The sequence below is a fragment of the Caloenas nicobarica genome, chromosome 3 (assembly GCF_036013445.1).
Source record: "Caloenas nicobarica isolate bCalNic1 chromosome 3, bCalNic1.hap1, whole genome shotgun sequence".
NCBI classification, from domain to species: domain Eukaryota; kingdom Metazoa; phylum Chordata; class Aves; order Columbiformes; family Columbidae; genus Caloenas; species Caloenas nicobarica.
Window position 1 is genome coordinate 83,393,262 of NC_088247.1, and position 121,896 is coordinate 83,515,157.

At 42.0% G+C, this 121,896-nt stretch overlaps 2 protein-coding genes and 1 long non-coding RNA gene across 4 annotated transcripts; 1 reads left to right on the top strand and 2 right to left on the bottom strand.

Moving 5' to 3' along the window:
- Positions 1–37,156: 37,156 nt before the first annotated feature.
- On the bottom strand, positions 37,157–74,813 carry ADSS2 (adenylosuccinate synthase 2). 2 transcript variants are annotated; one of them, XM_065630867.1, is made up of 13 exons: positions 74,410–74,813; positions 58,504–58,606; positions 55,935–56,003; positions 55,156–55,206; positions 53,162–53,228; positions 50,241–50,348; positions 49,848–49,929; positions 47,930–48,056; positions 46,731–46,885; positions 46,181–46,305; positions 45,039–45,136; positions 40,157–40,306; positions 37,159–39,391 (listed from the first exon to the last, which is right to left on the bottom strand). In XM_065630867.1, the coding sequence occupies exons 1-13, from the start codon at positions 74,575–74,577 to the stop codon at positions 39,339–39,341; spliced, it is 1,356 nt and encodes a 451-aa protein (XP_065486939.1). In that variant the 5' UTR covers positions 74,578–74,813; the 3' UTR covers positions 37,159–39,338. The 2 variants fall into 2 exon arrangements, with proteins under 2 accessions (XP_065486940.1, XP_065486939.1); XM_065630868.1 differs by lacking the exons at positions 53,162–53,228; positions 55,156–55,206; positions 55,935–56,003; positions 58,504–58,606; positions 74,410–74,813 and adding an exon at positions 52,551–52,628 and having other exon boundaries at positions 37,157–39,391.
- A 4,302-nt stretch (positions 74,814–79,115) lies between these two features.
- On the bottom strand, positions 79,116–104,642 carry LOC135987326 (uncharacterized). The gene is made up of 3 exons (XR_010605990.1): positions 104,358–104,642; positions 93,216–93,333; positions 79,116–82,460 (listed from the first exon to the last, which is right to left on the bottom strand). It is a non-coding gene; the product is annotated as an uncharacterized LOC135987326 (long non-coding RNA).
- Positions 104,643–105,209: 567 nt separating this feature from the next.
- On the top strand, positions 105,210–120,372 carry DESI2 (desumoylating isopeptidase 2). Its single transcript, XM_065632368.1, has 5 exons — positions 105,210–105,442; positions 112,036–112,108; positions 113,974–114,067; positions 114,780–114,921; positions 116,808–120,372. Exons 1-5 carry the CDS (start codon positions 105,404–105,406, stop codon positions 117,039–117,041), a joined length of 582 nt encoding a protein of 193 aa, XP_065488440.1. The 5' UTR covers positions 105,210–105,403; the 3' UTR covers positions 117,042–120,372.
- Positions 120,373–121,896: the final 1,524 nt, after the last annotated feature.

The window sequence follows — 121,896 nt, forward strand, 5'->3', positions numbered from 1 at the left end:
CTCTCTAATTCCTCCATTGCAGGAGGAACCAAACACACCCAGTGCTATGGGAATGAAGGTCAATAAAGATGTCTTTGTATCTACTCTTGCAATTCTCCTAAAATGAAATTCACCCCTTAATCTGAAGGGCAATTTCCCTCTGAGAAATGTAGGAAAATGATAAACACTATTTTAACATGAAAAGGTTCAGAGGTTTGAGGTATCTAAGCAGAAATGGAAGTTAGATACCAGTTCTTGTGAACTGCGTGCTCCAAATATTTGAAACAATGCTTAACCTAAATCTTAGGAGTACCCTTGCTGCCTTGGTTGGAGTGGTTCTCATACTTCACACTAAGTGTATGCTTAACTGCTTCTCTGGGTCAGGGCCCCAGTTAGCACACCAAGATCTAATTTTATTCTCAGTTACAGTTGTGTAAGACTATATTAAGCAAGTCAGTTTGTATCAATAAAAAATCAGACTAAGATTTGACTCAGGATAGAAACCGGGATCACGATACAGAAAAGGGTATTTTGTTGTTGGAGGCTGCTGCCTCTGTTACACATGTTCTTACCCCAATAGCTCTTCATCCTCTTAAAAATGTCTCTGCTCCAACCTCTTCTCGCTCAGACCAGTATTTCTAATTTCTTCTGCAAAACAGCTTCTCAGCAGGTGGTGTTTGCATGCCGGTAAGATAATGCTGTGCGCCAGGATCCCCCAATTTCTAAAACAAAGCCTGTTAGCAAAAATCTACACAAACCCATAGGTAAAATGCATGTCTGCAAGTTAAACCTGTGCCTGTGTCCATGAGTAACCACATGTCAGTGTCACTCAAATCTCTCTTTCTTCGTTCTTCCCTTCTCCATCAAGCCATTTAGACCCTGATCCTGGTACTTTGGGCATCAGCTAGTGTTGCTCAGAAGTAAAGACTCCAGGTTAGCTTAGCTGTGTTCTCACAGTCCATGTTCAGAGAAGCACCCCATTTAGGTGAATTACACTAAATTATCCAGAATTACACTAAATCGTCCACTTACAGCTAAACATGTGCTTCGATGTTTTCCTGAGCAAGATGAACCTAAACATGAACTCTAGATTACGTCTGAGCATCTTCCCCATCCAAGCTGCAACCAGCTTGGAAGATCAGCCCTGAAACTGTGTGTCCCCTGGTACAGGCAGCTGCTTTCTGCACAATGGCTTCAAAATGCCTCACACACTGCTGGGTCCACAAACATCAGCTGAGGCTGATGTGCTTGGTTGGCCTGTCATTTGCACCTGTAAAAACCAGGGGTAAATCCAGCAGAGATCAGTAAGGGGAAGCAAGGGCCTGGCTGGCTCCAGTGCTCCCAGCTGTCCCGCTTGCCCCAGCCTGTGAACAGCTGTGCCGGGAGCCACAGCAGGGTGCCGGGGTGCACGGCAAGATCTCCTCGGCACAGGGAGGCCAGGAGGTTTGGCCAAGGGTCCCAGAGGGTTGGAGTTGGCTTTGGCCAAGCATCCAGAAGCTGATATGTGCAACGCAATGTCAAACAGATCCCAGCAGCTCCCACCGCAGCTGAGAGGGGATGAATGAACAATTCAAAGCAGACGCATGGTTTACCCCAATCTCTAGCAGCAGCAACTCTGGTTTTTAAAAATACGGTTTCGTCTGCGCACAAGGAAAGTAGGAAAAGGCAGCACAGACAGAGGCACACTTCGAGATCAACAAAGCACAGGTCTTGTTTGAAACACTGGCAGAAGACGAGCATCTCCCAGGGCCAGGTGCTGGGGTTAGTCCTGTCTGGCTGTCCCTGTGCAGGGAGGACAAGAAGCTTTAGATTTTATTAAATGTGGTAGGGATTTTTTTCTGTTAGTGTCTTGCCTCTTTTTTTTTTTTTTGCGATTGGCAGTAGTGGTTGTGCCATGCAATGTAAGCCAGGGGGTTTGTAGAATTACTGGTAGGACAGCATCAATGTGGCAAGCCAAAAGTTTGAAGAAAAATTCATGCATGCAGGCTCCTAAATATGGATCTTCATGGTTATTTTCAGCCAGAGTCTTGCACATCCATAGTTCTGGGTTAGAAAACATAAGCCCCAGGTGAAATGCATTTAGACACTCTCTGCCATCTGATGTGAAGGAAGACCCCTGTCACAAAATCATCTGTATGACCTACTTGCTTCTCCCTGCTAAGGAATTGTCCAGGACTCGTGTAACAACTTCAAACTCAGGCACATTCCTCGAGCTGTGTGACGAAAGTTGCACATTGCCTGACCACATTATATCTGCCTCTAGGCAGTGTTATCACTCCTTCCCTTCCATATGCTTAAGCAGAATTTTTACAAAAATAAATGAAATACATATGTACATTATGCAAAGAGTGTTCTTGAGCCGTGCTATATTTGGTTTTGCATGATACGTATCCAGTGTGTAGACCATTGGCACTCGGTTTTTAACTGTTAGAGATAAGCAGAGTCACAGTAAGCTACAAAAGAGTGTAAAATATGCAGGGCCTGATTCTCCGGCTAGCAGAGGCCCCTTTACATCATGCTGGCACCGTGCTGGTGTCTAAAAGCAAGTGCACATGTGACTGGAATCCACTTTCAGGCCCTTTTATACTGCCAAAAGAGCTTAAAGTTGCCTAAATTCAAATGAGACTCAGGTGCTTGTAATACAAGCTGGTAGTCATCATTAAAAGCTCCATTAATATGCTGCGCCTCTGCCCCCCAGCACTGGGGCAGGGGGCAGCAGTTGCCCCGGGGCACAGGGAGCCACTGGCAGATTGGGGGGCATGGTCGTTGTCCCCACCCCCAGGCAGACAGACAGGGCTTTTCCAGGACAAGGCGCGGTGGGCTGTGCCCAGGGGGTGCCACTGCGGGCAGGGGGACACGGGGACTGGTGAATGGAGGGCAGGTGGGCAGCCGTGTAGGGACGATTACGTGGGGCTGGGCGCCCCGCTTCCTCCAGCCAATTCCCTGCCCAAACTGGGATCCGCATCGCCCGTGTCTCCCTTTTCATGGCTGGTTTTCCTCCGTACAAAGAGCCGACAGAGAACATGCTGTATGTACAAGCGCAGGTACAGCCGCCCTCGGTTTTAATCATTCAGCGCCAGCCAAAGAGGGAGGGACGGGAGCGCTCCGCCGCCTTCCCAGCGGTGGTGCCGGCACCTCGGCCCGGGCGGCATCCAGCCACCGCCGTGCCCGCTCTGGCTCTGCCCGCCTGGCCCCGGGGCCCAGGCATGGCCACTTCTGCAGCCAGGAGCGAAACCAGAGCCGCTGGCTCGTGGCTGGCGCACAGATCACCAGTTCATGATTCTCATTTTGAAAAAAAAAAAAAAAAAAAAAAAAAAAGTTCGCTTGCATTTAAAGAGCTGGGGGAAAGCATTTTTTAAATTTTCTTTTCCAATCCCCAAAGTCACATGGCCAGACTATTTTAAACATTCCTGGCTATTCCCCCATGCACCAGCTCCCTTGGCTGGCACGGGGGTATTCTTGAAGCTCGGGTAGGAGAGTAAACTCTGCATGTATAATTTATCCATTGTAAAGGATGCAAAATCTACTGGGAACAGGAGGGGATAAGAAAGAGCGAAGACACTTGTGGATGCCAAGAATTCCAAGTGCCAGACCTTGCTAGCGCTCTTCCAAAATGGAGGGTCCTACACGGCTCTCGTTTAGCTAGAGCTGAGCCTAGCCTTGCCTGCTGTGTTGAGATTTGGCAGGCTGCAGCTCGCCATTGTTGCGAGCTCTCATCCAGGCGGCAGTGCCAAGCCTCCCCTCCGGCTGCAGCCCTTCCAGCGCCGTGTGCTAATCCCCCAGTATCTGCCTCTCCCAGATCTGGCGGGGCACCCTTCGGAGCTGGGGAGGGAGAGGGGAGAGTCCTCTCTGCAGAGACCCCTCTCCCGACAAGCTTCATGAAGCCCAATTTGATCACCATAACAAATTGCTGCTATCGACATAGTAGAAATGTCAAAAATAAGTGGCAAGAAACATTAAATTTTATTCCTAATCCTCCCTACTGGACTAACCCAAACGACCTTTCCAAAGTGAGCAGTGATGGTAATACCCTGGGTGCAGTTCCGTGGCCGCTGAAGCCCTTGGGAGAGGTCCCAGTGCCTCGAGCAGGGCTTTGCTTGCCCCCGTGCACTACAGCTGGACAGCTCAGCACCAGCTCTCTCACTGCAGCTCCACAACTCGGGGGGAAATTGAGAGGTCACACAATAAAGCCAAACTTCTCACGCTGTTTTTAAAGTTTTCTCCCCTATTAGCCTGCCTGCATAGTGAAAGCTCACAGGAGATGTAGGCCACTCGCTCCCCCCAGCCGCCCCTTGGACCACAAGTCGAAAGCACCAATGCAGCTGGTGAGGGGTGCTTGTCCCAGCATCACCAGAGATGTCTGTGTACCAGCCGAAGGAAACCCGAGTTCTGCCCAGCGATGGGAGTGCCTGCTCCCCATCCCCTGCCAGCACTTTTTACTGACCCTGTTGTGTTCTGTGTGGAGATGGAAAGGCAGATTTTTATACTGCAGCAGGGCAACACTATTGTTTTGAGAAGCAAGACCAGGTCAGTGACGCTGCAATACTGGGCAGTCCCACAACGCTTCGGCCTCTCTCCCCTGTGGCACCCACACACAGGCCCGGCACAGGGGCACACTGTCCCTTCTCCTTGGCAGGGACACGCAAGCCCTCGAAGCCCTGGGGCAGGGCAGCCGTGAGGGAGGCCACAGCACCCAGTTGCCCACAGAGGGGCCACCCAGCAGCCCCCAACTGAGGCTGGCCCTCCCTGGGGCCCACCCTTTGTAGGCATGGTGGCTCTAGTGCCACAGTTATGCAACTGCTGTAATTAGTTATGTGGGTTTTCTTTTTTAACCCCATTCAATTCTGGGTCTGAACTGGATTTCGCAAAAAGTGAATTTTGCAAAACGTGAGTTTTGCAAAAGCAAGGATTAAGCTGTGGATGCTGTCCCTCTGCCCTGGCTGCCATCCCAAACAAATCCACCATCGCAAACGAATCCCTGGGGAAGAGATGCAACAACCAAGCTGGCCCTCAGCTGCATCCCAACTCCATCCAGGAGCGAAATTGGGTCCAAGTCCCCTGTCCCTCCTGCCCAGCACTCTGCTCATTCTTGCAGAGGGGCCCTGAGCTTGGCTTGCAAGCCACAACAGGGTCTTGCCTGTGGTGTGGGAAAAGCATGGGCTTCCCGATGCCCAAATGCAGAGAAGCAAAGGGCTGGTCACAGTTGCCACACTGTTAAGGTGGCTCCAAAATGCGTGGGGACAACCCATGTCTGGCCATGTCAGAGCAGCTTCGGGAGTTGGTGGGGATCCCCCACAGAGGTGTCTCCTCTGCACTGTCAAAGCCCTTGAACTCAAGCAGGATGGAAATTGCCCATGTGAGCAGTTGTCAGAGAAATTGTTAGCTCAGAGCACGCTGTGCCAACCTGCAATCTATAGATGCTTGAAATGCTAAGATTGAACTGCTGCTCATCCAACCACAGGGCTGGTGTTTGCTCCAGGCTGCTCTGAGCCACCACTGGCATCTCCACTTGGGGGCAGGGGAGCAGCTCGCCCTCCTTGTCCTAGCAGGGGTTAAAACTGCCTTTTCCACCATCCAATGTGAAGCACCTGGCTTTTTTTCAAACACCACCATCAAGATTTCCCCAGCTAGGTGTGACAGGGTGGCTTTGACCACAGTTGCACTCCATGGCCTTGCCTGCCAGTGTGCCCGGGTGTTTTAAACAACTCGCTGGGAGCTGTGCTGCAAAAAAAAAGCCTTGCTGCACCCACTCACCCTGCGCACGTGGTCCGAGCTGTGCCCCGATGCCTCCGTTCCTGCCATGGTGCCGGTGCCAGGGTGCCGCCCTTCGCCCTGTCCCCAGAGTGTGTGGGGGTGGCTCCCCCTTCATCTGGCGCCAAGGACAGTGGGGAACCCCATGTCCCAGGCACCTCCCTGTACAGCCTCCCTTCAGCCTTGCTGCTCTTATCTTCCCTCGGGTTTCTGCTGTGTTGCTTCAAAAATTTTATCTTCACATCCCCAGGTCACACTTCCTGTGGGAGTCAGTATTTCTGGCCTGCTCACATCTGTCCTGTCCTTACTGGAGAGGCAAGACAAGGTAAGGCAAGAAAATAATTCATTGTCTTATGTCACTTTGATGATCAGAAGTAAACTCATGAAATAAGCAGAGCAGCACCTCTGATGCTAAAGTCTGTAGTAACTTGCTTTACTCCAGCTTCCAGCAGGACAGAAAAAGTGGTTTAGCAATTAAAAAAAAATAAACCTTCTCCATAAAGAAAAACAAACAAAAGCAATCTGAATGTATCAAACAGCCCTCTTGAAGGAAAGCAATGTGTATCCTTCAGGGAAGGCAAAGCGCTATCACTACACAGCCCAGCTGAACCCTTAATTGCAGGCTGTCAGGTACCATACATCTCCAAACTTTCTGAAGTGCAGGGGTGTGGCGTGATGGGAATAGATAACACGCAAACATCACAGGCTGGGCAGAGCATTGGAAAGATGATGTATCAGTGCTCGGCTCAGCACCAGAATATTTCTGTGTTCAGGCTGAGCAGCAGTAGTGTGCGGGATGTTAGCAGAGTGAGGTGGTCCTGCAGAAGATGCAGTGGGATCGCAGCTAAGACAAGCCAATTTCATCTAATGGTTCTTTTGTAATTTCCATTAACAGCTTATGAGAAATCAAAAAGCTCTGACAGCCTCTTTAAAGAGAGAAGGAGTAAGCAATAAAATTACAAATGAGACCAGTCTAGAGAAATATGCCTTTGCTTGCTGATTCAATGGAAGCCAGTCGAGTGCTTTCTTGTGCAGAAAATGGATAATAAATGTATATTGAGACATTCTCCTGGATGTTAGCTAAAGCTGACTCTTTGATGGGAGATATTGAAATCTCTGTTGTAATTGTTTCTCATACAAGCTGCACTTCAGAAAAAAAAACAAACAAACAAACAACAAACTGCACTGAGCGTCCCATTAAAATAATGACTAGTGGCAAAAACAGCACACACACAGGGGGGAACCACTCTCAAAGGGCAGCCTTTAAATGGTGTGCTGCCCCAGTTGGGTGGGGAGTCCGCTGGCCTAGGGAACTTTGTCCCATTGCAGAGGGTGTGGTGGGTTTTGTCCAGGCAAGACAGGAGGGAGCAGGACATACAGCTCTCCAAAGTGGGGACTCCCACTGTCAGCAGGGACCCCCTCCAGCAGGTCTGAACAAGCCGGGCTTGACAAAACACACAAAAGGGATGGGAGGCTCTTCCTGGGTAGTGGGGGGAAGTTTTTGCAGTAGCCTATCACAGGGGATAGGCCTGGAGACTGCGACTGCAGCAGCCAGGGGGGTCTTTGGCCAAAGCCCTCACTGTCGTCTGGGGCTCTGCAACAGCACAGAGCCCTGCGGAGCCAGAGCTGACGTGGGGTTGGAAAACCAGGCATCCGCATTATTGTCATCTTCTTGGGACGCAAATATAGCGTATGTTCATTTTCAAATGCGCAAGAGGAATATTTACTGATTGCAAAGCCTTTCTGTATAATGTTTGACTGACAGTTTATAATTTCCATTTAGTGACACACTGTTATGCAGATTTCCTATGCTACTAATATGCTTTAAAAAAAAATCATTAATTGCATTTAACTATTACTTTGCATAATAGTAAGCCATTACTTTTTATTTTACTAATTCTATGCTGTTCTTCGCTTGTAGGCAGTATTCATTGCAACTCACTTCCCCCTCTTCTGCTGGTGTATGTGCATCCATGTAACAAAAACACTGAATTCCCAGACACATCATGATCAATTCGGAAGTGCCAAAGGTTGGAAAGAAACCACAAAGTCCACCTTTCCTGCTGGCCATTCCTGAAGGCCACCGGTACACACATCTGTGTCCAGAGAAGACTCCTCAGCATCTTACTTCTTACTAGTGGATTTCTAGCTTCATTTACATGTGTGCAAACACTCCACACATAACCCATACAAACACATATTTCTTTAGAAATATACACATATAACTTCAGTTAGTTATATTCCCTTCTAATCAGGTTCGGCATAACCTCTTAAGCCTTTGAGTTTATGGATCGGGGCATTTAAGAAAATATCTTTCAGCAATAACAATTAACATTTTTCTTGTTCTGTCTCCCGAGTTATTTAGCCCACAATTTCTAGCAACCTAAGCACCAAATGTCACTAATTAGTACTGGGGTTTAACTTCTCTTTTTGCACCAAAAAAAAAATAAAGAGGTCATGATCATTTTGCACCTAAGCAACTACCAGCTGTTATTTCCGTGGTTAATTTCTCCAACTCTCAAGATGGCATCTGATGCAGGACCCCTCTGGGACAGCGGCAGGGCTGCCTGAGTTCAGAGATGGCCTTTTCCAGTGCTGAGGCCACCCGCCTCCACCATGGGCAGGGCAGGAGAGGACCTTCCTTGGCGGCTTCCCCCACTCTCATGCTCAGCCACGGCCATGCCGAGTGGGTTCGGCAGTGGGAGGTCTCTTGCTTTGCAACACAGCAGCCGCCTCATGCAGCCCCAGGACCCTCCATGCCCACGCCAGAGGGACAATCCAGCCCCAAGGAGTTTTGTGGGAAGGGTTTGCTGCCTTCCTCTGACTCCCCGGGGCACAGCTGCCTCCCTCGCTGTGCTACAAGCAAGGTGGGAGACTCCTCTCCCCTTTCATCCCTCAGCCACAAGTATCTGGCGGTGGCTGGGCAGCTGGCAGGCACTGTACTGACACCTGGGTGCCAAATCCTTCCAGCTGTGCCCATGACACACCATCCATCTGTGGCACTTCCCACGTGTTGCTACCCATTGCTTTCCCCAGGGCCGGCTGGGAAAGGACCTGGGGCCGGTGGGAGGGAGGAAAGGAGCCACAGTGGAATTTTAAACCAGTTTTCAAACAACACTTTTGCCTCCTAATTGATTTCCTCCTGTCGCCTCCTCACACGGGGCAGGCTTACAGCTAAGGTAGCCCAAGGGTGCCCAGCCCGATGGGGCCAGGCAATGCTCAGCTGCTCAGTCCAGGGCCCGGGGCTGTGCTGCAGTCCTGGTGCATCCCTGGTAGCTCCTTTCAGGCTGGGGAGGGCTTCTTGCATGGATAATACAGCTGAGGCCCTTGGTGTTGGCTGTCTGCTGCTTTCCTAGCCCAGGCACTCGAGGGATTTGCTGTATGTTTTGGGTTTTCCAAACCTGCTTTACACCTGGAGCAGTTGATGCCAGCAGAAAACTCCCCCCAACTTTGCAGGGAGCGCGGCTGGGCTCTGGAGGGGCAGTGGGAGGAGAAGCAGAACATGGCTCTTTAGAATTAATTTTGAAGTGTATCACTAGCTGGTAACTCAGACCTACATGATTTTCCTCATCTTCAAAGTCTCCATCCGTAACAACAGCTTCGCAGGAAATTAAACAGCGTTTGAGCAGGAACGTGCTCTTGGAGAGGTAGTGGCAAGATGTTTTGTGACGTAGTTGAAGGCATAAGGGAACCACCTCACCTGCTCTTCTCCACTTGCTAACTGTCACCCCAGCAGTTCTGCACTTGGCTGCCCAGGCCGACCAGCCCCACTTCTGCATGCCCTGTGATGCTACATGAAAAACAAGGTTGGGGGTTTAAAGACCCAACTGAAAGAGAAACCTCAAAAAAACAAACCTAAAGAAATACCAGCCAGGGAAGGGGTTGACTCTGGTTAGCACGAGCCGTTGCACTCCTAGCACGGGGCCAGAGCTCTGGTGAAGGTGGCCAAGCTCCCCTGTCCATGGGGCTCCCCGACCCACCGCCCAGTGTGCCCAGGGCTGCTCTCTCGGCATGTGGTTCCAGCGCAGCCACTGTCCAAATGTGCACCTCTCACTTGGGCACACGTCCAGGTGGCCACAAAAGGCCCTGCAGAGAAAGGAGGATGCTCCCAGAAAAGCACAAGATGCAAATACCTTAGTGGGATCCCAGGCGAGCAGTCACAGCACATACTGGCAGTGTGGCGTGGCCTTGCTTAACCCTGCTCGGAACAAGGCTGGATGGTAATTAAAGGAACACCGGGTGCCAGTGAAGCTGACAATGTTGCTGTTGCTGCGCCTGCAATAGCTCAGTGGTGGAAGGTTTCATAAAGAAAATGGGCTGGGCTGCTTCACTGCATTTGCTGCAGCAGGGGGGTTCACCCACTGCTGACACGACCCACCGCTCACCACATGCCGGGGCACAGCAAGGTGTTTTCAGGCAGGAGATCCCTGGGAAGGATGGCAGACAGCAACCAGAGCAACACCTATGAAGCTATTTCTCCCCCAAAAGGGAATCCCCAAGTCCCCAGTGCTTTCCCACAAATGTATCCATCACCCAAAAACTCTGCACCCTGCTTCTGCTTTTGCTTTGCAGGAAAAAAAGCAGGAAAATTCCTCCTCCTACTGCTCCTGCCCGGAATAGAAAACTTCCTTCCACCATGTTCTCCACTGCACTTCCCAAACGACTTCTGGTTTTTTCCTTTTCTTTAAATACTTGCAGCAGCTGTCTCGTGTGGGTCAAACGTGAGCCTGCTGGCACCCAGGTCACCACACTCCCATCTCAGTGCATCCTTCTCCTCATCATCATGCAGAGCGTAATTTTCACCTGTTACTGAAAATTCAATATTGGGAGCTTTTAATTCCAAAGATTTCAATTTTTCAATAAAAAAGTGAAAATTAATCTCGGTGGGACTGCAGCAGGAATGTTGCAAATGAGCTGGTCACATAAGGGAGAGAGGGAAGGAAAACAAGTAGGAAGAGAAGCACAGGGCTAAGGGAAGGAATACACAGAGATGGCCCTTCCAGGAAAGAGCTTAAATAATTCAGGTAAAAAATATGACCAGTGACAGGGACGTAGTTTTTTGGGCTGCCCTGCACAATCCAAGAGAAAACAGTGCTGTTCACTCACTGCCCCATCTGTTGGCTGGACCATATCCACCGCTGCAGCATCCCTGATGGCCCTTGTTACTTCAGTGCTCATGTGCTAACAGCTCAATTTATGCCACTCGTGTATCAGGACCCCCCAGATTTTGTAGTCATTCTATAACATGTCTATAAGTCCTTGTCAATGTCATTGTTATTAAATCAAATGGGACTTTTCCCTCAGGGTTAATTGGATTGGTTAAAACCATGGAAAAGTGGTGTTTAAAACAAAGAGTCTAATAACTGAAGTTAAATATGGGCCTGTTTTCTCTATTATTTCTAATAAAATATCATATATTAAATATTAATGGATCACTTTCTAGTCTTCTTCATAGCTGGAAATCTCACTGGGTGAAGGGCATGGTGCTAGTCCTTCCTTAGCTATAAAAGACATTGACTGTTACACCTGTGCAGGGGCATGAAGGGAGAGAAACACCATCTCCATGTGTCCTGGTCCAGTTAGCAAGGCATTGGGTGGATCCTCATTCCCCAGAATCAGAAGGTGTTTGAAATTTTCATTGACATCTGTTTTAGGGGCATGTTATTTTGTGTCCGGATCTAGTGCTTTACTGGAGACCTGTCTCCTACCTGTATCAAAACCTGAAGTCTCTAAGCTTCACGTGGACGAGCAGCCATCAGCTTTCACCCAGCAGGGCTATAACACAGCTGTCCACTTCTTGCTTCTCCCTCTTGGGGATCCCTCAATTTCTGATAGCTCTACACTACCCCATCCCTCCACCCAAACACCCACCCATCCCTCCACCCATCTCACCATCCCTGCACCCATCCCACCATCAGTCACCCCACGCTGTCACTCTGCAGAGTCACCTGGGCAGCGGCTCTGGCGGGTGCCTCCCATGGGCTCACATCCAACCTCGCTCTCTGTCGCTTGCAGATTCTTTCTGCATAACATCTCTGAGATATGGCCTTCCTTACCCATCTGTACAGCTAAAACTCTTGTCAAGACTCTCAGCATTTCACATCTCAATTACTGTAAAATCCTTCTCCCTGCTTGGCAAATGCAGCCTCATCCAGCGCTTCCTACTCCATCTCCCTGCCCAGCCACTACCGTATCCGCCAACCACAGCTTAAAATCATTTATGCTCCAAAAGATCACACACAAACACCTCCTGTGAGTTATTTTTCTCGCCGACAATCACAAAACAATGGTGAAAGTACAGGCTCCTGCCTGGATGCGATTTTACAGGTGCAGCCCTGGATGTTAGGATGGGTGAGCAGGAGCTGACTTACACATCCTGCAGCCACGCTGAGATAAAATAATGCAGCTGAGGCCAAACTCAGACGCGAAGTGTCACTGCCTTTCCTTCCCCCAACAACACTGCAAGGGGACTGGCTCTAGATCAGAAACCCCATGTCTCTCGCCCGCCCACAGTGGCTCGCGGCATCCCCCAACTCTGACCCCTCTCCAGCCCAACACAAGCTCATGCCTTTTGTTGAGCAGAAGCTGCATCAGCCCCATCACCGTATCGGTGTGTTTAATACTTACAAACTCTTTCCTGTTGCTCTGTACATGCTCACCTTTTCCTCCCTCATCCTCTCTTCACAGACCTGCTTTTGTTCTTCCTTCCCCTCCTGCTGCTTCTCTCTTCCCCTTCATCTCCCCTCCGCCCTGCCAGGAAGCCTGTAGCTGGCTCCCACATTTCGCTCCAATTTATTCTCAGGTCTGCGCGGCTTTTACTTGCTGTTTTCTATTATGAAGTTGACAGCAAACTGAGAGTTTAAACAAATTTGGCTTTAGGTCCTCTAATGAAAAATTAATGGGTTTAATACTGGCTTCATCATCAAAAGAAGAACATTAATGTTTAATATTTAAACAACACGTCTTCACAATAATTCCACCACAATTTACATAGAGAACCCTCAGTAAATGCCTGGGGTAAGGCAATTAAAAAGCCCTAAACTGTAACTCTATTTACTAGTTTAACCCTTCACTGACTATCTTCCTCAGTTTACACAACATCCTTTTACAAAGAGAATCAAGATACTTTTTAATGACATTTTTCCCTGTCCTCTGCCACTGCAAACAGTAAGAATATTACACTTCAGGTTGCGGTCCTGGGTTCTTAAGCCCTTTCAAGACTGGAGATGTGAAAATGTTACGCAAATGAGTTGCCCTTTAAATGTATCTTTTGAAAAAAAATGCATCAACATCTCACTGAAGAATGATTGAGCTGACATTTCATCTTCAGCACATGCTGTCCAGGTACAGGTCTCAAATAAAAGCTTCTAATGACGAAGAATGGCTCCAGTATCGATAAATTTTTGAAGTGTCCCCAAATTACTGTACTAAAGGGATTTCTTGCCTTAAAATTGAACTATGCCTTTCAGTGTGGGCAGGGCATCACTCCACCTGGGTCCAGACTCCCCACGCCCAGGAGCACTGTCCCTGGGAAGCACAAAACCATCATGAGTGCCAATGTGTTGGGGCAGATGTTGATGGTGACACTTGGCCTCTGGAGGAGCTGTGGACTTGTTCTATCTCCATTTTCGCTTCAGCCCATCACCAAGACTTCTGTATGCTCATTATTTATTAATAACCTTTGGAGTACGCAATGCTCTCCCTGGTACAGCACAAACAACTCAAAAAGGAAATATCTCACCAAGGAGGGAACATCAATTACCTTGTATTGTCTGGATTGGCTTCAAGATCCTTTTGCATGTAAAATGAGAATGGTTGATTAAACTAAGGACATTTAATTGGAGAAAGGATTCTCACTTCGGTAAATCTCTGTCTATAAAAAAGCATGATCCAGCTGGATAGCAAGGAAACAAATCCCATGCACTGCAATACAGATGAAAGAAATGACAATGGTTCCAGATGCATATTACAGGAAAATAGTTAAATAGCAGCCCTTGAAGGAGACGTCATGGTTTAAGTAGGTAAATAAGAAAGCTCTGTTGATGTGAACTCAGAAATAAAGCAGAGGAGGAAAGCACTTAAATATAAAAAGTCATCAAAGAAGTTATATGTCTGCCTTGATCGTGCTTTCAGAAAGTTTCTGGGTCATCTGTCCATTTAGTGTTCCGGCTTTCAAACCTAAATTCTGTAGCACAACTATTATACAGGAAAAAGATGGACAGCTGAAACAAGATGCAGAGAAGGCTTTCAGGTCAAGACAAGAAACATCTCCTGAAGATGCTGATTAAGATGTCTCAGTGTACTTTACATGACACACATAAATAGTTAAATATACTATTAGAAAAATGGTCCTCAGCCTCAGAATTGGGACCCCTGCATGCACTCTCCCACAATTCCGTACATCATAAGGTCATGTGTTAGGATGGTTTGATTCCCCAGATGTTGTAAAGATCAAGGATGTTCTTTTAAGAGCTACCATGTCCAAACAGTCATAGTGTATGTATGTTGAAGATTAATGTTGGTTTTAATCATCAGTCTTCCTGGAGCAGCTCGGACAACTCTTTCGTATGAAGCCTGATAGCTTCCAGGTGTCACTCCCAAAGTCCTAGTGTCCTCACACGGCTGAAGCCTTCTTATTGATGGCTACCGTGCACCCTCAGTCCCACTGGACTGCAAGCAGTCTAATCAAATGGCTTGATGAGCACAAAGTTTTATAGCAAATATCCTCCTGTTCTGTTCTTTACCCAACTGTCTGCTTGGTTTTGCAGTCTCCTATGATACCCTGATGTTTTCCACAAACCGGGAGTACTTCTTCCTGTGAGTTATTGTGCCTTCAGCTCCCAGCGGAGCAGGTTTTCCTCCCCACAGCCAGGCTGATGGGCCGAGGAAGAACATCACTTGGATTTCAATCAAGTGGAGAACACACTGCCTTTATAGTTTTTCAAATAATTCAAATCACAAGCAAAACGAACTTATTTTTCAAGAGGGACCAGTGACACATGAGCCCTGCCTGTGTTATGGCTAATTCCACCTTCCTTGGCTAGCAATTCTCCCCTGGCAATCGCTGCCCCATCTGAGAGGTCTTTGTTGAGAGGAAAGCCTCATATCAGGGACTTCAAGAAGGGCAATGTGGGGACACATTGTGGTGCTTGAGAAACTCACTTCCATGGCAAATAGCAATTTTGTAACAGGTTCAGATTCTCACCGGTCTGAATCACATTCAGCAGCAGTGTTACAAGTGCTAGATAAAGCCTTTTAACTCAGCTTTCTCACTTGTTTCCAGAATTTTTCACTGGTGGCAAGTACTAGGAAAGGGAGATGCTGCTTCCCTGCAGGGGCAGGTGATACCTGCTAGTTTAGGACTGTTTCCATTAGCATACGGGGCCAGGAAAATGTCAAACTAGAAAGGAGAAGAGAAATGGCCTCAGATGCACTCACTGAACTACTGCAGTAGGAAAAAAGCATTTACTTCATTCAGTTGCTTGTCACAGCTTTTTTTTGTGTTAGTGCCATACACAAATATGCACGTAGAGCCAATTTTTGCACACTCTTGCAGACCCTTTGCCTTGGGTACAGAAACCTGGACTTGGTGTCAGTGTGCGATGTGAGTAAACAGGGTTTAATCCAAGAAGTTTTTAACTGTGTTGTAAGTTTGCAAAGAGCTTCACATGAAAGCCCACATTGTTTCGAAGTGCTAGACATTTTCCTACTCTAAAGTTTCTAACAGGGAACTTCTGCTGGGTTTTGGATTCAGGTCTTGTCGGTTCCCTGGCTGCCAAAATGACTTTTGTGAGGCAGATAAAACTTGGAATAGATCTGGTTCAACCTTTGCAGCCAGCTCCTACGCCTATGAAGTTTCTGAAACAAAACCCAGAGTCTCTGAGGAAAGAAAAAAAACCCATACTCCTGCATTCTCGATTGTCATTCAGTTCTCAGCCAGGTTTTATAGTTTGGGCACATCACAGCCCTAAAATCAGCCAGTGAAATCCCCTTTTAAATCGGTCATTGCCTTAAATCTTTTTTCTCTTTTAAGGTACAAGCACCCCGAAGCGCTGGTGCGACGTGTGCGTTGCGAGTCGCTAACAAAGAAACAAAGCGGATGGCCGGGAAATCGGGGCGATGTGCAGTCACCCCCGTTGACCTGAGGTCTCAGCAGATCTCTTTATTCGTGCAAGCACAGGAAATCCGCATGTGCCGCTTGGAAGCCGGCTGAAAATTTACCTTCCATAGTACAGTTTTTAAAGGAAAAAATATATATATATTAAAGTGCATTAATGCTTTCGGTGTTAACTTGCTTTAGAAACCCCAGTCCCAGCTCCCTCGCTCAGGTCCCGCTGGGGTGACAGCCCGCGGCGACTCCGGGCGGGCAGCTCGGCGCTGCGGGAGCCGGCCGCCCGCCGGGGCCGGGGGAGGCGGCGGGAGCGGAGGCGCTGCCCCGCTGGCGGCCGGGGAGGAGGCGGCGGCGGCTCCCTTGAGCCGCTGGCCTTCGGCACCCGCCTGCTCCGGCGCCCGGCGCGGTCCCGGCGGCGGCGCCCCGGCAAGGGCCGAACCGTGAGCGGCGAGGGACCTCTAGCGTCCGCCCCGCCGCCGCGCCGCGGCTCCGCCCGCCGCTGCCCCCGGGAGCCGCCTCCGCCCGCTCCGCGCCCACGGCAGCTCAGGCCGTGCGGGAACCGGGGGTCGCCGCTGCCCCTGCGGGCGTCGGGGGAAGGGGCTTTGCTGACCGCGCAGTGCTGGTCGTGGGAGGCGGGAGGGAGCCCTTACCTCCCTCCGCGACGGGGCAGCGCAGGGACGGCCCTTTGCCCTCGACAACGGCAAACAAAATGAAACAAATTCGATCGTGTGTTGCGAGTCGCGGGGATGTCTCCTCTGCTTTCCCCTCTCCCTGCCAGCATCCAGCGCTGCGCTGGGGCCTGGCACAAACTATCAGCCGGAGCCCCATGGGGGCCTCCCCGCCTTGCAAAATCGAACCTTTAGCACCTCGGGTAATTGGCAGGCTGGGCCAGTTAACGCTGGGGCTGAGCCTCTACATCCAACATCTTCTCCAAGCAAGGCGAGGAGGGCATATGGGTGCCCAAGCCTGTGCAGCACCTCACATTTCTCTGGAGGGACAGCAAGAGAGTTTGTGCTTGGGCAGCTGCTGTCACTTTGGAAAACTTTTAACACTCAGCCAATGTCCAAAAATAATATAATAGTACTTGTTCAAGTTGCTGCTGAGAGGAGCTCTGGAGGTCTCTTGTCTTCTCCTGTGTCATGTGTCATGTGCTGATGTGCTTCCCTGTCCCAGCCCCTGTCTCCATCCCTGCCCCTGCTCCCTGATGCATCCTCCTTCCCAGCCTGGCCCCGTGCCCATGGGGCCACGTGTAAAACAACAGGAGAGAAAAAGCTGAAGTGTTTCCTTTGAGGAAAACCCAAAATTGACCCTAAAGAGTAGAAAGGCTGCGTTTGTGTAAGTCCACACCTCGACTGCAGAGGTGATGCTGCAGCAACCATCCTGCTCCCTTTCTCTGGCATGCGCCTCATCCCACCATGCAGGTGCACACACGTTGCTTTTCCCAAAGCTCAGCCCAAGGTGTGAGCCTTTGGTGTGGTGTGTTGATACCACTTCATGCTGAGCCTCCACCAGCAAGTGGCCACTGCTAAACCACCAGAAAGGCCAGCATTACCGAAAACATGGCTTTTCAGGAACAATCGATGGCATCTTGTCTGTTTGCTCTGGAAATGAGGAGGTGGAAGCAGGACATGGTAATGAGGAAAGAAAGAGGCAGTTTTCCATGCTGGCTGAAGCAGAGAGGAAAGAAGCACAAGCAGACAGCAGCAAGGGAGGGTGCCAATAGGAGAGGGGACATGTCTCGGCTCAGCAAGCAGTCAACAACCACACTTGACCTTTTCCTGGGAAAGCGCTTTTAAATAAGACCTGTTGGGCAGGAAATGTGCTGATGCTTTTCATGCAGGTTTCTCTGCCTTGCACATGAGTCAGCAGCAGTGTTTAGGCACCCACTCACCTCTGGACAGCGCCTGTGAGATGCATCTCCCTCCTGAGTGAGGGGTTTTGGTGGATATCTTGGCAGACCTCAAAGTGTGTGTTTCGAGGTTTGGGAGCCTGAGGAAAGTGGCAGCCTGGTGGCCCCCCCCAAATTGCTTGGGCAAAACAGGCAGCAGAGCTGCAGAGCCAACAGCAACCACAGTGCCGGAGCCGATGCCCAGCCAGATGCTCAGCTTCCCAAGCCTCACGGCCCTGCTGTTCAGCATCCTCCGAGCAGGGACCATCCTACTGCCCCTCCTACTCTCCCCATAGTCCATACCTGGCCTCTGCCTGCTCCATCCAAAATCATTGCCCAAAATGATTGCTTCCTAAACTCAGCCTGTGGGCAGTCCATGTTTGGCCTCCAAGGAAACCATCCCCAGGCAGCTGTTGAGCACATGGTAAAAGCACCACACCTATTTCTGGGTGTTTATGGGCTCTTTCATCTCTCTTGTCCTTCCTCATTCTCAAGCCGTTTGCTGAAACACCCAGCCCTTCAATAACGGTATTCCTGTTTCCTGCTCTTTGTCTCCTCTTGTTTGAGCTCCAAGACTCAGATGCTGATGTACAAATACATGGATAATGTTGTATTCTCTGGTGTGAAGGAGAACTGGAAAAATTCACCTACAATACAAAGAAGGGTCAGTTTGTTTTGCTGGCATAGAAGGTAACATTCGTCTTGCCTTGCTTTTTTTCTTGGAAGCCTGGATGGATGACAGAGGAGCTTGTCAGATTGAGACAGAGGAAAAAAGCAGGTGAAAATTGATTTGCAAGGAAGTTACTTAATCATATTGTTGTACTTTTGGTTGTGCCTTGAGCTTTTGTTTATGTCTGTGTATCCCATATATTTGGGAGATGCTTCAGAGATGTGACAGCCCTGTTGATGCATCAATTAATTTTATTTTTTTTCCACAGAAAGCCACTTCCAAAACAGGTGAAGAAGAGCTGAAAGCCCTAAGTACAGAGGAGGAGAAACAGAGTTGCGCACGCCAATGCCATTGCACCCTTATCAGTCTCCCCACAATTATACAGAAAGATGCAGATGCACACATGACCACCTCTGAGCCAAGTACAGAGCCCTCATGTCCTCCCTGCCATAGCAGGACCCACAGTGCTTACGACCTGAAGAACATAATCTTAAAGACAAGGCAGCCTGACTCTTTCCAGAGCTGAAAGGGGCTGGAGGCTCTTTGGGGTTGGGGATGTGCCAGTGGTCCTGGGGCAATGTCCACCAGCTTCTGCAAGGGGACCAGCAGGGGACAGGCAGGGGACAATGTGCACGGACAGGCTTGTGGCACAGCCTGTAGACTGTCCCCAGATCAATAGTGCCAAAAATGGGAAGGCCCCATCAGCTGAGTTGTGGAGGAGTCACAAGCAAGGAGGCAGAAGCGTGGTGGGGGTGCGGATACCAGGAGAGGAGAAGATGGCTGAGGGTATTGCAAGAGGATGCAACCAAGACATGATATCCACACTGATGCCATGACCCAAAAGGTTTGCGTGGGAGACTGAGTGAACTGGGAGAAGAAACTAAATCAGTAAGGGCTGGTCTGTGCAAAGTCACCACCTCTGGCTCCACCCCTGAACTGCCGAGGGGGCTGCTTAGGGGAAGCATTGCAAGATAGGTGCTTGCCGCCTGTCTCCCGGCATCAGAGGAATAGGCTGGAGAGCCGAATGGACTGATCTTCTCCAGCACATCCTTCTCCTGGCTTTAAAACCCCAGGACCGTGGTCAGGAGGAGCAGGGAAACACCTGAGACAAACAGAGCTATGCTGCAGGGGAGATGGCAGCGGGTGCAGCAGTCTGCATCGTGAGGCTCCTCGTTAGCTCCACGTTTTCCTCTCCTCTCCCTGCTGGTGTGAGAAAACGCACACTGCATTTGTTCGGCTGCCAGGAGTATGGCAGCTCAAGCACCATCTTGTTAACTTTGCTGTGTGTCTTTTCCCACAGCATTGCTTTAAATAATGAAGGGAGTCATGATCCACCAGCTGGATTAAACGTTATGAACTTATCTGGCTCAACTCCAATGGTGATATATTTGGTCTCATTATTTTATGCACAAATGCCACAAAACAGCACAAGATTTTAATTTTTTTCCTAAATACTCTTTTTCTTTTAGCACTGACATTTCTTTTATTTGCATTAAGATTTGCAGTGAACAGTCTGTGCCAGACCAAATTTGTCAGATACTTCTGCTTTTATGGCTGGTTTGTTCCAGGAAATCAGAGTTGGAAATCGTATCCCCTGACCTCGGGGATGGGTGAGTGAGCACTCCCAGGGTGGGGAACATCTCCTCACATTTGGGGACCTGCTGTGTGAAGAAATGGGGAAACCGGTGAATGCATCATGGTGCCATGGCCAGGACATCGGTTCGGCAAAATAGAAACTGAGGTCCTCATGCAATGTGACTTTCAGCAAGCATCTAAGCTGTAGTTTCCCTAGCTGTATGGGGAAGATATTATTCAGCCTGCTTTATAAAGTACTCAGAGGCCTACAAGACTTTAATTAAATGGACATCTACTATAGATGGAAGTGGTGGGAAGTGCTACTATGTGAACTGCACCCATGCTCTTGCTGTTTCCAGCAGAGATACCCAACAAGGTGCGTGCAGGGTGATGGATGCAATGGGGCAGGGAAGCAGCCACACTTGCTGTGGAGTGCAAGGCTTTCCAACCCCTGCGGTAGGAATCAGCCTCCCTGTCATCTGAGAGACAGGGACAGGGAAGGTTTTGCAAGGGAGGGCAGCTAACTGCCTGCAAAAGCCAGAGATACCAAGTGGATCAAAGGTCAGGGATGGATAAGAAATGCTTTGAGCACAGAAAAATTAGAGGGAAGAAGCCTTCACCGTGGATACTTTGAGCTTGGAGCACTACAGATCCAACAGAGTTTGGCCCTACCTAAGAAGCATAAAATTGCCTCGGACCAGGCTCTCGTGTCCTGCTATTCAGCAAAGTAAAATAAAAAATTCACAAAGAGTTGTGAGCCACCTGGGGTGGTAATGCCCCTCAGCTTCAAAATGATGATTTCTTAGTAATAAAAGAGCAAGAAGAAAGGGTGTTGTATGGGATGTTTTACGTAGCCATCCTGGCAACATCATGCCTGTTACAATCCGATTCAACCTTCAGGCAACGTACTCCTGCTCTGCTTCCAAAACCAGTCAGTGTCTGTTCTGGGTATTTCATCTAATAACCCAGAGAGAAAGAGAGATTAGAGAAGCAGAAACCTTCAACATTTGGGGGAAAAAGTATTTTTATTTTTCCCCTTTTGTTTTGTATTTCATATAGTCTTAGGCCAGTACATGTTGCTGTGCTGCTTCTGCTCTTGAAGTAGTTGCTGAAAAGTCAGCACCAAGTTTGGGAGCATGTGGAAAAAATGTGAATGTAATGAATCTGAAAAGCAAAATCAGGCTCTCCCCATTTTGTTTTTCATTAAGCAGAGAAAGGGAAGAGAGTGCTCCATGTATTCAGCCATTCAAGTGCAAAGTACTCGGATACCGTCTGGGTAAGCCCAAGCATCACTGCAAATATTGACAGTCTCTTTGTGTAAGCAAGAGCTCTCGGAGTCTAATTTTAAGTGCTCATGTTGTGTATTCCTCAATAAAAGTGATGCAATTATGGGAAGAACAAGCCCATGTGTGTTTGTTTGATGGCTCTTGCAGGCATTTCCGCCCAGCGCCACGAAGCACCTACTCATGACGTGGCTGCACCGTTGCTGTTGTCAGAGCCAAGCCTCCTCACCAATAGTTTTAATCTTCCATACAAATCCAAAGATTTAAGGTGAAGCTTAAAAGTGCATTTTTTTTTTATTATTATTTTGCTAATAATTCAGTCTTTAGCAGACTCGGGGACATTTTACAACCTCATAAAAATGCCTGCAGGACTGAAGAGCTCTTCTCAAGGCAGTAAGTGCCATTCCCAGGCACTTCACAGACTGAAATGACACGTTTAGATCTTCTAAACTCACAGCGGAAACGGTCCCAGCTCTGGGGCAGTATGCAGTAATTATTTGATTACCTACAGTTTAATAACATTACAGGAAAACTCAGGGCAGGAAAGAGATAATGCCTCTTTCTTGCAATTCAATCAGGAAGTAGGATTTAGGAAGCTGGAGTGTATTTCCACACACACACCCCCACACTTGAATCTGTTCAGGACATGGGTATTAGTCCTGCGAAAAGCACCACTGGATCTTTAATGGCCACAGGTGGCCAGGATTTTGACTACACATCTTTCACAGACAGTTCAGTAAAAGAAAGACCAGCATGCTTTCTCTGCTGGGATGGTCCCTAGCCCCATGGCTCCTGATGTAAATCACAGGCCATCTGTGCATTACGATGGGCCTCTCTCTTTTCCCAGATTACAGAAACGAGAAACAATAATTGGATCCTCCAAGCTAAAAGGACATAGGAACAGTGCTAACTCCTTAATGCAATTATACAAGGCGACAGGCAAAGGTTTCAGGAGCATTTTAAAGCCATCAGATAATCAATACAGAGGCCAAGTAGCAATGGTGGGGTTCACAGCTAAACGGATAAGGTGCCATGTCACGTTTGACCTATTTCACAGCATAAGCATCACTTCTGCCCCAGTTGTCTTCCAAAAGATATCACTGAATACTGCTGCCACTGGAGAACAAGAGGTAAGCATCACAGTCTTCCACTGAGGTGTTAAATGGGTGCCATCAGAGGATAAATTAACAAGTCCCAGTGTAATTCTGCCATAATATTTCTTTAACATTGAAAACAAAATTGAATGGTCCAACAGTTGTGCAGGGCAGAATGTCAGTGGGATCTTGGCTTTCAGATACCCATGGGTACACCCAGCCAACATGAAGCATATCTAGGTTCCTCTCAGGCAGCCTCACCCTCACAGGAGAGCAAGGAAGCATCTCCCACTTCCACCCTTCAGCAGTCACTACAGGCCAACTATTGCCAAATTTGGGACCCCGCCAACCTGCCAGGCCAGAGCAGGCAGTCAAAGCAGGCAGGCTGAACACCACAGGAGTGCGATCATCCTAGTTTGACTTGCAAATGAATCCATGCTACTGGAAAAACAAAGCCATGCTGATCAGCATGTATTTGCACATTATTGGTTCTGCCCCAAAGAGATGTGTTGGCTCACAAGCCTCCTGTCCCACCACCCGTGGGAGGTCAGCCCCAAATACCATCACGTACCATGGGGAAGAAGTTGCTGGACTTGGAGACTCCTGCCACTATCCTCCAAAAGTGCTGTACAGGAGCTGCAAGGTGACTAGGTCAATGAAGGGATAGACAACAAGGAGCTGGTCCAGATGAATCTAGGGAGAAGGCAAAAGCAGCCGCAGAGGACACTTCTCCAGGCTGCCCCAGTACCTGAACGGGTGGCACTCCAGTATGTGACTGCCCCCAGTTTTGCACGTTTCAGTGTATAGAAGCACAGGGCTGCTAGAAAATTTTTGTTGCCAGTGGGGGCACAGATGAGTCTTTGGTGAAACCCAGATGTGTGCAATAGCAGGACCATCCCTGACATGGCATAAAGTGTTTTTCACCACTGGGATTCCACGCAGCAAATAATTTCCTCCTGGGGAAGCTGATCTTGTGCTGTGCTTCTGAGATCCATTGCTGCAAGGCAAAGATAACACCTGAACCATGATATTTAGAAACAGAGGCAGCAATTTGTATCTCTCCTTTAACGCGCAGAGGCAGCCCCCTGCGTGCTAGGTTGAAACACAAATGAAGTAGCTTGGATCCTTGTCTGGTTTTTGCTGGTCTCTGCTCCCTGCATTGCCGGCCAGGAACACAGACATTTTGGCTGTACGCCGTTTCAGCTCTGTATGGAGTTCATAGCCAGGGGGGCTGGAAGTACCTCAAGAAGGCTTCCAGTCTATCTCACCTCCTGACACATGAAGAGTGGTGAAGCTGGAAGGAGAGGGTTCCTCCTACTTGGGGCTTGTGCACCTCTCAGTCCTGTTCTCCTGTGCCTTTTGGACACAGCAGCTCAGTACATCTCCGTACGGAACATCTCAGTGCAGCTCAGTACATCTCTGATATTCCTTAAACTCCTTAGGTGTGGGGCTTGTGCTGAGTCTTGTCATCAGGACTCATGATCCCTTGTGGATTTCAAAGTACAGAAATGTGTTTCAGTTCCTGGATGGAGAAACGCACGGAAATTTCAGGTTCAATTTGAAATTAATTACAAATAGCTACTGCTGGGCAACAGAATGTATGAAGCTTGGATCCCTATGACTGTGTGCCCTGCTCCTGGACTACCCCATGTCTAATGTGCTCCCTTTAGCAATTCTTCATTTTGCTTCTACAGTGCTCCCTTCACAGCTGTGGTGTTTGTGAACCCCCTTTCCTTCATGGCACCTAGGTAATGCTGCACTTGAGCTCCTGTGGCTGCAGGCTTGTCTTTCCTTCTGGGATGCTTGTTTGCACAAAGGGACTGAACTGCAGGGACTGAACATCTTTGAGAACATCACCTTCATCAAGCTGCTCAGGAAGTTCAGGAGAGTGAGCTAACAGAGGGATCGTCCAGGCCTTCTTTTCACATGAAACAAGGCTAAAGAAAACCCATAGGTTAAAATTTATGGAGGCCACTTTCAGCCTTAGGAGGGTCTCTTTGCTTGTCATCCCCAACGTGGCCAGCTCGTGCTCTCACCCTTCCTCTCTCTTCTTCCCAGGACTGTGCCAGACACTGAGACTCTCCGAGCACCATCTCTCAGCACTAAAATAGTCTCAGTATTTAGATTTCTTCCCCAGCCATCATGTGTTCCCAAGGGGGACCCTCATCTTATTTTACAGCTGCAGACCAATTCAATATGGTTTTCAACTTGCTTCCAGTTTCCAGATCCTCTCCCCTTGCTGCCACAACCAGAAAGCCAGACAGGTTTCTGCGGGGTGGGAGCTGATTCCTTGCACCCCTCGTTTGCTCCTGCTCTGCCTTGCTGATCCCCATCCAGCATGGAGCATTTTTCTTTTCTGTGATAAGGGCAGCATATGTCTGGATCTGCAATTACAAGTTGTATCTTTGTGAATCGCCAAGAAATGAATCGTCCTTGATCCAGCCCATGTGTTGTTGCTCTCCCCTGGTGCCAGAGCGAGTGTATGATTTGAACACGACACCCATCTTACCTCTGCAAAGAGCTCTGCTCAAAGTTACGCTCATGCATGAGAGCTTAGAGTCGAGCAGCGCTGCTCCTCTTCCTCTTTTTAAGCATTAAATAGATCCAGACTGTCATCCTCCTTCACATTTTTGCTATTTCAGGGTAGCCCTTGCAGCAGCGAGGGCTTGTCCCCCGAATTAGGAGAGGGCGTGGGTAGCAACATCTCCAGGTGCAACTGGGTGGCTGCTGGTGCCAGCCCATGCAGAGCTGTGGGACCGTTCTGCCTCGATGAGCCTGGAAGAGTAGTTTTCCCAGAGCCGTTGTTTACATTAAACCACTTGCTCTGTTATCTTCCAGGGGGAAATTATTTTATTTCCAAACCCCCAGCTAAAGAACATTAATGCCATTAAAATAATAAGAGATTTAGAGCATCCCTTTGTTTATACAGTGACATGCCACAGTGACTGGCACAATACAAATAGTTAAACACTGAGATAACCAAACACTTAGGCTGGTGAAAAAAACCCAGCATTTTTCCCATTCCAAATTCTTTGCAGTAATCTGATTTGACCTCCAGCACAATGCATACTTTAATGATGCCTGAATAATGACTGGGCAAGGAATTAACTCCCACAGTGGGTTAAGGCACTCACTTTCACCCAGAAGACCTAGGCTCAAACCCCAAATAAATCAAATGGATTTGGTGATCTCATCCCAGTTCCCCACAGTCCTTTGTTCACACTCTGCAATTTGGTGGAGCTGGTGGCCCCCACCTGCCTCCTGCAGAGAGGGGCTGGCACTGGGGTAACAGAGGGGTGGGGGCCAGAGGGGAGGTGTGTTTGCAAAACCCAGAGATTCCCTCTAATCCAGGGATCTCAGCCGCTGAAACGCTAGGAGTAGGGTAGCAAGGGCTTTTACAGACCAGCCGCGCTGCCACACCACCTCCTGGGTGTCGGACATTTGCTGCTGTCAAACACCTTCATGTCAAAAAACCCCCACTTTAACTGTGTAACAGATGCTGAAGTATAACCTGCTTAAGTGTGAACAACCACAGATTTGTCTCTCTGGGTTTATGAGTGGGAGAGCAAACATAATTCACTTAGCCTGTGGCAGGGTCGAGGGAGGTCCTCAGTAGGTGAGTGTGCTGACAGCATTTTATCTGTCCTATGAAGACAGTAGTGTTAGCAGGGCAGGACAAAACCCTGCACCTATCAGACAGGGAACCTGGAGAAAAAACATTCTTCTGGTGTCTCATATTTTCCGCATTTCTTTTGTACTTGTTGCTAAGGGCACTTGGATGGAAATGGGAACCTTTGAGTGGCATTTCCAAATCCTGTCACCAAAAGCTAGAAGCCTGGCACGCATATTGGAGCCCACAAATGACGTTGGTGAAAGCTGAAGTGCTCAGCAGCTGCGAAAATTACGTCACTGCTGCCCAGACACTTCACTTTGGTTAAACAAACTGAAAGGCTGCTTTATTTTCTTCTATTTTTATTTAATTTTTCCTACTAAGGACAAACCCAAAGGACAGACAGTAACATCACAGAGAAGTGCCGTGAAAATAACTGAGTCAGAATATTGTATTATTTTACCTTCAAATAAGTGGGCAGCAAAACATGAAGGTAAATTAAACAAAGCACATGTATTCATGCAAATATAACTGGTATTAAAAACAGCATGTGGGTAGCGTTCCATCCTGAAGAAGACAGAAAGAGGAACATAATTCAAAAGTTTTCCATGAAGCCTCATCCAGCATGTAAGTCTACTAGGATGAAGTGGTTTTTGACATATTAACATGGACAAGTTTTAACTGTGTTTTTCTTTTCCTCAAAGTGCCGTTGATTGCGATCCAGAGGCCCGCAGTGTGATGTGAAGAGAGCTTGTGACAGCTGAGTAGCGGTGGTTGATGGAATTCTGGTCACGTCAGTGTCCACAGGAGCTTGTGTCATCATTGAAATAGCGATGGGATGTCAACCCATCTTCCAAATTCTTGATGTGCATATTAATAAGCCAGTCTTTTTTGACACTGTGTGTCTGAAATACTTGCAAAATGGTTTAGGTTTCAGTTGGGAAACTGGAGGAGCATTGTCGGTACTGAGAGGGATATCCTTCCTGTGCTGGCTTGATAGGGAGCAGCTTCATTTCACATGTGAAACGTATGGGACAAATCAATGCAGCTGAATTATGGAGCCCAAATGATGTCTACCAACTTCAGCAGGTGCAGACCTCAGCCTTTGCGGCATCAATCCTTTTTACTAGCAGTGGCAGGGCGGCTTGTGGCTCCTTACAAGATGCAGCTCAGCAAAAAGCCTATTCTGGGCTTAGCTCAGTATTTGTGAGCTGTACCTGGGGTACAGATGCTGCGCGCCCAGGTCAGGCGAATTCTCTGAGCCCATTACTGGTGAGTGAGCTTAGGCACAGAGGGATAACATGTCTCCTCAGCATGATCTCCAGGAGGAGTCACTGTTCGGGAACAGAGCTGGAAGGTCTCACAGACCAGCACCCTCTTCCTACCTACTAAGAGCCCATGGTTCTTGCCTTGGAAGAACAGGGAACCTCACGCTGCCTCTCCAAGTATGGAAAAACCATGTCCGTCCCACCACAACTCACTGCCCTAAACCAGCACAGCAAGTCACCAAGTTGTGGTTACAGGCAGGACATAGGAGCAAGCAAGTGCTGAGCCAGGCAGGAAAGGTGGTGAAACGCAAGCGGATCCACAAACGCCACCAGCTTCTGGGTACCTCAGGAGGGAAAACTTGTCTGCCTCAGAAACCCACAGCAGCTCCTGGGAAATGAGTCGTGTAAACTGGGGAAGGCTGCAGCAGCAAAGTGTGCAAGCACTTCGAACATGTCCCACAGACCTGCAGCGGCTGGATGGAGCCAGCCTGCTCCGCAGCGGCGCAGCCGGTGAGGGGACAGAAAGGAAAGAGGCCGGCAGAGCAGGTGCTACTGCCCTCCCCTTGCACAGTTTGCTCCTGCCAGCCAAGAGCGATGAAGTGCACAGCGAGAGACCAAGAAAAGTTCATCTTGTCCAGTACATCTCAGCAACAGGCAACGGGAACTCACGTTCCTACAGAGGCCGGGAGTCAGGAGTAAGAAGCTCTTTAAAAAGGTTTCTTGTGTTTAGGAGGTCTTTGTAGCACCAGGCAATGTTCAGCCCTGCAGCTTGGCAAGTCAAGGTGGAGCAAAACGCTTGAAAACCCCTGTGCAATAGGTTCATAGCAGGGTTTTCTAAAGCTCTCTGTCTCGAGGGATTTCCAGAGGTCACCGCAGCCGGGCAGGCCAGCAGCCAGCAAGCCCAGCCCGTAGCCCCTGGGGCAGAGCATTGCACCCCCAGGAGTCACACACGCCGCCCTGTTTGTGCTGGTGCTGTTTACACACAAGAATTTAAAGCATCTCCCCCGGTTTCTCCGCAAATTGCTGCATTCAGATGAAGTGGCAGCTGCTGTAATTAAGACACAGTTAATTACATATCCCCTTAATTGCAATGATAGGATTTTGTCAATTTGGTAAATAAGAATTGTTAGGTTTCTTGCGGCAAGCGCAGCCTCAGCGCGGCTCAGATGCAGCTCCCTTTGTCTCCTGGCGACCAGCGAGCCGCCCGGCGCTGGGCCGGGACGGTGGCTCCCAGGTGGCAAACGTGCTGCCTTTCAGCTTGCCAGCAAACTTCAGCTCTCCGGCTGCCCGCCAGCTGCCCTAAAGGCCGTGGCAGAGGGCAGCGTCCAGAGGTAAATGCTTGGCCTGGGTTTCAAAGCAAGTGCGGCGCTGGGAAACGTCTGGGGCGATAAGCTGACAGGAAAGAGGCAAATCTTCTCAATCCTTTCCTTTTTGTTATTTAGGAAAGATAACGGGAGCGAGTTAAATTTCTTACAAACAGGAATGAAATCTCTCATTCACCTGCTACCAGGCAGGACCGGTATCACCGCCAAAGGGCTTTTAAATTGCAGCTCTTTCGCCGAGAATGACTACAAAGATAACTTTGCAGGTTTCTTTATTTTGCTGTGCCTAATTTTCTCCCTTACTGTGCTGAACTGGTAAATTGCTCTTTCTCTTCTAAACCACCCACCCAGCGAAGGCCGGGGCCAGCTGGGGCAGGTGCCCTCTGCCACCATCACTTTCTGCCTCCCGTCCCCTGTGCAGCCCCAGCGCTTGCAGGCTGCTCTTCCAGGATCAAGTCTCCACCTGTGACAAGATCACCGGGTTGACACAATGTTGTCTAAGTGGAGAAAACATGAAGACTGATGGGTTGCAAAGCGCCAGGACTGAATCCGACCGTTGTCACCTGTCTCTGAACGAGAGCTGAGCCGGGATCCCGCAGGGATGGCCAGATCCTGGAGCAAGACGGGTGGTCAATGTAAAGAAACCCCATCTTTCCATCCTGCCATGGACGCAGCTTGATACCGAGGCGAGAGATAGAGAATGCGTGTGAGACATGTATGTCCTTTTTGGAATTGCTTTTCAGCGATTCAGTACACAGAGCTGTCATCCATATTAATGAATGAATTGTGGTTGACTGAACAAGTATGTTCAGGGTGTTCTCACACAAAACAGTGGCACAAAACCCCATCTGATTAAAGAAGATTACCTAAGATCACCTTATACTTAATCATTAGTTATGATTAAGTTATGATTAGCTAGAAATTAATGGAAACACTGTTTGTACTTGCCTCCCACTTCTTTATCCAACAGGCAAACTCAACCTTTCTCCCCATGGGAAGCAGCAAACACCAGCTCCCAGTTTTGGCAAGGCCCAGACACCGGCTCAATGTGAAGTTACACGTTGTGGTTGGGTGTTGTCCCCTCCCTGGTGGCACCTCTGTTGCTCCCCGGACTCTTCACTGGGCCAAGTCAACCTGCTGACCTTGCAGGCACCTCTTCACTTATTTTTCACTAGTTCATTTTTGCCTGTTTAGCAAGGCAAACCGGTTTGGCACAAAGTTCAGGAACGACAAGGTGAAGATCAGGAGCTTTTCTTCCTAGCATTAGCAAGCTGCTGGTATCAGCTCGAACGGTGACATGGCCAGACTTGCAGGATGTTTTCATAAGCAAACAAAGGAATGTGATCTAGATAAAACCGCTTTGGGGCAGGTGCAGACTTGGTCAGGGAAAAAAAATCACACCCTGGAAAGCAGTTCACCATCAAAACAGCAAAGTATATTCAGTGAACAAGTCTTGCTTCCGTACAACTCAGATTTTTCATTGGTCAAGTCAGCGATGGGAGAGTGTACTTAGTAAACGTGCAGGTGATGCAACACTGAGAGGAACTGAAAGTACACTAGAAAACAGGATAAGAGTTCAAAACTATCTCAACAAATTTGAGAAATGGTCTGAGAAAAATAGGCTGTAATGCAGTAAGGCTGTGGGCAATTTTCTACACGTAAGCAAAAAAAAAAAAATCAATAGAGCAAATGCAAAATGGACCGAAATATGAATCAGCAAAACTATGCCATTGGAAAGATAGGAAATATCATACTAGAAACTATAACTAGATTTCCTGATGCAAGATACATGATGTCTTCCATTCCTGCCACTTAGCACTGCAAGTGCAGTGAACAAACTGCGACCACTTTCAGGTCCCAGCTCGCCAGTGACAGACTAAAAAAAGAAAACAAACAGCCTTGACAATCTCTAAAAATTACCTCCAAGCAAAGCCTCAGAGAACTGATGAGCCTGAGGAAAAAAGAACTGGGACGTAGCAAATACCCAAAATATTACTGCAGAGAAAAAGGGAATAATCTGTCTTCCTCGTCCATAGCAAACAGACCACCGAACAGCAAGCTTAAATAGCAGCAGGAGGGATCTGAGTGGATGGCAGGAGAAACTTTCTAAGGGTGATACACCGGAGCAGACCATCAAGGAGGCTGTGAGATCCCAGGTAGGAGGTTAAGCAAGTGTCTGTCTGCATCAGCAAAGGCAGAGACCCTCCTCCCACCACAGGCCCCTTGAACTCAAGGGCCCTCCAGGTCCCTCCTGGCTCCAGGGGTCTGTGTCTCAGAAGCAAACAAAGCTCTTCCTTCTTTCCTGTCCCACCTCGTCTTTCCTGGAGTCTCCTTATTTCAGTGCCAAGATGTAGGCCGTAGGTCATATGACAGAAGGGTGCATAAAAAAATCCAGACACAAATTACGCCCACGTTTTTAATTCCAGAAAGGTTAAAGAAAGCTTTACCTTCCGTCTACAGCAAGTAAGATGTACTGGAGTCCACATCCAATAAAGCATCAGAAAAACATTTACCCTTGAAGACCCAACCCTGGACTCCCTCCCGTGTCAGATCTTTTTTGTTTTCTCACCCTTTGACTTTCTTCTTTAAACTTCACCACTGTCAGGAGATGCTCCTACACTCAGACCTAGGAGTAACCTGAGCAGAACGCAATCTGAGGACTCACAGACACTACAGTCTAATTTACCAAAGTGCAGGATGAGGGCTCGGGTGTGCAGGGGTACAAGTTTCCAAGTGATTTGCTGACAGATTAGCTTTTCCCCTCTCCTATCTAGCTCTGAGTCTCCTTAGATCCCCATCTTCAGTACCACAACTCTCCATTTTATTGTGTATATAGTCAACTGCATCATTGCCGGTAAATTGGCCCAAACAGCACTCAAAAATGCACCCGCAAGGTTGACATGGGTGGGACTGCTCCCCCTGGCCCTGAGGCCAAGGGGCACTCCCCTTGCAGTGCCAGTGGGGACAGGAGGAAGCATCACAAAGCCAGGCTTAGTGAGGTAGCAGGACTTGCTCGCAGGAGCTTAGCAAGTGAAAGGGAGCTCAGGCAGACATTCCCCAGGACTGTGCTTGCAAGCTTTGCCTTTTGCTGATCTTCATTCCCTGATTTGTCTAAGTGTGTGACCCCACTGTGTGCACCAGGAAAGGTAAGCTCACATCACACCCTCAGTCTTTGCCCGATCTGTAAGCAGAAATACCACTTAGTTAAATAGACTTCATTGGTATGGGCTTCCTTGGTTTTCAAAAGCAGAATGGATTTCATCCTGGAAAAAGAATCCTTTTTCAGTGCGTTAAGTTCAATAAGCTTCAAAAATAAGCTTAGGATATTTTTGATGAACTATTAGTATTTAGCATGAGCAGGTAGATTACAGATGGTCCTGCAATTTTAATTATATGGCTGTAGCATTTCGATGTGCTCCTTTCCCTTATCTGTCACAGACTCTCTGCAGGCCTCTACATGGATCATTTAGCTTCCATCTTAGGCTCTCTCCTTCCTCCTGGGCTTTATGTCCCTTGCCTATTAAGACCAAAGCCACTGATGAGTTTTTTTAATACATGAGGTCTCAAAAGCTTCTGAGACTTGTAACTGAAGTTTCACGTGCAAAGTTACAAGAGAAAGCTGCAACCAAGGCATTCAAATGGCAAATTTTAAAAATATTCCTGGATATATCCAGGATGGAAGATGAATTCTTACACGAGGGCCTTTGAGGTGTGCACCAGGAGACAGGTATGCAAGCTGAGGTTTGGAACAAAGCTTCTCAGTTCTGTGGTAGGACACAGTCACTACTGGCACCATCCCAGGTAGCTGGGCTGGCAACCTGAATACATGATTCCTGCTGGAGCAAGAAAGATGCAATGTCCCCCATTTCTCAAAGATGAGGGATGAGGAAGGCTTCCTGCTGAAGCCACACTAAGGGTAAAGCTGGAGAAGAAGAATCACCCCCAGGGAGGAGTCGGGGAGAGGAATCTCTGTTGGTGCTGCTGACTATGATGAGGACAACAGTTGTGCAGAACTGGCTGACAGGGATATGGAAATGTTGGTAAATATAACAGTGATTCTCAACAGCTCATATTGTGTGTGAGTGTTGGAGTTGTCACTTTTATATGTTGTATAGCTACATTTTCCAAGATTGACTGAAATTATCTAAAGTATGAAAATACATTCTTTTGTAGACTGAATTGGATAAGGAGCTTTTACATCATGCTCGACAACTAAGTGGAAGATGCAACAGTCTTAGTTTTAGAAAAAAAAATGCACTGTGGGTATATTCAAGGAGTTTCTAAGAGGCTGTGTCATGATAACATTCAAAACAATAGCCTGAATAAGATCTCTGGTGACAACCGATTTTAACGTCAAACTCCTGGAGCTGCAATATTAATTCACACTCCAGTGAAGTAGTTGCCATGGAATGGCCAAAATATAATTCACTGACTCTGATGGGCAACAAAATAGAGAAAACATCTCCTTTGTTTTCCAAATACTGGTGAGTCAGTGTTTTATATACAGCAGCCAAATTTCATTCCTCAGGAGATAGAATAAATTATTACTTAATTGTGACAAACGAGCAGACCATCAGACCCACTGACATAATGAATCAGTCTGCTAAGAAATTCTGCTTTGAGTCACAGAACAGCATGCTGTTGTTCTGAATTATAAAATACTATTTAAATAAGTTAACTGGCTCCTGCATTTGTTTCTGCTCTAAGCCCTGCCACTAATATTGTGCAACTCATTCTAGAAACTCCCATATCTCCGCAAAATTGAATGTTTTGTGGGACCTTTACTGTTATGTGCATGCACTGGTTCTTCCTGGGAGATTCCTAACACGGATGCTCTTCCACAGTGGATTTTGCTACCAAATGGAGATTAATACATTCAAGTCGGATAAGCAAGTTATTTTAGGTCCATCAGTAGCTCCTCAACAACAAAAATAACGTTTTAAGTCTTTGTTTGTAGGAATTTGGCATGTGCTCTCAAAACAAACTAAGGGATTTTATACATACTGCACCAGTCTTTCCACCAGGGTGAGTCTCTTGAAGCACGCAGCACACATTATGCACATGGGCCAGGCCATCAGTTACGTGTACAAAAAAATCCAGTCAAAACTCTTATCATTTCAGAAAGGTATTTGGGAGGAGAAAAAAAATGCAACATTTTGCCGTGTTATCAGTGTCATTCCCTTATTTACTTGTACTGGAACAAAAATATGTATTTTCCATAACTGTCATATATATTAAAAAAAAATTGCTTTTCCACAGCGTGGGTGGGATCCCTGCTCTCTAGTCTCTTGCTTGTACCTTCAGTATCTTCTGTTTGTTCGCTTCATCAGTTCAGTTGTTCGCCTTGGAAAGGATGTCTCTGGTTTGTATCCTGGGCAAGTAGCACGAGTCCACAAGACGTACACATCCAGAGGAGCTCCAGGGTAAGCTTGGGCGTCAAAGTAAACCCATACAGCTTAGGGAATAAGCTTTTCCCTTTTGTGCCTATTATGGGCAATGTTGTCACAGCTTCTAATGAGTGTTTATGACTTCAGCCTAAAAGAGGAACAGTAAGAGAATCCAGGCAGAGTAAACCAAAACTACATCCAAAAGTTTTTGGCCATACCAGGAGTGCTGCATGACCTTAATTTATCATGTACATGAGAATCTAGAATGGAAATTGTAAAAAAAATGCTGGTTTTTTTTTTTCCCTATGAAAATTTGTGTTATGGCACATCAACTTCAAAATATGTTGGGGTTTGTTTTTTTTTTTTTTAAATTAAAATGTCATAGGCTATTTCTGTTGGGAAGTCAAAGCTTTAAAATTCTAGTAATATTAAACTAATGCAGTTAGTTGCTCGACTGCAAGAGGCATAACCCTTATCGTGCTAATTACAAGTCAGATGGAGCCAATCGAACAATACTGAATTATTAAGGCCTTACTGTACATTCTCAGGCTGTTAGTATCTATTAGATTACAGCTGCATTATACTGAGTGCTCATTTCAGCAGGAGATTAGAAAGTACATTTATAATGCTGGCTAGCCTTTGGGTGGGATCATGGTATTTACATACCATATGTCAGCAAGAGATTATAGAATGATTTATGCTTTTTGCCTAGACCTTTCAGTAAACTGGAACCAGCTCCAGTAAACTACGAAGCTGAAACTCCATTCCAGCCTGACTTTGACAATTCAGCTCTCAGAACATATGTGCATTTCCAAAAAATAATGACAAAGACCACCTGCAATTGGTACAATCAAACTTCATACAAAGCAGCATTTGACCTGCCATACCTGAACACAAGTAAGTAATCCATGGCCATTTTGCTGTCGAGAGGGGCATCAAACATGAACTAGGGATGTTTGCTCTGCTGTAAACAAGCTAGTCCTAAATTGCACAGAGAAAAAGGTCCATAGTCTTCTCACTTTTTTTTAAAAAAAAAAAAAGCTGCCACCTGTCTCCCAAAGCCATACCCTCTCTCCACTACCAACACTCAGGTATCCCAGTTCCCTCAGCAAGATGCGGAAGGCAACCAATGAACAAGAACAAGGCAAACTGTTTGTCCTTGTGCAGATTGTTATCTAAAAATAATCACTCAGACACACTGTAAATAATGCCAGTAGTGTGTGTCAAAAGAGCTAAAGAGTAAGTACCCGGAAATATGCAAAAAACTGAAAAAAACTAACATAGTGCAAGAATATACATTGTTTCGATACACTGGATTTAATAGCTCTAAAGTGGCAGTGAAGAACATTAGGATTTAAGTCAACATTATCTGTTTAAAGTTGAATGGAAGATAACTTGAATGTGTATTTATTGCAAGGTATTTTAAAGATGACATGTCAAATGCATTGTAACACTCAGCACAACAAAAGAATGGTGTAAAATTTTAAGTCTCTACAAATAATGCATTATCTGCATGTATGTATGTACACACACCAGTCTGCCTTAAGCAGGTAAAGCTGTCACACACCAAAAGAAGTGTGCATGATATCTATACCACCAGGTTTATTAGTGTCACAGTGTCAGAGACTAGGAGCAGTATGGGCAGGAGAAAACTCACCAGATTGAGTTGTCCCTCATATTCATTCCCAGCTACTTTGCCTTTTACTTTTTCTAAACCAGCCAGACCTTTGATTACGTTTCATTAAGGGCGCTGGCTGTGACAGCAAAAGGAAACTCTAATCTTCTATTAGAAAGTGGATTTCCAGGATGATGATAGACGAAAGCAGCTGTCATGCATTACATCAACATTATCTGTCTGCCACTTTATCTGAAGGTTTTGTCCATTAGCTACATGCCAAAACCCAATTACACATGGAATACAAATGGAAAGGCTGAGCAGCAGAAGTATCCTTCCCTTCCCCTCCTATTAGTTCATAAAGGAGGCTCACCAAACCATGGGGACCTAAGGGCTATTAAATGCTGCAGCACAGCACAAGCCTCAGAGAATCAAACTCGTAAATATTTCAGTGGCAGCAAGAATGGCACAAGATCAAAATACCTTGTCTGTCATCAGCCTTGTCAGGTCTAACAGGTATCTGTGCCTCCTGAAAACATGCCATTAGCAGGAAGGGACACTCAGAGAAGAATCAATTTCAGCTACTATCCTGTGCCACCATCCTCTCCCTTTACATGCTAGCAACTGAAGAGGCTGCACAGAGGGAGTATATAGGAAGGGCCTGAGAAATACACACTTGTCATGGAAGTACAAAGGTTTTTCCTTTCATTACAGCTTACCACTAGCCTGTGGCAACCACTGAGTATGGCAATTCATTTGAGGCCAAAGGGCTCTTGACTAATGAACGGGGAAAAAATACAGAACACTGAATTTCGGCTACTGAAAATACTACAAGTGCCTTCAAAGGCATGTCACTTGGCCCCTGCTAAACACATGGCTGGTGGCAGAGTATGAGGCTGTCCTTCTCTTCTTCCTTCTTGCTTCCACCGTTGAACATAGCATGGTTTCAAGAGCAGAGCATACAGCACTTGAAATGTTCTCCGTAACTTTTAACATTTGTTTCCACACACTCAGGTTGGTGACAACACATCCCAGTCTATTTCCTCATACACACGAATAAGTGGCATTGGGGGAGGGGAGAATTCGGCAGAATACAACCATTCTATAGCCATTCTTTGACACCAGGAAAATGCCTGTGCAGCAGTCCAAGAATTCACTCTAGCAAAGCTTATGTGAAACTAGCATTCAGAGGCAACATAATAAGCTTTACAGATGCCAAGTTTAACTCCCTGAAATTTAAAGAGAAAAATTCTTCGTTCCAGGTCACGAGAGTAAATATACACCAACAGATCCTGAACCATGTATTAACTGGACATGTACTGGTTGCAGGATGCTTTCAACTTTCCAGGCCTGAACTTGAGTGGAGAATCAAAGAAAAATCTCAGTTGAACTTAAAGCAAAAGAACCTAAGTAAATCGCTCTTGCATCCACAACAATTCTGTTTTGTTTCTTTAACGGCACAAATACTTTCTACCATTTTAGGCTACAGCTATATTGCTTAGAAATCCTGCTGCATCTGGGAATATAAATTCCTCAACTGAAAAACGAGAGCAGTTTGTACAGCAGAGTTATAACAGTAGAAGAATTGAAAGTGGCCTTGAACTTGAAGGTCTCTCCTTGGCAGAAGTGACACACAACTATGTCGTGAGCCCTCATTTATTCACTCACTACAGAAGGAAAGCAGGCTCTCATTTCTTTTTTTACTCACTCGTTGAACCAGCTAGGCCCCCAGTCCTTGCTTGGTCGTTTCACTGACAGCACAAGTCCCCTTGATGCCTCTTACAGGTACCAGGAGCCAAGAACACTCAGTAATTATTACCTATTGTTCACACTGCAAAGTCAAGTCCCTTCATTGCCTAGAAAATAGTAATATTGGGTTTTTTCCTTCTAAATGAATATTGGCATTTATGTTTCACAGTTACATCCCTCTTTCTCTTCATCAGGGCATTAGGAAGAGATTTTTAATTCAAGATGTCCTTTAGCTAGGGAGGGATGGTGGGGTTCTCTCCTGGACTGCGAGGCTGACAGCAAAACTAGACGCTCATCCCGTCCAGAAGAAACTGAGTTGTTTGGTTTTTAATGCTGAGGAGAATGATCTTTACATACAATGCTGATACAAAGGTCTCTCCATGTATTTGCCAATCTTCCAGCATTCCCTGGTACCCTCCTCTTTCCACATATTACACAAGTAAAACACCCGACTAACTGGCTCTGTCACATGCAAACAACTCAATAGAAAAAGTTCCTTAAATATAAAGTAGTTTTATTCTTCAGCCCTCCTGTTCCTCCCTGTATAAGCAATTTTACTTTATATCGATTGAGAACATATACATTGTGCTGAACACCTCAACAGCAGCATCAATCCATCAAATCTATTCAATTTCAGGTAATATCTGGTTACCTAAGACAATCTTGAAGGCCTCATATCTTTTATTTTGCATTAAAAGTTTCTTATATTCATGTGTATAGCTGAAATCTACTAAAGTAAATCTAAAACTACTGCCCCCACCCTGACACAAACTTGCTTTTAGGAAACAAATTAAAGTTTTATTTGAAGTGAAAAGGAAGCACATGAATATCGCAGCATAGTATGTAAAAACAAATCATTCTCAAAAAATCTGTAAGGGGAATATGTAATTACTGGGTTGTTGCCATAAGAAATCAGACTCTTTGGAATATATATAATAATGGTTTTAAATTAAAATAATTCTATAACATTTCCCAACACTAATAAGCCAAAACACACTAGATGTCATGAGGTGACTACTTGATATTTTCCCTACATCTAAAGCAAATACATTGAATACTTTAAATGTTAGTTCTAAAGCATCTTCAATTTATAATTACAAAAGCGTCTGTGCTTTGCCAGTTCTCCGGAGAAAGATCTTCTATTTGCTATGTAGAAAGGAATTTAAAAGGGCACCAAAATGTTAGACTTCTCACCAAATATAACCTCATCTAATTAGGGAAACAGTTTGAGATATATGCCTTGAAAGTAGAGAGGTGCAGGGTTTTTAAAACACCAGGAAAAAAAAGAGTAACATTATAAAACATTTAACTCAAAATCAGAATGGTTCTTTAATAATTGCAAATGAACTTTTTACAATATCAGTCTTCTAACTTTCTGGGCACACTTCCTGGTAAACACTTGAGTGTCCTCTGTGAGTTACAAAGAGTAAGTTTTCTGTGTTACGTAGCTAAAAAAACCTGGACATTCTTAACAACTTGGCATCACATCTTTTTTTAAAAAACAGATCACATAATAATTTAGACAGCATTTATAGCATTATAAAATCAGAATCCCCCTCTTTAATCACTCACAAGAGCAGGCATTAAGAATACAACAGCTTTAGGAATACAAATAATGAGGATGTAAAACTATCTGTGCAAAACTGCATTATTTTTACTGTCTAAAATTTCAGGGAAGTAACACCGCCAAAAGCAGAGAGAGGACAACAAAGACAAACAGTCATGAAAGTTATGCTACCTTAGATTCTCAAACAGGAATTACATTATGAAGTAAATATTAGGTAAAGAAAAAAAAAATCTGATGGCACCTTGAACAACAACAACAAGTGTCCTGGAAATTGCAGTTGAACAAGAACTGATACAGGTTCATGTTAAAGTCTCTTTCAGGAGTAGCGATTGATTTGGGGGTATCAACTCTAGCATTTCTTTCCATGCAAAAATCTATCTTTCCAACATCTTTGCTTTGCGGGCTACTAATGCATTTAAGAATGAGCAGTCTTTTGAGGAGTGTGCTTTCTTCCATGCATCTGAAATCTTTAAAACAGCTGGATCATTGATTCCCTGGATTTCCCTACTCCAATCCATTTAACTGCAGGAGAGAAAAGCAAACTTTTATTATAAGTAACACAAAGCAAGATCAGATTGTATGCTAAGAAGATAGGTTTGTATCTTGTCCTAAGCGCTTAAGATCTTAAGTATCAGAGTCTGAAGAAAAATACAGCGTATACTATTAGCACATTAAGAAATTGTAACTATGTCTGCTGTTCTCAAAGTAAAAGTGCACTGGTAACTTAGAAAAGCAGGAACAGTCTTGAAGCTCCCACAAATAAATCAAGCAGTTTTCCAGATCGTAGGAAAAAAGACAAAAAGAAACCGTCAGAAAAATAAAGATTTTCATCATCTCCTAATTCCTAGCTTTGGAGGGAACCACAGGATTACCTTTACTAAGGAGCATAAGAGAAATTTGTTAGTTTAGGACCTCCTACCATCACAGATATTTAATACACAAGTAGTCTCACTGACTTTGTAATGGCAGCAGAACTAAACTCCTATTATTTATATAAACAATCTGAAGAACACTTAAGAAAGTTATCAAAATCTCAGTTGAAGAACTATAGTATAAGCCAAAGAAAGAATGCCTATTAAAACTTTTGAAAACTTTCAGTTCAACAGCTAACCAGATATATAAAAAGAAGTAAAACAATAATTACAAGTATCACCACATACATCAGAACAAGCACAGCTACAAACTAGCTTTAAGTATTTTGAATGTTTATTAAGGCAAAGTACAAGATAGGTTTCATAGAGGAGGGGGGAAAAAAACCAAAACAACAACAAAATCTGGTTTACTTACCAGGAACACCCAACTCCATTTCTATAAAGCGAACATAATTTTGTGCATTTACAGGCAGCTCATCAAACGTCCTTGCATTGGATATGTCCGTATCCCATCCTGGGAGTGTCTCATACTGAACCTCTACTTTATTTAAGACTTCCTGGTTGGCTGAGAAACAAACAGGAACAAAAATATTATGTCTGCAAAGATTATATATTCTCTACCACTAAACACGTAACTGTAAAGCTTTTTATTCTTTTCTTATACAAGGAGGTTTGTTTACTCATAATATAATACCAGCACTGAGGGTGCTGAAGTGTCCTTCTCTGTTAATATAAGCAGAGGGGAAAAAAAAATCCGGTAACTATCAAGACTTAAACTTTAGGAATTCTAGTACTCACAGTCACATGCAAATATTTTGGTTAAATCACAATCTTTCCAGTTCAGAAAAAAACTTTTGAGGAAAATTAATTCTCAAAAATGTTGATTTTTTTTTCTGAACAAATACTAAGATCCAACTCCCCCTTCACGAGGAAACTTGGTGATGTGAAAGTAAAATCAGGCACCAGCTTGTAAGGATCAGGCAGTTAAAACATATTTTGAAATGGCATAGGAGTGTACAATTTGCTAAACAGTCGTAAGATGTAGTTTATACATAATAGACTTCCGATGCCCACAGACCCTTTGCCCCAAAACTCAACGAATTTGTCAATCAGTGTGGAGTTCCATGTGATGCATGAACAGTAACTGTTCCAATTACTTCTCAGAATAGGAGCAATGAGCATATTCCATTTTGTCCTTCATTTAGTAACCTGCTACAATATTGTCCATTAACTCTGAATCCTGTGATGCTTTCAAGTACTGGAAAAGATGCTAAGCACATTGTTCTGGAATTGAATCATTCCACTAACTATCTGAACATTAGTCTTGGAATGACACTGGGCAGTGAAACAAAAGCCTTAAGCCTGAAAATGGTTAAAATACATTGATAAAAAAAAAAATGGAGGTGTCAGGCACTATTGCCCTCCTGAAGACAATAGGGCACACTGTAATGAACATTACGTAGGGTCTATGTCTCAAACCAAGTCACTCCTGCAAACACCGCTAGTCAGCCTGGGAAAGGGTTTTAGGTGTAAGAGGCACAGTGTACAAATACAAACCCACAGCTAATCCCCTCCAGCACACGTGTAGCCAACAAACTCAGGCTCAGCATACTGAATAATTTGTCCCAGTGCAGGTAAGAGCTCAAAAGTAGCAATGTTGTAAGGACAGCCTTTATGAACTAGGCATTTTGAGAAAGGGTGAAAGGGGACTATGCTCTACTGACTTCAAAGCCTACAACAGTGAAAAAATGCACAATTTTTTGACTGAGGTGTTCACAGGTTAAGGCAAATGGTTCTGACTCAATACTTGTTGTAATCAGTACAGACAAGCACATTAAGGATGTTGGGAGGCTGAGGATAAGCACTTTCTTTAACATCATCAGCAGTTAACAGCTGAGGCGTTGCCTGCTGCCCAGGTGATCTGTAAAGCAGAATAGTTATATTCAAAGTGCAAAACCACAAACTAATCTCCGGGCATTGCAGATGGTCTAGAATAAGACACTAACCTCCCTCTTTCTGAAGATGGAAAGTGACTGCACACCGAACCTTGGAGGTCCACAGGCATTTTTACTTTGACGCCTCTCTGATGAGGCGAGCTGGGAGAAAGCTAAAAACACTTAGAATTGAATGGTCTAATCTTGTCTACAGTCTTCCATTACTCTCTATTAGTTCCTCACTTCTCCAAAAGAGAGGAAGAAAAGGGATACATTTTGGTCCAGCAGGTGTGATAAAAGATGACGTGCGGTAAAGATAAGCCATAAACTGAGCTCAGAGTAGTAACAGATGTAGTCACCATCTAGGTTTCTCTCAGCTCTTCCCTTAGGGGATTTACCTTTTAGGCTTTCTGGAATATTCCTCATTAACAGCTGAACTAGATAATGGAGAGAACAGATATAATAATATCCTTTAGTCTGGTACTATAATTTGGAGAGGGAATAATGTGACGTTACTTCCAACTCAAAAGGAATAGCTGAAATTTGGGATCTTGGCACCACTGTAAGAGAAAGATCTTCCAGCAACTTTCAGAACCTGAACACAAAACCAGTCATACAGGTCAGCCCAAGGTGCACCTAACACAGTGTCCTAGCTCTTTAACTACACCTCATGCCGAGTGAGAGAGCACAAGAAAAAAAAGAAAAAAGGCAAGCATGAAATAAAGCTTCTCTGAAAAAAATCCCCCAATTTCCTAAAGATCTGTATTTTCAAAGTCTGCTGAGCTAGAGGTTGTGTCTGTCTGTGCCAAGATCACCTGGCACCTGAACTCGGACAGGAGGCACTAGCAGGACTAGACCACGGCTTTCACACTGATCAGCTCAGAGCTAGCAGGGAGTTCAATCCTTCTATAAACTCCTAGGACTGAACAGAAATTGAGATCCTGGCCAGCTCCATAGCAAAAAACCTACAGCCTCAATCATACCACCTGAAGTCATATATACATTTACAAGACATTTTCAGTTCTCTCTTAACAGGAGATTACAAAATGCCCACAGAAATCTAAACTAAAAAAACTAAGTGAGACTTGTATGATTCTCTGATCCAGCTGGAAAAAGGAACAATATATGAAATATGGCATGTTTTTCCTGAGATGGTGGGCACTATGTGTGCTTCTAATTTAGAGACAGTCATTTCACAAGAAGGGTAAATCACTATCATCTCCAAGAGAGTGGGAGGGTAAGGAGGGGAGAGAGAAGGAAATACCCTGCCAGTGAGAGATTCCCAGACTAGATGTCTTCTAAACTAAATTAAAAATGTCCAAGTGGCAAGGTTCAAAAAAAATAAAGTATACAAGTGCACATCAGGCAGAGATGTAGACATCAGAAACAATCTAATGGTCTGCAAAACACAAAGTGGGAATAAAGTTACCTTCTGTTTTTTATGCCAGGATCAAGGGTAATAAGTAACCTGCAGCATATGTGCTGAAAATGCTGCCAAATGTTGAGGAGTATAGCAAAGAGAGAGGTGTGGAACACAGAGGCACTGTGAGAGACAGCATCTTCCAGCTTACCAGAAGTTCAGCTCAAACTCCTTCCTGACACTTAAGGAAGACAGCATGTCAACAGCAAAGACAACAGTTTCTACTAAATTTCTACTAGAATTTTTAATTTTTCATACAGTAAAGAAAGATATAGTTAGGCAGGTGAACCATGTTGTGCTGCTATGACTAAAGGTCAGCTACCTGTACCTGGGCAATATACAGGGAGCAAAGTCTGCCCTCAAGAGTTGTAACAAGATTCTGGTCCCACCTAAGAGACACAATGAATGAGAGGGGAAAAAAAAAGTAATCATTGAAGTCTTAGTACTGGAAAGCATGGCCACCTGTTTTTGTCATCTTTACTGATGGACTGCCAGAGAAGGTCCTCCTGGCTTGAGCACAAGACAGTCTAAACAGCCCCCAGGTGAGATGACAGGGCTACAGATGAAGCATCTACTGAGTAGTTCTCAATTCAAATGTGCAATCTCCATTATGTTCAAAGGTCATCTAAAGTACACACAAATTTCCTTAATATTTTGATAAGGATGTCAATCAGGGAATATCTGAGTCTCAAAAAGACAAAAGCATGGTCTGTTTTTGTGCAAGATGAGTACTAAATTTCCTGAAAAAAAATGCATGCCATGTCATTCCGTATGCATTCAGATTGTAACTGGCACTTTTGTTTGAAGATAATGGAAGGCAGATGAATTAGAGAACTCCCCGAAGCACACAGAGAAACAGAAGATTTTTTGTTAATTCCTTACGAATTTCCCTAACAGGTATGTGCTACCTTCCAGGACTACTGGCAGATCATCACTTATTCCTTTATGCATAATTACATCTTTAGACTACATAAATCCTGCTGTGAGTTGTATCTGATTATTACAGCTGATCTCCTCACCCACAAAAAAAATCTCCACTGATAGTATATGAAAAATTGTAACCTGTGACCAGCCTCAAACCCTGAGGTAGCAATTAGAATGGAAAGAGGCACCTATGCCTACATGAGAAAGCCCGGTCTTCCGTACTGGTTAATGTCCTTCCTTTTTCTGGAGTATCTCTGCTATAGCAAACTCAAAAAGATGCATTATCCATGAAAACAATCTTTTGTGATATTTGAATATTTTAACAAGCAGATAGATTTTTCATGTAAAAATTATCACTAAAATTACCACGGTCTTCCTTAGGAGCTATAGTTTCTATCATGCTAAGCTGACGTATGTTGGTCCTGCATTAAAAATAGTCTTGCTTTCACCTAAACTAATTGCTCACTTCCTCCTCCATCCCTTTTCCATTGCATAGGTGTGACAGGTTTTTGGCTGCTCTGTGAACCATTAAAGGGAACTGAACTGTTAGAAAAATAACACAGGGAGAGAAAAACCTGGCTTTTCAACTGGATCAGTTCTCTCATGTGGTTCACCGTATGCTTAAATGAAGACTCGTTCTGCTAGAAGAGGGGACGAATACAGTAGTGGGAATAAGACACTGGGTTTAGTGTGCGAAGCGAGCTTCCAATTTAGCTTGAAGGTAACACAGGCTGTATTACAGGAAAGGGATAGAGCAGTAACACTATTTACATTTAAGCAGCTTTATATAGCACTTTGCTTCTTTCTAGCAGACAAATGACAGTATTTGGTACAAGTGTCTTTAGGGTGCGGGTATAGGTGTGGTACAGAGTATCTCATACATCTGGGAAGACATCGATGGCTTAATGCTTAAGTAACACATTCCTGTCACAAATTTTACACGTAAAAGTCAAATGCAAATATTTAAGTATCAGGTTACATTTCACCAAAATCTGAAATTGTCAAACAAGCAGTCTTACCAGGAAAATGAGGTATGATTTCACCATCTAGTTTGTATGCAACACCAACTTTGATTTCTGGAAATACATCCAAGATGTCCAATTTGGTAAGTGCCAATCTATAAAGAAACATTACTCTGATTAAACAAGTTCAACAACTCTCAACTCTCATCACACTGTAAAAATACCAAAAGAAAAAAATGATTCCTGCACATTGCAATTAATTGTCTTTCCTTAGAAAAACAGTTTGTATGGCACTAATCTATTTATCTGGTGTTACTTAAAAAGACAAACAGCCTTTTTGGTGCATCCTTAGATCTAGTACTATAAGAAAATGGCAAAACTCAAAGAATACGCGTTATCTAATTAAGGTGTCTGGTTTATGGCTTTAAGTGTCAGAATTTTAATTGATCAGGGTGCTGTCAAGATACTTTATGACCATTCCTTTGAGATGGTTTCATAGCACGATGCCTGTTGCTGGCTGTTCCTGCCCTCAGCCAAATGTTCCTGTTCAACAGTGAAGGCAGCAAAATAATCAGACACTGGGTCTGTAAATACCTGGCTGCAGGTATTTTAAGTAAAAAACAAAGGTCAAGAAAAACAGGAAAACAGAAGTAACGCATGTATTTACACAGTTTGATCTACTAGAAATTTTATATCGGTTTTGTTTCAGACACCTGTTTTTCATTTTAATTAAAATTCCAAAGTCATATTCAAATTTTCTATGTTTACACATATTGCTGAAGATATGGATGGGTTCCCATCTCTCTTATTTTGAAAACAAACTAACAAAACAAAACTCCAAAAACTGTATCAGGTTTTAAGGCCCTTGTAATGCATCTGATTTGGTTTGTGTTTGCTGGGATGGCAGAGGTTGGGGTAGCTTGAAGCACCAAGTACTAAGATAAGTAAGTGCTTTTTGAATAATTTTAAATGAGAAATAACATGTTACAAGCAAAGAATAATTTACAAATATGAAAATGTCAAATATAAAAACATTTAATACTAGGAAAAATTAGTTAATTTATTGAAATATCAAAACGATCAACAAATGAATTATAACAGTCTGAATGTTACTAACTAGTATATGTACAATTTACAGTAATCTGTAGCATTTCATGATTTTATGTCAAGTTGCCAGCAAGGCTGTCAAAATAACTCACGCAGTGAATCCATTAATCATGTAGGCATATCGGAGTAACACAAGGTCCAGCCAGCCACATCTTCTCTTTCTACCAGTGGTAACACCGAATTCTTTACCTCTCATTTGCAGCAATTCTCCAATTTCCTAGCAAAGAGTAATACTATTACATAAGCCTTTAAAAAAAAATGCAATACATGATGCAGGTCTATACTTAACAACATTTTACAATACTGTAAACTACCTTAAAAGTTCTTCCCCCAATTTTTCACAAAGTTGTCCACTGGGATGAAAACAGAAAAACAAAATGCTATTTCTAATTCAAGAGAACACTATTTGAGCAAATCTCTCAAAATCTGTTCCTGCTCTAGCCTTCTATCCCATAGGAAGGTCTGAGAAACTGACAATCAGACTTGGCGGTCTTGTAAACTCAGTCTAAAATCAGAAGAATAAAATACCCAAACACACCACCACCTGCTTGCATTTAATCACTAACCCTGATTTAATGTAAGACAGACACACCAAGTTATTCCACCGAGTTACATGTCACATCCAGGGCTGATAATACTCACATTATTTTGTTCTGTAGGAAAGGCACCGATTCCGACTCTCGTTGTATATGCTTTCACAACTCCATACACTTCCCCGACATTCTGCGGTGGCATGCCCAGGCCTGTACACACGCCTCCAACTGTGCAGTTTGATGAAGTCACAAAAGGATATGTGCCTATTAAAAAAAAAAAAAAAAAAATTAAAACACTGGTTTTAAACCATTGCAAAAAACAAGATCTAATCTGGTGAGGAATAGCACTTGCATTGCACTTACCTAGGTTTTACAATACTAAAAACCAAAACACACTACAAATGTATTTTGCAGTCAAGAACATATTTAATGAGCTCTTAGCTTTGTATGTACATTGTCTGATCCTTCCTTCTTTATTGAAAAAAGGTAGAAATCTTACCACTTCAACCAGTACAGTTGACAGGCAAAGGTTGACTACATAACAATTCTGAATGATCATGCAAGTCAAAAATTGGAACGAGATCAGAAAACCATGCCTTGCTATCTCATATAAAATATGCTCACTAATTGAACGTGAAAATTTGAAGGGAGATTCTTAAGAAAATGCTATTAAAAGGCTAGAAAACACAGGTTTACAAATTCTCATTTTTGGAGAGAAAAATAAAATACAAGCTCTACAAACTGATCAACACATTATAAGGATAAGAAATTGCAGAGAAATATATAATTCTGGAAAGAAAAATTTTGCTTACATAATCAAACGAAAAAAATTATTTCCACAATTAAAGAGGAAAAAAAAAAAAAAAAAGAGAGACTCCTGGAACATAGTCTAGTGCATTAGTGCTGATGCAAGCTCATTCTTCAAAAGTCAACAAGTATTTTGCACATATACTTTGCCTCTCAAAGCTTTCCATTTTTCTTCTCAATTGTTTTCCATAGACGCACACAACTGTGAATTATTTCAAATGAAATTTATAGACACTGAAGTAATAGCTACACTCTATGAAAGAAAAGTCACCTGATCTCTACTGTCATTCAAACAATCTTGGGAGTCTAAAGCTTTTTGAAAGAATTAATTAAAAACTTCCCTCCTGCCCTCTAATTTGCTAGTCATAGAAAGCACCATTCTTCCAAAATACAAAACACTTCTGCCATAAAAATAGCTAAGCATGGTGGAGTTTATACTTGGTGTTCCTCTTTCACAACATAAGTATATAGCATTGTGTGTCTCAAAAAGGTTATACCTACCAAAATCTATGTCCAGCAGTGCTGCATTTGCACCTTCTACTAAGATCTTCTTTGGTGGTCCATGTAAAGCCTCATACATGAAATAAACACCATCCCTTACCATTGGTTTTATTTTTTCCATGTAGCCCTGAATAATACAAAAGACTATTGTATAGTATAATTTCATTATGATAAAGCCAGCCAGAGCATAAGTGCTATTGCTCCCTCATAACACTGCTCTTCTTCATTTTGAAAAGGAAAAGCAAACAAAGAAATGCTAAATATGCCATAATATGTGAACAAAGGAAGGAAGAACATTAGGCTCAGATTTACACAATAGGCATGTATGCTTTTCCTAGGAGGAAAGAAAGAAAAAAGGAGGAAAAAAAGGATGAAAAAAGAAATAGAATCCACGCTTTCTGAAATGCTTTAGAAATATACAAGTTTGAGTATAATCTCAATAATTTACTATATTCAGTATTTCATTTCCAAGTATTCAAAATTTCTCCCCCCAAACCAGCATGTGGGGCATTTTACTTCTGGACATCTGAAGCCAACAAATGCACACAATTGTAAAGCAGCATCTATTTGTGATATATATACAGGTAAGTTTGTAAGTAAAATAAAAAGTTATTTATTGGAATTAAGGGTCAAGTGCCTGAATGCCAGTGAATAGCTGGATGTAAGAAGTCAGAAATGTTCAGATGAACACTTGGTACACAGTCTTTTTCCTCACGAGAACACATGGAAAATCTCATTCTGATGATTCACTTCACATGAAATATAATACATTGTCTTTCAGAATTTAATGAAGTGCATTAGCATAAAACAAACATTAAGTGCAGGTAATTTTCATCAAACAACAAACACATATTATGTTTCCACTCTAACAATGCATTTCAGATATTCTGTAATCCTAACGTGTATTAAACTACAAAGCATTACAAAACACTCAACTGTAACTGATTTTTAGGTCTACATATTGATAAAAATGCTACATTGATAAAAATGTGTAACATTATTTAAAGCAAGACAAACAGAAGTGCTAAGAATTCCCAGATACTCCATTCTAGAGCTGGTAAACTAAGTTTAGTGGCAACTAAAGACAAAAGAAGGATGATTTCTTTGCCTTGATTTTCTGAGAGAATTAAACATGTAACTGCATGCCCTCCCCTGTTCCACACATGCCTCAATGGTTTTTAACAATTTGGCAAATTTGGTCGAAGTTTTCTAAGGGGTAAAAGAAATCTCATAGAATTAAGTTTCTGTGAAATACATGAACAAAAAGGCTGGGTAAGGGTAAGACACCTGAGAATTTTTTCAAATAAGAACCTGGGTGCACCGCAAAAACTGCACTATTAAGCATAAGAGAAATCTCACAACTGTCCAGATTGCAGGGAAAACATCAAATGAGAATTCATAATTAACCACAAGACTAGTTTGCTGGCAATTTGGCTTCATTAGTTGTGCTGCTGTCAACTGACATTTTTCTATGTTGTTAGGTGGTATTTTTTTTCCTTAAGGCTTATCACTTAGAATAATAATTTACTTCAGTTCTTAAGTTTCTGACATAAGGAATTAATATTCTGCTTTCCAATGAAATATACCTTCCCAAACTACAATCTTGTTTTGTTTTTTTTTCCTCCTAGCCAGTATGTTTGAGTAAGTGGAACTCAAAAATAATTCTCACTATACAAGCCTTTTTCTTAAAGTTTACATTATGTCTCTTGAAACCAAGTTTTGAAATGCTGCATAAAGTGGGACCAAAATGGTCTTTAAAGATGCTGGCAGAATCTTTAAAATTGACACATACCACTTTCCCATGATATGTATTATGTTTTAACTCCTCACACAAGCACAAGCATCAGTCACCAAGAGATGTACATCTCAGTAACTGCACACAGTGATTATATCATTTAGCAGACAGAAGGAGGCTTACCTTGAGCTTTTCCAATTCCCCTTCAATATCTATCTCTAAGGTAGGATATATCGCTTTGTACTGATTGGCTAATACTTTGAACCTAAAAGACAGAAATGCTTCACTAAGGTTTTTGCTTGTTTGTTTTCCTCCTCACGCTCCCACCAATCTCAAGTTTTTACTGGTTACCTATCTGCAATTACTTGGTAATTAAACAATTTTAAACAATAAAATGTTTTAATATTTATAAACAGATAATTTAATGAAATTAAAAATAAAATCATTTTCCTATTTAAATAAAAATTTCTATTTTAAAAAGTAACAGCAACAAAGGTATTCATATTTGTTTACATAGGGTACTGCCCAGAAACTGAAAACTATGCTTATAGCTGTGCATTAAAATACAGAAATTACCTCTCAGAAAAGTCATCAAAATCAGAGACAAGATCACACATTCTGAGTCCACTTCGAGATGCTTTTGAAGAATAAACTGGTCCAATTCCTTTTTTGGTTGTTCCCAAACTTTCAAAAGATAACAGGAGTTATTCTTTATATAAAACTAAGGTGTTTTTTCTTTAAAGCTAATACATCCTTAGCATATAATGAAATGCTGTTAATTGAAAGCATTTAGAACCTTGTTCTAAGCATTTAAAACATGAGGTACTTTTAGCATGCAACTTAGTTTCAGAATATCACTGTTTGTAGACATGAACATAGCAATCTTCTACAAACTTTTGTTTTTAAACCTTTTAAATCTTTTCATATCATAGTGAACTGTTACGTATTTATTTGTACACAATTCCCAACTTCTATAGTTAAGGACCTGAATGCCAAGACAACATCCTTCAGTACTATGAACTGTAACTAACTAAACACCTTCCTAAAAAACTGCCCTGAAGAGCGAGAATCCTCCATAAAGCAACAGCATAAACAGTATGGATTTCAAGTTTGTATGCAAGAATTATTTCATTTGATTCTAAATGTCTCAGTTGGAGCCAGCAAAACAGAAAACACTGCTGAGCATCTAAGAGTGGTAATGATATTCAAAACAGCATTAGTTAGAAAGGGTTCAGGAATAGATGTTCCACTGTAACTGATTCTGAAAACCTGAATTCTTTTTCTTAATCTTATCTACCCACTCTGTCTGAAAAGCCTTTTTCAGCTTAATTTAGAGATATCATAAGATATAACTTGACTTTTCTGATCTCTTCTCTCTGGCAACCAGTGACAAAAACTGAGGGAATGGCAGGAGGATGTGCCAGGAGAGGTTTAGGTTGGACATGAGGAAAAGGTTCTTCACCCAGAGGGTGGTGGAGCCCTGGAACAGGCTCCCCAGGGAGGTGTCACAGCCCCAAGCCTGACAGTGTTCAAGAAGAGACACCATGGTGTGAACTGCGGGCTTATCCCATGCAGGGACAGGAGTTGGACTTGAAGATCCTTATGGGTGCCTTCCAGCTCAAGACATTCTATGATTTTACTGTCAGAGAAGTACAGTTAGTTCAGAAAGTGTCTTCTGCCAGAGTCTTGCTACATAGCTATCAAACTTGAGCCAAACTGCACTTATCATAGGCAGATTATAAAACATTTTCCCCATCACTCTTAAAAGATTAAGTAATTTTTTAAGGAGACGTGAACAGGTTTGTAGCATTTTCAGAAGTGTGATGTACATTGCTAAGCTTAGTTTTGCACTTATTTTTAACTGTTTGGAGTCTTTTTGGTTTGGTTTTTTGTTTGTTCAGGTTTTTGTTGTTGTCGTGTGGCTTTTTCTTGTTTGTTTGGTGGGGCTTTTTGGTTTTGTTTTTCCCTGAGCAGACACACAAAGGCTTATCTTCTTCAAGATGCATATGCAGAGTGGCCCAGGTTTCTTCAAACTGCCTTGAAGGTACCATAAGTCAGTTCAAGACCGACTCCACAGGTAGAAGGTCCAGGTCATATCTAAACTTTGTGTTAAAGAGTATCAATTGATATGTTCAGTTCATAACCAATACATAATTCATTTTAGTTAGGTCATTAGTAGTTTGGAGTAGATTAAAAAAATAATCTTGAAAAAACAAAATTCTTCCAATTAGGCTCAATACTTGGTAATATCAGGGAGGGATATGTTTTGCCTCCAGTCAGAATCTGCATCACATAGTATCATTTAACCAGATCAGGACACTGTGGCTTAACTAATTGACTCTAGCCTCCATCTCAATTCATACTCTCCACAGAGAATTTTTTTAAGGAAGAGTTGGTTTCCATTTAAAAAAATGAGAAAAGTGGTTATGTCTTCATTGGGCTTTCCTTTACAATCTTTAATACAAATGAAGTGGTTGCTTCTCACAAGTAGTGAGTGACTGGCAGTGTTTTTAATTGCAAATATTGTCATATAACAATTTTAGCTTGCGCTCCATAAACATTCAAGAATAGCTGATATACCCATACTGGCTCACAAAAAAAAAAAGTATATTATTCCATATATTTATGTATGATCTTCCTGTTTACTTTTTAATTCCTAAAATAACTGGTAATAAGACAGCACAGTCAAGTGTGAAAATGACCCAGTGTAAGAATAACTGACAAGTTATCACTCAATAGCAACCTGTGTGAAGCAAGACATGCCCAGATCAGCCACTCTCCTAAAGGTTACTGTCACAGATGAGACCTTTTACAGGACTTTGTAAGAAAGACTGAATCACGTTTCACCCACACAAGCAAACTTCCAAGAAGAGAGATTAAGTTTACTGGTATCTCAGAAGTCTACAGTGCTGCATTACATTCCAGTTGTAGACATGTCGCAGTTAATTCTTGCAGCTTCTTCCCCATCGACTAGCGAGCTTCTTGGAAATCACAAGTTGGAAACACAGCGGCTAGTTTCTAAAAGTTTCAAAAGCTTCAGAAAGTCCACATAGTAGATAATGTGAACATTTACATGCACTTCTGACAATGAAGCATGGTGAGATACCAAAGTAGTCACATCAGACCTTTCAGATATTTCGAGATGACAAAGGTGTCTTTCAATGTTCTTAAACAGAAATATATTCTTACAGAAACATATACCTTCAGTAAACAATTAAAACATGAGGAAGGAGGAACACTTTTTATAAAGCAACTTAGGAACTGGAACTTTTCATAAGGCAAAATATCAAGATACAACCCTTTTGTTAAGAATATAATCTTTTGCTAGTCACTGGAAGACAAATTTAAGAAATGATCCCTGCATACTCCACATTCAAGAGTTACAAGGATAATTAATACTTTTTTAAACTTGATGACAAACAATAACAGAAATCCAGTGTATTAAGTCATATGTTTGTACTAAGTCATCCTATGTTTGACAAAATAAAACTACCTACTTCTTTCCCGCTTGCTCTTGCCTCTGCTGTTCTTGGATGCCATCAGCAGCTTGGTGGAAATCAAATACTAAGAAAATAAAAGTAACTTAAGTAGAAAATAATGTGAAACAAATTACTATATCAGGAACAACTTCTTCAAACCAACTCTAGTCCTGTTTATCAATGTGAAAACCAAAAATGACAAGAGTTTTCTCTCCTCTTTTACAAGTTACATTTTTCCACAGAGAAGAGTTCTGAGGTTTTTGAGAGACTTTTACGTGTTTATTTTGTAGAATACTTGCAGACTGTGTACACACCTCCCACAGGATAACTAAGCCATACCAGCTTCATAGTGGCCCAAAAAAACGTATGGACAACAAAGAAAACATGCAGGTGAAAAAAATCTTGGAAAACAGGTTATAGTAAAAAACATCATACTGTTGAAATTACTTTTCTTAAGTACTATCTCCTGAAAGTTAAACAGCTAATGTACACATTACACAGGAAAGACTGAAAACTTGCAAGAAACTGTCTGCTTTAATAGGTATGCTAGTCTCTCTAGAACAAGAGTGGTTTTCTTTGTTTGCCTTACCAATTTATTTTTGTGTTTATTTTCACACATCCCCATAATTTAAAAGGTTAGATTATCCCCAGCAACTTGAACCTATTTCTGATTGATCTTTTCTTACAGACTAATCATTCACAGACCACCAATAACCATTTTAGAGAAGGCATATTCATCATTACAACAGATCTCCAGGCAGGCATCAAAGCTTTCTAAACAAAAGCATTCTGAAAGTTCATTTGATTGTGGAGTGACAGTCAATAACTGGTCCTTTTTACTCAGGACCTGTTTAGCTACAAAAACTTCACAGTACTACCATTTCAATGTAATCACCGCAGAAGAGTTTTTCTAATAATCTAGTCATTTCCAAGTAATTTACCTACAGTGATTCTACTCTCAGAAAGGATTTTAGTAACATAAGAAGTTACTCAACTATTTCAAACTCACTAGTTACCTTAAAGACATATTTGTTCTGAAATAACATGTTCACTCACCACGTTACTCCAGATTTTTTTTTTTTTAAAAAAAAAAAAGGCTAAAACTTTTTTTATGGTGTTACAAGCTTTTTACCTGATAACGACCTAAAAGGCTTTCATCTTCAGAAGATGACTACCAGAGCAGCAATAAGCCCATTTCCTAATACATGCAGTTACGTAACTACTATGTTACAATATCTAAAGATCTAATTTACAGGAGATGAATTTATGTAATAAAGATGTCCTCCAAGTGATACAGGAAGAGCCTCTGAAGCTCTGTCTTGGTGATTTGGACTCTAAGCACTATTTTACTCCAGGCTCTGAACTGCAGAGCTGCCTGGAACAGAGGCTGGAATCAATCCTGGACTGATGAGCTCCCTGCGAGGAGCAGCCATCCTCTCCAGCCCTACAGAGCCCTTCCCATGAAGTCTCCTTTCTGAGCTACTCAGTAATTTACTCAGTAGGGAGCCTGTTAGTTTGAAAGTCACACCCAGTCACGTGGTTTCCCAGCAGAGAAATTGCTATAAGCAACACTGCTTTTACACCAAAGGGGAAAATGAATCCTTCAGTCAACTTAACTTCTGAACTGCTTTTTGACTGCTCTGCACCTCTGATCTTCGGCTTGGAAAGACAACCTGCTTTCCTGACTAGCTTATGTTTACGGAATAGGATTAAAGAGTTACTAGAATATAAACCTGGGAGGGTCCTGAGTGGTGAACCATTTTTTTTCCTACGATCTTCAATAAACCAGAGCAGCATAAGGAAATTTAATCCAAAGAAAAGTACATACCTATATAAAGATATGGCTAAAAATTGTGTCACTTCTACTGTCATGGAAAGTTCAGAGAAAACAAGGATTTAAAAACCAAACAAAAAACCAAAAATCACAGACAAAAAAAGGACAAAAAACACACACGCACACACAAAAAACACCCCCACAACACCAAAAACCACCAACACAAACAGAAACTTACCAATATGAGCTCTGTCAGAAATTATTAGTCTTTTTTCCCAGCCTTCTAGCCCTTAAAAGACAAAACGAAACAGTTCAAATTATGTTTTGTATAGCATTTATAGCATTTTTGTATTCTGATGTATAAAGGATAAATACTTCTCATGTTTAGTCTTCAGTCAATCTATTTAAAGATTGAGCAATCACGTTTCAGAGAAAAAGAAAACAGATTTTCATAATTAAAACTTGGCATCAGCCTTAAAGCTGAGAAAGTCAGGCTTATTCTGAGGAAGAATTCTAGCTACATTACTAGTTCCTCAACTTTGGCAATCAATTAGTAGCTTTTTGGTTTTGAATAATCTAATTGACTTAGCTCGCTTATAGTAGACTGCTGCCAAGCATGGCCATAGACAGAAAGTATCCAAAAACTGAGTTCCGAATCAAGAAGTGATTACCACAGCATTTGTTTACACTAACACATATCATCAAACTGTACAGTAATATCGTAACAGGTAAAATTACTATTAATAGCCAACACAATTTAATAAGTTGTTTCACTTCTTAAATTCACTGCTTGAAGCAAAGAAAAATGTCTGCAGATAATTCATATTTAGATTCCTTTTGTCTGTCTTCCCTTGAGGGCCCTGGGACTTCTAGTGAGGCTCCTGTCAGAACCTAGCAGTGAAATGGAATTCTGGAAAAATACATTGTATCTAACTTTTGCAGAGGCATCCTCTGTCTAAATCTTTTGAGAAGGGCCCCACAAACTATTTTAAGAGTAGTATCTTACAATTTACTCACCTTTTCCTTTCTTCAAGTTTTTTTCAGCTTCTTCAAAGAGTCCTGGCAAATGAATTACAACACCATTTCCTGAAGAAAACCATTACACAAAATTCAATTAATTATGTTGAGCATGGAAAAAAAATATTCCAAACAATTCCAAAACACTTCATGTTTTGTATGCAGAGTATTTTAAGTTTTCAAACTTTCAAGACGTTACAATTTTTATTCTCACGAATTCCTCTGTAAAAGACTGATTTACACCTAAAGGATGTGTTTCTAACTACACACATGGAATCTTTTTAACAAACTCAAACCTTCAATTTACATGAGGAGAAACAGTAAAAGTATTGTGGGACAGCCCGAAATGTAACTTCCTCTTCCTCATAACTAAAATTAACTTCCCTCTTTGTACTTCACTTTAATAACCCTATTGTTTTTTAAAAGATTAGCACATTTCTATCTTCATTATAAACACTAGCATCCCCTCAGGCACTCTTCTGCTGTAAATAGACACAGAATATTATGTATATAGAGTTGGCGTTGTTAACAGCCTAGCAAAAAATAAGAGGAAGAAGCCCTATCAAAAGCAAATTCGCTTTCCTACAGCTGTCACATTGCTCAGAAAGAGACTACCAGCTCATACAATTAACCAGCATCACTGAGTCCAAACAGGCACTTCCATATCACAAAACTGAACCATATTCAGGTTATACAAGCCAGCAGATCACTAGATCCAAAGCTATCAGTATGATAACATCTAGCTAAAGAATGAAGGGACTTGCCATTTGAAACTATTTGCATATCACCTGATTTCACATAGATAAAAGCATTCTAAACACCAAAATACAAAGTATTTAAGACTTCTTCACTATAATCTTCATGGTACAGTCCTAATCAATACTAATAATCTATTATAATACTCCAGTCATTTTGCCCTTGCCCTTTTTGTTTGAAGCTCGAATTCCATTGAAAGGGCTTATAAGTCAGATTTTTTTTTTCCGAAAGAGATTTTAAACACAAGGCAGACCTAAAAGAAGCTGGAACAAACTTCAGAACAGACAAGACCAAGAGACGGCAGATGCAAGAGGACTTGTAAAAAGCCCTCTCCTGCGTACTGTATTTTTAAAGGATGGGGTCTTTCCTACTCAACCTTGAGTCCACCAAAAAAAACATGGCAAATGAGCATTCTTTTCTTACTGTTTTCAAGCAATAACCTTTTAAAGAAACATAATACAGTAATACATCAAAACAGAAGAAAAGGACTATCATCTGCCACAGCCCTCAAAACTAGAAACAGTTAACATCTCAACCTTCCCTTCACCAGGGGGAATCTATTTCCATGTCCATTGGCTCAATTTCTGTAGAAGTGTTAGGCAGGGCAAGTTGATCCAAGACTATCCCACTATCAAGTCACAAAATAACAGCTGAAAAGAGGCACTTAAGCACCAATTCCCATCAAGTAAAGAGTTAATGCTGACTGTGAGTATACAGTCACTACAAGCTGGACCCAAGAATTCAGCAAACACTGTTTATGAGTCAAGTAACTAGTGTCAGAGGCTCTTTAGTCACTATGCTGTTTAGCAAATGGCCAATGACCACTTATTCTTGGCACATGTACCAAGCTGAGAGGCAAGACTACAGGCTCAAAGCAATGAGATTTGCAGGAAGAAGTGATAGGAATAGCACGGCAGAGTCCTGATTTGGAGAAGTACAGAATGAAAGGGACAGGAGTTCTGGGTATCAAAAAAGCAGGATGGAAGTGCTGATAGGTCATGGCCCTTAGTGACCCAGAGACTGACCTGCTTCGTGAAACGGCGCACAAGCACATGCATAGTTACAACACTGTGCAGACCTGCTTTAAATTTACTTTCATGCTTCAAAGGAAATTTTAAAGGCTACACAGCATTATTAAGGTAGGTTGGTCATACAAGCAATCCAAAGAGAAAAAAACCAAAACAAAACATAGGATTGGAAACAGGATTCCAAGAAAGGGAGAGGGGAAAGCAAGCTTGTAGGGACAATAGACAGGACAATCTAAATCCCCTTTCAGGAAGCAAACAGATCATTGATCCTGACATCACACAATACTGCCAATGCCCTAAACCTTCTAATGTTCTCTGCTGAGGACTTCTTGGTGAGAACTATATACTGCAGAAGTATTTCGGAGTCAGTATTCATTTCACAATTCAATGGAAAAAGGAAGAAAAAAAAAATCTATGTTTCAAAAGGTACTGGTAGTTACTTAGCAGGGCTGAAGATTAAAACAGAGAGGAGGAATTCTGAGAATAAAAGAAATAACTGGTGGAGAAAATAAGAGGGAATGGGAGAATGAAGATATGCTGGGCAGCTAGCTGTTTGCCTCAATAGGGCAGATACAAAGATGAACTATCCAAGACAATAAAAGATGCCTCCATAATCCAAACTTCACAACTGACAATTTAAAGAAAATAGTAGAGCAGGTCGGGCCTAGGAGAATCTGAAGAAGAAAAATCCTGATTCTGTATGTCCTTGGATATAGTTTGTTATTTTAATATGTCATAAGCCTGTAACTACAGTATTGTCTATTTTTCAGAGATGTCACACTTACCAATGAATGCAGTGACTTTTGGATTGATGATCCCACTTGGCAGAAGATGAAAGTCATACTCCACAGAATCCACAACAACTGTATGCCCTGCGTTATTGCCTCCCTGTGGGGGGGAAAAAAGTGTTAATAGTTTTTGATACTAAAGACAAACGAACGCACAGTATAGAGATGGAATAAACTGGTTCCAGCTCTAATTCTGCAGCTTTCATTTCTGTTACTGACAAAAGATCTTTCAGATGTCTCCTTCTCCTAGGAAATCAGCCAAACTTGTTTTGTCAAACTTGACAATTTTTACATCAGTACTATCTGTCATATAGACTTCGGTATTTTGGTTCATCAAAGGTACGAAAGCTTGGAATAGGATTAAAATGTTTTTTAAAATTATTGGAGAGAAGCATAAATGTTCTAGAACATGCAAATCTTTATAAAAGCCATCATCAGTTTTACTAGGTTTCTATTGCAGTTACGGAGAGTAAGTATTAAAAGTGGAAATGCAACCTTAGCAAAGAAAAAAAAAAAGTCAACAGTTAAAGTATATAAAATGATATAGTTATTGCGAAAGAGAAGTCTAGCTGTTTGGCAACATGCAAACTTCTTGTTCTGAATTTTGGGTTCAGTATTATGAGTGTTTTTCTATTAATAGTAACCAGGAAAGTTAACTTCTTCATTCTATACCTCCTCAGCAATAAGAGAGGTCTGTAATAGTACAAGTCATTCATATTAGAAACCTGCTGTTAAGGAGTGAATTAGCAGCAACTAAGATGATTGTGGTTTTGTAAGTTACTGGAAACCATTTATGTCAAACTAACACTTAACATTTCTAGATTTTTTCATTATCACAAAGAGAGTATTAAGAGATGTGTTAAACTGTGAAATATATCTAAAATACAAAAAGAAGCCTGTGACCAAGTCTTAGAGAGGTTCAAGATAGGCTTAAGAAACTAAGATGATTACAAAACAGTTACCAAATATCCTCAGTTCTTGTTTGTTGTACTTCTGAAAATAAGCTTACACTCTCTTGTGACCAAGTCATTTGTGCAAGACAAGGTCAAGTACAAAATGGTTCTGTTTGTCATAACTGCAGGAGCATCCTTTACAGGTACCTTGCACCAGAAATAAACAAAACTGCTTCATAGAAAGAAAGTCTTAAAGGAAAGACTTTTAATCTAAGCCTTCTTTCAGCAGAAGACAAACTGAAGAAAGGCATTATATGAAAAGAGGAAAAAAGAAACTATATGAAATAGTAATCTATAGAATTATAAATCTGAAATATTTCAGAATAATGTATCACAGAAGATCTTTTCTAAGCAATGGACTCAACAGCTACTCACTACTTCTACAACATTTACAAAGCATGAATGCAATACATAAAGCCATATATCTGACGTTACAAATAGAGAATGTTCTCAGATATCAAACATTTGTGCCAGTATATAAACACACACACCACAGCTAAAAGCCTAATCTCAGTGCAGTTAGCAATGAAAATTCTCAAAATTTTAGCATTATTTATTTGAGGACTTACAGCTTCTCCACCTCTTTTGGAAATAAAGGGAAGACTTACAAGCCCTTCACCCAACAAAGGAATTTAAGAGAAGTTTAAATGATTTAGTAATGTAGAGTTTTCCCGGGTAGTGAACAGTACCTTGAAGAAGTTGTAAAGATTTCTGGATGCAGATAGTTTTCACTGCAAATGATCTGACTGAATCAGAGAACGCCAAATTTTTGATTCACAACACAGGAAACATATTGAATGTAGAAACAGAGCAAGCCTTTAGAGTTGATTATTTTAAGAAAATAATAAATGTTCAAGAATAACCTTCCTCCTCCCATCCTTTCTACTCAACAGTAGCTGTTAAGAAAGATTATTTAGCAGTCTACCAACTCTACAGTCATGTTTTTTTATTTAAAAGGGTGTTAACTAGCTACATTAGCAGGTAGATGTAATTTATAACTATTTTTGAAATGCAATTATGATATTCCTGAGCTACTACAGGTTACTCCAAAACTAGATAATATTCTAAGAACTACTAAGTTACACACATACATAAAACACACGAGTTTTTTTTAGTAAGAAAAGACATCTTTTTTGTTGTGGTTTAACCTGGCAGGCAGCTAAACACCACACACAGCCATTTGCTCACTACTCCTCCCTCAGTGGGAGTAAAGTAAACCTCGTGGGTTAGGATAAGGACAGTTTAAAAAGACAGAAAAGGGAATAACAACCACAACAATGATAATAATAATAACAAAAGAATATATAACACATGGGATGCACAACGCAGTTGTTCACCATGCATCAACTGTTACCCAGCCAGTTCCTGAGCAGTGGTCCCCTGGCTAACTTTTCCCTAGTGTATATACTAAGCATGATGTCACATGGTATGGAATATCCCTTTGGTCAGTTTGAGTCAGCTGTGCTGGCTGTGCCCCTCCCAGCTTCTTGTGCATCTCCAGCCTCCCTACTAAAAAGCCCTTGACTTGGTACATACATTGCTCAGCAACAACCAAACCATCAGTGTATTATCAACATTCTTATAAAAGATACTCAAGGCAATTCCAAACGAATTCCATCCACAACTGAGCAGCCAGTCCCAGCAAGCACATCTGATCTGAACAGCTGATCCCAGAGAGAGAGAAGAAGAAAAAGGCAGAAAAGCCCAGAGGCCTCTGCAGGATGGAAAACGGCCAAGCTAAACGTCCTGACCATACTCCCCCAGCTGTGCCCCAGAGAGAGCAAGATAGCAGAAGAAGAGAAAAAGGGCCGAGAAACCAGAAGCTCCACTCTTAAATCTGAAGCATGACGCCAATGGGCTGGAATACTCTTATTGATCAGTCTGGATGTCAGTCAAGCTCTGCCTCATCTCTGTCCCCTCTTCTTCAACACCTGTGAGCAGGGCACTCAGAATGTCCTTGGCTCTCAGACCAGAGCAAATAAAAACATTAGTTCTGTGCTGGGGTGTTATCTGCTTATTCCCAAACTAAGTCCAAATAATGAGCATGCTAGCTATGGAAAAGAAAGGTTTCTAACTGCATGAAGAAAATTAACCCATTTTCAGTCAAACCAGCACAGTTGGTTCCATGCTTATTGGAAAATACCCCATAGCTGACAGAATAAAAATGGCATTTTACCTTTTAAATCTTGAGCTACACGCACAACACAGCTCACACTTCATCTAGAAGCAAGCTAGTTATATATACTTCTGCATCTTTACTGTGACCAGTTATATTTTAAGGGATTTTGCTAAGGACTAAGGTAGAAAACTTGACATTACACTTGATGAATCGCCATCTGAACACACTTCTTGGGCCATACTAATACTTCAAGGTTTCCAAATGCTTGTTTTCAGATTAGACTCAAATTTGAATCCCAGAATTTATTTGTTTATAATACTATGATGCCTACAACATGAAAAGATTCAATCCCAGAATTGATAGCAGCTGTCTGGTAGAATATTAAGTCAGTACCCATCCTGCTTTGGATGCCATTCTGTCAAAATATGTCATTTTGAAAAATATTTTTCATTTCAAACCATATTTTAGGACGGCATTAAAACAACAGTATTTCATTAATTCAGTTTTCAAAATTCTGCTGTTGCTTTACAGGTAAGCTCTACCATAACTGCAGAAGTGCAAGTGTATAGTTACACAGTTAGGAACTGTAATATATGAAAAGAATGGTTCACATTGTACTAGCAGTAAAGTGTACACATGTTGCATGCTCAGACATTGCACAACACAGGTTTGGTAAACAATTCAAATTACAGAAACCTGAACTCGGAGTTCTAGTGGTGTTGGTGTGGAGGGGTAGGTTGTTGTCAAGTTATGGAGTTGGGGGCGGGGGGGGGGGAAGTTTGTTTGCGGTTTTTTGTTTTGTTTTGGGTTTGGGGTTTTGTTTGTTTTGGGGGTTGTGTTTGTTTGCTGGTTGTTGTTTTTCCTGTTCATTTGAGTTGGTTGGGTTTTTTTTTTTTCCTCCTCCAGAAATTGATGATAATGTCAACATCTTCATACTGTAGGCAACTATTGCCTCTGGGCATAATTCAAGGTATAAACTGATGAAGTCACTCCTGGCTTCAGTGCTTTCCATCTGGATTTCTCACTCCTCCTCCCTCATCACACTAAACCAAATAGGACAAGTTATGTCATTCAAGCTAATACCCTTTTGATTCAAATGTTTACACATTATTAATGGAGATCTAACTGTGGAATTTATTTTCACTATTAGTTAGACAAAGTTCATGCTCAAATGACCTTCAATATGTTGTATAAAGCTTTTGCCAGAGGGAAATTAAGATATACACACCATTTCTTGAGGCTGACAATATTCTAAACTAAATATGGTTAATCAGTCTACCATATCTCAGTAACCTTCTAGGTACCCAAACTAGAGGAGTTCTCTCCCAGCCATGTGAAAACTGAAACACCTATCTTGGCCCAACACAGACAGAAAGGCTAAGTGCACAGCAAGACCAAAACATGCCCTCACTCAGTCTGGAATACACTACATGCATGTAGCAGCTTCCCCTCCTTTCAGCTGAGCCAAAAAGTGTACCAGAGTCAACATACACCTTTAGGGCAACACAACTCTGGATTCAGCTACCAACAGATGGATTGCACAAAACGATTCAGAGGGAAAAAGATGACTTATTACACATGAGAGGTACAAGAAGGTACCAGTGGCACTGTGATTGGGATGCTTTCTTCATTTTCTACAGAAGAGTAGCAGAAGCAGCCCCTCCAGAAGTCAGAATGCAGGCTGTGGAGGTCAGGCAGCCAAGGCAGAGCTGGCTTTGCCACAGTAAGAGAAATAATATCATGCAGATTCATTAAAAGAAAAGTAATCAATAAGATGAAATAGCATGACATAGTCAGGAATGTCTAACAGACTCAAAACTTTACTCAGTTGGTATTGCAGTGCAAAATTTTATTCCAAAGTTATGCAAATGAGGCTTTCTGAAAGACAGCAAAGACAAATACCTAAAGCAAAAGACAAGCAAGAAAGCCCTTTTAAGAAAAAAAGAAAGATCCTTTTAGCAATTTTTAGGAAAGTTAAACTTGCAGAAGACCAAAGAAAGCAGCTCACTATAGGCAGTATAGGTGGGATCAGAAGAGAGCTTTCAAGGTCCAAGTACCTGATAAACACAAACCCAGTGAACCTTCTTCATAAAGTTTTGCATTCTCTCCCTCTGCTTCCATGGTTTCCATGCTCTGATACAGCTGTTAAGAGTTGTCTAACCCCACACATCTAACATATTATTAAGAAGGAAACAAAATAGTTCTAATTAAAAAAAAAAGTTATATTAAAGCTCACTTAGAGAAAGCATTATTTTTTTAAAAAAAAAAAAGCCAAACCATTTCTCTTTAGGTTTTCTTCACATTAGAAAACAGCCCCTAGATTTGGGCTCATTTCATCACAGAAAACTAAGTATATAGCAAAAACAGGCACATCTTGCTAAAGTATAGAACATAAACCAGATTCTCGATCTAGCAACAAAGCAACTACCTAAAACATAGAGCAATAACACCTAGTAACAACACACTATACTCCTATCAAGAGGCTAACGCAGGCTTACTAGTCCTGAAGTCCCAAGCGTACTTTGCTTGCGTATAGCACCATTTATTTGTACATCTCTAGCAAGGCACAGCATTGCAGTTTTAGCATACTCTGAGATTTCCAAAACTGGATTTTCACAAGTCAGCACTCTTCTTAGCACTGTATTTTGAAGTGCATTTTAAAGAAAGTTAAAAGCATTCTGTTTGTCCTTTCTTCTTTTGAACTATTTTTTCTCCTCATATCTTTCACCACAGTATTTGAATCAGTTCTCTCCCTAAGGATTCTTTGGTGACCAAGGGATCAACCCCCGTTTCAGCAGCCCACAACCTTCCCAAATTACAATGTTAAATTGTGTCTCTAATTGAATTTCCCCAAATTCTCAACTACCAGGAGCAGGAACTTTATAATACAAAGTAATACAAGTACAATGTTGCCCTTCTTTAGCTTGTGACTTTTCCCTGTAGTCCATACCAAGGCCCACTGTTGTTGTTACTCAAGATTTTGAAACAACACACCAAAGTCAGGGTGGTTGGTTTCTTGACTGGATCCAGTTTCCAGTTTCAAGATTACCAGTTGTTGCCAGCAATGCTGAAGGAGTTACTGCCACCAGGTGACACTGAACATTTGTGCTGATAACAGGGGAAAATAGGAGCTGGCTCAAAGGGAGAACCAAACACCTATTTTTTCCCCCAACAATATCAGTTCAAACAATTCATCTTGAAGTTGGGCATCTTCGAAATAGCTGGCTTACCCTTGGTGCAAACAGAAACAAAACACAAAACCACCTCAGCCACGAAAGCTTCCCAGTACTCTTTATTTAAAGAGTTGTTGGTTTGGGTTTAGGGGGATTTGTTTGGTTATTCTTTTGTTGTGGGTTCTTTATTTTGTTTGGGCTGTTTGTTTGGGGTTTTTTTGTTTAAGTTTTTGTTGTTGCATTGGTTTCTGGGTTTTTTGTCTGGAGGTTTTCTTTTGGGGTTTTTTTGTTGTTGGTTTGTTTGTTTTGGAGGGGTTGTGTGGTTTTTTGTTTGGTTGGGGTTTTGTTTGACACTCTACAATGTCAGTCACATTGGAATCAAAATATGATAGATGAACAATTTAAAATCCCTATTAAGACACAGTAGCCTTCTTTCTGCTTTCGTGATCCTGACGCTATCAAATTATACCATTATTTTAGAGTATTTTAAGTCATTAAGTGAAATAGTGAAAGTAAGATCAGGCACAAGATTATTACCCAATCTCTAATACTTTAAGTAAAACCTGTTTTGTGAGATAACTAAATGCATAAGCTTTTTAAATAGGCATTATTCCAATTTTACCGGTGCAGTATACTTAAATCACTTCCTTGAAAAAGCATGTGATCCCTGACCACTAGCTGGCAACCTTGAAATACCAAAGCTATTCAACCTGTAGAACAGCTAAGTACACAGGACTCTGACAGAAAGGTGCATACTAATAAACAAATTATCACACAAGGGCTGTTAGAATGACAGCAATCCTGGTAACAAACCCCCATATTTACCTGCTTTCTAAAAGCCTCATTCCAAAAAAACACCCCCTATGAAATACCACTTATGAAATATTCCTTTTACAGTGGTAAACTGCTCAGAGATATCATTATTTTCTATTTAAGCAAACAAAAAAACAGGGTTTTTCCTTTAGCTTGCTAAAGAAGATTCAGTAGCCTAAAAATCCTTCTCAGTGTAAGCAACACATCCAAGAATCTGCATCCATATTTTCAATTTAGATGGGCTGGTCAGTACTACACACGAAACAATATACTATTCCAAAACATACCTACCATAGCAAATGTGAACAAAATCAGTTACATCAGTTACAGGGGGCACAAGATAACAAAGGCAGCTGCTAGTATTGCACATTTGGGGGCTCTCTGATAAACATTCCTAGGAAACACCCTTTTTGCAATAGCTTTGAGTGCCTGAAAATACTAATTCAGAAGGAAAAAAAGTAATTATCTGCTAGTTGACATTTTACCAGAAACAAGTTTGAAATTTCAATAAATCAAATAAGTGACTCCTGCTAGTCAAAAACCACTATCAAAGCACTAGAAAGCAATATTTACCCCAAACGATACACTCATGCCCCCAAACAGACCAGTTCCCATGACACTGTACCATCGTCCTGACAAGTATCACTGGAAAACATATTGAAGACTCATCAATAGTATCAAAGAGGACTATATTTGAAACATATTGACTGAGCAGTATTTCTAATAGGACACATATGGTAATTTTAAGGTAAATCATTTCAGCACTTGTTACTGGCTTATTGGCTTAGTGGCTTATTTATCTTGCATTCTATAGCTTTTAAATATCTTAACTACCAGCTAAAGTATTTTGGTTAAAGAACTGAATAGAACTAGCAACAACATTAATGCAAGTACGTGGCTACAGGGTTATGTTGTATCTTTTTTCCTTATAGCTCTAAAGACTGAACCAATTTTTAGAAGTGTAACTCTTAGAAGTGTGTTCTGGAGCCAAACTGGTAAACTCAAAAGAATGTATGAACAACCCCAAAGCAAGACTAGTCTTCCGACTTTGAACCTTCCCATACCACAAGAGCTCTGTAGCTTGTTATATTGGGTCCATGCAGAACAACTTCCATATTACATATTAAGCATGGAGAAGGAGCATTCATCATAATATTTAACAGCAACTTTTCTTCTAGAATTGCACTGCTGTACTAGTCAAAAGTTCCCCAAGGAACATCCATGTATTGAGCTGATTCACTGGACAAATAAGAACCGATCTTTTTTGAAGTTATGGCAGAGTCTCGATAATTTAATGAAGTTAATTTGACAAAACAGTAATGACTTACGCCTGTCTTCAGAAAGTCTAACTGATGACTACTTCAGCAACCTTTTTGCATCATGACCTTTATTGTCAGGATTAAAGAGAGATTTTTTTTTTTTTTAAGACAAAAAGATTACTTTCTTGCTGGATTAAAATAGCACAAGAAAGTTTATCAGGTAAGACTTCAGGTTTACAGTGCTTAACCAGCCACTACCAAAACTCAGCTAACAGAACAGTGAAGTTGAAATAACCACCACCTGAGGTTTTGGGTTGGGTTTTGCTAAATATGAAGATAGGATCAGAATGCTTCCCAAGAAGTCATTTATTCTAGAATAATTCATTTGACTTTCCATAAATATACTTCAACAATATTAATGTTTACCAAGGACATAAAAATTTTAAATTAAAAAAAAAAAATCAAATTGGGAGTTACAAGTTCCAGTATGTTTTATATGCAGCCAATCTCACTGATTTACCTGAAAAAGTATACAAAGGACTTGACCGCTTGTCCTTCCAGTTCAAGGGAGAAGGATTTGCATTTCTTCCATTTTTCTGCCACATGGGGCTCTTCCATTCCCTGACAGACTCTCTTAATCCTTAATTCATTCTGCCTTCAGACTTTGGGGTTTTCTCTTGCTTTTTTTTTGAAAAAAGTGCAGTCTAATAGGTACCAACTTGGATAATCAGCAAGAGCAAAAAGGAAAGCAGAGTTGCTCATTCATAAACTGAAAGCAAAAATACTACCCCTCTTACAAAAAAAAAAAAAAAGACAATAAGACATTCTCTGCTTTTTAAAAACTTTGTGTAGAACACAAAGACCAATAGAAAATGTGTGCCATGTGTGCTAGCCAAGGAAGCGTACACTTAAGTATGAGGCACGTGTATATACATTAGTAAAACATGCAAGTAAGAAATCACTCCAGAAACACAAAAAATAATGCATTTGAAACTAAGATGGAGGAACAACACCATGTCTTTCCCCATTTTAGAACTACATAAGTCGAAAATACGCATTTTATTTTCAGAGCATATCTTTATTAGTCAAGGGCAGACTAGACGTTAGTATAGTCATCGGAACAGTTAAATTCTGTTCGAACACATCAAGATGAGAGCAGCTCATACCCTGGCGCCTCGCCTACAGCAATGCTCTCAGAACTGCTAAGACTGGTCCACATTACTGCAACTTTACCTAACAGTAGAGGTGCACAGGGCAGAAGAGATTTCTTAGAAAAGCAGACTAAAATTACTATTAAAAGCATAGTGTAAATGGCTCTCTATAGTGATACTAAATACAGAAGTATTTAAAGCAGCTCTGAAGTACTGACATGCATTTTAGAGCAGTATCTACCCAAAAAGTCTATGATGACAATCACTGCCTTTCCTTATGACATGATTGTGCCAAGTTGTCTGTTTCAAAAATATGATGCCTCAGGGTACAGCAAAGAAGTCTTTCAAGTTATCTCCTGTAGAACAGAAATTAGTTGTCTAGTTTAAAGAGATGTTATCTCATACTACATTAAGGAAGAAGCCATACACTCCTTTCAACTCTCCCCATCAGATGCATGTGTGCATAATTTTTTCTACAGTTTACTTTTATTGCTACCACATTCCAGCATTCATTTTTAGCTCAGGGCAACCACTGTTGTTTCTGAGCTAGCTATACAAGTGACTGCCAAGTTGGGCAAGAAGCAAGTCAATGTTGCTTTGGCATCATATGGTCGTAAACATCTTCATTTAACTCTTAGATGAAAAGTTTGAAATACATCAAGAAAGCTAGATACTACTATTACTTACAAGAAAGCTAAGAAAGGCTCCTTCTTGCCACAATCAGATTCTGGGAATGCTGAATACACCTTTAAAAAGTTGATCGGTGTAACAAAGAGGCACATCTGAACCCCTGTGATGCACCCTAACTAGATGTAACTTTGCAATTACTACGCTATTTGCTTCTCATTTCAATACATACTGCAAAAAAAATCTATTTTGAACTTTAGATTGCAAATCATCCCCCTTTAAAAAAAAAATAGGTTTTGGTAACTAATTAATTCTCTCACAGCCCAGATTTTGTGATTAATTTCATGCTTTCTCCTCTTCTCTGTCCCCAACGATTAGCAGCTAACAAACTCTACTATATAACCTGCTCCTGGATTCCAGTATAAACAACATCCAGCAGCTAGCAGTTTTCTTCCTCAACAATCCATTCATGTTTGTAGGGTATAAACATAGTTCGAGGAACCACCATGTTATACACTTAAGAGTTTAACTGGCTAGACTTCGGAAATTTTTGAATGTGTAGTACATGAATTGTTGCACCAGAACAAGATCAAGAGCGTGGTTTGAGGCAGAATATGACAGAATAAGCACATAATGTTTTACCTACTCACCTGTTTTCTCCTAACAAATGAAAGAAAACATTAACTTAAGTCTATTAATCTCAAAAAACTCCATACCTTTCTCTATAGTGACAGAACTTGCTCTGAGGAAGTGCTATCAAAAGACATTATTCAGAAAGAATTTTTAAAGCTGATTTGGGACTAGTGTCACCTGAACTGCAAAACCTTATACTGTTGCAATGCCTACATATGTTGGGTAGGGAAAAGGATTCATTATCCAAGTCCAGAATAAAGACCAATCTATCCCTCAGAGTTAAAAGAGATCAAGTGAGGCAGGCAGACAAGGAACAAGAAAAATGTTGAAAGCAAAGAGTGGTCTAGCACTACATTGCTTCAGTGCACAAAATCCCATTGATGTTTGCTACATTTCACAAGAATATTTAAGAAAGATATGAAAAACAAAAAGTGACTTCGGGAATATTTACAGATAACATCTCCCAGATGTGTGGAGCAGTACAGCTGAAATAAAACAAAATATTTGAAATCTTGATGAACTGCTATAGACTACTGCATCTTAACCAACCAAACACAGTAAGCTTTTATAGTTAATAGTAAGATTAAAAGAACAAGAAGAAACCAGTAGATCAAGGTGTAATTTGTTCTTTAGTTCTGTTAAGATCTCCTTTGTTAACGGTACAAAGTTTATGAACCGGAAAATCAGGTTTCAACTGTTCTTCTGTTTGAAATAACTTAGACATTGTGTGATTGTTTACAATAACAAGAGATCACCTCTCAGTGATGCTCTAAAGCAGGTCTGTAAAGCGTATGACTCACTGATGGAGCGAGCCAAAGAACTCATTTTACTGACCTCTCCTTCCTCACCAGAGCACATCATTGGGACATTGCCAACCGCTACAAGGTCCAAAAGTGCACCCAGAACTTAAAAAAAAAAAAACAAAACACGAGAGCTCTAGCTAGACATCACGTATCGACTGCATGAGCAGCTGAAAAAGCACTAATAGCTATAGCTACTGATTCTACGATTCCTGCCTGCCCTGCAAAGGCTCTAGACTAAAACACCTTTTCAAATGAGAATATTTAGAAAATGAAAAAAAAAAAAAAAGTAGGCTTGGTGAATGGACAATAAGAAAATTCCAGTTACAAAAAAAAAAAAAAAAAGATAGCTATATACAGACTAGTGATGGGGGGGTATTAGGCAGCACTGCTCTGAGGACTTCAGTCGGCAGTTATCAGCTGGTCAGTGGTAACTGCTTAACCCCAAGAATGTGCACATTGAAAACTTCTCTACTAATTGCTGCACTGTAATTGCCACATAGCAAGTGATCAGCGGTGGAGTCACTATACACACTGTTGTTTGGGGGGAGGAATAGGAAAAGGGATTAGGAAGACTCCACACCTTGCAATAACCACCATGCCTTAGCAGTTGAGGAGCAGGAATCGTGTGACCCCACAACAGGCAGAGTCACAAGCAGTCCATGGTGGAATCAGCTAAGAAGATTTGTGCAGAAGCTGCAATTCTGTTTTGAAGTAGTAACAAGGTGTACAATATAACTGAGGAAGCAGGAAAATAGGATTCTTTAGCATTGGGAGCATGGCTTAAAAATAATTTGAAGACTTAGAAATCTTATTCATCTGTGTGAATTATATACTCTGAATGAATAAGCTACCTCCAATGGTAAGAGCAAGAAGTGACCAAAAATTTGGTGAGTAAATGAGAACAGAATCACATCCTGCAGAATGCATGACTACATTTTTCTGTTGTACTGCATACAGTGGTAGATTGGGTGGGGCGGGTGGTGTTAACAGAAGAGAGACGAAGCATATTTTGGTACTGTATTTGTTTTGATAAAATGATTAGCTAAAATAATTTGCTTGCATTAATTTGCCATTCCCATATCTACTAACAAATGAAGCTCTGGTAGTTAAATTCCCTAATTTGGTTGCATTCTGCAATGGTAGGAAGTCCCTTAAGCAAAACAAGAAATGTTTTCCTTTAATTTTCCATTACCCATGGAACTGACAAAAATACAATGTATACTTTTAAAAACTGCCAGGTTTGACAGCAAGGCTAGCTGCTTACTAAGAGGAAACTGCGTCAATCAAAAACCACAAAAGCAGAGTTTTTTTCTGGCAATGAATCTCCTAACCAATTCTTCCTCTGTTTTACTGTCTGGACTATGATTTACAAGACAGCAGGTACACAGACTTTGCTTTGTAAGCCACTGAAGAGCAGATGTAGGTTTGAGTGCAAAAGTCTCACCAATGCATTTATTTTACCAATAGTATCATTTTACCAGATACCTCCCAGAGATAAATGAAGACTAATTAAAATTTAACAGTGGAAGAACAAGTACGTATTGCCGGTAATGTAGATACATTTGTATTAACTGCATCTCAACCCTCTGTACCAGCAGTGCCCCCACAAAGCTATCACAGCCACCAGTGCAGTTGCATCAGCAGCCACATAACACGCAGTCCCAGGATGTACTTTAATTTAATTTAGTCTTTTCAAACAATTGTTTTTGAAACCATAATACTACTTCTGATAAGTGTGAATCTGTCAATCTGTCTCCTGAAAATACCATTCTCTTGCTCTGATCACAAGACTCATTTTAACAACCTCTAAACCCAAGATAAAATACTTGGGGGGGTGAGGAGTGCATTATTTAGAAGAAGTAGAACCACAATTTAACTTATTTCCTGACACTCTCGTTCACCTAATTGTACTTAAGTCAGCATCTGGTTCCAGATGCTACAGTCAGATAGTCAAACAAGTGACTGAAGCCATTAGGACACCCGCTACCTAGGAGACAAAAAGGTATGGCCATAGATTTCGGAGTTCAACTTCTTGCAATGCCTTTACGGGCATTGTAAAAGTAAGTGATAGCCTGCTCTTGCTTCTGGGACAGGACCATTTTTATGCTCTGCATCTGCACAGAACCAGGGACAGCAATATGAAAGCCACACTAGAGTGTTTCACTGCAAATATAATGCGAGTTTCCAAGATATGTGAGACCTGCTACAACAACTTCCCAAGTCCTCCAAGAAAACAATTGTACTAATAACTTTTTCACAAAAACACGCTAGAAATATTTGATCGCATCCACAGGCATTCTAGCAACTCTGTGGCATGATGAACCATCCTAGAATGAATAAAAGTATAATGGTGAAATAAGAATCAGAAGCTCAGATTACAGAAAGCTGATATAAGCAAGGAGCAAATTGTGTTACAATCCTTCTTTCTGGACTTGTACCACTAGGAAAAGCACGAACAGCAGTTACAAAAACATCAAGAATATGCTTGCATACATAGCAAGATGATTTAATAGCTCAGTACCACTGAAAGAGAATATTCCTGTTTTCCCCTCTCATTCTGAGGAACTGCTGTTTGTGCCTACCCTGTCCTGGACTCTGCTTTTCATCGAGGTCCTCTGAGCCAATCAAATTCAATTTCATTTACTAAAATGGTAGTAAGTAAATCCAACAAAAAATAGTTTCCTGTCATTTTGGTGAGTTAAATCAACTTACAGAAGTGTTCGAGTACCAGAGTCAGTGCATGGGAGGAGACCCAGATAGCACAGCCATCAACAGGAAAGGGAAGGGAAGAAAGGCAGCAGAAAAACTCCTTCCTTCAGCAGGAGCAACAACTGTTAGAAATGGCAAAACCGGCCATGAAATTCAAGCCTGAGACGGCATCATAATTTTTCCCTTTACTTGATCCTTTACTCAACTCATTCAAAAGAGGTAACCAGTACTTAAAACATGTACACACAAAAATTCACTGTCTGCCTCTCTCATCCCACCAAGACTTCTTAGCATTAAAAACACACGCTCACCTAGATGCCCTTCAAGTTTCAAGAACAAAGTTGTAAAGGACAAACTGAGTCACTGTGTTCTATAACCCGCAAAGCCAGGCAACCATGCCACAGCACCACATCGCATTTTATTTTGAACAAAATCAAGATACATGGGAAAAATAATTCGTTTGTGAAAACAGCTACTTAAGAATATGTTTCTTCAAAATTCGAGCCTCTGAAATACAAGTTTTATGATTTGTCAACTTTGCAATCGAGTTGGCTTTGAAAACACCAGTTATATACCCAGTTCTTATTAGATAATACAATGCTTCAGTGTTTGTCCTCTTTGGGAAATGGTATGCTCTTCCAAAATATATTTATTTAAGAGCAAATTTATTTGAGCATTCAACAAAAGCCTACAGATAACAATGCTTACATGACATTTGCACATGCTGTAGGTATTTTAAGCTACTGTTATCTCTTCAAGAAAAAACGTACATAACTTTAGTTCATTATGTTGTACTCTACTAGATTTACTACACAAGAAACGTTAAGAAAAACATCCCCTCAGATCTGTGTTGTTTTAACGTAGGCACTTAAGAATACTATGCTTGCAGGCTAGACTAGTTTTTTTTCCTCTTTTGCTGTAATAAAGCCTCCGGACAGCAACAGAGAATCAAAAAAAAAAAAATGAACAGAGAAAAATGGGATTTCATTGGCACAACGACGATCTTGAAGCAAGGGCAGGCAACCTTTTTAGAAGCTGGTTGCATCTGACGATGACTAAGTTGCTGCGGACCACAAGCATTCATGCCCTCACGTACATCCTGTAAGTGCGGGTTCCGTGCCGGGGCCCAGCACTACCCCCGGCCCGGCCCGGGCAGGGCGAGCACGCTGACGGGCGGTGCGGCTTAGGCCACGCCGCCGCCGGGAAAGGGCTCCCGGCCCCGCGGCGCCCGCTCCCAGCAGCGATGCTGCGGGAGCCGCCGAGCGCGGCCCCTTCCCGCCGCCCCCCAGACAAAGAGCGCTGCGCGGCGGGCCTGAGGCGGGGAACGCGACCCCGGCCGCGCTGCCGCCGCTGCCGCGCAGCTCTCGGCGGCGAGCAGGGCGCCTTCCTCCTCCTTCTCCGGGCGCCGGACGAGCGGGAGGGCTGCAGAGCCCGGCCGCGGGGCTCTCGCCAGGGGCTGCTGCCCCGCCGGGGAAGGGTTCGCTGCCCCGCAGCCCGCCCTGCGCGGCGGGAGCCCCGCGCCTCCCCGGGCAGCGCCGCCCGGCCCGGCGCTGAGCCGTGCGTCCCGGGGAAAGCCAGTGCCCGCGCGGAGCCGGGCGGCGGCGGGGGCGCCCGCCTCAAGGTGACACCCGCGGCCTCCCCCGCGCCCCGGCCGCCTCCTCACCTGGCACCTGCAGACGATGTCGGCGTCCTGCGCCAGCAGGTCCACCACCTTCCCCTTGCCCTCGTCGCCCCACTGGGCCCCCAGCACGACGGTCACCTTGTTGCCGGGGACGCGGGCGACGCACTCGCCGTTGGGGATGGCGGGCGCCGGGGCGCCATGCTCCGCCATGGCTCGCGCTGCCCGTTCCCGCTCCGCTCCAGGCACATGCGGCAGCGCGCGGCAGCTCCGCTTCCCCCGCCTCCGCCTCCTCCCGGGCGGGCGGGCGGTGATGCTGCTGCCGCGTCCAGGTGCCGCCTCCTACCGGCACCCCCAGCGCGGCCTCCCCCGCCGCTCCCCGCGAGGCAGACCTCTGCTCCTCGGCGGAGCCCGCTCCGCTCCCCCGCCGACAACCGCAGCCGCCGTCGCCGCTCCCGGCGGCTTTTTTCCTCCTTCGCCCTTGCGCCGCTCCCCGCGCCTCTCAGCCCGGACTACACTACCCAGCGCGCCGCGCGGGGCCGGGCGCGGTGCATGCTGGGGCGCGTAGGCCCGGGGCCGCACCTGTGGCAGGACCGGTCCTTGCCGGTTGCCCCAGGCGCCCGCGCGAGGCCGTGTCGGTTGGGGAGCGGCGAGCGGGGAGCGGGGCGGCCGCGGAGGAGCGGCCGTGGCGCCGCACCGGGCGGGAAATGCTGGTCCTGCCGGGGCGGGATGGCGGCTGCGCCATGTGGAGGTGGCGAGGGAAGAAGGGACGGAGGCCTTTGTGTCGGGTCTGGCCTCAGCTGCAAATGTGTACGAGCTGCGGCCTTGGGTTTGGCGGCCACAGATCCTGTGTGGGTTGCCCACATCTGGGACATAGCAGCCCGCAGGCTGACCTGTTAGAGGTGTTGCTGCACAGGTCCTGAGCAGCAGCGGGTGCCTCTGGTCCCTGCCAGCCTGGCGGTCTCGGTGCTGCCATGGTTCCCTGATTCCCCTCAGGAGACGTCTACCATGGGCACGGCATACCTGTGGCTCCTGTCACAGATGTCGCACCTGCACGTGTGTCTTTGCAGTATATCACAGCTTCACCTATGTGGTTAGCTTTGCTAACTTAATGGTGAGAATGTAAATCAGTGTTTGTAGAACCAGGGGCTAAATGTAAGAGGCTATTTTCTCCAGAGACACCGGAGCATGGCCCAAAGCTTATTCACGAGGAAAAAAAAATAATGGAAAAAAACTCATAGCAGAGAAATGCCTTCATCATGCATACTTGAGCACTTAGAAGTGGAACTGATGTCTCAGTGGCTGTTTTCATTCTTTCCTGCTTCACAGAACCAACACCCCTGGGTAAAGATTTTTTTGTGTGTGTAAAGTAGCTATTAAAAAGATGTAAATCTGAATGATGTAATTATTGCTAAGAAAGCTATTCAAAAACCTGAGTCACTGAGCAGGCTCAGTCTGCAGCTGTCTGGCAGGTTGCAGAGTTTTATTTTAGTTGCTTCTTCGCTCCTTGAGGTTTACATTAACAAAGAATTTGAGAATTTATAACAGCTACTGGAGAAAAGTTTAACTGTGGCTTGTATAGCTAGGGTGATATATAACAGAAAATTAAATACAAAGTTGACGGAGAACATTTTTTTTAAAAACAATGGAAAATATCTAAATCCTGAATGTCAGTGGAAAGAGATGCTATGACGAAGTTGTAAGTTTGGTACAGAGATGCTGAGCAATTGCAAATATGAGGCAATTGTGTGTATACACCTCAAAGAGCAAATAGTTCCTTAAACATTCCGCATAGTCCACAGTATTAATATTTTTGTCCGCTTGTGCTAAAAAAAACACCCCATGGTTTCTGTACCACTGCACAGAGCTTGTGGGAAGTCAATAAAAGCCACAAGAAGCTGCTGAAGTAAATTTCTCCAGTCCTGCCAACACAGTGGCAAACTTTGTTTTTGTGCACTCACTTCTGAGGCCATAGATCATCTCATGACTCCCCAAACAATGGTCTAGATTAACTTTTCAGGATATGAGTTTCCAGTATGGCTGAATCGTATTAACGCCTCTCCATTGCCAATACAAATATTCCCTCGAATCTCAAAATAAATTTGAGTCTGTCATGGTAATGTCCTAGCAACATGGTATGAGTGTAATGCCACTTTCCAAAGAGGCCTCAGGCACATGAATCCATTGTTCTGCTATTTTTCTGCGATGTGGAAGAGTTTTGAGATTTTTTTTTTGGTATGTTTTCTTGGTAGGAGTAGAACCAGTGAAGAAAATTATGAACACTTCCAGAAAATCTGTAAGTATTTAATGAAAATCACACTAATCAATACTGATTGGTACTGCAAAGTTTAGAATTTTTATTTAATATATGTTATTATGGGTGTGTCATTTCCCCACCCTTTTTTCTTTGCAACCAAAATGGAGGCTTTCATTCTAGTACTGTAAAAGATATTAAATACTATTTATTGACATAATTCAGTAACTGTATTTACAGTATAGTTCTAAAACATGGTAACTCTTGACCAAAGTACAAACACAACTGGATTCTAATACCCCTTGACAAAAACAGGCATTTGCTATAGCGTAAGCAAGACTTTAGAATAAAACTGTGCAGAAGCTCCAGTTGCACTTATTTTTGTTCATTTACTATAACAAGAAAAGGAGCAAGAGAATGCAATGTTACAGTACTGTTTTTTCCCTCTAATACATATGGACTATATTAACGTTTCTTGCTATTTGAGCAAGCTGAATCTGCTCTGTGAGAGGTCAGGTGGGCATTTAGAGGTGGCATGAAGTGGCAAGTTTTATGTGCAAGGAATAAAGGAATGTGGCTGCCTTTTCTGGCAAGCTGATATACAGGATTAACTTTGTAAAACTGAACCCGTGGTAGAAATGTACACTGATAAAGTTTAAGTTGTATTGTATTGTGAATTGTTCAATGTTATTGACTGGATATGAAGAATTGAGGCAGTCAGACTTAACACAAATTTCACTCTAATTTGGGTACATTCAGGGTTTTCATATGACTGCATTTCCTGCCTCCCAATAAACTGCAAGAGACTCAGACAGGAATTTTTAGTAGATAAACAGTGAATGGAAGCAATGTGAGATCTGCATTTCATTCAGATGTGTTGAAGAGATAAGTGGAATTGTTACATCTATATGTTTTCAATTATTCTGATGAAGTATCCCACATATTCTGATTATGTATTTTTTAAAAATTGATACACAAAGTAGTTTAGAGGAGAATTTTGATAAGAACTTCAGTAGTTTAAAAAATCAAGGTGAGCATGAATGAAGGGGAAATGCCGTAACAAGCAAGAAGGCCAACAGGACTATGAGTTAATGCTCATCACGACCGATGGGTCATTGAGTGCTATTTCTTTCTCCTTAATACTTCTTAATTGTGTTGAAGGACTACTGAACAATGTTAATACTTGCCTCATACTGTTTTTCCTACTGTAAGCAATTTCTGGGTTTCAGGAAAAGTACAGATTGAAGAAATAGGCCTTGACAATGAAAATGTCAGGTAACGGTCCATGGTACAAGTTTCTGTTAAAATTGGTTCTGCCTGTGACAATGATGTAATACTCAGGTATTTTACACTGAGCTCTTATCTATACTAGAGCAGTGGTTGCAGAAAAGTGGTCTGTGAGCCATGGTCAGCTAGTCTGCAGGTGTTCTACAGAACTGTGTTAAACAATAAAATGTAGAAATTTGTCACATGAATCTCATTAAAACATTCAATAAAAGGTAAATTAATTTTACTTCTTGGTTATTTACAGCAGCTTTAGTGCATTTTCCTGTTTTAATTTGATGCTAGGATATACAGTGGCTCACAAAAAATACTGATGTGTTGATAGTGCCATAGTCAAGAAAGTCTAAGAACCACTGTGCCAGACACGATTGGCATCTGTAGTGCTTCAGACTCTCCAGAATGCTGTCAGCTTATTTTAGGAGGAAGAGAAGTCATTATACAGTTAGGACAGACATAATTTTATTTGAACAGTGTTCTAATGTAATTGATCCCTGCTTGTTATTACTGTTTTAAAATTAGTTTTTCCATTTTAAATTTCCTTTAATTATTTTTGTTACATTCATTAATCTTTTTATCAGGATAAAAATGAGATTAAGAACACTATAATGTAATATTTGTATATATTGTCACAACTGATACATTTGCACACACTAGCAAGTGTTTTCAACTCTTTGGTTAGAAATACCTAGAAAATGAAGGAACTTCATATATTGAGTGGGAAATTCCTCATGGATGTGTTGCAGAAGAAAAAAACAAGAACTAAAAAAATATCATAAACATCACCACAACAACAAGATTTTGAATTCAGTGGGAGAATAGTAAAGATAATACATGATACTTTTGAAATTTCATTGGCAGTGCCTTTTTCACATGCAAGTGTAAATCAGGTAGCGGCTGGCAAGACTGGAGTTATACAGGAAAATAAAATACTGTCTTTGAAAAGCTGTAAAGCTAAATCCTTTGCTTGGAAATGAGACCTGTACATTATTATTTGCAAAGACAACAATTTTATATAATAATACTAAAAAAGAAGAGTAAAAAAATTTTGAGTTCTTCAGAACTGCATATTCCATTCTCTAAAAGAACAGCAAATGAATTGCTGCCTTTACAGAGCAGAAATGAAATGGAGTTTTCTGTATGCATTATTCTGTAGTTTAAATATTTACCTACAATATCTTAAATATGAAAATGGACATATATGATGCACGTTAGCTTTTATTACAGTGTTCCCCCCAGAATTTCATTGCTTCTTGTGATTTCAGCAGCAGCTTAGCCTCCAAGGCAGTTGCAAATAAGTTCCTTGTTCCTGAGTGTTACAACATGTTAAGTGTGTACAAAGCTACTGTGTTCTGTCTCTGTCTTAGCCTTTGACAGCATCAGCCATTAAAAGTTTAATAGAATGCATGTTTCAGACATATTGGGTGATTAATTTTTGCAGAACTTTATAGATATATAAATTTCTCAGAATATGTCTCACCGAGTCAGGGAGAATGAATAACTATATAAGGGAAACAAACAAACAACCCCCCTTTATGAATATATGAATCCTTTCTGTTGTTTTTATTCATTAAAACAGGATGCCAAATATCGCTCAATATTTGACTAAGAAAGATCTTGAACTGGCTGAAAGCTTTCCCTTTTTCCTAGGTCTGTTTTTTTGTTAGAGTGGTTTTCTTATCGAGGTCGCTGCAAAAGTGTCAGCTCAAGGGAGGAGAGCACCATAGCCCCAGTTTACATCAGCTTTATCTGTTTGAAAACAGCACCCTGAATTCTCCATCCCTTGAAATGCCACAAGGGCTGTGGGTGAGAGCTACTGCATCAATCAAGATTGTATTTGCTTGTTAAATATAGGTTAGTGTATTGAGTTTGTGTGGCAAGGTTTTGGTAGCGGGGGTGCTACAGGGGTGGCTTCTGTGAGAAGCTGCTAGAAGCTTCCCCTGTGTCAAATAGAGCCAATGCCAGCTGGCTGCAAGATGGACCTGCCACTGGCCAAGGCCAAGCCCATCAGTGATAGTTGTAGTGCCTCTGGGGTGACATAGTTAAAAAAATGGAAACAGCCCTGCAGACACCAAGGTCAGTGAAGAAAGGGGCAGGAGATGCTCCAAGCACCAGAGCAGAGCACCACTGCAGCCCGTGGTGCAGCCCATGGTGAGACCAGCTGTCCCCTGCAGCCCATGGGGGTCCATGGCGGAGCAGAGATCCACCTGCAGCCCAGGGAGGACCCCATGCCGGAGCAGGTGGATGTGCCTGAAGGGGGCTGTGACCCCATGGGAAGCCCACGCTGGAGCAGGCTCCTGACAGGACCTGTGGCCCCATGGAGAGAGGAGCCCAGGCTGGAGCAGGTTTGCTGGGAGGACTTGTGACCCCATAGGGGGCCCACGCTGGAGCAGTCTGTTCCTGAAAGACTGCACCCTGTGGAAGGGACCCACGCTGCAGCAGTTCATGGAGAACTGCAGCCCATGGGAAGGACTCACATTGGAGAAGTTTGTGGAGGACTGTCTCCTGTGGGAGGGACCCCACGCTGGAGCAGGGGAAGAGTGTGAGGAGTCCTTCCCATGAGGACAAAGGAGCAGCAGAGACAATGTGTCTGATTGCAGCCCCCATTCCCCATCCACCTATGCTGCTGGTGGGGAGGAGGGAGAGAAAATCGAGAGTGAAGCTGAGCCCAGGAAGAAGTAAGGGATGGGGGGAAGGTGTTTTGAGATTTGGGTTTATTTCTCATTACCCTACTCTCATTTGATTGGTAATAAATTAATTTTCCCCAAATGGAGTCTGTTTTGCCCATGACAGTAATTTGTGAGTGGTCTCTCGTCCTTATTTTGACCCATGAGCCTTTCCTTATATTTTCTCTCTCCTGTCCAGCTGAGGAGGGCAGCTTTGGTGGGCACCTGGTGTCCAGCCAGCATCAACCCACCACAATTAGAATAAAGATTTTTGTCTGTGCTAACCTGTAACCCATAATACCTGAGTCCTGATAAATCCTTAACTTCTTTTGCTAATAATTCTATCTGATGTTTTGGGATGAGATAGGATGAGACTGGAACTGGTGAATGGGGTAAAGTGTGACCTTGAAGGCAGGAGATGAGGATGCGCAGGCCTCTAGAATGACCCATGCTGTGTTCTTAGAGAGCTCAGGGGCTGGGAAACGGGCCCTGCCACTTGTCTGTCATGAAGGGGCTTGTTTATGTAGCTGTTGAGAGATAGACATCTTGTAGCTCCCCAAAGTGTCACTGATACTGTACAGTAGCTAGGCCGTCACACATACGTGTGCGAAAAATTTGAGCCAAAAGTTTAATGAATATTTTACATGCTTTTAGGATCAAGTTTCTCTCACATTCTTCTTCCTTTTTTGTTGTTGTTTTTAAATTGGGTCCAATGTGCTTAGAAATAATGCCCTAAAACTACATTCAGTCTTAGAGATGTAGATTGTCTGTCACTGGAGTGCTCAACTGCTAGATTGTATTCTCCGTTTAATAGAAACATGGGGATTTTCTCTTGCACAAGCTTACGAAGAGGACCCTGAAATCCTAAATTTTCAAGATTTAATCTAAATAGATTCTCAGATGCACACATCTCATGTTAACTAGTGTTAAAAATTTGTGTTATGTGTGGTGTTTATTTTTTAAATAATTTTAGTTCACCAAAACCAGTGCTGAATCCATTTGCTGGGACTTATAGAGTAAAACCAAAAGTAAAGACTGAGGTAAGCTGGGAAAATAAATTGTGAGAAAATTAATTGTGGTCTGATCAGCATGTACTCCGTGATGGTTTGCATGCAGATGTCTCTCATAGCATCTATAGTCTGTTGTGAAATAGAGCCCCAGAACTGAATATGCTATTTACAAAATAACCCATCTTTAAAGGTTGTGAAGGAAAACTTACAAGTAGTAACAGAGTTTAATTAGTGTAGAGATGATTCATTTGCTTGCAAGATGAATCACTGAATTCTATCTGCATTCCATACCTTCTCTGAGGACAAAAGACAGTTGCTTCTCCTGTATAGCTGCAAAACCCCTCAGCTTTCTCACAGTAGTTTTTGTAATGACCAGTGAGTGTTTTTATACCAAATTCTGTAGTATGATTATAGCTCTAAAAAAGTATGAGACATAATTAACAGATTTAAATCTTACATTAAATCAGAGATAAGAGACTTGTGCATATATTACTCATTTTCTTACTAAGTTCATCAGAATTCTTGATTCTGAAACAGGTTTGTAATATTAGTATTTCTTGCCTGTTGCACTGAAACAGCACAGATTACATGGATACCGTATCCTGGGCTGCATCAAAAGCAGCACGACCAGTGGGTTGAGGGAGGTGATTCTGCCCCTCTGCTCCACTCTTGTGAGACTCCACCTGAAGTCCCGCATCCAGCTCTGGGGCCCCCAACATAAGAAGGACATGGACCTGTTGGAGCAAGTCCAGAGTCCAGAAAGATGATTAGAAGGCTGGAGCACATCTCCTGTGAAGACATGCTGAAAGAGTTGAGGTTGTTCAGCCTGGAGAAGAGAAGGCTCCCGGGAGACCTCATTGTGGCCTTTTAGTACTTAAAGGAGACCTACAAGAAAGACGGAGAGGGACTTTTTACAAGGGCGTGTAGTGATAGGACAAGGGGTAATGGCTTTAAACTGAAAGAGAGTAGATTTAGATTAGGTATAAGTAAGAAATTCTTCACCATGAGGGTGGTGAGGCACTGGAACAGGCTGCCCAGGGAAGCTGTGGATGCCCCATCCCTGGCAGTGTTTCAAGGTCAGGCTGGATGGGGCTTTGAGCAACCTGGTCTAGTGGAAGGTGTCCCTGCCCATGGCAGGGGGGCTGGAACTAGATGATCTTTAATGTCCCTTCCAACCCAAACCATTCTATGATTCTATGATATTGCCACAGATTTCCACCATATTTACCGCAAAAAAACTTGGGATTTGACTAATTAGGGTATTTTCAGTATTTTGTAAAGAATGTAAGTAGTGTTTTGGGATCTGAATTGTAATTGGTTTGGGATCTGAAGCAGCTCATGCTGAATCCTTATTGTGATCACTGACCAGAAGCAACTACAGTATCCTTTAGAGGGATTAAGGAAGTTTGCAATATCATGTTGAATCCCTGTTATAAAGAAGTGAATAGTATTTAGTCTATGTCCCCATTTACACCCCCATTTTTGGTGGCACAGAAATATACATAAACTGCATAAATGCAGTGCATTCTATTCAGAAAGGCATTTTAAAAAGTGGATTTCTGCCACTTATTTAATTAACATCAAAACTAATGGTTGCCTAATGGTGTTCTCTCTCTCCGTCTCCTATGACTCTTTCCCGGTAAGAACCTTAATTCTCTCCCATTTATGTTTCACCTCACCCTTTCTATCTAAATCCTAAAACCCACCCGTGTGTTCAAGCTCTCTTGTCGCCTTTAATATTTCAATTTCCTACCAGTATTTCTTGAGCAATTCCAAAACAGCTGCGGCTCTTCAAGTTTTCAACTACCGATTGAACATGAGGTAGCATGTGCTGTGATGCCCTAATCTACATATGTGACTATTGACCAGGGCACTAGGGCCTTGAGTTTCCAAGCATGCTTGTGTGTTCATAAATAGTCTCACTGAATTCAGTTGCAGTATTCATAAATCAAAGCTTTTTCTGTAAGTAATACAGCATTAGATAGCTGTATGTATTGATACAAGTAAAACAGAAACCAATAGCACTAGGAAGACAGCATATCAAAGCAAAACATGTTGCTGTCTTCTAGACATTTGAGGATAAAGAGCAGTATTTGCCTGCTTCTCATCCTTATAATTGTTTCACGTGGTATGTGATGGCAGCTTCACAGACAGGTAGGGGGATTTTATGTAAATATTTTTTGAAATGAATACTAGTTACATTTTTTAACAGGGATAATAATGACCTGCTTGAATAAATGAAACACCTGACAGTTCATAATTTATGAATTTTGGATAACATTGGGTATTGTGTGTATATATATGTGTGGGTCAAATTGAGAACTCTCTTGTTTCCATATTGAATTAAAACCCATAGAGGGTGAAAAGAGCTTTTATACTTGGTACAGGTCTAAAAATGAAGGATATTGACATGTGGATTCAGATGTAGCACTGAACAAGACAACATCCAGTCATTGCCCAAGGTAAATCATTGTTTCAAGACAGAATTGCAGAATGCAGCTCATGAGCAAGAGATTACAAAGAAAAGGGTGTTGTATTCTTCTAAAGAGATAGACTAGGAAGAATATATGTCTAACAGGTCTAAAGGTTATTGAAGAACCTCCTATCTAGTGTAGAAAGCAGAGGGATTTTGATGGCAGGGGCCAGAAAGTTTCTGGCAAAAGTAAAGTACACATTACCAAAAGAAAGTACAAGTTTCTTGAAAGGAGTCAATTGTAGAAATAAAAATATTTTGGATGCTGTTGCAGGATTCCAAAGAATGCTCAAAATAAGGGAGGAAAATGAGGGAGAGACACTATTTTTTTGTCTCTGTATGATTTTTAAACCTTACAACATAAGCATGTCTCCCCGCACACTCTAAAGTCACTGAAGAAGGCTATGTCAGAGTGCAGTTGCAGCTAAAATGCCTGTGCTCAAACAAATAGGAATTAAAAATAATTGCAGAGAAGGTGCCCGTTGTGGGGAGGGAAAGTGCATACTCCTGAAGTCTGCTAGACAGATGAAGAAAAAAAATAATAGTGAAGTATAAGAGCAAATATTTTAACATAGTAAGGCCAGCCAGGAACCCTGGTGGTTGTCAGTCTAGGAAGCCCTGCTGGAGTTATGATCACCTCATACTCAGTAGCACTGGGAAAAAGAAAATGTCTGATGATCGTGACCCTGCTGAAAAAGTTCTGTAGATTTCCTGAATAAAACCAGTAGTTTTTAGGCAAAAACAGCAACTTGTATTCTGCTCCTATCATCCGTGGAGTTTGCCGGTATTTGGCTTGCTTTACTTAGGAGGAAAACATCTATAATGCTAGTCAGGAATATTTTTAATGGCATACTTTTGCCTATAAAACGTGCGTACAAAGTTCTGTTTCTCTAAACAAAGTAGAAATAAATAGCAGTAGCTTTCTTTGTCACAGTTTTTGAATCCCTCTGGTAACTCTTGTGTAATACAAAGCATCATGTGCTTGCCCTCAACGTCATGTAACTAATTTATCTGTTTATTTGTATAGTAAGCTAGTAAGCCCCTTACTCGGATTTTTTTTTTTTTCTGTTAACCCCAGGGTAAATTTTCTTGCATGTTTTCTGTTTTGATTAGTGTTAATGTCGCCTGAGAATGTCTTCCTACAATTCTCAGATATTACTGCAGAAAGGAGCGCTTAATTGCTTTTTTGGTTTTGTTTTGCTGGGAGGAATGCACTGAGTTCAGTTACCAAACTTAAACAAAACATGGTAGACAGGAAGCCAAAACCAGCCTTAATAGCAGCAATTTCTCTCATCCGAGAATAACCGTAGATCAGACTTTTTTCTTCTACTTCAGTCACACTAGTTAGAATTACTTGCATCTTTGCCTGAAAACTGCAAATTTAGTTTTATAGTCCTACGGATTTTTTTTGAGCAGATTTGAAGGTAATTGGTAGATTTTTAACATCTTGCTTGAGTGGTGATTAAAACATGCTTCAGTATTATAAACTCCAATCCTTGTCTACAGCCTCTTTTTTTTCTGCTTAAACTGATGGATAAATTCTTGACCTCTTTTGAAGGCAGTGGATGTTTTAGCATTGACTTCATCAGAATTGACGTTTCATCCAGGATATTTAATGGTGTTTGATTTCGTGCAGTCCTAATTCTGCTGTATTTCTGACATCCAAGATAGAGCCGTTTCCCTGACTTTCCCTTGCCCTTGGACCTTACCCAATCTAACACCGTAACTCTAACACGAGCAGCACTTTGCCCTCTGTCATGTCGTTAGAGACAGGGACACGTCTCTGTTCATGGAGAGGGGAATCTTCTCCTCACACAGGGCACAACACGGGGTCTCCGTTGTGCACTCCGACACAGCAGGTGTACTTCTTGCAAACAGATCTTTTTAGTCTGACAACTCTAAATAAAGTGAGCTTTTCAGAAGACATGCTTTATTTAAATAGAACATATTTTGGGGAAGAGAAAAGCTACGTTATAAAAAAGCCTATGAAGGATGCTCAGAGTATGTTTTTAAATGAGAAACATCAGCAAATATGGATCTCTCTTTAAATATTAAAATATTTATGCAGTGGAACAACCAAAGCCAGTATGTTAAAAACATTTTAGACATTGTATACACACCTCAAACAAGCAGATTGATTTAAATAATGTAAACCAGTTTTACTCAATAGCAAGCTTTTTAATGATAAAGTAGTATGTAATTTATTATTTCTGTAAAACAGATCCACTCTCCATAAGTTAAAGCCAGGTAAATTTAAGCTTTAATGTGTTCTTTGACCTTATATTGTAATCTACTTCTTCTCCAATTTTTTTTCCTCATTTTTATTGAGTTCAATTTTAACACAAATTCAGGCCGATCAATGGCAGACTTTGCCAGATCAACCTATTATTCATTTCTTTGAATTTGTATACTTGTTTGAGATTTTTAATGTGTGCGTGGCGTACAATGAATCTGATTAAACATTCGATTGGTACAGTAAACTCGTGTCATCTTGGTTTTAAAATTCCTTATTTCATAACATCTGCCAAATTTAATATAAAGAGATTATAACATAAATTATTTCCTACCTCACCCCCTGTTTGACTGTGAGATTGTGATCATGTGGGGAAATATGAAAAATTTAAATAATAAAGAAGTGTCCTTGCTAACAAACTGAATTCATAAGTAGTCTGCAGTCTGCTAAAAATGACTGCACTTCACAGCTGTGGAAGCAAGTTTATATTCTCCCTGTGCAAATTCTTCTACGCAGCCACCTCTGAGCAAGCAGCTGTACGATCACTTAGCTTGCCCTATTCTAGGGACAGATTGCAAGACTTGGCATTTTGATCAGAGTAGATGAATAGGAGACTGCAGGATGTAAACTTGCAGCACGGCAGCTGTTTTATGGTAACTGCCTCTGTGCACATCCCTACGCTGCTGTACATTCTGGCGAAGGTGGTGGGTCTGCCTCACTAAACAATTATTCCCCCTGAGTGTACTATGAGATGGAAATACCAGGTATTTGCCGCTCTCCTGACTGAAAAAGCAGTATGTCAGTGATGAGCCACTCATGGAAGCATACATTTAAATAACAGCTTTGTAACATTTCCTTGGCAAGAAACAAGTTCTGTTTCAACAGTGAGCAACCCCTCTTCCTTTGCCGCAGCAGAACAGGCTGTATATATTAATAGCCGTATAGCCCACGAGAAAGGAGAGAGACTGGGGAAGGGCTTCTGAGGCAAGTATGACAGCATCAGAGGACAACATTTCTTCTCCATAAATCCTTACTCTCTCTCCCTTTATTTCTGAGAAAGAAGGTGCTGCTTCTCTCAGTTATTTTTGCCTGTTCATGTCAAAAAGAAACAAAGAGTACAAGACTAGCTTGCAGCATACACGTCGTCTAAGTTAATTTTATTATATTATCTTATGTGTTGTTGCAAGAAGAAATGCTATCGCAGTGACAAAATATTAATGTCTGTTTAAAAACATCAAGTTGTGTCTCTTTTTTTACTTTGTAGAAGTTAATTTTGTGGATATATTATCCTGAAAGTGCAGATGCTTCCGAACTGAAGCACACTGCAATCATTCCATCACAAGTACCTTGCAATGATGCCACCTAAGAAAAGTTAAAATGTGTGCCTTGTGAAAATCTACCCATTGGAAGCGGAAATGTCTTACTGAAATATACTGCCTACACACATCTTTACTGAATTTCTTTTACTGTGTTAGGAAAAATATATTTGCAAAATTTTCTCTCCGGTTAATACTGCAGCAGTAACACAGGTATAATGGTTGAGGTGAAACCTATTGTCTACTTCATAGAGATAGAATAATTAGCAAGTTTTAGTGATTCAGTCTTTGTGAAAATTATATCCAGAAATTGTAACTGTAACATGTGACAGTTAAACAGAAGTCTCTTTTCAGATTTTCTTATATACCTGCATAGCAAACTGTTGGAAAAAAGTTTGAGCAAAAGCGTTGTGGAAGTCATGATATGTGATAAACAGGGATGTCAATTTAATGGTTTAATTTAGACTGAAGACGTGACAACCTATTGTACGAGCTGAATAGAGAGTCATTTAAGAGATAATGCCACGTGGATTAGTTGTAGGGATAATTATGTACAATAAATTCTGTTACGAGTGTGTTTCTCATCTAAACAAATGGCAGAAAGTAATTAGTCATTGGTACAGTACTTAACACAAGGTATGCATGCATGGCACCACAATTTATTTTATTTTTTTTATTATTAAGTTGCCATCATTATATATTGTAATTTTTTAACATTTCTTTAATAATTGACATACTATCTTCAAGATTAAAATGAAACAGAAGAAAAAGGTAGCAATATTAATTGCATTGTGAAGGCATTTTTCTTATTAGGTAACTAGATGTTAGGAAAGTGGTTTTCTGTCTGCTGCTACAGAAACAATGGAGAGAAAACTAAACTTGGCTCTGAGTGTTGTGTATTCTGAAAGCAACAGATTGAGCATATATGATTTTAATGGTACATCTTTGTTTGAAAATGTAGTTTTTAATATCAAAGCTTTTTTCAAATTCATAGTTTTAAAAGAGAAATCTTCGCATAAACAGCCTTATATTAGTTGGACAAATATATAATTACTAATAACCTTTACTTAAACAGGGTTCTCAGATATTCAGAAGGCTGTTTTGGAATTTGTGATAGGAACCTGTTGTTCATACCTATTTGAAAAAAGTACTGTTCTCAGAAGCATCAAAAATTAGGGTATGGCATTTTATTTATATTTGTTAAATGCAGTGCTATTTAAGATTGTTACACTTGCGACTCTACACAGCTGTGGATGATGAGCCATGATGAGAGCCGTTGATAAGAGGCCTGTACCTGGGCCTCTTTTTTTCTACTTTGAGTTAACTTTGTGCCTCAGTAATAATTTTGCCATTTTTCCTATTCTTTGAAGACAGCTTGTCACCTGCTAGGCAGATTTAGCTGCCCTTGGTTTCATTCACCATGGTACTTGTGTAGGCCTTTCAGTCCTCAAAAACTCACTGCATGTAATTGTGCTACTCCACCTGTATAGAAGCTCATGGAAGCGAAAAGCAAGACTGGACTCAAAAACCACCTAAAATTTTTACTGTACTGAATGGTCTTTGAGTCTTAATTGTCAAGTTGTAGGTATCAGCTGGAAGATAAGCATATCCCCCCATCCAGGCATGCCATTCCTGGGAGTTCAGAATGTGTGAGAGCTCTTATATGAAACACCCAATCCTCATTTAGAAAAAAAATCTTGGACGGATACTCTTCTTCAGCCTTCCAAGTGGCGGTTGCACATTTTTACTTTATATGCTGATATTTCAGGTACAATTTCAAAAAAAGAAGTAAGGTAACTCAGGCAGAGTATCATTCAGGTTCAATTAAACTGTTTCCAGTGTCTCTGCTGGCTTGTTTAGGACAAAGTTTAGGTATTTGTGCAATGTACCACACCTTAGACATTTTCTTTCACCTGTTGCTGAAGAATTCAGCATTTTCTGTGAATCAACAGTTAACTATACCCTCGGTGAGCAGTAGTAGGGCAACGGCCATAGTAATATGATTCTAAACATATGTGATAAAATAACCATCAAAGTATTAATCCTTCTTTTAACGCTTGCTTATATTACAGTCCTGCTTTGACTGGGGGTTTGCTGTTCTGGATAGGAAACAGAACAGCAAGGAAGTTGCTAGAAGGTGAGGGAAAAACGAAAGGGATCCAGGAATCTCCTCATACTACAGCATCCACCATCAGGTGACATTCGTGGGAGCTTTTTTTCTTAGGAACATTGTATAGGATTCTGAAGGATGGATGAGTTTCTTTCTTTTCACAAGCAACTATTGTCAGTTTCCTTAGAAATAAATAAAGGAATTGTGGTAAGATTTTGGTGAGTCTGAACAGTCATAAAAAGGCAATTCATGGATCCAGACAAACCTGACATTTGAAAAGCTTACTGAGGCAGTGCAATGTCCTTCAATTTCTAGTTTTTCTGTGCTGGAGCCCCTGATAAAACCCTTCTGCACTGTTATTTCTAGTATTTTGGACCAATAAACATTAGAACTAAAATAAGGACTCTGGAACTGTCAGTTGCTCTACTTTTATCACTGCTTACTGCATTTGAGAGCAATTACTTCTTTTCCTTTCCAAGAGTATGTAGCATTCACCATATTTTTCAGTGTGCCATGAAAACACAACAGGTCAGCAGTGGCAAAAATTCACAGGTTTTATTTGATTCTGAGTTCATAAGAAAATAGAACAAACCAGTAAATAATAGTGGTGTGAACACACCAGCAGTTACATGTAGCAAAGGTATTTGTCACAAGTTTTGTGATCTGTAAAATTTTTACCTACGTAGGCCTTCCGTGAAGCTAATCCAAATACATGAGAGCTAAACTTTGTCATGGGGTAGTGAGAATGACTCTGCATTTAGATTTTACAAGGGGTCCTCAACTGCAGACGTTTCCTGCAGCATATTTACCATCTGACCCTTATCCATTTTACACACTCTCTTAATGCCAATTCTAAGAAGTTCACTACTATTTTGTGACTTTACCTTCTTTTTGAAGAGTTTATTCTCAGCATGTAATTAATGCTATGTATTATACTGCAAGAAATTAGTATGACTTTTAATGGGGTAGGTAGTACTGTTCATTTAGGTTTGGTTTGCTCTCCCTCTGTCGTTATCCATTGTACCTTTCCATTTTATCACTAGATGGCAGAATAGCAACACTACATGTAAAAAGTTCCCATAACCAGAGATGGGCTTTTTCTATTGCATTTTTCACAGAAGAGCTTAAATAATTCACCCCACCCCCCAAACTGGGAACATATGTATTCTGGCAATTTCAGTAAATTGTTTCTTAATGGTGTGAGTTCTGGTATTACCTTTTTCTATCTTTTTAACTGCTGCTTTTTTAGACAATGGAAGTGCAGAATAATCAAGTAAGAGAAAATAAAATTGCTTTGTAAATTAAGTCTTTTTTCCTCCAAATGAGGAAGAGAGTCTATTGATTCATCTGAATCATCTCACATATGCTTGGTTATTTTGCAGAAACACCTTTTATTGAAGCCAGTGGCACTTGTGTTCACATCTCTAAGAACAGAATTTGCATCATTTTTGTGGTTCCAAATATTTCATTTACTGACAGAAGTCTGGAAGTTAATACATCTGCTGATAGAAAAAACACTGAAATAAGCTTTGGGTGAAACAACTTGTATCCAATAATCATATGCAAGAGTTTCCTCAGCATCCCTCTTGAGAGCACTGAGCCCACAGTCTAATTCAAATTCGAGTCAGACTGGACAGGATGATTATCACTAGACAAGGTATGAAAACTGAAATTCCAAACTCCGTTTCTCAGGAGACATATTTTCCAAAGAAACAAGAAAAAAAGAAACAAGACCAGTCTTAACTGAGCTACCAGCTTCTTTTGCATTTGGAACCTTGGACAGACTCACAGTTTTGCTCAGCATTTGGTAAACAAGCAGTGAGAGGCTCTTCGACTTCTTAAGTCTCACCTGAAACTCAGCAGCAGCTTCTCAGGAAACTCAAAACAGTTTGTAAGAATAGGAATAGGTTCTGTCCTGCATCACGTTTTCTCCAGAAGCCAAAACTAGAAAGTTTATACTATTCCCAGGCCTGCTTTATATGGAGCTGAATTATTCAATTTTTAAGTTTCTGTCAGCTCTTCTGTATCCTGATACAGTGAAATGGAACTATTTGGGCCTTGATATTTGAAAAAGTCATCTCCTTCAGAGATGCCGGCCTTCTGTACCCCATCAATTCCATTATTTTCCTATGTATTTAATGAACAACTCGTATTATGCCAACTGAAGTTAGGGAAGTAATATTGGAAAGATGTGAAGCTACTCTTAATTGAAAAGTAACAACAATAATTTCTCTGTCATGATTAACTTGCATTATCCACACTCTCTGTTTCCTGGAAAGGTTCAACAAGGAAACCTCTTAAGTTTCAAACTTGTTCCAGACTTGATGTATTGGAGCTACTAGAGCTGTGTTCATATCAAGCTATATCCTAATAAAGTGATAGTATGCTATGTACCTATAGCTGGAAGGACCACATAGATTGTTGATCTCTGTAAAGAACCCATCAATGAATGGATTAGTAGAATTAACAATTCTATGGAATACACTGAGCACAGGCAAGTGAAGCATATAAATATAAGCATATAGAATTACAAAATATGATCTATTATTTTTTTATCTGATTCTCTAAGTTAGTTGCTTACCAAGCATACTAACATTTTCTGTTTTCAGTGCATAGAATATCTGCATTAGGGAAACATGTGATATGTATATGTACACACACACCAAGTCTGTAAGAAACTAATTCTCCTTCCCATTGGAAGCATCAGAGCATTGGCAACCTAAATGGCATTGGAGCTATTACTCCAGGATTCTTTTTTTTTTTTTTTAATCCAGATACTCATTCATTTACCAAGAATCATCAGACTTTGGTAATGCCTCTTTCATTTTTTTTTTGAGGAAGCCCACCATTGCTTTAGGATAAGAGATTATTTTAAAACCTTCTTCAACAATTAGCCAAGACTTTATACTTCGGTGAGCTCTCCTGTAGTCTTATGGATTATTCTACCAACTATCACCCATGAGGTTCTCACTGTCAATGAATGAAACAATTTCTTAAATCTCTCAGTAAATCTGTCACTGGCAGGGCCCTACATCTTGCATCTCCATCTCCAAAGATATCAAGTCTTGTCAGAGAATACCGTATTTCTCTTCAGCTACAATGGTAATCACCTATGCCATTGACAGTGACAGTGATGCATAAAAAAGCAAATACATATTTTCCGTTTGCTCTGTGCACTTCGGGAGAAGGACTGTAAGGGGCGGGATGCCCAGAATTAGCACAGGCATCCCTCTGCCTCCTTCTAACTCAGATAAGCAAATTTATCAAGCCAACTTTATAAGCAGACATTACTTGTCGTTTCTGAAATAATTCTGCCTGTGTTTTGCTCAAGCGCCCCCATGCAGTCAAATCTATTTTTTTTCCGGCAAGTAACTTCCCTAGTCACTTTGGTGATGTGAATCCATCTTTAAGCCCTTCATTTAAGCACGTTTGATTATTTCAGGGTCCCTCCTCTCTGCTTCCTCCCCTCAGCATGCTGTTCACTTTCTCTTTTCATATCAGCTCATACCTGTGACGGTGGCAGGATCCTCAAAATGTCTGTGTAGGTATGCTGTTCCACTCTCTTTTTCCTCCGTCCAAATCAGTCAAAATGGATCATTCCTTGGCAAGTTACAGAATTCATGCAGCTGATTTTAGCCCAGGAGTCAAGGACAAAGGTCTTTACGTTAATATACTGAAGTATAGAGCCATAAAGACCCCTATGTGCATCTGATTACATCGTCACTATGCTCTGCATCAAAGGACAAAGTACCTTGATTATTCTTTTTCAGATATGGTTGATCTTTAAAAGTTTTTAATCAAGCACTGAATCAAGCCATTTGAATCAAGCAATTCAATATTCTCCTTCAAGGAGTGCTAAAAATGCTAGTGAACAAACCTTGTCATTTCAGGATCTCAGATCACAGATAGAAAATATAATCAGCTGTCTTCAGTACTGTTTGCAAGAACCAATGATTTTCTGAAATTGATTTCTTTATGGAAAACTACAATAGGAGCAACCGGCTAAGTATTGTTTCAGGGCTGCCCAAGTCAACAGTCTCTGATTAATAGATTTCAGCTTCAGTGCTACAGTAGGTTGTCTTATGCCTTTCATCTTCTCAGCACAAGCCAGAGTTCTGCAAAAAGTGAATTCAGATGGGCTGTCTGTACTTCTGCTTATTTCCATATTTCTAACTCCCGATTCTACTGCACCTGTTAATGGGTTCAATTATAAGCCAAAATCTCCCGCAACACAGATCAACCTCCCACCCAAACTTGACTTTTCTGCATTTCACAATGTGGTTTGTCTGCAAACTAAAAAAAAAATCTTTCATTCGTTCACATTTTCTAAGCTGTCTCCACTATCTCACTTTAATTGGACTTGTGTTTATCTAAAAATACCCACTTCACAGCAATCATTAATCCATCCTCCCAAAGGAAAATTTATTCTAGCATTCCCAGAGAACTAGTCTTGAAACTAACATTGCAAAATGTAGTCTGTCCTTGGATAGCTGCTGTATTATTAAAAAAGTAACCAGGAGGTCTAATAAAGCCAAACTTGTTTCTCTGGAATCAGTAAGCATTTAAAGATCACTGACTGCCAGGACTGACTCTCATAGTCCCTCACATATCCCCCTGTAACACCACACCGATACCTGTGTTAGTACAGTGGGAGTAAGACGGGACACTGACACTGTAGGTGATGTGACAATAAAATAAGAAATAATAAGTAACAATAATTGGTGCCTCTTGCCTCCAAATGAAATGACCTTCATATTGCTGCATTTCATTTCTTTGGTGTTACTGATTTGTGTCAAAATGAATTCTAACACAAATTCTTGTTTTGGGCAGGGGATTCTTTTTTAGAGAATTAACCAGCTGTGTTATGTCAGTTGAACTGCAGCCTGGCATCTTTGAGAATGCATGTGAATTACAGCATCAGGTGAGTGCTGTGACTTGAAAAGGTAATTTGAAAAAAATTTAAAAATACAGTAACAATGCTTCTCAGGTTCTTATGAGCAAATCCTGACCCACTGCTGGGAGGATTTCCCTCCAATTCATATCGTTCCAATTATCTAACATCATGTAAAATAATATAAACACTAAGTAGAAATGCAGAAATGAGGAAGTTCACAGTACAGTATTGATGAAGAAGTATCCAAGGTGAGTAAGATACGAAACAGTTTGTGGAGAAGAAGAGAGCCATAGTACTGAACCAGCAAACAGAACTGGTGCAATAGCCATGACTCCCATTAATAGTGATGAAACTCCTCAAAGCCCATGGACAAGGTTCATTTCTGAAAGGTTTCCTGGGTAAACTAAAGTGTATTTTTTTCAGGTATCTTACTTTTATGTTGGCTGCCCTCCAGGAAGGCACATTTTTGTTGAGAGGTAAGTTTTAATCATGCTGGGTAACGAGTCAAAATAAATGCTAATATAGCGGTATTTTTAGCCTCATATATATATCACTTATTATATATAAAATGTTTCTTTTGCTGCATAAATGCATTAAAAGAATTGAAATATTTTAGAATTATGTACAGATTTGTATAGTTTATAACTTCTGAGGAAAAAAACACCTTTTTTTAAAATAAAATATCCAACTTTCCATAATATTATCATTTCTTATTATCATCCCTGGGAAAAGCCAGTGTAATGTAGGTACCCTTTATCCTGTCTTGGGGCAGTGAGATGGAGAAGATTACTTTCTGTAGTTTGTTCAGCCTGAACAAACAGTTCTTTGAACTGTTCACATCCATTATTAGAAGTACAGTATTATTAACTCAAACTTCATTCTTGTACTCAGATTTCTGACATATTGAGTCAGGAAAGTAAAAGCATAACCAGTAGATTTCTTTTACCTTTAGAATTAATTTGAAACTAGCCTAAAATTCATCCACAAAGCCAGTTTTTGCATACTTTCTTTAAAAATTCATATCCTTAGAAAATTCGGTAACATCCTGAAATTATTGGGAAAGGGATTTTTGTGAATAGAGTTCAGAATACCAAAATAATAGAAAAAAAATTGTTGTGCAAATAATTATATTCTTAAAGCATAGAACAATGAAAAATCATTAATGTTTGTACACTGCTGAAGTATTAAAAGAAGCTAATTTATACAGACTATTTTTCTTCACATTTCAGACCTGTAGATGTAGTCTGCTAACAACATAATTTCACTACCTACAAAATTCCTGGGTAAGACGCTGTATTAACAGCCCAAAGAAGACTAGGCATTTTGGACATACTGTCATATGAAACCGAAGTGCTATACTTTAACATTTTATATGCTAGACTTAACATCATAGACTACTCCATATTATGCATGTGGGAGGTACCAAAACAATACAGTAAACAGAAGAAAAAGTGCCACATAGAATATGGTTTGGGAAATGAAACTTCAAAAATCACTTTGAAATTTCAGATTGCCTTCTCTCTCCAAAGAGAAAAAAAAATTATATCCACATGATTGTCAAAACAAATTCTGCCCAATCTATTTGTAATTAGTACTTTGCTTCCTTTTTCAGTAGGATGACAAAGGATATTTAATCCAATTCCTCATCTACATATAGTGTTATGGGCACTTGTGTAGCCTCCTCTGGCAGGTCAATTTATGAAAGAATTCTGACACTCTTCTGTGTACACATATACAGTTATGCTGGAGGTTTGGACATGACCCTACTTATTCATTTGCAACCCTGACAAACACAATTCTCTCTTAAAAATAAGTAAATGAAATCTACTGAAGCATGATGTCACCTTTTCATGTACTATACTTCCAAATGATAAACATTTGAAACTCACCTTTTTAACCTGGCGTTTTGTTTTTTTAATTTGTATTTTGACAAGGCAGGTTGTCTGTATAAAGCACAGTCTCAGCCCATGATGCTCAAACAAAGTAAAAACTCTCCATTGGATAAACTATGGTGATCACAGGTATGAAAATGTGTGTTTAGAAATAGCTGGTGACAGCGTGAATAAAATCCATTGTTATCTTACTTCATATTCTTGCGTTACTAATATCCTTGGAGGAGGGGGCACGGTGAAGCATTGACAGGGTGGAATAAAGCTCATATGACAATACTGCACTGATCTAATCATAAAATTATATAAAAGGATAACTTTAGGCTGAGAATACATTGTTAGTTCTTATATTGCAAGAAAAGAAAAGGTATCACTTAATACTGAGTAAAGCACTCTTTGTGGTCAACAGCAGGAATAATTGAAACTTTTGTCATACAGAAGAGTGGCACACAAAGAAGAGTGTTAGACGGGAAGCCAGAAGGGGATTATAGAACTAAAAAAAAAATCCTGAGATAAAAACACACAGAAGGAAGCTGTTAGAAGAGTAGGTTCGGTTCGAGCCAGTGGAATTAGAATAAGCAACATAAATTGTGTTCATCCTTCCTAAAAAATAAGGCAATGAATGAGTTATTTCTTGCGCACAAGGCTGGAGTATCTGTCTTCAAATTTCTGCAAAATCTTTTGTTCACTGTGTTGTTCAGAGAGACAGAAATTTGTCTGAAATTCTCTCCACATCAAAGCAAGAGACGGTTTTGTTACCAAAAATTTCCATTTGGATATCTTATTGATTAGTACTTTTCTTGGCATTTAGGTCAACTTCATAGTGTTTATTTGCCCTCTAAATTGAATTGTTTCACAGAACCCCAAATCTGGGCTTTTGCTCAAAGGGGCAATAATGTCACTACAGTTCAGTAAGTATCTTCAGTAGTCTGTCTGTGGTCTTTATAGTAGAAATGCGGCTATCATTAAATTTAGGGTGAAACTTTTGAAATCTTTTTCACCATTAGTTACATCTGTCTGTTTAAAATACTTCTAACATTAGAATATACTTCTGATGAAAAAGTGCTGGTTTTATTCATCATTTCATATTTAAGAAGACTGACCTATTTGTACCCTTCCCATTGCTAGAATCTAATCTTAATCACAAACATAACTCTGCATAAATTTAAATATCTTTGTAGAATAGTTTCAAATCATAGAATCATAGATCAGCCCAGGTTGGAAGGAACCTCAAAATATCATCTAGTCCATCCTTTCACAGGAAAGGGAGCCCAGATGAGATTATCTAGTGCCCTGTTCAGGTGCATCTTGAACACCTCCAGCGATGGGGACTCCACCAACCTCCCTGGGGAGGTTGTTCCAGTGATCGACTGTTCTCACTGTAAAACAATTCTTTATTACATTGAGATTAAACCTCTCATGGTGCAACTTGTAGCCATTGCCCCTTGTCTTCTCTGCAGGGCTCCTTGTGAAAAGAGCTCTTTTTGCTCAGTATTGCTTTTTGCCTTATGTATCAATGATATTATTGATATTATGCTCTAGTGGAGGCTTGGCTTTCAGGTCAGCATCAGATGCATGCCCGATGACATGGTTGCAAGAGCTGATGTAACCACTTCTCCCAGTTTCCTGCCTTTCACAGGAGACTGTCAAGGAAAGGTAGGATGAAGACCAAGTGGTTTTGCTGGCCTTCACTTTGCCTCAGCAGCTCTGGCTTCAGGATCTTCTGAGACTTTCAGTCCACAATACGAGGATGCTTCCATTATTATTATACAAACTTGCAATATGTTTTTCCATCTAGACTCTTTTCATCTAACTGCTTGGATGTGGATGCCAGTGGGGTTAACAGAATCTTGCTCTTACCGGTGAGGAACATTCTTGTAAACACGAGAAAGGAATCCAGAAGATCTATTGAGGCAGGCAGGTTGAAAAGACTTTCAGCTCACTATTCATGAAGATAATATTCTCCATTGTGAGCTCTCCTCCAAGCAGCTTTTTTTAACTGTCTATTCAAACTGAAGAGGTTTTGTCTCTCCTTAGCTCTGCTAGAGCTCTGCTAGATCAGGCAGCTAATTTCATGCCATTTTTTAGCCTTGTACAATTAGGTTAAAGATTATTCTATCTGAAGATTAATCTGCTTTTCCCACCCTCTTGACGGTAGATTTCTGAAGGAGCAAAGCAGACTCAACTGTCCTGCCAGCAGCCTGTTCTCTTAATGGAACCTTAATTAAATTTCTGTACCTTTTAATAAGAAAATCCTTTGAGTATGGGACTACAAGCCTCTTCTAAAGCTGTCTACTAAGACAACCTCTCCAATTATCATTACCTTGTCCCATTAGTGTAGGTGAGAGTCAGTTCCTCCTGGCTGACTTTTTTTCTTGTTTTTTATGAATATGACTTTTAGAACACACATAAAACCCTTACCCAGTATGGTTTTTTCCACTTTTATTTAGGCCAGGAAATCCTTGCATGCATATTTTTTTCCCTAAAATTCATTGTTTGCAGAAGCAATCCTTCACATCTTGTATGTTAGTGTACCTTCTCTATCTGTAATAATGGGACGATATTCTGACTAACAGAGCTTACATATACATACCTATGGGATGAATGTAGACACGCACATATAGATAATACATCTTGAGAAACGCAGAGGAAGTAGCCTCTTATTATTTTTGTTGTTTGATAATCAGATTCCTCTTGGAAGCCATGCCAGGAACCCACAAGTGTTATGAGTTAGAAAGAATGTAAAGAGAATGTATGAACCATGACATCTGGGTTTTTTACCTTCAAGCAGCCAAGCTGCATGAGAAAAGGTAGAATATATTCTGTAAAATCCACAGAACTGATGCTTTGTCCTGCCCAGGACTTTCTTATTACAGAACCACAGAATGTTAGGGACCTCAAAAGATCATCTAGCCCAATCCCAGGCGGGTTTTGAATGTCTCCAGAGAAGGAGACTCCACAACCTCCCTGGGCAGCCTGTTCCAGTGCTCTGGCACCCTCACCATGAAGAAGTTTCTTCTCAAATTTAAGTGGAACCTCCTGTGTTCCAGTTTGCACCCATTACTCCTTGTCTTACTGTTGGTTGTCACCAAGAAGAGCCTGCCTCCATCCTCGTGACACTCCCCCTTTACGTATTTATAAACATGAATGAGGTCACCCCTCAGTCTCCTCCAAGCTAAAGAGACCCAGCTCCCTCAGCCTTTCCTCATAAGGGAGATGCTCCACTCCCTTAATCATCTTTGTGGCCCTGCGCTGGACTCTCTCCAGCAGTTCCCTGTCCTTCTTGAACTGAGGGGCCCAGAACGGGACACAATATTCCAGATGAGGTCTCACCAGGGCAGAGTAGAGGGGAAAGAGAACCTCTCTCGACCTACTAACCACCCCTCTTCTAATACACCCCAGGATGCCATTGGCCTTCCTGGCCACAAGGGCACAGTGCTGGCTCATGGTCATCCTGCTGTCCACCAGGACCCCCAGGTCCCTTTCCCTTACACTGCTCTCTAATAGGTCATCCCCCAACTTATACTGGAACCTGGAGTTGTTCTTGCCCAGATGCAAGACTTGCCCTTGTTTTATTTCGTTAAATTTTTCCCCGCTCAACTCCCCAGCCTGTCCAGGTCTCACTGGATGACAGCGCAGCCTTCTGGTGTGTCAGCCACTCCTCATCAGCAAACTTGCTGATAGTACACTCTATTCCCTCATCCAAGTCATTGATGAATATATTGAATAATACTGGCCCCAGTACCGACCCTCGAGGCACTCTACTAGATACAGGCCTCCAACCAGACTCCACCCCATTGACCACGACTCTCTGGCTTCTTTCCTTCAGCCAGCTCGCAGTCCACCTCACTACCCGATCGTCCAGACCACAGTTCCTCAGTTTATCTGTGAGGATGCTGTGGGAGACAGTGTCAAATGCTTTACTGAAGTCATGGTAGACCACATCCACCGCTCTGCCATCATCTATCCACCTCATTATGTCCTCATAAAAGGCTATGAGGTTGGTCAAGCACGACTTCCCCTTGGTGAAGCCTTGTTGACTGCCCCTGATGACCCTCTTATCCTTGATATGCCTTGAGATGGCACCAAGGATAAGGTGTTCCATCACCTTCCCAGGGATGGAGGTGAGGCTGACTGGTCTATAGTTACCTGGGTCCTCCTTCTTGCCCTTTTTGAAGACTGGAGTGACATTTGCTTTCCTCCAGTCCTCAGGCACCTCTCCCATTTCCCATGACTTAGCAAAGACAATGGAGAGTGGCCGAGCAATAACTTCAGCCATAATTGTGAAGCATCTTCATGCCCCTTTCAGGTTGAGATAAATATTTTCTGAAGATTTTCAGAAATAAATTCTGAGGCATCTTCCAAGTTCTCTGTTCTATATTCTCTCTCTTCTGCCTAGTCATAGTCTTGAGATCTGTGTAACAGAGACCAAATACAACAAACTGAATACAGATTGACAACTGTAAGATCAGAAAGTTCACTAAGATGACATCTTCAGGAGAAATACAGTTACTAGAAGGACCGATGTATTTGGTAAATTACTGACAGTTTCTCAATAGCCCTGTCAAGAGACTGAATTATATAACTTACGTTCATATGGACATTTAATTTGTGCTCAGCTGAACATTTACATAGTAGAATCTATTAATTTTCAGGCACTACTTGAGGCATTTACAGAAAAAAGAACCATACTATTTATAAATAAAAATTTATAAATATTTATATAGAAGTACATACATTTATAAATAGATTATCTGAAAATCTTTGAAAATGTCCTCTCTTATAAGAACTTATGGGAGTATTGCTTCTATTCGAGAATATTTGCCTTCCCTTTACTTCAATTCACAGACATTTGGATTATACATCCTCTAAAGCTTATTCTCTCCTTCAATATATAAACGTTGGGGTTACAATACTTGTTATAATAATGGTCTTATTTTAATCTATTTTTTTAATCCTGGCTAAAGACATCTTTGCACTTCTGAGCAGAACTTTTTTATTGGCAAGTTAAGATACTCTGTAAAACTTATACTGTTAATGGCAATTGTTCTGTTTGTACTAAAGTTTAATAAAGCTCCATAGGTAAATAAATGGTTGAACTTCTCATAATCACTTGATTTGATATTATTTATTTGATAAAGATTATAAAAGCTGTAGAAATCTGGCATGAAGAATACATAAGCATTTTTAACCATTTGTTACGGATTCATTTTGCATTATTCATATCCCATCATTTCAGTACAGTTTGTACCAATACAGAGATCAGAAAAAAAATCAGAAATCAATTTTGGAATTTCACCTCCAGTAAAAAGTCTGTTCCTACTGAACATTAAGTAGGTCTTTCCTTAAGAGAGGATGGTCCCATGGGCTGCAGCACAGGTGAGAGCCCTCCGGTTCCTTCTGGGCATTTGCACATCTGTTCCACCTTAGCTGCGCGAGTGCCAAACGCACAAGACACATGGGAGGCGTTTAGCAACATCTGTGCGGGGTGCTCTGCGCTGCCCTGTGAATCGAAGGCCCCTTAGGCCTCTCACAGTTCCCTTTTGTTGCTGAAAATTGGTGCTCCTCTAATCTTGACTATTTCTACACCTTTGAAAACTAAACCAACAATGGCATTTTCCACAAAGACAAGAAACAAGACAGTTCTTTAAGCCTATTTCTCCCATACAAGGCTAGGGAAATGTCATGGCATAAAGTAAATGTAGCACAGATTGGTAAACACTGATTCTACTTTGTGTTCTTCTCTGGAGAGATTTTCTGTGTTCCTGTTAAGGGCTCAAGCAGCTTGGCTCTCAGTTTTACAAAGCAGAAGTCTCTCACATTCACAAGTTACACTTCTTTTACGGTAACAGTGCCCACTACTGATCACTGCCCCTTTACCAAATTGCCAAGCTGATCTTTGTGAGTATCTCAGAGTATCCCCATTACCATACTTTCTCAGTCTGCAAACTACTCAGATAAATGCACACTGCTGTAAAACACAGTCACACGTGCTTAACATTGCTTTCGACACCTACCTAATCACAGTCTTTTTGCTCAAAAAGAGGGATTTTCCTGTCTTTTGCAGATAACTGCATGAAAAGATCAACTGTATCACTGAGGAAGTCAGAGCTGTAGTATTTTGTTACTACTCTATGTAGTAAGTCTAATAGTTAAACACCAAAATTCAATTTTTAAGTCAAATAAATGACACTTTGAGGCTTTATTCTTCAGCTGTATTCATACAATATGAATCCTATCTCCCTCTCCTGTCACTACAGGCTAGAAGTTGATTTCCTCTCCTTTTTCTTCACAGAATCCCATAGAAAGGCAACAAACAGGAGATAATGAAGACCTAGTGATTCACTAGAAGTCATTCCTGCACTCTGTATTTCTTTCTTCCAGTTCATACATACTGTTGCAAATGGAGTCCCTGCCTTTTCAGATAAGGTTTTTGACCCCTGCAGCTTTTAAGATATTATCATATTTTCCTCAGTATTCCAACGTAGAAGCAACTTTTTCCCACAAAACTTTTTGGTTTAATAACCATCAATTTGTTTCCTAGCTGCCAAAGGAGCAGATGGAATATACGACCCAAAAGAGTTCCAGACACCCTCTCCACAGGTTTACTCTTTCTCTGACAAAGTGAGGCATTCCTGCCAGCAGTTCTCATGCAGCTAAGATGAACCACAGGTTCAGGACCTGGGGGTCCTGGTGGACAACAGGATGACCATGAGCCAGCACTGTGCCCTTGCAGCCAGGAAGGCCAATGGCATCCTGGAGTGTATTAGAAGGGGGGTGGTTAGTAGGTCGAGAGAGGTTCTCCTGCCCCTCTACTCTGCCCTGGTGAGACCTCATCTGGAATATTGTGTCCAGTTCTGGGCCCCTCAGTTCAAGAAGGACAGGGAACTGCTGGAGAGAGTCCAGCGCAGGGCCACAAAGATGATGAAGGGAGTGGAGCATCTCCCTTATGAGGAAAGGCTGAGGGAGCTGGGTCTCTTTAGCTTGGAGGAGACTGAGGGGAGACCTCATTAATGTTTATAAATATGTAAAGGGTGAGTGTCACGAGGATGGAGCCAGGCTCTTCTTGGTGACAACCAACAGTAAGACAAGGAGTAATGGGTGCAAACTGGAACACAGGAGGTTCCACTTAAATTTGAGAAGAAACTTCTTCTCAGTTAGGGTGACAGAACACTGGAACAGGCTGCCCAGGGAGGTTGTGGAGTCTCCTTCTCTGGAGACATTCAAAACCCGCCTGGACACCTTCCTGCGTAGCCTCATCTGGCTGTTCCTGCTCCAGCAGGGGGATTGGACTGGATGATCTTTTGAGGTCCCTTCCAATCCCTAACGTTCTGTGATTATGTGATTCACGTAACAGTCGCTCAGGTGTTTGAACTTCATACTTTGACAACCAGTAGCCAAACCTCCAGTAAGTTTTTGCAACAGTACTAGTTTCCTCTAACCAAACCTCTAACCTCTGAAGCTGGAAATAAACTGATGCTTTTTTAACTGTCTGCATTGGCTGTATTGTAGTACTGGAAGCACAGAGCTCTTCTGCCTGTGAAACAGAGCCCAGGGTGCACGGCTTGGGAGCCAGGAGGAGTTTTAGCTGAGAAAAAGGGGCTAAACATCTAACATATAAGCATTTTCCGCCAGAAATGATAGTGGCAGCCCGAATACCCCTGGAGTGGTGCATGCTCTGCCCTGCAGTACCTTCATCTCCAAGGCACATCCACAGCCTGTCGTGAACTGCACCTCTTTTGATGTGCTATAAAGGGTCAGTAGCTCTCTTTATAAAAATGAATCTGCACCCCAGGTTACCTGGTGACATTTTTACCAACCGGAATTTTGTTTTGCTATTGCTCGACAAGGTTGTATATAAGGATACCTTACCACAAGGTTACTATAGCCCACATGGGAAGTGCGTGCAGCCTTAGCAGCGGCCACACATCCTCCAGTGTCTCCACGTGGGTTACGTGCAGGTCCAGAAGGCTCAAACGTCACTTTTGTAACGCTGGCTCAACTCCCGGTCGGTTCCCACTGAGCAGGAACACAAAATGGCGGCGCCGGGGCACTCTGCCCACACGGCCCGAGCGCAGCCCTTCCTGCCACCGAACGCCGAGCGCCTCACCCGACGCGTGTGTCACGTCCGACAGGACGCAGGGCAGCCTGACACGGCCCAGCAGCCGTGAGGGCGCGGCGGCGGCGGCGGCGGTGTCTGCGGGGGTGGCGGCTCCGGCGCGGGTCCGCCCGGCCCGGGCCTGGTGCCGGCGAGCCGCGCGCAGTGCCCGCCCGACGGGGCCCGGGCCGCCCTCCCGTCAGCCCGCGCCGGCCACCTCCCCAGGAGGGGCGCGTGAGGAGCCACGGCGACGCGCACGGGCGCCGCCCGCACTCACGCAGCCGCTGCCCGCGCCCCTCCGGGCCGAGCGGCGCTGCGCACGCCGGGAGCCGCAGTCCTGCCCGCCGCGCTGCGCGCCGGGAGCTGTAGTCCCCGCCGGCCCGCGCCTGGCGGGAGATGGGGGCGGGCTCGAGCGGCTCCATTTTGCGGCCATCGGAGGGGCTGCCCGGCCGAACCGCGGCCCCCGCGCCAGCGCCGCGCAGGGCGCGAGCCGCTGCCTGCGCCCGCCCCCGCGCCCCGTCCCCCCCGCGCCCCTCCCGCCGCCACCGAGGTGGGGCCCGCGCCCGCTCCCCCCCGCCCCGCCCGGCCCCCGCCGCCGGCCGCGGGCTAAGCGCGTCTCCCGGGGGCGAGGCCCCGTCCCTCCGCGGCGGCGGCTCCATGGTGCCCGCCGCCCCCCCCCGCCCCGCAGCAACAGGCAGGACGAGGAGGAAGCGGCCCCCGGGGGTGCCCACCGCCCCGCCGCCCGCCTGAGCAGCGCCGCCGCCGCCGCAGCGGGAGCGACCGAGCGGGCGGGGGGCGCCCGCGGGCCGCCGGCGATGGCGAACCAGCTGGTGATCCTCAACGTCTACGACATGGTGAGCGCCCGGCCCGGCGCCAGCGGCCCGGGGCTGCGGGAGGCGGCGCGGCCGCGCACCTGTGGCAGCGGGCGGGGGTCCGGCTCCCCGCCCCGGGAGGGCCGCGCGGGCTGCGGCGCGGAGCGTCCTGCGGGAGCGGCGAGGGCAGCGGGCAAAGTTTCCCTGCCCTTCCCCGGCCTGTCCCCGCGGGAGGCGGCTCCGTGGGCTCCCGCCCGCGGGGAGCGATGAGAGACCCGGGGGGAGGGGGCGGCGGTGATCCGGGAGGGCTGACAGTGTCTACGGGTCTTTTGTGACCTGCAGCCAAAGTTTGCCGGGCGGCGGGCCGGGTGTTGCGGTGACAGGTGGGGCCCTGCCCTGTCGCGGGGGAAACTCGTCCGCTGCCCCTGCGCTGAGTGAGTGGCCACGCGTGAGTTTCCCCGGGCTGTTCATCCTTCCGTGGTTTCCACCCAGGGCTCAGCGAGGGGAGGCCCTCCCTGCCCTGCTCCTGAAAACCAGAGAAGTGGCTGATTTTCCAGCAGGGTGGTAGTTGTGGATAACCACTGTCTCGGTAGGGATAAGAGGTTTTTAGTGCTGTGTCAGTAACATGTTTTCTTCTAGACCAGAAATTTTGAACAGTTTTGGTGTGGCTGCAACTTGGTAGAAATAACGGAATTGCTCCAGTTTGATTTGCAGTCCTATGAGCTCACCTTCCCTCCCTTCTGGGTCATCTTTCTGTGACACCTACAGCAACTGTTGTATTGTCTTCTGTTCAGCTACAAGCTGCTCAAATGCTGTGGTAACAGATGAGGTGTAAGTACCTGCGTAGAGCAGGAGGTGCGGATAAGTATCATTAAGAAAATATTATCCGATAATGCGTTTCAAGCGCTGGAAATTAGAACAAGGAGCACTAGTTCTCTGACCATATTTTGAATCTACTGATAGAGGGGCAGTAAGATTCACAACTAGCTTCAGGTAACTGTGTTACTTAACCTATTTTGGATAGGCTTTCCTGCCACCACCACCATTTAAAAGTGAACTTTCGGCCTTTTAAAGGGGTGAAGGTGTGTAATGTAGAGTCAGTGACTGCTGGCAGAGAGAAAATGCAGCTCGTTTGCTTGAGAACACTCAGGTTCAAATGCTAAAATATTTAAAAGCAATCATAGGCAGCTATCTGTTTTGAAGTTAAAATTATATATGAGTTTACATGAACTAGCCCGATTCCTGTCATCATTTCTTTCACCCCAATACTTACCATAGAAATCAATGTCCCTATCAAAGGCTTTTTTTTCCCCCCTCCTGTGTCAAAGTTCTGTCTCCAGTGAATATAACCTGTTGCTTCTACTTCGTTTTTCCTTTATTGTAGAGAGTGAGGGGAGACTGCAGACAGGAGCAGTCTATTCACTGTGATTTTTCAGAGAGAGGGGAAAAAATGGAGTCTTTGTTCACCTAGTTGAGCTCATACGTGATGCTGATACAGCAAGAAGTCAGTGTACCTTATTTATACTAGACTTAAGGAGGGCAGGATGCTCCGTCACATGTATATGTGTGACTTCTCTGGACTACAGTTCAAAAGTGTACATTGGAGAAGCTCTTCTAGCGTGGAAAGAGATGGCTTTACATTTATTAACTATAAATATTTGTACAGGGCAAGAAGTAGGACTTCATTTTCAGGGCTTTTACATAAGGCAGTGTCTTTGAAGTCAACTGACGCACTTCTGACTCACCAAGGTGGAAGACCCGGTGTTCCCACGAAGAGTCGCGTAGCTGTGCAAAGTGTCACCTGGGCCCAGTTCACGGGCAGGCTGTGAAAACTGACAGAAGGGACTGTCTCCTGTGTGAGTGCCTGCCTGGAAAGTCACGCCACAGCATCCGTGAGAAGCGGTGTTCTCGCCACGATGATGCCATTGGCAGGGTGTGACTTCAGCATGCCTTTTCTTTTCCTCTTGTCATAGTCTACTCTTCTGTTCCCATGGTTTTCCTTCACCCCTTCCCTGCTCCTTAGATTTCTTTGCTGCAACCCACATCCTCCTTTGTTTTTCCTCCAGAGTTGAATTACTGTGATCAGTTTTATTCCAGCCGTCCTAGGAAGGCTGAGAGTTGACAAAAGGGGAGGGGAAAAAAAGCAACAGGAAGATTGTGCTCATAAAAACTAGTGTCGTACTTCTCAGGACATGTTGGCGACTGATAGTTGTCCTGTTGTGATTAGTGAGGCTCTGCCTACATTGAGGAGTAGCATAGTCTCTAAAGCCACCGTCTGTGGAAGGAACTTATTCCCCAAAAGAAGCAAGCAAGCACATTCATTTGCAGATGCTTGATCACATGTAGGGGTGGCACTTTGTGCATTGGTCTGCAGTTGTGGACATGACCACAAACTATATGTAGTGTAAGCTGAATATTTCTATATCGTACTTCAGCTGTGTTTGTTGTTTTATAATGACGTCCATGTTGTTTGACCGTAAGAGAAACAGGTTTCCTTTAAACTGGAAAGAAAAGCTGAGGTTCCCACGGTGACTGAAGGACACTGTCAATACACATCCAGCCTCAAACTCTCACTAAACCATGTCTCAGTCCATTTTAAACTTGTTTGAAGCAGGAGCTTAAACTAGAGCCTTACCTTTGTGTTGCATAGCAGTTACGTGACTGCATGTAGACAGCCTACTGAAATCTATGATACTTTGTTGTTTGGGGGCATTAAGAGTGGGGGGGAGAAGGGAAGAGTCTTTCATAGTAGCTATTTTGAAGTTCTGTTTATGCATCAAATCTTGAGGACTGTGTATTGAGGTACTAGCAGGTGTACTGATTGCTTCTGACGCTTTGTGTCACTTGGAGGTGGGTTTGATGGTTGTTTTTTTGTAGTTTAGGTTTGGGATTGGGGTTTTTTTGTTTCTCTTGGAACAAGAGACCACTGTTAGACACCTGGTTGACAGAGTCAACATTACTATAACTGCAACAGTGATACAAGCAGCTCTATTTTAACCTGAGCGCTAACTGTGGCTGCATTTCCCAGGCAGCTGCTCAGGTATGCAGAGGAATACAGGGTGACCTTGCTGCTCTGGAAACTCCTTGCAGGACTGAGCTGGTTGGTTTTTGAGCATATACCCTTCCATTGTCCTTAGCGCTTGAAACTGAAAATCTTTGATAAAACCAAAGAGGGAGGAGGGGTGCGTGTGTTGTACAAGAAAGGGGACTTTCAAGTACTGGGAACTTTACAGAGGGAGAGAAGCTTAAGGGCATATTTACGTGCTGCAGTTCATGCCTTTGAAAATCTTATGATCATTAAAAGGGTAGGGTGAAGACTTTGATATATTGTGTTTTGAGAACCGGAGTACTTTATAGTTTCATTTTAACTAACTGCTATTTTTAGGAGTCTAGCTTTTTTGTGCACAAAGCAGCATCCTATTTTTTCCCTTGTCAGATAAGGCTTTAACAACCTAAAGTATTAACATAAATGAAAGCTCTGAAGAAAGTAATGAAGATATTTTTGAAGCACTGGGATTAGTCTCTTTCTTTCATTTCAATGACATGACTTTATTGTGCATATAGAAAAATGCTTGTCCAATATTATCATTCTGATAGTTACATTAAACATGAATTCCTGTTTTATAAGACTGACTTATTGCAAAATATTGAGGATATGGTATTGTGATTTTTCTATACATTATACTATGGCAAAATTCATATGAAGACTAAATTAAGGGAATCGAGTTTGTATAATGGAAGCAAAGATGTAGCTTTCAGGATCCGTTGGAGATTCCAGAATTTGTGGCATTTTACTGATCCAGCAAGCTATATAGTTATTATTTAAGTTGCATTTGCCACCCGTTTCTTTCTTCAGTGAGATAAGGCATTTTGTTCAATGAGAAAATGTGACCAACCTTCCAATAGCTGATCCAGATTAAGTAATAATTAAATATAATTACTGTTCCTATGAGGAAAATAATTCTGCTTTATTGAAATTCTTTTATCTTCAGTTAACCTACTCTGTTCTTACTGGAAATACTAAGTGCCAGCTTGCTTTAGTCACTTCTTCCAAAGATGCTAACATTTGCTTTATTTGCCACCACTGCTCAGTTTCTGTAGTCTAGTGAGCCCTGTGTATTTAGGTGCCACCAGTAAGGAGGAGTGTGTACTGGAATAGCACTGGACTTGCAGAACACCTTGTTAGAGCAGCTTTCCGCCCCCTTCGTCGTCTTCTGTACGGAAGGATGAGGAGGGTGGGCGACCCACTTGTCTGTCCTCTCCCTACACCGGGTTTCATGAGGGTGTGTGAGGGGAGGAGCATCGATAATTTTTCTCTTTTTCTGCCTAGTAGCAAACCAGGCTTTATTACTTTCTACTGCTTCTGGAATATCTTGTGTAACTTTTTTTCCATTTTCAGAGAGCAGTGATAACCTTGCTTGGCATTAACAGATCTGATGTGTATGTGATGTGTAGGTTATTTGGAATTCAGAGGCTGGAGCCAGAGTTTTCTGGTCAAATGAGTATCCAGGAGAGGAAAGACTAGAGCGTGTAGGAGTAGTTACATTTATACAGTCCTAAAATTACATTCGGCCCTCTGAAGGCAACTGCGAGGCTGATGTGGCCCCTGGTGAAAATGACTTTGACACCTCTTGTCTATACAGAGTAAATCTAACCCAGTATATTTCTAGATGTAGCTTGATCATACAGACTAACTCTCTGCTCTTCTTGAGGGGGAGGAAGGAAAGAACTGCTAGGCCCTTTAAATAGACTAAGGTGATAATTTAGTGTAGTCATGCATACCCCAGTAGCTAACAAAGCAATGCATTAAAAAAACAGAAATTAAAGCAAAGGGTAAAGTTTAGTCCTGAGCAAAATTTATCCACAGATCTCAATGAGGCTTAACTTTAAATAAATATGAGGAGCAAAATCTGCCTTCTGTTAATTCATGTTGACAAAATTTCTCACAACTGGCTTGTCTACAGAAGAGGACATCAAATCTCAGTATCTTGTTATCCAGATAGTCTTTTGTGTCCTGTGCCCGCTAGCATAATTGTGATTTTTAGGCTGGAAAAATCACATGCTGATGTTTGGTGGCTGATGGTAACTGAATTTGGGGGACTATTTATTTTAGGTTCTATGGTACTTAGGGTGACTATAAAAGCCAAATACATCCATATTTTATTCCTGATAATTTGTATCTTTTGGCTTGAATTGCTCTTTTTGCCATTTGTCTTGTCTTGATTTTCATTAATAGCTTCTCAGTCCAAGGTTTAGTGTATATTTTTTACTGGGAGAAAACTAGCTTTCAGAAATGTGTGTTATATACTATAATGTTTGTAATGGCCCTGTAAATTACTCACTAACTCAGCTAGCACATCTTAAACTGCGACACCTGTAACCTTTTACATTTTTATCATCAGCTGTGCTGTTTTAATACTGACTTCACATCAGAAAGCACTTACTATGTCAACAGGTTGTGTAAAGAAGACAGCTTCTTTTTCTTCCCATTTGCTAAACAAATATTAATTTCCTGGGGGTGCTACCTCATCTGTATCCTGTGTGCCAGCTGACTTGTTGCAGTCTCCTTTGTTGAAGTTTGCAGCGGTGCCCTTTGGGACCGCATGACCTCGGAGGAAAAATCCCACTACTGGACTAATTGACAAAATAATGTTTTCTTTGTAGTTTTGAGAAGTATTTCTTGCTAGCCAATTTCAGTTGTAAGGACACAACTGAGGCTTTTTTTTTTTAGCCTTCGTTTGATGTTCCTTTTTAAATTATGTGTCACTTGGAGACTGATATTTTGAGGGTGGCAATGTAGTTCCAGAACTCTGTGCATCTTTAAGATCTTGAGGGTAATAGTTGGATCCTAATAGGCACTTGCTGCTGCTTCTGAAAAAGAAAATACTAAGGGAAGGGTTTTTTTTCTTCCCCCCCCCCCCCCTTTTTTTTTCTCTTAAATGATCACTTCCTAGTTTCCTTTTGAAATGCAATTATTATCTGTTGGCTACAATAGAAGTGATATATTGGAAACAGGTGTTAGACCTATGCAAAAGACTTACACCTGGTGTATGGAGACACATGAGGAGCTGGGAGGGAGCTTTGTCTCTTGTATGGTGTCCAACAATGGTATATTCAGAGATAAAATATACTGAGGCAATTTCAGTCCATGTTACATATCTCTGAGTGTGTCTTGTGCTCACCTGGTCATAAGCAAAAGCGTGGTCGTTGCTATAAATGACGGCATGTGTATATTACAGTCTTACATTCTGATGTTATTAAAAAAAAAAGTGCTCCTGCAAAATTACTGCGGTTGATTCTAGAATGTATCCCACCTAATGGAAAACTCCACAACCTGTAAGTTGTTGACAAATTGAAAGTTGACCTGGATTTCTCCCATGGATGGTCTCCTTGGCTGGCAGACATTGACAGCACTAAAACACTGGAGGAGAACCCGATGGAATTAATTCACTCTGTACAGTTGTGGAACTTTAATGGCATGTTCTGTTCCTGTAAAATGGGTTGTGCAGTTTCACTTTGTGGTGGGGTTTTATGCTTTTGATGTGGAAGATAAATACTTGTCAGCCTGCTACCAGAAGACGAATCTGTCTGGGAATCTAACAAAAGTCCTTTTTTGTTTTCTTCTTTTCTTTTAGTATTGGATGAATGAATATACTTCTTCCCTTGGAATTGGAGTGTTCCATTCAGGTATAGAGGTGTATGGCCGAGGTACGTACAAGAAAAATATAACTTACTCTTTGTTTGGTAATTCAAAAAACATTTATCGGGTAGTGAGGGAAGTCTGGTTTCTGAAACCTGTTCATCAGTTTTCTCTTACAGTTCTCATCTCTTCTGGAAAAAAACCTTGGATATGAATAATCCAGTAGTCATCTTGAATTCTTGTCTAAAGCTATGCAACTATGAAAAAGTGTGCAATTTATTCAACTAGGCATCGAAATCTGTATTTTAGGTTTTGAAATACCTATTGTTAAAACAAATGTATGCTTCAGGTAAGCATGGTTGAGTCATGTTTCCTTAGTGTTCTGCCAGCACTTAGTGCAAGGAGCTAATTTTTAGGTACAGAAACGATAGTGTGTTGCAGATAGACACCTGAAAGTGTATGATGCTCAGCAAAACCTGTCTGTTCCTTATCGGTAGGCTGGTTTGTTTTAAAAAGATAGTTTCTTTAAAAGGCATCTCATGCATACTGTTAGCAAAAGATACATTTGTGATAAATACAGCAACACACTGAGATTTTGCTAAGTAGGTGGTACTTTGAGGATGCAGCTTCCTGACCTGTTTGAGCCACTTTGAGTCCCCATTGCTGCCCAAGGGTGTTTCTGAGCATCCAGTAGCACAGGCTCGGGTCTGGGGTGTTCCTGCCTGCCAGCCTAATGACACTGTGAGGTGATGGTGCTAAGAGCAGTCCATTTAAGGACGAAAAAAATCCACTTCAGTTCTCTTTTTGGAATGTGTTTGGAGGTGAGGGGAAGCAGCAAAAGTTGTGGCATGTGATCCAAAGACCACACTGTGCAAAGTTACCTTAACCTGTAGATGTTTCAGCTGCTGTAATGGTCAAACCGTAACTGGGTTTGCAAGTGTTATCAAAGCAACAAATTGACAAAACACAGTGTTTATTGTTAAAACTTTCTTGGATTTCTTTTAATCCAAACCAGAAAGACCTGACTCTCAATAGTGCTGTGCCAGAAGCCCAGCTCGAGCTGTGCCGAACGCATGTGCCTCCCTTCCTGTGCACGGTGTAACAGCTCTCTCCTACAGCAGGTCATGCCCCTGCTAGAACAATGACTTGCATTTTTCAAAGTACATTAAACTTTATTTATTAACCTGTTGTAAAAAAGGTTATCCACAAAGCTGAATGCTAGACTTGGATGATGTGTTATGAGTTTTGAGGAAGGGAAGTGTGAAGTCATGCCTAAAGGGTTTTTTTGCGCTCTGGGTGCGGCGTGCTGCATTATCGTACAGACGCAGAAGGAAGCTAAAGCACGCCGTGGTATTTTCTTGTGCTGTAAGTGCTTATGCCAGCAGATGCTGTGTGCAGACTTCAGACGCGTGCACTGGTTTACTTTCTTGTTATAGTAAAGAACTCAGGACAGTTGAACTCTCACAAATCGAAGAAATTAAAAAAACCTATTAGGCCACTACCAGCTGCCACACTTACAGCTGTAGTGCACACTGAATAGAAACGCCATCAGACTTTTGAGGGTGCAGTACTTTGAATCCCTAATCCATAAATGTGTAAGTGGATTTTTTAAAAACAAGCATGTATAAAGAACATCGGTGGGATTTACAATTTAACTTGTAAATCCTCACTGATACAATGAAAACTAACAACTTTACAGTAAGTATATATTAAGTTAAACCTGTACAATGATGTAGGAAATTTCCTGATGGTTTTTACTTAGGTCAACTAGTACCTTAGAAAACTTAATTTCCAGCTCCTTGCATTTGTTATCCATGTAAATGAGAAGTCTGGTTTCTAGCTTTAGATCCTTGTGATCTTCCAGTTGGTGAGGTCTGCTGTTTTCTACTGTCGTCATATGCTGGTTTTGTTAAATCTGAGCTTTCTCTTTCAGAATTTGCCTATGGTGGTCATCCATACCCTTTTTCTGGAATATTTGAAATTTCACCAGGAAATGCTTCTGAGCTAGGAGAAACATTTAAATTTAAGTAAGATACCTATTTTCTTGCTTTTGAGAAGTCATATTAAAAAGACAACTTGTTGCTTTTATTTTTGAGGATAGATATGTTGAATATTACAGGATTTCTGACTTTTTGAGAAATTAGTATGTTTACTTATTCTCATCATCTTTGTCTTTCATTTCTAAATAGTGTCTACAGCAAATAACATTATTTTTGGCATACATTAAACGCCTTAAATCTGTACAAATTATATGGACTTTTGGCTAGCTTTTTTATTCATACAGTATATACGATGGGGTAACTTTTTCAAGGTAGTGAAATTTTTATTCAAAGAAAACCTGAAAAATATTGCTCTTCAAGGTTTCCTCGTGTCTCTTTTGTACTTTTTCAGTGTGATTGCCTTGACCCTTCCCTGCTTTATAAGCTTTTACCTGTTCTCAGCTGTCTCTTAGAAACTATATCCTTTGCAGAAGACGGGAAAATTGCATCCAATATTGCTCAGAGTTAAATTGCAAAGAACTTAAGTGAGCTACAGGTGGGAAAACGGCAAGGAAATCGTATCTCATGATAAAGATGAAAGTGGTGCTGTAACATGTAATAGAAATAATCCATGTTGTTCTAGGAGGGCAGAAAGATCTCCCCACCCACAGCGGGGTGATTTTTTGAGCGATGTATGAACAATAATCCGCCTATATCATGGAAGCCTGATCACCTTCTACTCTCTCTGTTTCTCTTCTAGAGAGGCTGTGGTTCTAGGCAGTACTGACTTTATGGAAGATGACATAGAAAAAATAGTAGAAGAGCTTGGAAAAGAATTCAAAGGAAATGCTTATCACCTAATGCACAAAAACTGCAATCACTTTTCTTCAGCTTTATCTGAGGTAAACAAGCGTGAAGGTCTGTATAAAGGTTTTTTCCGGGTGGGTACAGAGCCTCATCTCTTTCTTGCCCTTTGGAATGTTTGACCTAATTTCCAACTTGCTAGCTCTGGTACTTTGGGCAAATGTTGCCATTTTTCAGTTTCTATTTGTGCTCATGTCCAAAGCACAAGATTTTGCTGCCAAAAATGCTAAATATTGTTTTCATACGTAGTTTGTGTTCTAACAGGTGGGCATTCTTAATTGAGAGCCCTAGTAAATAAAGTATTAACAAGATTTCCAAATCATTTCAGATGCTTCAGAGATCCCTACTGAAGATAGAACTATGTGTTATTTTTATCCACAAAATCATCACACTGAAAATGATTTTTAAAGTTATGATCTACTGTAAAGAATAACAAAGACATAGAAGTTTCACAGATAGTGTTAATCCTCGGTTTGATAGGCTTTTGTCAAGTTATTGCTCTGCCAGCACCTGTGTCCTGGTCATGTAGATACCCGAGTGGTTATACAGAGAGTATCTGACTGTGGAGTTGAATGGACTTTGCTTTTTCCTCTCGTTTTTATTTTAACATAATTAGTTTGCCAATATGATTGAATGCCTGATCACTCACATGTGTATCAACACAAGGGAAAGGGTCAGGAACAAGTAACCCAGGACAAAGACGGGAATGGCAGTTGTGATTTTTATCAGTAGTTGGCAATCTGTGCTTGTCAGAATTTATTCTAATGTTTCATTGAAGCACTCCAAAAAAGGTATGGCTATTTTTTCCATTATGAACTTCCATAAAATTTAATTGTTCTTTTCTTTTCAAATAGTTAATGGTACACTTATTGTATAGCCCGTGTTTTGTGTAAACTGATCTTCCAGTGGTACTGGAAAATTTTATTGAGATGATGATTCATGTGCGATGCTGGAACAAGTAAGTAGGGTGAGACACTGACAAAGCAGCAGCTGGCATGAAATCTGGCCTATATGGCCAGGTTTTTGCCATACTCTTCAACCGCATTATCGTGTTGTTCCTATTTTATGTCTTGTCCTATTTAATGTTCAGAATGACTGTAAAAACAAGGATATAATTACAAGTTAAATGCTGCTCAGTTGCAGCAGAGTAATGCTCACATTAGCTACGATTTTCTCCAGATTTACACTGAAGTAAGTAATACCATAAGTGAATATGGAGGTAGTTAAGTAAAATAGCTCCCTCCTTGAATAGTGACAATGAAACCACTTAATGACTTGTGTACAGAAAAAACAAGTATTTAATGCAGCTTTAGGTATTTTTGAGGAGCTGAAACCAGCTTTGCTCTATATAGCTTCTCTTGTTCCAGTCAACCTAAGAGTGTTTGTGCTTGGCCCGTGTGCTGCAAGATGGTGATGTCTTGTGCGAAGTCATCAGGGGCCATCCCAGTCAATACCCTCAGCTGTATGGATACCTTGGCGTAGCTGTGGTATCAATGCTGTCTTTTTGACCAATTGATTTCAGGGTGCTTCTTTGTAATAGTGAGATTTCTCTTGCAATTTCTGTTTCTGAGGATTTAGCAGTGAATAGAAAGCACACCTTAACTCATTTCTGTGTCTTTTATAGAAGTTATTCAAAACGGGTGAGGTGCTTAGGCTTTTCAGGACTTCTAAGAAAATACAGAACCATGTGTCAAGCTCTCACAGTGGAAAACAAGTCTCCTTGTATGACTTGGGATGCTGCTTTTACGGATGGAGAAAGTTGTCTTAGCGCAGCTAACTTGAGTGCTGCTTGACTGGTGTTTGTGATACGCAAATCATAAGGCTGCTGCAGCCTTTGCTTTTTATTTCCAGTAAGTACTGTAGTTCTGTTGCTGCTGAAGCCAGAAGACAAATTAATCTTTTCTTTTCCCTTCCCCGCCTCTAGATTCTGTGTGGAAAAGAGATTCCACGGTGGGTGAATCGCCTTGCCTACTTCAGCTCCTGTATCCCATTCCTGCAGAGCTGCCTGCCGAAGGAGTGGCTGACACCTGCAGCCCTCCAGTCCAGCGTGAGCCAGGAGCTGCACGAAGAGCTGGAGGAAGCCGAGGATGCGGCGGCATCAGCTTCCTTGGCAAGCTCAGCATCTGGGTCTAGAACTGGACGCCACACCAAATTATAAGTCCTCCTCCAAAGTAACAAATGGTTTGAAAAACTTCAGTTTAATTTCTCCAGCAATTGACTTCCTGACAGAACGTGAGAGCTGACTCTAGAACATGTTTTTTATATGCAAAAAAGGCTCTCGTCACCCCCCGTTTCAGCTCAGGATTATTTATGTAGTGAAAAGGATTGCTGGGAGAAAAGGGAAGGTTTATGGGTGAAGCCACCCTTTTCATTTTCACCTCTTTGGTAGACCTGGGTTAATTTAACATCCTGTATAAAGCAGAACTTAAATTATTTGTTTACAGTATTGTGTACTGCTGTTTACAAGTCCTGTAAGGACTCCTGCCACCATGGAAGAAGAGAGAATTTGAGTTGGATTTAACTGTTGGTATAACTCAAAAACAGTGGTGTGATGCCCTGGATGAACTCTCCCCTTTGTTTTCAAGATTTAAGGCAGGTGAACGTTAAATTTTGAGAAATGCCAGAAACTGCTGAATACTATATATGTAAACAGGGTACTGTGCACTTAAAGTGGCTGATGTAAACAGGTGGATTGCAGGATGTAGGGAGACTGCTTTTGTCTAAGATCTGTTACTAGAAGTATGACCTCTACATTAATGAAACTGTGGATTTTTGCACACATGAAGGGGAATTTCTATGTCATTACAATGCACATTGATCCCTTTTTTTTTTTTTAAACTCAGCCATGTAGTTTGCATCCTATCTTCTGTCTGCATTTACAGTCTACTTCAGCCAGAATTCAGACATGTGAATATCATCTGTTAGAAGCATCAACAAATTTTTCACTATTTGCTTTACTTGGTTTCAAACTTGTATATAAAAGTTAGTACTTGTATTGTTTTTTGTTTGTTTCATATAGTTTAGAATAGTGTAATACAAGCCATTTATGGCTGGGGAATGGCCTTGCTTTCTGCTGCTGATTTTTGCTTAATTCGAGTTTGTAAACATTCGTGTCCTTGTTTTTGAGCTATGAATTACTGCCCAGTTGTGCATATCCGCACAAATTACAGAGAAATCCTAATTTATTTTCCCACAGTCTCTGTCTGTGGCATTAACTTTCTTGTCAGATGTAATGAAGAAAAACCTGAAAATTGCTTATGCACCTGCGTGTTTACACAGCAGAACCCACTAATCTGCACACATAATTATATCTGAAGGTAAGAGATATTATTTTCTAAAATACAGAAGTATGTTTGCTGGTAGATTATAATTAGAGCTAAATTATAATTAGTGATCAGAATATATAATGGAATGCCTTATTCTTGTTCACTTACCAAGAGAATTAATGGTTCTTCCAGTCATTAGTGTAAATTAGTGAGGTTCTCTTGTGCACATAAGGATACAGTAGCACAAACATGAGGGAGGTGAGCTTGTGCATTTTGAAAGACTTGCTGCCTTAAATTAAAAAAAAAAACAAAACAACAAACATACCATGCGTAAACTGATCAGCTCACAAAGAAGCGTGCATTATTAGAAGTATAAATGACTCTTACAAGCTTTATTTTCAGTCCGTTGCTGGATTTTAGTTTTTCCGTTAAGTGAAATACTGACTCTACAGTTTCTGCTGTTTAAAAGGAAAAAAAAAAAAATCAGGAGGCAAAAATGCTTCATGTTATGAATGTTCCTAGCCACGGGTAGTCGGTGCCGTTGCGCCCTACGGAAAGGTGCAGTAGGCTGTATGGTAGTAAGAATTGTTACGATGGGCAACTCCAACTCGGGTTAGAAACAAGCAGAAGTTTTTCTGCCAGCAGTTGGGTTGGATCCTTTGTCAGGCAGTCTGTTTTCACTCATCTTCTGCGATGCAGTGTAGCTACAGAGATGCTCGGTTCTGGGGAAAAAACAAATCAAATGAGACTCTTTCTGGAAAGATGGGATAATAGTAGAAGTCTCTTTAACTGTAGTTTGGTACGTGTTTTAATAATCTCTTCTGCCAAGTGGGAAATGCTCAAGACTGACAAGTCTACCACTAATGATGTTCTCTGGTCTCCAGAAGCTGGACATAGTGACTCTCCCTATTGAATGCTTTTTCACTTGAATCTCTTGAATTTGAATTCTCCTTTCATTTTTTTCCCTGTAGTGAAAATGAATATGGTGGTCTCCAGTCAACTCTCAAGCATTACAGAACTGAATCTCGCACTCCTGACAGCTGAGGCAACAGGCCACAGACAGGTTATTTTGTCTCTGCTGTGCAGCTGGGGTAGTAATGTGACTGAGTCTCTCGGCCAAGGCAGGTCCTTTATTTCAGCTCAGGGTTGAGGCCACTGATCTAGCAATGTACTGTAGCTTTTCCTAGGTTTTAGGGAAAATAAATAGAATGCATTTTCATTGCTACCTAACTTTTATGTACCAAAATCAGCTTTTTAGGCTTCTGATACATCCAGAGTGCTAGGTCACCAATCTCTACACCTTCATTAAGACACACAACTGCAGCATGTACAATGCAAGAACGTGACAGATCACAGCACAGTTTTTATTTAGAAGTAAAACTAAGAATATTTTTTATAAAGCAGACTGGAAAGTTTGTAACAAAAACATTCATTTTATTGGTAGCTGTACAGGTGAAAATACTGTCTTATGCTCCTCTTTTTTGTTGTTGTTGTTTCAAAACCATCCATTTGTAAACCCTGTGAGGAAACTGAACCCTGAAGGCTGTTGGGTACCGAATCAAAGCAAGTGGTACTGTAACCTCAGTCGCAACTCAGCCTCCACTGGATGCCTCCGAGAAGTCACCCTGCCAGTGGTTACTCCGATTTGTTAGCAATAGAGCAAGTTACCTTTCACCAGCATTACTGCCAAGCAGGGATTACTTTAGTCTACTAATGACCACACTGTGCTAGGACTAGGACACTGCAAAATGCTGTGAGAAAGCTGGACACCTGTGGAGTCTTTTCCATCAAAACGGGTAGAAAAATATCACTACTTCAGGGTTCTGCTCTGTTTACTTTCTCATTCTTGTTTAATTTTCTGTAAGGTAGTACTTTTGGTACATATTATATTCTTTAACTCAAAGTCACTTTATTTAAATGCCATTTTCTGTTCAGCAAGCCAAAAAAATCCAATGTACTGTCAGTGTGCACCAGTAACTTCAGAGTGGCTTGGTAAAAACATAGTTGCATTACTTCTAAAATTTGCAATGCAATTCTGATCACTATTGATACATGGTAATTTTCACTGTTGGAAGTTGGTTACAAGCTGAATATTCACTGATGCATTTTTTGTAAACTTGTATTCAAGTTTACTGTACTACATAGTATTTGTATAAAATTCAAAGAATTTTGACTTTTGTTACCTGTACATGGCAACAAGTTGTCTAGCATCTGAAACTTAAATCCATCAGTTTATTAAAAATACTTTTATAAAAAAAGACGGTTGGCTGTGTGTGTTATTCCCTGGTACCTACACCTTGTTTTGTCAGTGCCATCCAAGCTGATCTTCGGTTTTGAAAGATGCTTTCAAAGGATATTAAGATGATCCAAGGGTTTCCTATAGTTAAGCTACAGGCTATATTCTGACATGAGCCATGAGATGTGTGGGGTCTGTAATGTCTGCACCTTGCCAGCTCCTTTGCGCTGAGCAGAAGGACCCAGAGTGCGGTCAGGACCGATGGCAACACCAGCCTGAGCCACCACCCTGTGCTGCGCCCGTCCTGGTGGTGCTGATGGCACCACAGCCCAGCGCTGGTCCAGGCTGGAGAAACTCCCCTGGATATTTATGAGGAACTTGTAACCTGTTGAAAGGAACTTGGCAACTTTGACAGAGCTCATCCATTTAAAACTCTGCATTCCAGATAAATTCACTTGTGGCGTCTGATGGCTAAGGGTGTCTGTCCACTTCTAGGAAGGCAATCAATACACAGAAAGTATGGCATTGTTGTTAATGGGTGAGTAGCTGAGTTTAACTGCACTGTTCTTGAAGAAAATAGAACAGTTTCAAATGAAATTTCATTTTCTAAACCAGTTTCTTCAGGCACGCAGGGTTTATGTTGCAAATTTGTCATCAGAACGGCTCAACAGGCAAAGCATTTTTACAGCTAAAGGCACCTTAGTCATATCACTCGCCCTCAATAATTTTATTTCTTTTTCACAGTGCTTCATATAATGCGATGAAAATGGCTATTGGGCAGTTCCTGACTCTCATACCCTTTGGCTTGATATAAATAAGATCATGGAAAAAATTTCAACAACTTTTCAATGTAACAACTTGTCAGGGAAGCCCATGGCGTTGCTTTGAGAAAGCAGCTGTACTCCACCAGTAAATCTGATTCCTGCTGGCCTGGAGTAGGAATCCCATATTTCTCATATGATCTAGTCCTCTAAAATTAGCATATCTCAAACTAAACCAGGATCTAGCAATAAAGAAATGTAAGATTCTTGCACTGGCACAGCTTTAGCTTGCTTTGGGGTTGGTAGAGGGGCTACATCTACCTGGTTCTTAGAGAGGGACATTTCTGCCTCCATCCCTGCCCCTCTGAGCAGCCGCCCAGGACACGCAGAGCTAAGGTAACACCGCTGCTTCCACAGGTGGAACGTGGACACCTGGTAGATCTTGTGCTGTTTTCAAAGTGATGTGTCAGTCCTGAAATCCTCAATGCAGAAAGCTGCTGCGCTTGCCCGTTACCTGCTTTGCTGCTTCTAGCCTGTGCAGTTGTGTGAAAGGAGAGAAATTGTTGTCTTCTGAGTGAAACCAATGAAGGGGAGAGAGGGGCTTCACATGTGGCTGTTTAAGCTCATGGGTTTCAACTCTAGGATTTCCTTTCAGGCAGCCTTTTTTCACCTCATCTCCTTTCACCTTTACACAGCCTGAAACAAGGCATTCAAATACTGGACTCCAAGAAGCCGCGACTGTGTTGCTGA

Coding starts and splice junctions, on each gene's coding strand:
- ADSS2 (XM_065630867.1), bottom strand. CDS start 74,577: ATGGCGGAGCATGGCGCCCCGGCGCCCGCCATCCCCAACGGCGAGTGC. Junction 56,004..58,503: donor AAAAGTCACTGCATTCATTG/GTAAGTGTGACA, acceptor GGTTTTCTTCAG/GAAATGGTGTTGTAATTCAT. Junction 53,229..55,155: donor TTCTGACAGAGCTCATATTG/GTAAGTTTCTGT, acceptor TTATTTTCTTAG/TATTTGATTTCCACCAAGCT.
- DESI2 (XM_065632368.1), top strand. CDS start 105,404: ATGGCGAACCAGCTGGTGATCCTCAACGTCTACGACATG. Junction 105,443..112,035: donor TCCTCAACGTCTACGACATG/GTGAGCGCCCGG, acceptor CTTTTCTTTTAG/TATTGGATGAATGAATATAC. Junction 114,922..116,807: donor TTTCTTCAGCTTTATCTGAG/GTAAACAAGCGT, acceptor CCCCGCCTCTAG/ATTCTGTGTGGAAAAGAGAT.